Raw genomic sequence first — 144,179 nt, 5'->3', positions numbered from 1 at the left:
CAGGGAACACAGGGGTCTAACACCTTCAACATCTTAACATCTTATCTGGCTAACACCAATTGTTACAATTAACCTGAGAATGTAACTTTTACATATGAAAGAAGTGAAACTATCATGGTATTCGAAAAGATGAAAGACTCAACAGACAATCAAAGTATTTTTCAATGCATAATTCAGTTACATCACACTGTAAACATTTGCTAAAACTTCTGTGTCTTACAATTGTGTTCTCCACAACCATCTGATGAAGGAGCAGTGCTCCAAAAGCTAGTGCTTCCAATTAAACCTGTTGGACTATAACCTGGTGCTGTGTGATTTTTAACCATTTTTAAAGCATACCCTGCACATTTCCAGAGGGAATGCCTAATACAAGCAAAATCAGTAATATTTGGAAATGCCAACTCATTGTTTGTAGTAGAGCTCCATTTTGAAGTATACAAGATGATTCAGACCAGTACGTGTTTACTGGTGGTTCTTTTCAAATTTGGCCAGTTAGGTTCAAAGTTTTCACTGGGGTCAGGAACGTAAGTAAGTACAGCAGTCAGAGCCTATGAGGGTGCATGTGCCCCCCTTTTCAGCTAATAGGTATTCTAAGGCCATCCTATTCTGCAAAGTGATGTGTGAATAGTAACCTCTTCTGCGTTAAGTTGGCACAGAGCCTTTGCTGTGGCGTTTGCCATTTCTCCCAACTGCCGAGTTTCTATCTCCAGCCGGATAGCTGCACAAGTTGGTGAAAAGATGGTGAAAAGCCAGTGGCTTCACAAAGGGAGGGGATGGTGAATGGTAAACAAAGGAAACCACATACCCGACATAGCAACTCCCAGTCCAGGACAGTGGCAGCCAGGGGTAGACCTTGTGGCCACAAATGAGTTAGGTCCCATTATAGGTCCTCAGACAGTCAGTCTGAGTCCCCATCCAAAAGATAGTGAAATTGGCATTTCAGGCAGTTTTGTAAAGAACCTGAAGGTTCACTATACTTCTAGCTGCTCTGAGTCGATTCACCGATGAGGTAAGGAGCAGGGAATAAGGTCCCTCACACTGTCCTCTGCACTCCACTCATGTCCTGGTAATCTTGCCAGGGTGAAGAGGAGCATGGCAACAGCTACAGCAGCTATGTCGTCTCTTCCACTGTTGTCTGGAGAGCTGGTATCTGCTGTGCCTTCTGCTCAGTTTCCCTCAGGGGTGGTGCTCTTTTGTATTGGGTCCCATGAGTCCAATCGGACCTCCCTTCCACTTTCACAGCTGTTTGGGTTGTCACGAGTACAAGGAATGGGCCTTTCCACCTGGGAGAGAACGAGTTAGGGGATGTGATATTTCCATGTAATACCCAGTGCCTTGCTTACCGCATCCATCACAGCTGGTGTTAAGTGGGTCCCTTTATCGCTATTAACGCTACCCGGAATCAGAAATCTGGTGATGATAGCCCTCATTAGACATTTAACCACTGTCCCTGCATCATCCCTTTTTGTGGTGAATGCTTCCATCCATTGAGAGAACGTGTCTAGGATTGCCAGAATGTATTTGAAAGCCTGTTTAGTTGGCATGTGAGCAAATCAATTTGCAGCTGAGTGAATGGTCCCTCTGGGATGGACAAATGGTCATATCTGGCCACAGGCTTGCCCTCATTGTTCTGTAGACATATCAAATAGTGTGACACCAGTGCTTGGGCACCAGCTGCAAAACCCCAGTGCATACCAGGTATCTCGCACAGCATGTACCATCCCCCTTTTTCCCACATGGCCAACTCCATGTGCTGCCAGTGCCAGTACATGCAAGTGGGACCTGGGGCAAATGATGCATCCATCAGGGTGCACTAGCAGTCCTAGACTGGGGATTCATTAGTGCCAACATGGACCTAGCTGTGCTTCTCAGCCTGTTGATCAGCGTGTTAAGCTGCCCACACTCCCTTAGAGGTCAGAGGCTGCCTGTGCTTCCTGTATGGTGGGAGCTTGCAATACACAGGAGGTGAGATGCAGTGCAGCTTGTCGAGCTGCTCGGTCAGCACAAGCATTCCCGCAGGTGACGTTGGTGTTGGCAGTGAATTTTATAACCACTACAGCGGAGGGCAGCAGAATAGCTTTCAATAGATTATTGACCAGTTGGGCATGCTGCAGGGGTCTCCCAAAAGAGATTTCTGGAAACCTTTCTGTTTCCAGTGGGTACCAAAGTCATACATATCCAAAGGCATACTTGGAGTCTGTGTAGATATTAGCAGAACTATTGTTGGTCTGAATACAAGCCCATGTGAGGACAAACATCTCAGCAGTCTGTGCAGACGTCCCAAGTGGAAGCACAGCAGACTCAAGTGGGTGCAGACTGCATAGTCCGCTGACATCTATTGATCTGTGGGCCTAAATGAGGATCCATAGGTAAAAAGGATCAGATCAGGGTTTTCTGTTGGTGTCTCCAAAAGATCAGGGGGTGGGACTACAACCTGCTGAATTAAATCCAAACAGTCATGGCCTTCCACATGCTGATCTTGAATAACAGGAAGAAAAGTGGCAGGTTCAAAGCAGGGGCACGTTGAAGGGAAAAGTTCGCATGAAATCATAATGTCACCGCATAGCCTGTTCTCCTAGTGACTGTGAAATGTTAAGTTGCTGCTGAATTACTCAGCAGGGCAATCGAGTGGGGAACCAAAACAATGCATGGATGATCCAGCACTACAGGGGTGGACTTTTCAACCGTTACAGCACTGGCCACCATGACCCTCACAACAGCTGGAAATTGTACAGAGTAAAAGGCTATAGGGCGCCAGAGACCTCCATGCATCTGTGTCAAAATCCCAGATGTTTCTCAGTCATATACAATTGAAATGGCTATGTATAGTCAGGGACCCCAAAAGCAGGAATAGAAATTAAATGCTGTTTTAGTTCTTTAAAAGCTTGTTCCATTTCAGGTGTTTCAGCGAGGACGTCTTGTGAAGGTGTGCGTCAATGGCACGATGTTTAGGTATCCAGTGTCTGAAGCAGTTGATCATACCCAAGAAAGCTAAAAGCTCAGCTCATGGCGGTTGGGGAAGAGCTTATTGATGGCGGATATGCAGTCTTAGGGCAGTGCTAAGAGGCCACGTGATAGTTCGTAGCCCAGATAAGGTACTGTGCCCTGGCAAAGTTGCATTTTCTCTACAGAGACCTTGTGTCCATCCTGTGCCAGGCAGTGGAGCAGGGCGACAGTGTCTTTCATGCAGGCATCAGTGGAGATGGAGGCCACTAACGAATCATCAGCATATTGTAGCAAGATGCTTTGACGTGGCAAGTGGAGGGTCCTGAGTGTCTGGTGGACTGCGGAGACATATACCACGGGGCTCTCTGTTTACCCTTGGGGAACCCATGTCCATGTATATTGGCAGTCACCATATGTAAAGGCAAAAAGATATTGGCTCTCAGGAGACAATTTGATGGAGAAAAAGGCCATCTCAATTACGGAAACAATGGAGAACAATTACTGAAAAACAAGCGGCTGAGGCAGGGCTATTGGTAAGGATGGCATTAGCGTCCTGAACCACCGGGGAGCAGGGAACAATGATTGCATTTAAGGTCCGCAGATCCTGGACAAAACATCATCTTCCCAGCTTTTGGGATTGGTAGTATAGGCATAGTACAGGGGCTGGCAGTAGACACTAAAATGCTTTGTTGTAGGAGGGAGTCAATGACAGGTTTTATTCCCTCCATTGCAGCTGGCGACAGATGGTACGGCCGTTTTGATTGCATTACAACACCCTGTTTGACTGTGACAATGTGTGGCGAGATAGAGAGGACCAGGTCTGCATGATTTGAGTGTTGTGCTCGCAGCCAAGCCAGCCAACAGTCAGGGCTTTTCATAGGAGGTTATCGGCGTGGGGGAGTTGCAAAGTAGTGAACAGAACTTCTGCAGCTATTCTAGTCAGCGCTCGGAGCGAGGGTAGGGTGATGTGGAGGTCAGCAAGTACGGAGTAGGGTGATCTCGGTTCGTGAGGGAAAGACGCAGTACAGTGAAATTGATATCGGAAACGGTCTTTCAGAATAACCCAGCGCAGGAAGGAGGTTGAGGGGGATGGAGGGATACTCTGCAAAAGGGAAAATGAAGGGTCAAAGAAGGCACGTACTGGTGTGTACGGGCATGACCAACACAGGGGAGGGTAGGTGCAGGCTGGTGTTAATGGCAGCCCCAACAGGGCTACTGGAAGGAGTGAGGAAATTATAGCTGGGTCGGGGACTGTTACTGGTCCAATGCGAAAGAGTACTCCGGAGACACCCACAGTGCAGACAGTTTCGGAACTGAGGGGAAGGTCTGCAGAGGGAGGCGCAGACGATCGTGTGGCTCCAGAGTCCACCAAAACCGAAATGAGATGACCTCCCACCTCCATTACTGGATTTTCGGACAGGGAGTGCCTGTGTGGAGAAAGCAGAAGTGGTGTATGAATGGAAGCATTCGGCTGCAGATGAGGGCCCGTTAACCAACAATCATTTCTACCCCGGCAGTGACTATGGTTTCTTCCCTGATTCCCTGGCTGCATGAGCCGAGGGTATGTCTCCCTTTCCCTCTTACTGTCAAACAGCCCCTGTCGGTTCAAATTATTTAGAGGGGAGATTTTGTGATTTATAAACTTGGACATGCTGGGGCAACATACAATTGACTGCTAATTTGCCATTTTCTGATAAAAGGGACACCCACCGACGAGTCCCAGATGTCATTGGTGTGTGCACACACATCAACCCAAAACTTGGCGGGAAATTCAATAGAGGATGGGATAGTTGTCCAGTGACTGCCATAAACGAACTGCAGTAAAGTCTGAACGTTCTGCAGCAAGCAATTGTAGATAGTGCAAATTTCCATCAACCAATTGTGAAATGTTATCGGGCACTTCAGCGACTCCGGGGCATCCTGGAGCATGGCCCGAATCTCAGCGGCTTGTCTAGAGGCATCATGTGGGGTGATGGTGATCAAGGATCTGCAACCTCAAGGCTGCGGTCAGAGCTTAAGTCTGGTGTTGGAAGCAGGGTCAGATGCTGCCTGGTCTCTAATGCCCCCTGCCTGCAACCTTCTGAACCCCTTGAGGGGTGGGTGGAGGGGGCAATAGGAGAGTGCGACGTCGCATAACAACAAATGCAGCGACCTCATTTACTAGCGGGTCAGGACAGGAAGGTACTAGGGGGCAATGGAGGCGGGGGAGTTTATTTTTTTTTCCTCTCAGACCAAACCTCTGACACTCCTGTTTACTATTTTTCCCTCCTTTTTTACCCCCACACTACCGCCGAACTGCGGTAGTGCTTATTTTTCCCCCAGCACCCATGTTGTGTGTGTGTGTGTGTGTGTGTGTGTGTGTGTGGGGGGGGGGGGGGGGGGTGGGACACAGTGAGAGACACAAGGTGCATGAATCTTTATTCAATTTCCACCACCAGGAAGACAGGAAAACACCCGAGTGGCCAGTGACAAGCACCGCCCTTCAAACCACAGGGCAATGCTGTGTGATCAAAACAGTGATGGGGAGGGTAGGGATTAAATCAAAATAGAGTTGGGGGGGGGGGTGGAGTTTATATGGAGGCGGGGCAATGAGCGGGAAATTGGAATATGCACTGTCTGAAGGCTGATGGCACTCTTTAATTTTAGGAGAATGGTGTCCTTTCGCGACTTTCTTAAATTTATCCAGGCACTGAAGCATTTATTTAGTGTCCCATGAAGGGTCACCGTACCCACATATGCGTTTTCCACTCGTTAATTTTCTCTCGTTTAAAAAAAAAGTGCCTCCCTGTGGCCAATTCCCGCGGGAGCAACCGTACAAAGTAGTAATAAAGGGGATTACATATCTACTGTCCCCTGTTTCCTTTCATACAATGTCAGCCAGTGACCCTGGTGTAACCAGAGGATCTCCTACCTTGTTCTTGCAACACACGTATTTATCATCAGGCTCATGCCCAGGGGCAGTTCTTCTCCCGAGTTCCACAATCCCATTTACCTGTAAGTAGTTGAACTGGGAACAAAGAATTGAACAGGACAAGCAGGTAGGATACAAAGACTGCACAGAACGCTGGACAAATGAACAAGACAAGCGCACGCAACCTGGTCAATTTCCCAAGGTTTCCTACTTTGAACTTGAGAAATTTAAAGGGATGATCTTTCTGTTCTCCCTTCTTGCCCTCGCACCTGTTCTCTTTCAGAACTAGCCCACCGGCTCAGGTCAGGAACACGCAAGTGGCCAAATTTTAAAAAGGGCCATGCCAACTAACTATCGGAGAATTGTCCAATTTCAAATAAAGCTCAGACGCAGACCTTATGAAATTGATTTGGAGATGCAATCACCTGATGAAGGAGCTGCGCTCCGAAAGATAATGTGCTTCCAATTAAACCTGTTGGACTATAACCTGGTGTTGTGTGATTTTTAACCTTGTGAAATTGACATGTTTGTTCATTTCACAACGTCACGGGAAGAGGTCATTCACCAATCAGGTAGAGAATGGCTGTTCCGCACTGATGAGTTGTAATCTCTCCGCCCAGTTTCAGGCATATGCAGTTTATAAAGGGTTACAAATGGTTGATTTCAAGATAATGCAGGTCTAACTAGGATAGATAGTTTAATAATATCGAGAAGAGCTAACAATACTACTGGTCTGATGGCACCGATTAGTTGAACAGTCAGTCGCATCCTGTGCATGGTCTGTGGTCATCAATATTAAGTAGATTATCTGCGGAGGCATTGTTTTAGCTCAGGTGCCCCATAGAGAGAGAGAAAGCCCTCGGAGCTCCTGCCAATGGGTGGGGAGGTGAAGTGTCATTGTCAGTGAGCGAATCCCATTAGCATGTAGTTTAGTTAACGTGTTTCCTCTAATTTGAGAAATGGCTTGTTCAGTCAATTCCTGTGAAGAGCTTGAGTCATCACTGGTATTGTGGGTATGACCCCTCTTAGCCAGGGAAAACGGTTTCAAAATCAAAATAGTTTCCCCTTCTCCCAGTTGACTTCAAGATTTGTACATCAAGCAAGAATTGCATCTGGTCCAGGGGGAGAAAAATCGTACACTAAAATGTTTTGTGTTTGTTGCAAATATTGTAATCAGAGGTGTAGAAACTTGAGTGTGCTCAAGCCAGTGCACTGAGTGGATGCGGTAAACTAGAGGAGGAGAGATGAACGGGGAACAATCAATATTCCTAAATAAATAGGTCTGAAGCATAATTGTAGTGAATGCATACACCTGTTGCGTATTCTCCGCAGTTTGCGAACGGAACACAATTGACTATCAGGAAAGCAATTTAACGATACGCTCAAATTAGCACTCCTTAAGGCGGGTTCTAATATGATCTGATGTTAAGGATGGGTAACCTGTGTAGAATTATTTCTGTAACTGCAGTTACTATGCCAGCCGATCAGACCAATGATGGTATAAAGTAGTAATATGTTTATGAATGTGATAATTTATTTCCAGTGTTACCTTTGCCATCTATGTGCCTTCAGAAACTGGTCTTTTTCATATTCTTCCCACTGTGTACTGTGAAGAGCTATTCGCAACTGGCAGCGACTGGTCTGGTGTACAGCTGACTTTAAATATAGTGCTCATGGCGCGAATCCTAGAAGGTCCTGATAGTGGCGAGTACATCGCGAGATAACATCACAGAGGTGTGGTATATATACAATGAGGTGAGTAGCAGAGAATTTCATCAGAGCTAGAGATCACAAAGAAACACCCTCTATGAAATCTCCCAAAATTAACACTGAGCCAATCTTTGGCAAAAGTCGACCCAATGTTTCAAATCCATACGACTTTCAGCAAATAGCTGAAAACGGGCTGAGTTTATGCTGATGAGAAAGTGGAGAGAGGCAAGTTAAACAAAGGGGAAAGTCAGGGTAAAGTAGGATAATAAGGGAGATTAGAGATCAAAGTTATCATTAGAAAATATGCAAAGGTAGCCTCAATCATTATAGAGAAAAGAAAACATTCATCCAGAGTGTTGTTCAGATCTGACAATCCGTGTACCTGTGATATCACAACACATGACCATCTGGTGTGGAGGTACCAGCCTCATCTTCAGTCACTCTCTCACTGTCATGGAGTCAATGTACTGTATTCTGACAGACTTTTGTGTTGGTAATATACAATAGGGTTCATGGTCCTATGATTTAATTCAGTGTTGAGTCCAGATGATTGTAAAGTGCTTAATCAGAAAATGAGGCTTAGTTTTATTCAACTACTTGTTTTCTACTTTTGCACATTCCTTGATTAGGCATTGACATTGAATAACTTTTCTTTCTCTACAATTTTTACAGGCAACGCACTTCCAGCTCATGTGCTACCTAACTATTAATCTGAAGGCTAAAACAGATGTCTAACTACTAAAAGGTAAAAGTGAATTGAGCAAAAGACAACAGTTGTTGGTGATCTACAATCTTGACAATGCATTTCTATCACAAGCAGTTATTTCTGTGTATTTGACGGAGATGTTCTTCAGGATTGTACTTCAAGCCCAAAGCTGATGGAACTGAGATGAGTCAATGACCCCTCTGACTTGTAAATATTTATTCTGGCACTCATGTAAGTGTGAGTCATGAGTAACAGAATTATTAAAATAATTTGAAAATATTACAGTTGAGCCACAGAATGTGATTTATACAGTGCTTTCACAACCTCGGGAGGCACTACTCTACACTTCTGAAATCGTGAACCAGCCATGAATGTGTCCTAATTTTCCTAATAATATAATTCAGGTCATAAAATTAAGATTATGACCTTGTTAAGATGAGGTTTTTTAATTATCTTGCCGAAGACATCTAGTGTTTATACTGGAACACAAGCTCTGAGGATGAGTTCAGATGGCACTGACCCTGAAGGGAGTTTATTTCAGTTCAGATCAGGCTGTTTGCAAGAGACTCACAGTTGGTCAACATCCTATTACAATACAACATTTCTTCAGTAAAAATTACAGATCTATCATGGGAAGTGAACAGAAAAATCAGAATAATAAGTATGAAATGAAAAGTAAGACATGAGAAGTTTCAGGGTTGGAAAAAAATGACCAAAGAAAATGAATGTTGTTTCCCTCTGCTGTTCCCTTTACCTTTTTAGGTCTCTCTAAGTTGTGTTGTCTGTCAGCAATTGTGTAATATATATTTTAAGGGCCATGCTTATGTTATCAACATATGACATGAACGCAATAGTATGAAACTTACAGTTTTCATCTGCTGAATTCTGTTGTCTAGCAGCATGAGACACTGATGGAGGCACTGCATCCAAATTGCTTAAATTGAGCATAAATATGTAATTTCCTGTGTATGTACACTACTAGAGTTTGAGTCCTAAAGCATGGAGACAGACTTTTTGGCCCAAACTGGCCCATGCCGACTAAAATGTCCATCTGCGCTAACCCTGTTTCTCTGCACTTGTCCCATATCCTTCTGAACCTTTCCTATCTGCGTATTTGTCCAAATGTCTTTTTATATGTTGTTAATGTACCCACCTCAACCACTTCCACTGGCAGCTCATTCCGTAGGATGCTCCATATAAAATAGTTGTTCCCTTTTATTTTTTCCCATCTAACCTTAAACTGATGCCCTCTAGTCCTTGATCTTCCAACTCTGGGGGGAAAAGACCAAGTGCATTAACCTTATCCATACCACTTATGATTTTATAAACTTCTGTAGAATCCCCCTTCAGTCTCCTATGTTCTAAATTTAAAAAAAAATTGGATTGTCCACTGCCTCCCTATAACTCAGATCATTGAGTCCTGGCACCATCCTTGCAATTCTGCACTCTTTCCTGTTTAATAACATCCTTCCTATACCAAGGGAAACAAAACTGAACACAATACTCCAAATGTGGCCTCACCAATGTTCTCAACAACTGCAACATAACTTTCCAACATCTATACTCAATGACCTGACTGATGAAGGCCAGTATGCCAAAAGCATTCTTCACTGTCCTGTCTACCTGTGACTCCACTTTCAGAGAACTGTGCATTTGAATTCGAAGGTCCCCCTGTTCCATTACACTCCTTAAGGCCCTATCATTCACCATGAAACTCCTACCTTGGTTTAACTTTCTAAAATGCAAGACCTCTCATTTATCTATATTAAACTCCATATGCCATTTCTTGGCCCACTTCCCCAGCTGATCAAGGTCCTTCTGCAATTTCTGACAAACTTCCTGACTGTCCATGATACCACCTATTTTAGTGTTAGCTGCAAACTTACTAATCATGCCTTGTACGTTCTCATTCAAATCATTGATAAAGATAAGAAACAGCAACAGGCCCAGCACCGCCCCCTGACCACTAACTTCCCCAAGTCTTCATGTCTTTCTTCACAGTAAACACAGGAGAAAGATACTATCAGATGCTGTCATAAAGTTTGTTGGATTCTTCAGTGCTTTGTGGACCCATGTCTCATTCTTATGGGAGCTAACATAAATATCAGTGTGATAGTGGCAGATCATAAGTATATCACAACACATATCATGTTGTCAGATCATGTCATCCACTAACCACATTCTCCAGTCGGACATGTATCCTTCCACTATTACCCTCTGCTTCCTACCATCAAACCAATTGTGTATCCAACTTGCCAGCTTTCCATGGATTCCATGCTATCTAACATTCCAGAGCAGCCTATCATGTGGAACCTTATGAAATCCAGTGTCTACCACCCTGGCCTTGTCAACTTTCCTCCTCACTTCATCAAAGAACTCTAACAAATTTGTGAGACATGATCTCCCATGCACAAAACCATCCTGGCTAATCAAACTCTGTCTCCCTAAATGCATGTATAGCTTATCTCTCAGAATCTTCTCAAGTAACTTACCAAGCACAGATGTTGGGAACTGTAGCCTATGTTTTTCTTTGCAGCCCTTCTTGAATAAGAGCCCAACATTTGTTAACTTCCACTCTTCCGGGACCTCACCCATGGTTAATGATGATGCAAAAATATCTGCCACGGCCCCCACAATTTCTTCTCTAGCCTCTTGCAGTGTTCTTGGATATATCTGCTCTGGACCAGGAGATTTACCTAACCTTCAATATCTTCTCTGCTGTCATTTGGACTGTCCCCAAGATATGACCACTAACTTCCCCAAGTCTTCATGTCTTTCTTCACAGTAAACAGAGGAGAAAGATTCACTATCAGATGCGGTCATAAAAGTTTGTTGGATTCTTCAGTGCTTTGTGGACCCATGTCTCATTCTTATGTTATGGGAGCTAACATAACAGTGTGATAGTGGCAGATCATAAGTATATCACAACACATCATATCATGTTGTCAGATCATGTCATTCTGCATCTCTAATTTGTGCTCCTCTTGACTTTTTCCCTCTGAGTAAAAAAGGCAGAGAAAATGAGGAAAAGCATGAGAGATGGCGATGACAATAGTAACATTTTGCTAATTCTGAAAAGTTATTTTTTTGTATAGATTTTTTTCTACTCAATCTGTTTAGAGATGTTATTACACACTGCTAGAGCAGGTGGGTCTTGAATTCAGGCCTCCTAGCTCAGAGGTAGAGATACTAGACCATAAGTGGTCTGTGTTTTTTGCATATTGCTGGTTTGTATTTTGTCTTTTGTAAAGAAGTTAATTGATATCTTCATTGGTTTCTTTATTGATTTCTACATTTTTTCAGATTGTCCCATTAAAAAAATCTTTCCTTTTAATGCTCTCATTTAAGATTTGTTGAGTTTGTATTTTTATGCCTACTGCATATGAAGTGTTACTGGCAAAGCCAGCATTTATTGCCCATCTGCAACTGCGCTTAAGATAGTGTTGAGCAGTTTACCTGATAATCAATAAATTAAGAGTCACAGCTGAAGTCTCCCATTGCTGGTATATCCTGATCCCTGGGCTACGAGAATGAGGTGATTCAACTTCAGTGGGAGGAGTTTCTGGTAGAGCCAATAATTAGTTCAGCACTGGGGCTATCTTCAAATTGACGATAACTCAGAGGATTGGCAGATCAGTGCTAGCAATGGCCATTGCGGAGGCTGAAACAGTGAGAGGGTGCTTAGGTTTAGGAAATTGGCATCGGGGAACAAGACCTGACAACTGGATGGAGGTGAGTTGTGAAGTTCTGTTCATATTGTGTGAGAACAGATATTTCTGTTGGAGGCCTATTCTTGAGGCATGGAGTATCCATAAAGTAATGCTTCCTCTCCGAGAATTAAAAAACTGCCAAGGCAATCTCACTATATGATGGCAGGCTTTGTCAATATGGCATGATGTCCAGAGGTGGAGCTTGACCCCCAATTGACTTGGCAAGCAGGTAGCTTAAGGCCTGGTGGTAGAAAGGTACAGGGTTATCCATTTTGTTCAGTCTTCTAACACTATGCTGGTTCCCAAATTGCCTGGAAAATTAACAAAACAACGAGAGAAGAACCACCCCTTTGGCCCTCCAACCTTGTATTCCTTTGTTCCCTCCCTATGCATGTAACCATCCAGATGCCTCTTAAATGTCACCAATATGAGACAGAGAAGAGGGGGAGGTGTGGTATTGTAAGATAAGGACATTATTATGGTGGCTGAAAGGACGTTTGAGGACTTGTCTACTGAGGTAGAGTATGGGCTGAGGTCAGAAACAGGAAAGGAGAGGTCACTCTATTGGGAATATTTTATAGGCCTCCGAATAGTACTAGAGATGTAGATGAAAGAATAGCAAAGATAATTCTGGATAGGAGCAAGACTAACAGTATTGTTATGGGGGGGGACTTCAAATATTAACTGGAAATACTATCGTTCGAGTACTTTAGATAGGTCAGTTTTAGTCCAAAGTGTGCAGGATGGATTCTTGACACAATATGTCGACAAGCCAACAAGGGGTGAGGCCACATCAGATTTGGTACTGGGTAATTGAACCTGGCCAAGTGTTAGATTTGGAGGCAGGTGAGCACTTTTGTGATCGTGACCACAATTCAGTTACATTTAATTTAACCATGGAAAGGGATAGGTATATACCGCAGGGCAAGAGTCATTGCTGGGGGAAAGGCAATTATGATGCAACTAGGCAAGATTTAGGATGGAAGGAAACAGCAGGGGATGGGCACAAGTGAAATGTGGAGCTTATTCAAGGAACAGCTATTGCATGTCCTTGATAAGTATGTATCTGTCAGATAGGAAAGAATTGGTCTAGCGAGGGAGCCATGGTTTACGAAAGAAGTTGAATCTCTTGTCAAAAGGAAGAAGAAGGCTTATGTTATGATGAGACACAAATGCTCCGTTAGGGTGGTTGAGAGTTACAACTTAACCAGGAAAGACTAAGAAAAGCTAGGAGGGGACATGAGAAGTCATTGGTAGATAGGATCAAGGAAAACCCTAAAGCTTTCTAGAGATGTATCAGGAATAAAAGAATGACTAGAGAAATATTAGGGCCAATTAAGGTTAGTAGTGGGAAGTTGTGCGAGGAGTCAGAGGAGATGGGGAAGTGTGAAATGAATGTTTTTTTTTGTCAGTATCCACACTGGAAAAAGACCGGTTCACAAGGAGGAGGTGTTAGCAAGTCTGGGAAATGTGAAAATAGATAAGTCCCCAGGGATTTATCCTCTGATTCTCTGGGAAGCCAAAGAGGAGATTGCAGAGCCTTTGGCTTTGATCTTTATGTCATCATTGTCTACAGGAATAGTGTCTGAAGACTGGAGGATAGCAAATGTTGCCCCCTTGTTCAAGAAGGGGAGTAAAGACAACCCTGGTAATTATCAACCAATGAGCCTTTCTTCGGTTGTGGGTAAAGTGTTGGAAAAGAATATAAGGAATAGGATTTATAATCATCTAGCAAAGAATAAGTTGATTAACATGTGAAGACTATCAACATGTGAAGAGTAGGTCGTGCCTCACAAACCTTATTGAATTCTTTGTGATGGTGACCATACAGGTGGATGAGGGTAAAGTAGTTGATGTGGTGTATGTGGATTTCAGTAAGGCTTTCAATAAGGTGCCCCAATGGAGGATACAGAGACATAGGATTGAGTGTGATTTAGTGGTTTTGATCAGAAATTGGCTTGCTGAAAGAAGGCAGTGGATGGTGATTGATGGGAAATGTTCATTCTGGAGTTCAGTTACCAGTGGTGTACCGCAGTAGTTTTGGGGCCTCTGCTGTTTGTCATTTTTATAAGTGACTTAGATGAGGGCATAGAAGGATGGGTAAGCAAATTTGTGGATGACACTAAGGTCAATGGGGTTGTGGATAGTGCTGAAGGATGTTGCAGGTTTCAGAGGGACAGATATAAGCTGAGTGCTGGAGAGGTGACAAGTGGAGTTTAATGTGGGAAAGTGTGAGGTGATTCACTTCAGAAGGAACAACAGGAATAAGGAGTTCTGGGCTAATGGTAAGATTCTTGATAGTGTAGATGAGCAGTAAGATCTCAGTACATAGATCTTTGAAACTTGCCATCCAGGTTGACAGGGTTGTTCAGAATACAGTGTGTTAGCTTTTATTGGTAGAGGATTGAGGTTCAGAGCCATGAGATCATGCTGCAACCGTACAAAACTCTGATACGACTGAACTTAGAGTATTGCATACAGTTCTGGTCACCGCATTATAGGAAGGATGTGTAAGTTTTGGAAAGGGTGCAGAGGATATTTACTAGGATGTTGTCTGATCTGGAGGGAAGGTCTTATAAGGAAAGGCTGAAAAGACTTGAGGCTGTTTTCATTAGAGAGATGATGTTTGAGAGGTGACTTAATTGAGGCATATAAGATAATCACAGGGTTAGATAGGGTGGATAGTGAAAGCCTTTTTCATCAGATGATGATGGCTAGCACGAGAGGACATAGCTTTAAATTGAGGGGTGATATATATATATAGATGTGAGAGATAGTTTCTTTACTCAGAGCAGTAAGGGCATGGAACGCATTGCCTGCAACAGTCGTAAACTCATCAACTTTAAGGGCATTAAGTGGTCATTGTATAAACATATGGATGAAAATGTAATCCACAGGTCGGTGCAACATAGAGGGCTGAAGGGCCAGTACTGTGCTGTAATGGTCTATGTTCTATGTTCTTTATCTGCTTCTACCACCTCTCCTGGCAATGCATTCCAGGCTCCTACCACTGTGTGAAAAACTTCCCTTGCACATCTCCCTTTAACTTTTCCCCCTCTCACCTTGAACCTGTGCCCCTTGTAATTGAAACTTCAACCCTGGGAGAATGCTTGTATCTGTTCCCCTCATAATTTTGTAGACCTCTATCAAGTCTCCTCTGAGCCACTGTCTTTCTAGTGAAAACAATCCAGTCTTTATAAACTTTCCTCATAGCTAATGCTTTCGAAGCCAGGCAACATCCCAATGAACCTTACTGTGACTCTCTCCAAAGCTTCAATGTCCTTCTGGTATTGTGGCGACTAAAGAACACTGCAAGGCATTGCTGAAGCAGATGGATTTTTATTGCAATCCAGTGGTTATGTGATCACCATTGTGAACAGTAGATTTTCGTTCCAGATTTATCTAATTAACTGAATTTAAATACTGCAACTGCTGTGGATTTTAATCTCTTATTTCCAGATCCGTCATTCAGATCCATTGGTTTATAAACATTACAAGTCCATGCAAATCGTAGTCTGATGAATTTTATTAGTGAAATAAAACATTATGGTTCTGTAGTATTGTCCCTACTGCAGGGGATGGATTCAAGTTATACCTACCCATAAGGTATAACATATTCAAATCGCTTGATTTAAATAAATAAAACTGGCATAGAGTGGTGAGCTTAGTCCTTACACTGCATTAATTGTTGGCACATTAAATGCTATCTAATTGTTCTGATTGATTGGACATTTTAATTTTTGTCTCTGCACTTGCTCAACAGTTTATTATTGTTTATGATCATTATGGTTGCTTACTTTGTTTGTAACTGTCATTACTTATATGATGACAAACTATTGAAATTAGCTGGCTCAATGTAATTTGACCAGAATTGGCTGTTATTTGATTTGTTTTGCTTGTTCCTGTGTGCAGATTTTGTCCTCCTGGCTCCCAGCAGCTGTGATTTGGTGTATATTAAGATGCTATTTTCTCTTTTGGAATAAACTTATACTGCAAAATAAAGTTTCTGTTAAAATATGTGATGAAAAGAACTTGCTTGACTTTCCTTGAAAAAGCCCCAACTGTTCTATTGAATTCGCTTATGCGTCAGGACGTTTTTCAAATGTCAGTGTTTTGGACATCTTCCCCTCATCTGGCATGAGCAATGTGTTTTGGACAGACGAGATAAAGATGACTGCCTACAGCAACACATTATGTGACCAAGTTCAATTTTGCTGAGCTGATAGTACTCCTTTAAAATGGGAATGAAAACAATTGAACTATTAATGGCTTCTCATTTGAGAATGGGGTGCTGGCTGCTAGAAAATTTTGGTTAACTGAGCAGGAAACAGAAATACTGTGTGTTTATACAGGGGCATTAGTTTCTTGAAGCTTTTGACAAACTACTTGTAATTTGCTTGCAAACACGTGATAACATTTCATCTTATAATTTTTTTATATTGTAAGATCAAGATTACAAGATCAGACAGATGCCAATGGCATTGGTTTTAGATCTAATTTTCTACTAATTCACCTCTTTACGTAAATGATTATTACCTCCTTTATTCACTATTTGTCCGCTCTCTCCACCACCATTATGTACTTATGCAAGATGTTGCAAAGCATCTCACTAATGCTTTTCCCATAGCATCTACCAAAACTACAATGTCTAGAATCTTGAAGTAGAGGGGCAGCAAACATTTAAAAACAACAATATGCAGATTCATCATCAAACCTATCCTGACTAAATTGTATTTTCTTCATCACAACGTGAAATTCATTCCCTAAAAATACTTTGAGTACACATCTCACAGACTGCTTGGTAAGGATACAATTTAACTTTGTTCTCAAGGGCAATTAGAGATGGACAATAAATGCTGATCTTGCCAGTGAAACCTCTATCTTACAAAAATAAACATCCAGATCCCTCTACATCTCAGAGCTTTGCAATTTCTTATCATTTTCTAACACGCTTCTTTTCTATTCTTATGGCTAAAATGAACGACTTCATATTTTCCTGCATTATATTCAGTTTGCCATACTTTTGCACAATTACTTAAACTATCTATTTAGTACAATAGCAATGGATAAACATATGAACAAGCAGGGAAGAGAGGGATACTGACCATGTCTAGGAGGATAAGATTAGTTTCGAACAGCATCATGGTCAGCATGGACATAGTGGCCAAAGAGCTTATTCCTGTGCTGTATTGTTTTAGTTTCTATGTTGTTCTGTGCATATTATTTTGAGCCATCTTATGTGCTCTTTAAAACCAATTTCTTACAGATCCTGTGTTATCAGCAAATTTGGTAACCATACTTTCCACCCCTTTATTCAAGTCATTTATATGAAGCGTGAACAATTGAGCTCCCAGCACACCATTCATTACATCTCTCTATTCTGTTATAGCTCTCTCCTTTATAGCTCAATTTCTCCATACCAGATACAGTCTTGATGAACCTCCTTTGTTATCCCCTCTAGTGCTATCACATCCTTCTTGTAATGAGGTGACCAGAACTGCGCACACTACTCCAATTTTGGACAGACTTGGATTGACTCTTTAGAGCAGAGAGGACTGAGGGGTTACATGATTGAGGTATATAAAATTATGAGGGTTATGGACAAGATGAATTGAAATGGTTCCCCTTGATTGAGGGTTCAATGATAAGAGGGTGTAGTGTTAGAGTAAGAGGCTGGAGATTCAGAGGGGATTTGGGGAAAACCTTTTTCATTCGGGGTTGGTGAGAATTTGGAATGCCTGCGAATGCAGTTGAGGCTGTAAATATTACAACTTTTAGAAAAAGAATTTGGATAAATACTTCAAATATCATAGCATTCAAGGATGTGGGAAAACTGCAAGAAATTAGGATTAGTGCTCTTTGTAGTTATGTTGGTATGGACACAATGGACCAAAGAACCTTTTCTGTGCCGTATGGGTCTACCTACCTACCTATCTCTCTATTTGTTTTTATATTCACCCTTACAAAAATACCTTACCCTAAATTAAAAATAAATTCTAATGTATCACTTGCAGCGGGATTAGCTACAACTACAATACCACTCAAATAATTAGCTAAATGCTAATTTTGTTTTTGCAACTGTAGTAAAATGATAATGTAACTTGGATTATGTAAATCATGTTTATAATTAATTTTATATCTTATTAGAATATAAATTGAATTGGTTCTGTTCATTAAACCTCAATTTACATTTCAAAGTTGTTACAAATTAGCAAGGTATTTCAGCAAGGTATCAAATAATGCTCAAACAAATATTACATTAAAAGTTAAAGCTCCTTTTGATATCCACAAGCAGTTTCTAAGTTTGACCACCAAGCAGGTCGTGCAGATGAGCAGAATAGAGCCAAGGAGGGCAAGCATAGATGTAACTGTAATGGAACTAGGAGACTCAATCCTGTTCCTGTTAACTTCATTTTCAGTTTTAAAAAAAAATATGTATTGGTTTTGGCCTCATGCAGTCCTCTTGTGAAATCATAGTTTCAATGTAAGCTACAATTTTTCAAATACAACCAGCTTAATGCTGACAGTATACAAGGAAGGCCAGTGTTAAACCTTGCCCTTTCAGATGCAAAAGCCCTGGACAAACTTTCTCCCTTCCCTAAGATGATAGGCAGTATACTTCAGCATGAAACATACACTGCACATCACGCTTCATGAATGCTTGGATGTTTGTTGTATGCTGGAAAATAGATACAACACCATCCAATTTCTGGGCATTTCTCTGCCACCCAACTTCACCCAAGACCATAAAGCATAACATTTAAACTAAATGCATTTACATAGTTGTAACAACATGAAAATGAGCCACTTGGATGGCCAGTCTGTGCTGATATTTATTCACATTGATGAAAATAATGAGTTGAAAGATAAGTAAAGTGAAGATCAGAGTAAAGGAATCATAGGCAGGTAGACCATAAATCCTCTGTGGCCATCCCTATCTCAAGCTGATTTGTCATGTTGAATGACCTCTCAGGGAAAATTGGCAAAGACCAAAATTGTGACACCACAATTGACTCTGCTGCACAGCAGGGGAGGAAAAAGACTGGGAGAGCTTTATTGATAGGTAACTCAGTTGGAAGGGGAACAAATAGGTGGTTCTGTGGCAGCAGATGAGACTCTCGAATAGTATGTTGTCTCCATGGTGCTAGGTTCAGGGATGTCTCAGAACAGCTGCAGGGCATTCTGAAGGGGTGGGTGGATAACCAGCAGTCCTGGTACATGTTGGTAGCATTGACTTAGTTAAGAGGAAAAGGTCCTGTAATAGGAATTGAGAGAGTTCGGTAATAGATTAAAGATAAGACTGCTAAAGTTGTCACCTTCAGATTACTTCTAGTGTTACATGCTACTGAGTATAGGAATGGGAACATAGGTCAAGTGGACATATGGCTAAAGAGATTGTGTAGGAAGGAGGGCTTTAGATTTTTTGATTATTGAGATTATTTCTGGGATAGATATGGCTTGTGCAAGCTGGATGGGTTGCACTTGAACCAGAATGCATCCAATATCTTTGCTGAAGGTTTGCCTGAGCTGTTGGGGATGTTTTAAACTGACTTGGCATGGGAATTGGGCATAGAGTAGATGCAAGTTGGCAGTAAGGTCCACTACATATAAAAAATAATGCTAGAACAGTCAAGTAATTGGAAAGAAAGGGTCATGATAGGTATGTGAGAATCCAGAAAGCTTAATTGTATCTATTTTAATGCAAGCAGTTTGACTGGTTAAGTGAATGAACTTAGAATGTTGATCAGCACATTAGCACATGATTTTGTCCCAATGAAGGAGACATGATTGGAGGAAGGGCAGGACTGACAGTTCAAATTCCAGGGTATCCAAGGTTTCAGGCATGATTGAGCAGAGGGCTTGCAGGGAATGATATGTTGCTGCATCCAATGGGGCATCAATGCTGCCCACTTCAGAGGAGTCTAGAGTCTCTTTCTTTCCAGAAAGCAGCTGTCTGCCTGGAGAATATAAATACTTAGGGTTCAAGTCATCCCAACCCTTCATTCCATCCATGTCTGATGCACATTTCAGTTCTGTCCAATAGTCGACTCCAAGTAGAAATCTTCCTTATTCTCATCACATGTCCCTTTGACCTCAGTATCACCCATGGCCTGGCAACTCCGCTCTCCAGCCAAGTCAAGTGTCGCTCCAACACTAGATGCCTGGCAGACTTCCATGCACCTTCACCCTTTCCCACTTCCTAATTTCAATTCCTTCACAAGTAAAAAACATATTCCCTAGTTCTGCAATTACCACCCTTTATAATATTAAAGACCTTTGTCAGGTCACCCTTCAGCTTTCATTCATGCTCTGTCTTTCCTGATAGGTAGATAATATCAGAACTGAGAATGAAACCTATGTCCCTTTTATGAGAAGAAGATCAACACATTCCAGTACTTTTGTCTTCACTCCATGAATGGTTGTTATAAAGGAATGAAAATTGAAGGAGGTGTAAAATGTGAGGTTACTATCTGCACAAAATGATCACTCAAGCAGTGACAGTGAACATCTACTCCAGCAATTTTCACCCTTGGTCTGTATGAAAGCATTTGTTGGGTTTCAAGGTAGTTGGAACTTAACTCCAACTTTTTCATGTTATATTGTACATTATGTTGCATAATATTCATTATCAATACCACTAATTATAACATGCAGGCTTCAGCACAACTGACTGGTGTGTTCTAATGATGGTGGTGTCTATATAATTGTATATTATGCAGAACAATAGTGCGAATCTCAGCCACATCTATCTCAGGTTATAATTTAACAGCAAAATAAATGTAGCCTAAAAGCAAAATGTTATTCACCCTTCAGTGAATTACTGTACAGAAAGAATGAAACCAAAAAGAAAACATCTAATCTCTACCAGACTGCCTAAGCAGAAATGTGGCCTTGAATTACATATTATGGTGTTCTGCACATATATAAACGTTATACTTATCAATGCACTGACACCTACATGATAAATCAATTGTACAAATGCATTGTAATAAAGTAGTAGAATAGAGGTAAAATTAAGTTCAGATTTACCATACTTACTGGAAAGTGTTCTGCTTGAAAGCAAAATAACGAAGTAGATCCTGTTTATGAATATAAAAAGCTGGGACGTGATTATTAAACTATATTTCTAGGTTCGATGCCAAAACACAATATGCTGCAGTTAGTGGTCTGATACTAGATACTGCAGTATCAGTATCATAATTATACCTTGGTGCTGACTGGACTCTGTCACAAAGAGAAGGCTTCCCAGACTAGGTTTATGTCACTCCCAGTTGTTAAAAGGAAATTATTTTGGAAGTGTGTTGGGAATGTCACTGCATTTGAATCAACTTTGGTTAAGTTTATATTATGCTTAGAAGATGCAATGGGCCTATGTGTACTTTCTGAAGCAGTTTTGACATATTGGAATTAGACTCCATGCTGTTTTGTTGAAAAATCTGATTTGGAAACAAATGCATTTTGACATTTGAGATGTAGTTCGATTAGTTATTATGATCATGATATATTACCATTCATTGTTGAGTTTAAAAGTTTTAACAGTTTTAACAGTTTCTTTGAAGTCATAACCATAATTGTGATTGCCACATGAATTGTACCTGATGTTTTCATTTTAATAATAACTTCAAAGCTTATGTTAGTTGAGTTCTTTGAATGCTTTCATAACCGAGTTGAAGCTTTCCTTACAGAAGGCAGAACTAGAACTTTCCTCAATAGCTCACCATTAATTATACTTTTGTTGAATATCTGCACTTTATTCTTAAATATTTATTGGTGAAAGTGTTTTATTAATGCATTTGTAAAGTCGTTATGGCTCATACAATGTTCCAGATGTAATGCAACTGGTCAAACTACACAACGTTAAGTAAAACACAATCTATTTAAACATTATAGTTAAAATACAACCAAAGAAAGTGGAATTTAGAATGTAACTCAGTGTAACAGTAATAATCAATAGCAATAGCATTTTGTATTTTATTTGAATATTTTCAAGAATATAGATTAATGCAAAATTTGTACTAAAGGACTGAGTGCAAAATTTGTACTAAAGGACTGAGTCTGTTAATATAATCAATTGATGGTGTGTGACCCATCTGATCTCTACAGTTCTTTTCATTATGAGATGACATGTTCGAAATTGTTCTTCAATTAAATACTATGTTTACTTCCTGCCAGGATTGATATTTCATCAAAGTCAATGGAGAATAAAATTGAACAGATTGTAAAATAGACAATAGTCTTGGACACACTCAGTTCTAACAACACAGGTTGAATGAAAATTTCTCCTAACATTTCATGATGTGACGATGCTGTGGTTTTAAGAGATTATTTTGTTCTCATGTTTTTTGGAGAGCGGTTGTAAGACAGAGGTTATGAGCAATCTACCAGAACCACTGGAGTAAACAGCCTAGAGTCATAGAGATGAACAGCATGGAAACAGAACGTTCGGTCCAACCCGTCTATGCTGAAAAGATATCCCAACCCAATCTAGTTCCACTTGCTAGCACCCCGCCCATATTCATATTCCTATTCATATACCCATCCAAATGCCTTTTAAGTGTTGCAATTGTACTAGCCTCCACCACTTCCTCTGGCAGCTCATTCCATGCCCGTACCACCCTCTGTGTGAAAGAGTTGCCCCTTGGGTCTCTTTTATACCTTTCCCCTCTCACCCTAAACCTATGCCCCCTAGTTCTGGACTCCCTGACCCCAGGGAAAAGACTTTGCCTATTTATCCATGCCCCTCATAAGTTTGTAAACCTCTATAAGGTCACCCCTCAGCCTCTGATGCTCCAAGGAAAACAGCCCCAGCCTATTCAGCCTCTCCCAATAGCTCAAATCCTCCAAACCTGGCAACATCCTTGTAAATCTTTTCTGAACCCTTCCAAGTTTCACAACATCTTTCTGATAGGAAGGAGACCAGAATTGCATGCAATATTCCAACAGTGGCCTAACCAATGTCCTGTACAGCCGCAACATGACCTCCCAATTCCTGTACTCAATACTCTGACCAATAAAAGAAAGCATACCAAATGCCTTCTTCACTATCCTATCTACCTGTGACTCCACTTTCAAGGAACTATGAACCTGCACTCCAAGATCTCTTTGTTCAGCAACATTCCCTAGGACCTTACCATTAAGTGTATAAGTCCTGCTAAGATTTGCTTTCCCAAAATGCAGCACCTCGCATTTACCTGAATTAAACTCCATCTGCCACTTCTCGGCCCATTGGCCCATCTGGTCCAGATCCTGTTGTGATCTGAGGTAACCCTCTTCGCTGTCCACTACACCTCCAATTTTGGTGTCATCTGCAAACATACTAACTATACCTCTTATGCTCACATCCAAATCATTTATATAAATGATGAAAAGTAGTGGACCCAGCACCGATCCTTGTGACACTCCACTGGTCACAGGCCTCCAGTCTGAAAAACATTCCTCCACCACCACCCTCTGTCTTCTACCTTTGAGCCAGTTCTGTATCCAAATGGCTAGTTCCCCCTGTATTCCATGAGATCGAACCTTGCTAACTAGTCTTGCATGGGGAACCTTGTTGAATGCTTTACTGAAGTCCATATAGGTCACATCTATCACTCTGCCCTCATCAATCCTCTTTGTTGCTTCTTCAAAAGACTCAATCATGTTTGAGACACATGATTTCCCACGGACAAAGCCATGTTGACTGTCCCTCTTCTTATTGAGTTCTTTGAGGATGTTACTAGACAAGTTGATAAGGGTCGAGAGGTGGATGTGGGGTATATGGATTTCAGCAAGGCATTTGATAAGGTTCCCCATGGTAGGCTTGTTCAGAAGGTCAGGAGGAATGGGATACAGAGAAATTCAGCTGTCTGGATACAGAATTGGCTGGTCGACAGAAGACAGCGAGTGGTAGTGGAAGGAAAGTATTCTGCCTGGAAGTCAGTGGTGAGTGGTGTTCCACAGGCCTCTGTTCTTGGGCCTCTACTCTTTTGTAATTTTTATTAATGACTTGGATGAGGAGATTGAAGGATGTGTTAGCAAGTTTGCAGACGACACAAATGTTGGAGGTGTCGTTGACAGTATAGAGGACTGTTGTAGGCTGCAGCGTGACATTGACAGGATGCAGAGATGGGCTGAGAGGTGGCAGATGGAGTTCAACTTGGTTAAATGCGAAGTGATGCGTTTTGGAAGGTCGAACTTGACATTTGAGTACAGGACTAAAGACAGGATTCTTGGCAGTGTGGAGGAACAGCGGGATCTTGGTGTGCAGGTACATAGATCCCTTAAAATTGCCACCCAAGTGGACAGGGTTGTTAAGAAAACATATGGTGTTTTGGCTTTCATTAACAGGGGGATTGAGATTAAGAGCTGTGAGATCTTGTTGCCGCTCTATAAAACTTTGGTTAGACCGCACTTGGAATACTGTGTCCAGTTCTGGTAGCCCTATTATAGGAAAGATGTGGATGCTTTGGAGAGGGTTCAGAGGAGGTTTACCAGGATGCTGTCTGGAATGGAAGGCTTATCTTACGAAGAGAGGTTGACTGAGCTCGGACTTTTTTCATTGGAAAAAAGAAGGAAGAGAAGGGACCTAACTGAGGTATACAAGATAATGAGAGGCATAGATAGAGTTGATAGCCAGAGACTTTTTTCCCAGGACAGAAATTATTAACACGAGGGTTCATAGTTTTAAGCTATTTGGCAGAAAGTATGGAGAGGATGTCAGAGGCGGGTTATTTATGCAGAGTGTTGTGGGACCATGGAATGCGTTGCCAGCAGCAGTTGTGGAAGCGAAGTCGTTGGGGATATTTGAGAGACTGCTGGACATGCATATGGTCACAGAAATTTGAGGGTTCGTACATTAGGTTTATCTTACATGAGGATCAATGGATGGCACAATATCGTGGGCTGAAGGGCTTGTTCTGTGCTGTACTGTTCTATATTTTGTTCTATGTTTTAATCAGTCCTTGCCTTTCCAAATACATGTACATCCTGTCCCTCAGGATCCTCTCCAACAACTTGCTCACCAATCTATAGTTCCCTGGCTTATCGTTACCACCCTTCTTAAACAGTGGCACCAAGTTTGCCAACCTCCAGTGTTCTGGCACTGCACCTGTGACGATCGATGATACAAATATCTCAGCAAGAGGCCCAGCAATTACTTCTCTAGCTTCCCACAGAGTTCTCAGGTACACCTGATCAGGTCCTGGGGATTTATCCGTTTCAAGACATGAAGCCTGTGAAGTGTTGGGTTTTTTTTTCCCCAAAAGTTGGAACAATAGAAGTAGCCTGGATGTGGTTAACTCTCGCAGACCAGGATTTATTTTTTATTTTAGTGTTTAGGTTTAGCTTTAAGCATTTGCGATTGTGGACTTAAGAAATGAAATCGATTTTTTTTTCTTCTTTCAGTTACAATCAAAAGCGGAGTGTGGGGGCACGGGGGTTGGGGGTGGGGGGGAAAGAGGGGTGAGAGTTCCCTTTCTAGGCTGCTAGACTGCTTGTGAGAGACAAAAAACTGTTTCTCTGAATTTGCCTTTTTTGCCAAAGGATGTGTTTATTGGTTATTACTACATTCGAACAGTTAATTAGAAATAGTTACTTTATTTATTATTCCGTTAAGTTTTCCAATAGACTAAAGTTTTTATAAATTACTGCTTCTTTGATTGTATTATAACAATAATGTTTAAGTAGATTATGATTTGCTTAACATCAAGTAGTTTGGCCAGTTGTCTTGAATCTGGATCGCAGTATTTGCCTTAAAAATAAGAAAAAATGTTAGGGTCTGGGCTACCTGCTTAAATATTTTGAGAGGGTCTGGTCTGACCCATAACAATTAACAATAGGTTGATGGGAAGCTTGCATAAAAATCCAAAAGCTAAGAAATATTTAGACAAACAAATGCTATATTCAAGACAAGTATGAATAATCAACTTTTTGATTTTTGCTCTATCCTGTATGATTTATCCTGGATGATCTCTCCTCTTCTATAAGATCTCCCTATTATTTTCTAATATATTTACTGCTTTTAGTCTTTTTGCATGAAATAATATAATTAACAGATTTAAGAGGAAAGAGACAGCAAATTAGACTCAGGCTTACTAGAAAAGAACTATAGGAATACGATAGTTATGCAGACAAGGTACAGTATACAGGATGCCTTCCCCTGCTTACAGCTGTTAGTATTTTCTCCTCTGAGGTGATGAGAATGATGATAAGTGAGATTACTTAATGGGATAAGAGTCAAAAAGTCAGATACCTAACCATGTAGAAAGCCTCTCCTGATGAAATTCTTAAACCTTAGATAGTGAATGCAGAACTTCACCATCAAATAAGAGGAAACTCATGTCCAAACATTGTGTTTACTTTATACCTCAACTCACCATATTAACATTGCAATTCCAATTTTCCTCTTCCAAACTGAGAAACCAGGTTGCATAGAAACACAGAAATAGAGCAGATAGCTCACATCATCAGCTTCATTACAGTTCATGGGATGGATGTGCCAACCTCCAGCTTCTCTTTACATGTAAAGAACATTTCTTCAGCACAAGGTGCCTTCATGGTCTCTTTCTGTACTATTTACCAATGCAACTCGGCATTGGCAAAGTTCCACAACAACTTTGGGCGGCACAGTGGTTAGCACTGCTGCCTCACAGCGCCTGAGACCCGGGTTCAATTCCCGCCTCAGGCGACTGACTGTGTGGAGTTTGCATGTTCTCCCCGTGTCTGCGTGGGTTTCCTCCGGGTGCTCCGGTTTCCTCCCACAGTCCAAAGATGTGCAGGCCAGGTGAATTGGCCATGCTAAATTGCCCATAGTGTTAGGTAAGGGGTAAATGTAGATGTAGATGTAGGGGTATGGGTGGGTTACGCTTCGGCGGGGCGGTGTGGACTTGTTGGGCCGAAGGGCCTGTTTCCACACTAAGTAATCTAATCTAATCTAAAAAAAAATTTCAGGATTTCAAGCACTATAGAGTTAAGGGACAGACAGGACTTGTACACATATGGCAGGTAATTTTGTGACAGGCAGCCAGACATCTTCAGGCAACTGTACAGGATATTTTGTAGTGAGAGGGAGCCAGGTAACTTCTGTACCTTAGCCTGCTTTCTAGCAATCGGATAGTGACAGGCAGCCTTTATAGTTTACCACTCTTTTTTAACACAGAAAGACAGACAGATAGCTTGTAGCAGAGGGGAGCAGTAAAGAGTTAAATGTGTCAGTCTGAGAGAGTTGAACATGTCACTATTTCATGATCATATATCAATACCACAGCTACCGTCTGTGCCAGAAGCTTCTATGACAAACATACTGCATATGCTTGAAGAAAATGGCAATGTCTGAAAGCTAAAGGGTAGGAATGTTTGCTGGAGTCAGAGTAGACTCCAGTCAGGTGAATTACCATAGTCAGTCAAAGAGCATATTGAATTCCAGTTCAATGAGGTGCTCATGATCAGTCATGTGTTTGGTTCTACACAGGCCTGGAGATCCATGTTATTGTAGTTTGGCCACTGGGCCATTGTCAGTCCTCAAGGTCAAGTGCAAGCAGTCCAGAGATTTAAGGTAAATTAGTCAAGGATTTATTGAAGGGTCAGTTTGGGGTCATTCACAGTCAATCAATGCTTTTTGGCCAATTTAATCAGGGATATATTACAGTCAAACACTGCAACTTGGTCACTAATAATCAGATGAATTATCATAGGTCAGCCTGCAGTAACCTAGAAAATGTGATGGATGGATTTCCATCATACTGAGTAAAAAATGACAATGATTTGGAGACAACTGCAGATGGTTGACTAGAATCTCCGAATTAATTGGAGTGGACTAGAAATTTTGAAGTGTGTTTTAAGCAAGTCATGGTTACTCTGGCCTTTACATAGAACATACAGCAGAACAGCATAGAACAGGCCCTTTGGCCCTCGATGTTATGCCGGCCATTTATCCTACTCTAAGATTTGACTAACCAACTATCTTTTATGTGCCTTTCCAAGAGTTGCTTAAATATCCCTAATGTATACGACTCTACTATCACTGCCGGAAGTGCATTCCACACATCCATCACACTCTGTGTAAAGAAACTACCTCTGACATCTCCCCTAAACTTTCATCCAATTATTTTAAAATTATGCCTTCTTGTGATAGACATTTCCACCATTGGAAAAATGTCTCTATGCCTCTCAACATCTTGTACACATTAATGTTCCGGGATACAAATGCTACAGGAAGGATAGAAAGGGAGGCAAGAGAGGAGGGGGAGTGGCATTTTTGATAAGGGATAGCATCACAACTGTGCTGAGGGAGGATATTCCCGGAAATACATCCAGGGAAGTTATTTTGGTGGAACGAAGAAATACGAAAGGGATGATCACCTTATTGGGATTGTATTATAGACCCCCAATAGTCAGAGGGAAATTGAGAAACAAACTTGTCAGGAGATCTCAGCTATCTGTAAGAATAATAGGGTAGTTATGGTTGGGGATTTTAACTTTCCAAACATCGACTGGAGCTGCCATAGTGTTAAAGGTTTAGATGAAGAGGAATTTCATAAGTGCGTACAAGACAATTTTCTGATTCAGTATGTGGATGTACCTACTAGAGAAGGTGCAAAACTTGACCTACTCTTGTGAAATAAGGTAGCCTAGGTGTCAGTGGGGGAGCACTTTGGGGCCAGCGACAATCATTCTATTCGTTTTAAGATAGTGATGGAAAAGGATAGACCAGATCGAAAAGCTGAAGTTCTAAATTAGTGAAAGGTCAATTTTGACAGTATTAGGCAAAAACTTTTGAAAGCTGATTGGAGACAGATGTTTGCAGGTAAAGGGACGGCTGGAAAATGGGAAGCATTCAAAAATGAGATAACAAGAATCCAGAGAAAGTATATTCCTGTCAGGGTGAAAGGGAAGGCTGGTAGGTATAGGGAATGCTGGATGACTAAAGAAATTGAGGGTTTGGTTAAGAAAAAGAAGGAAGCATATGTCAGATATAGACAGGATAGATCGAGTGAATCTTTAGAAGTGTATAAAGGAAGTAGGAGTATACTTAAGAGAGAAATCAGGTGGGCAAAATGGGGACATGAGAGCGCTTTGGCAAATAGAATTAAGGAGAATCCAAAGGGCTTTTACAAACATACTAAGGACAAAAGGGTAACTAGGAGAGAATAGGGCCCCTCAAAGATCAGCAAGGTGGCCCTTGTGCAGAGCCTCAGAATATGGGGGAGATAATAAATGAATATTTTGCATCAGTATTTACTAAGGAAAGGATATGGAAGATATAGACTGTAGGGAAATAGATGATGACATCTTGTAAAATGTCCAAATTACAGAGGAGGAAGTGCTGGATGTCTTGAAACGGTTAAAAGTGGATAAATCCCCAGGATCTGATCAGGTGTAGCCGAGAACTCTATGGGATGCTAAAGAAGTGATTGTTGGGCCTCTTGCTGAGATATTTGTATCATCGATAGTCACAGGTGAGGTGCCAGAAGACTGGAGGTTGGCAAATGTGGTGCCACTGTTTAAGAAGGCGGTAAAGACAAGCCAGGGAACTATAGGTTGGTGAGCCTGATGTCAGTGGTGGACAAGTTGTTAGTGGGAATCCTGAGGGACAGGATGTACATGTATTTGGAAAGGCAACGACTGATTAGGGATAGTCAACATGGCTTGGTGCGTGGGAAATCATGTCTCACAAACTTGATTGAGTTATTTGAAGAAGTAGCAAAGAAGATTGATGAGGGCAGAGTGCTAGATGTGATCTATATGGACTTTGTAGGCGGCACAGTGGCACAATGGTTACCCCTGCTGCCTCACAGCGTCAGAGACCCAGGTTCACTTCCTGCCTCATGCGACTGTGTGTAGAGTTTGCACATTCTCCCCATGTCTGTGGGGTTTCCTCCCACAATCCAAAAATGTGTAGGTAAGATGAATTGGCTATGGTAAATTGTCTGTAGTGTTAGGTGAAGTGGTAAATGTAGGGGAATGGGTCTGGGTGGGTTGCGCTCCGGTGGGTCAGTGTGGACTTGTTAGGCTGAAGGGACTGTTTCCACACTGTAAGTAATCTAATCTAATCTAAAGCATTCAACAAGATTCCCCATGGGAGACCGATTTAGCAAGGTTAGATCTCATGGAATACAGGGAGAACTAGCCATTCGGATACAGAACTGGCCCAATGGTGGAAGACAAAGGGTGGTGGTTGGAGGTTGTTTTTCAGACTGGAGGCCTGTGACCAGTGGAGTGCCACAAGGATCAGTGCTAGGTCCTCTACTTTTTGTAATTTAGATACATCATTTGGATGTGAGCATAAGAGGTATAGTTAGTAAGTTTGCAGATGACACCAAAATTGGAGGTATCGTGGACAGCAAAGAGGGTTACCTCAGATTACAAGAGGATTCTGGACCAGATGGGCCAATGGGCTGAGAAGTGGCAGATGGAGTTTAATTCAAATAAATGCGAGGTGCTGCATTTTGGGAAAGCAAATCTTAGCAGGACTTATACGCTTAATGGTAAGGTCCTAGGGAGTGTTGCTGAACAAAGAGACCTTGGAGTGCAGGTTCATAGCTCCTTAAAAGTGGAGTTGCAGGTATATAGGATAGTGAAGAAGGCGTTTGGTATGGTTTCCTTCATTGGTCAGAGTATGGAGTACAGGAGTTGGGAGGTCATGTTGCAGCTGTACAGGACATTGGTTAGGCCACTGTTGGAATATTGCGTGCAATTCTGGTCTCCTTCCTATCGGAAAGATGTTGTGAAACTTGAAAGGGTTCAGAAAAGATGTACGAGGATTTTCCAGGATTGGAGGATTTGAGCTACAGCGAGAGGCTGAAGAGGCTAGGGCTGTTTTCCCTGGAGTGTCGGAGGTTGAAGGGTGACCTTAGAGGTTTACAAAATTATGAGGGGAATGGTTAGGATAAATAGGCAAATTCTTTTCCCTGGGGTCGGGGAGTAAAGAACTAGAGATTTAGGGTGAGAGGAGAAAGATATGAGAGACCCCTAAGGGGTAACTTTTTCATGCAGAGAGTGGCACGTGTATGGAATGAGCTGCCAGAGTAAGTGGTGGAGGCTGGTATAATTGCAACATTTAAAAGGCATTTGGATGGGTATATAAATAGGAAGGGTTTGGACAGATATGGGCCGGGTGCTGGCAGGTTGGACTAGATTGGGTTATTGGTGCGACTAGATATCTGGTCGGCATGGACAGGTTGGACCGAAAGTTCTGTTTCCGTGCTGTACATCTCTATGACTCAAAAATCAAATATATCATGTTTCAAACCCAATCGGCTTTGTCAATTCGCCTTTGTGATTTTCCTCTGTAGATTTTCATCTGGCTTTTCCGGGGTCATCTCTTCTTTGATCTTCTGCTGTACAGTTTTTCACGTGGGCAGGTAACTTTTAGGGAGCTATTTGGCTAGCAGTCTATACTTGTTGGTGTTCTTGGCAGTTCTCCCTCTAACTGTTCAAAATGCCCAGTTTAATACCCCAAATCATTGGATCATTTCATTGGTTTGATATCATCAAAACACAATTTAAATTCGATTGGGTTTTGGTGTCTGGGTCATAATTTATACTGATTGGCCAAATTTGAATTAAATTAGATTAGATTAGATTAGATTAGATTACTTTACAGTGTGGAAACAGGCCCTTCGGCCCAACAAGTCCACACCGACCCGCCGAAGTGCAATCCACCCATACCCCTACATTTACACCTTACCTAACACTAGGGGCAATTTAGCATGGCCAATTCACCCTAACCTGCACATCTTTGGACTGTGGGAGGAAACCAGAGTACCCGGAGGAAACCCACGGAGACACGGGGAGAACGTGCAAACTCCACACAGTCTGTCGCCTGAGTCGGGAATTGAACCGGGGTCTCTGGCGCTGTGAGGCAGTAGTGCTAAGCACTGTGCCACTGTGCTGCCCACAAATTTGTTTTTGTCCCATGGCGACACTACTCCAACTATTTGTTTCAATCAAGTGTTACTTTTTTATTGTATTCAACACACTCTGCTTATGAGGGGAAAGTGAGGACTGTAGATGCTGGAGATCAGAGCTGAAAATGTGTTGCAGGAAAAGCGCAGCAGGTCAGGCAGCATCCAAGGAGCAGAAGGGCTCATGCTCGAAACGTCGATTCTCCTGCTCCTTGGATGCACACTCTGCTTTTGGTCAGTCCTTGCTAGCTTCATCTCTCTCTTAAAAGGTACAGTACACAGCTACACTTTCATAACAAAGTGGACACCCTCGCCAAGCGACTGAGCTTTGGCAACACACTTGAGTGAAGGCAATTGCATTGCCTCACTTTGGACATATCCTGGACAGAGGGGCCCCAGATCAGCCCACAGCAAACTCCAAAACAAAGCCATGCTTTGGCCAAACTGTTAATATTTTCTCAAGGATGCAGGCCAGCAGGCCACTGTAGTTGCTGCTGACGTTCAGACTCAAGACATAGTCCCAGAAGGACTGAATTGAGTAAGAGAATTCATAGGCCGATATCCAGAAGAGTGGACACACTGAAAACTCCAGCTACAACTTGTTTGGAACAGTTAAATTGCTTAGCAACATCCAAATCAGAACCAATCAAAATAAACATCTGCTTAAATGGTCACCTAGTTCTAATGAAAGTCAGTTCATGGCTGTATCAGTGATTGTGAAACTACTCTTTACCAAAATTTGTTCTGGACTCCAACTCTTGAGTTTGTTTAATGCCTCGGTCAAGCTAAGAACCTATACCAGGGAAGCCTTACAGATTAAGGGTACAACTTTGGTTCCAATCTCTTATGACAAGTTGTTGTTTCACTGATCGTAGCTCAGGCCCAAGCTTGATGGGGCAAAATTGGTTGAGAAAGATTCAGCTTAATTGGCTCGGTATTTTTTGAATGAAAATTGGCTACCTGAGTGAATTTCTAATTAAATACCTAGAAGTTTTTCAGGGAGGTCTAGGGACTACCAAAAGGGCCAAGGCCACCTTATATGTTGACCAAGAAGCAATTCTGCAAGGCCCGCTCAGGTAATCAGGTTGCTGAAAGTGAAGAAATCATCAAACCAAGATTAGAGTCGTGCTGGGAAAGCACAGCAGGTCATGCAGCAACCAATGAGCAGAAAATCGATGTTTCGGGCAAAAAAAGTTGATTTTCCGGCTCATCAGATGCTGCCTGACCTGCTGTGTTTTTCCAGCACCACTCTAATCTTGACTCTGATCTCCAGCATCTGTAGTACTCACTTTCACCCAGAATCATCAAACCAGAGCAGTTTGTGGAATAGGGAGCACCGGTCTTACCAATTTTGAAGCCCGACGGATCAGTTTGCCTTTGTGGGGATTTCAGACAAACGGCGAACCGCTTTTCACAGCTGGATACCTCGTATCGGAGATTTATATACAAAACTGGCAGAGGAGGCTGTCCTTCATGACCTGCAATTGCGAGTATTCCCAGAGATCAGCTACAATTAATACCCATAAGGGTTTGTACTATATGAGAGGAAAGAATCAAAGGGTTTTTGCCCGAAAAGTCGATTCTCCTGCTCCTCTGATGCTGCCTGACCTGTGATTTTCCAGCATCTGCCATCCTCACTTTCACATATGAGGCTGCCATTTGGGGTATCATCAGCCTGTGCTTTTTTTCCAGCCGATGATGGAGAACATTTTACAAGGTTTACCCCAGATCACCATTTATCTGGATGATATGTGAATAACCAGGAAGACCAATGAAGAGCATTTAGAGAACTTGGAAATCGTGCTTAAACATTTCTCCAAGTCGCCAGTAAACCTTTGGAAGGGAAAATGTGTGTTCCAGGCATCCCAAGTGAGCCACTTGGGCTATAGAGTCGACATGACCGGGTTGGAGGAGAAAGAGAGGACAATCAAAGTTGCCCTGCCCTACCTCTGTACTGGAGCTTAAGTCTTTCCTTGGGTTGGTGAATTATTACCGAAAATTCATACGTAACTAGGCCTCCATCCTGGCACCTTTACATTTGTTATTGAAAAAGAGTCATTCTTAGAAGTAATCTCAGAGTCTTTAGGAAAGTGAAGCAGCAGCTATCATTGTCGAGGATATTGTCCTAAGCGAAATGTGATGACTCTTCGTATCGGATAGTATTGGCTCACAGATGGCCCAATGGAGCGAAACGTCCAATAGCATCACAGACTTTGACTAATGCTGAACAAAGATATGCCCAGTTAGAGAAGGAAGGTTTTGTTTCAGCTTTCATGTGAGATAGTTCTACCAATATCTTAACCGACTTTGTAATAGTGATGGACCACAAACCCGTTAGATGTACTTAAAGAGAACAGGGCCAAGCCACCCATGGCTTCAGGTCAAATTCAGCAGTGGGCTCTTATTCTAACTGTATACAATTACAAGTTGTAACACGGGCTGGGAGGCCAAATGCCAAAGCAGATACCTTGAGCCACCTCTCATTGACAATACACCATCTGTGGTGCCACCACTGGAAAAGTCCATTTTAGCTTTAAACTTACTGGATGCTCTTCTGGTCACTGTTGACAGTATCAGACTGTGAACACAAAAAGATGCAATCCTGGCAAATCTAAAACAGCTGCTGGTGATGGGGGAAACAAAAAGGCCATCACAACTAGAATTGAAACCTTTCTGGACCTGGCAAGACCAGATCATCGAGAACAGCATATTATTATCTGGAGCAAATGTTGCCACCAGATTTGAGTAAGATCATCCGGGCTTTCCAAAATGAAGATGTTGGTGTGACGTTGTGTTTCATGGCCAGGATTGGATGCCGACATATCTGCATTGATAGGGCAGTGCTCAAAGAGTGAGCAAAGACATAAACTGTTGCAAACTGCAGAGATGTTAGCATCGGAAAGGCTGGGTAAATCCTTCACTCAACTCCACGTCGACTATACAGCCCTTTCGTGGGCTCAGTTTTTAGTAATTGTGAATACCCATTTAAAGTGGTTGGACATGCATAGAGTTCATTTGTCAAACACAGCAACGCCAGTTGAAAAGTTGCAAGCATCATTTTGCAAGACACAGACTCCCAGACATGTTGGTCACAGATAACAGACCAACATTTACCATCAGGGAATTTGAGTATTTCCTAAAGTCGAATCGCATTCAGCATGTAAGGACAGCTCTATACCATCCATCACCTAGCATAAAGACCAGTCCAAACTTTGAAGGCAGACTGAAAGAAACAGCCTACAGTTTCATTCAATACCAAACTGACAGTTTCTATTTGATTGCATGCAACTACAGGGACAGCTCCATCAGAGGAGAAGAAATTGTACCAGAACTTGGGGGAGGGGAAACAACATTTGGGATGCCAATGTTGGACACAAGATTCCTCAAGCAAGAGAGGCAGTTTACATCAGGGGATGAACTTTTGTGCAGAAACCATGGGAATGGCCCTGCATGGATAAGCAGCACAGTCGATGTGACGTCAGTTCCTTTGACTTACAAAGGTCGGGTAGGAGAAGCAGTTCTGAACAAGCACGTGAATCACATGAAAGCTACAACCTCACAAACCGGGCCGAACAAAAGATGCTTTACCCCTTAAAACACCCGACAAGGCTGTCAGAACTAGTGTCCACCCAGTGTCAAAGAAAACTCGGAGACTGAGAAGGACACTCAAAAATGACAAGAACATAATCATAGTACTAGCGGAAAAAGGCAGTATGACAGTTATCATGGATAAGTCCAAATACAGTATACTCAAAGCAGAGAAACTACTTGCAGATACTGACACCTACCTACAGAAGGAGTGTGATCCCACGCCACAGCTAACCAATAGAATAAACAACACGACAGAACTTACAAACAAGTGGGCTATTAACCAGGATTGGCCTTCAAAAGATGAAACCAGAAAGCAACAACACCCCAAGATTTTACGGAATACCCCAAATAGTGTAAGATAGTGTGAAATAGTGTAGGATAGATGGGCTTCAGATTGGTTCCACTGGTTGGCGCAACATTGAGGGCCGAAGGGCCCGTACTGCGCAGTAACATTCTATGTTCTATGTAAGTACACAAACCAAATGCACCACTTTGACCCATTGTGGCACTCCCTGGAACTCCATCATATAAGCTGGCAAAAGATCTCCAACAAAAACTAAAACATCTTATCAGCAGATACAAATGCTCCATACAATCAAAGGAATTCCTAGACAACATCAAGAAATAAACATATGCAAGGACGAAGCAATGGTCCATTTTGATATAACGGCACTTTTCACTTCAATTGACAAAACTCTGTCCAGAGATACATTGGCCAACCTCTTGGACAAGCAGAATAGACAACATGATGGGGAACCTATCAACAAGGACTACATCCTCAAACCTGTGCTTGGCAACACACTTCACATTCAACAACCAAATACAGTCATAGAGACATATACAGCATGGAAACAGACCCTTCGGTCCAACCCGTCCATGCCGACCAGATATCCCAACCCAATCTAGTCCCCCCTGCCAGCACCCTGCCCATATCCGTCCAAACCCTTCCTATTCATATACCCATCCAAATGCCTCTTAAATGTTGCAATTGTACCAGTCTCCACCACATCCTCTGGCAGCTCATTCCACACACATACAACCCTCTGTGTGAAAAAGTTACCCCTTATATATCTTTTATATCTTTCCCCTCTCACCCTAAACCTATGCCCTCTAGTTCTGGACTCCCCGACCCCAAGGAAAAGACTTTGCCTATTTACCCTATCCACATCCCTCATAATTTTGTAAACCTCTATAAAGGTCACCCCTTAGCCTGTTAAGCCTCTCCCTATAGCTCCAATCCTGGCAAAATCCTTGTAAATCTTTTCTGAACCCTTTCAAGTTTTACAACATCTTTCCGATAGGAAGGAGACCAGAATTGCATGCAATATTCCAACAGTGGCCTAACACATACAACGTGACCTCCCAACTCCTGTACTCAATACTCTGACTAATAAAGGAACGCATACCAAACACCTTCTTCACTAAGGCAAAAACAATGACTGCAGATGCTGAAAATCAAACACTGGATTAGTGGTGCTGGAAGAGCACAGCAGTTCAGGCAGCATCCAACGAGCAGCGAAATCAACGTTTCGGGCAAAAGCCCTTCATCAGGAATAAAGGCAGTGAGCCTGAAGCATGGAGAGATAAGCTAGAGGAGGGTGGGGGTGGGGAGAGAGTAGCACAGAGTACAATGGGTGAGTGGGGGAGGAGATGAAGGTGATAGGTCAAGGAGGAGAGGGTGGAGTGAATAGGTGGAAAAGAAGATAGGCAGGTCGGACAAGTCAAGGAGTTAGTAACTGAGCTGCAAGTTTGAAACTAGGATGAGGTGGGGGAAGGGGAAATGAGGAAGCTGTTGAAGTCCACATTGATGCCCTGGGGTTGAAGTGTTCCGAGGCGGAAGATGAGGCGTTCTTCCTCCAGTCGTCTGGTGGTGAGGGAGCGGCGGTGAAGGAGGCCCAGGACCTCCATGTCCTCGGCAGAGTGGGAGGGGGAGTTGAAATGTTGGGCCACGGGGCGGTTTGGTTGATTGGTGCGGGTGTCTCGGAGATGTTCCCTAAAGCGCTCTGCTAGGAGGCGCCCAGTCTCCCCAATGTAGAGGAGACCACATCGGGAGCAACGGATACAATAAATGATATTGGTGGATGTGCAGGTGAAACTTTGATGGATGTGGAAGGCTCCTTTAGGGCCTTGGATAGAGGTGAGGGAGGAGGTGTGGGCACAGGTTTTACAGTTCCTGCGGTGGCAGGGGAAAGTGCCAGAATGGGAGGGTGAGTCGTAGGGGGGTGTGGACCTGACCAGGTAGTCACGGAGGGAACGGTCTTTGCGGAAGGCGGAAAGGGGTGGGGAGGGAAATATATCCCTGGTGGTGGGGTCTTTTTGGAGGTGCCGGAAATGCCGACGGATGATTTGGTTGATGCGAAGGTTGGTAGGGTGGAAGGTGAGCACCAGGGGCGTTCTGTCCTTGTTATGGTTAGAGGGGTGGGGTCTGAGGGCGGAGGTGCGGGATGTGGACGAGATGCGTTGGAGGGCATCTTTAACCACGTGGGAAGGGAAATTGCGGTCTCTAAAGAAGGAGGCCATCTGGTGTGTCCTATGGTGGAACTGGTCCTCCTGGGAACAGATACAGCGGAGGCGGAGAAATTGGGAATACGGGATGGCATTTTTGCAAGAGATAGGGTGGGAAGAGGTGTAATCCAGGTAGCTATGGGAGTCAGTGGGTTTGTAAAAAATGTCAGTGTCAAGTCGGTCGTCACTAATGGAGATGGAGAGGTCCAGGAAGGGGAGCGAGGTGTCAGAGATAGTCCAGGTAAATTTAAGGTCAGGGTGGAATGTGTTGGTGAAGTTGATGAATTGCTCAACCTCCTCACGGGAGCACGAGGTGGCGCCAATGCAGTCATCAATGTAGCGGAGGAAGAGGTGGGGAGTGGTGCCGGTGTAATTACGGAAGATCAACTGTTCTACATAGCCAACAAAGAGACAGGCATAGCTGGGGCCCATACGTGTGCCCATGGCTACACCTTTGGTCTGGAGGAAGTGGGAGGATTCGAAGGAGAAATTGTTAAGGGTGAGGACCAGTTCGGCCAAACGAATGAGAGTGTCAGTGGAAGGGTACTGTTGGGGACGTCTGGAGAGGAAAAAACGGAGGGCTTGGAGGCCCTGGTCATGGCGAATGGAGGTGTAGAGGGATTGGATATCCATGGTGAAGATAAGGCGTTGGGGGCCAGGGAAACGGAAGTCTTGGAGGAGGTGGAGGGCGTGGGTGGTGTCTCGAACGTATGTGGGGAGTTCCTGGACTAGGGGGGATAGGACAGTGTCGAGGTAGGTAGAGATGAGTTCAGTGGGGCAGGAGCATGCTGAGACAATGGGTCGGCCAGGGTGGTCAGTTCAACGGGGCTCATCCATCTCTGGGCTCATCGCAGAAGCAGTGATATAATGAGTGGAACACAGTCCTCCCACAAATCTAACCCAAACACTGGATCAGATACGTGGAGGACACATTTGTTATCATTAAGAGAACAGAAATCGAGAACACACACCCAATTATCAACATCATGCTCACAGGGATCAGATTTACAAGAAAGGGTGAAACCAACAATCAATTCCCATTCCTGGACGTGATGGCAGAAAGAACACAGAATGGTGAGTGCATCACAAAAGTGTACAGGAAAGCCACACACACACCAGCCAGATCCTGAACTGCAACAGCAACCACCGAACACACACAAGACAAGCTGTTCAAAAGGACTACTACATACTGCAGCATTACGAAGGGAAGAACTCCTCTGCAGAATATTCACCAAGGATGGATATCCCCGCAATTTCATCTGCAGATGCCTAACAACGTGATGGGGACATGCCCTGACCTAACTCACTAGCCACGCTACTTTCATTAAAAAAATCTCGTAACTGACAGCCAGACTTCTTCGATCACTGGGATTCATCACAGCCTGTAAGCCGAAAGCCACACTCAGACAACAACTCACCAGTACAAAAGACCCTATACCCATCATGTGCAAGATAAACATAATTTGCAAGATTCCATGTAAAGTCTGCATGCACCACTATATAGGACAAACAGGCAGGCAACTAGCAATCCTCATCCATGAACACCAACTAGTCACTAAATGCCATGACCAGCTATCCCTGGTAGCTACACACATACAGATGACAAGGACCACAAATTTGACTGGGACAATGCAATGATCATAGGACAAGCTAAACAGAAGATAGCCAGAGAGTTTCTAGAAGCATAACACTCATCTACCGACTCCATTAACAAGCACACAGACCTAGACCCAATATACCAGCCACTACAATGAACAACTGGAACCAGCAACCGGAAGCAGCAGGAATGGAACCAAATAAATTCTAGAAGTCACAGTACATTTGCATTGCAGGTGAAGCAGATTTCCCTATGGTAATGCTGGCAATAGCAAGTTAAATGAACCTAATACAACTTCTGCACAGGAGGCTCCAAAGCACTGAAGATGTCATGGGGGATGAAACGTCTGCAAATCAATCAACTTCCCAGCTCAGCAAACATACCTACAACTTTCATAGACACATCATCGACAGTATTACTGCCTGAAGAAGAAATTGAGTTTTAGCTGATACACTCGGTGTAAAAGGCTTCTACGGTCCGATACATGCTGAACCAGAGTTGGGGGAGAGTCAAGGCAGAATCGGAGAAATGGGACCTGGTGCAAGGAACGCTCCAGGAGAAAGTACAGAAAAAGGAATGAGCCTACGTCCCAGGACTTGGGGTGTGGGATGAATGTAGAAGTTGGAATGAGGTCAGTCAAGTGGATCTCATTGAATATGATATCCATGATTGGGGTCGTTAACCTGAACCATTCTGGGAGTCTTAGCTGACAGAGACAAACGAGAGTGGGCAGAGTAGACGTCCGGTATGTGGCCACCGCCATCCAACGCCTTAAAACGGCGGTGCTCGGACCCAACGTAGTGCACCGGTTGGAGGACGCTCAGGTGTGCGGCGGGATCCCGTCCGCGCTCACCCCGGCCCGGACGGAATTTCACATTGGCCCCAAGGTCCCGTACTTCCCGCGGGAGCCTGTGACCCACAACCTGAACCGCCTCCGGAATTTTAATTTTGTTGCTTTCAGGGACATAAAAAGGAAGGCCCTGTATCGACTGCTGCTGCACACCGTCCACCTCTTCTCCCTCATCCACCGTCCGGACACGCCTTGGCGTGCCCATTTGCCACCGGGCGGTGGGGATCCCCAGTGGAGGGCTCTCTACGCGGGAGTCCTCCCCCTTTCTCTCGGGGATCTGGGTTGGAGGGTGCTGCACGCAGCAGTCCCCTGCAACCGCAGATTGCGGTGGTTCACGGACTCCCAGCCCAACTGTTTGTTCTGTGGCGCTGTGGAGTCCGTGGACCATGTATATATTGGGTGTGGGCGTTTGCACTCCCTTTTTGATTTTCTCAGAAACCTTCTCCTCTGCTTTTGGTTGCACTTCAGTCCCACGCTCCTGATCTTCGGGCACCCGGTACGGAGGAGGGAGGGCAGGTCCGAGGACCTCCTCGTGGGTCTGCTCCTGGGCCTGGCCAAACTGGCCATCAACAGGTCCAGGCAGCGGGCCGTGGAGGGGGTCGTTAGGGCCGACTGCCTGCCCCTCTTCCGGGGTTACGTTGGAGCCTGGGTGTCCTTGGAGAAGGAGCACGCGGTGTCCACCAACACCCTGGAGTCGTTCAGGGAGAGGTGGGCGCCGCAGGGAGTGGAGTGTATTATTTCCAACTCTATTTTGATTTAGTCCCTACCCTCCCCTTCACTGTTTTGATCACACAGCATTGCCCTTTGATGTGAAGGGCAGTGCTTGTCACTGGACACTCGGGTGTTTTTCCTATCTTCCTGGTGGTGGAAATCGAATAAAGATTCGTGTACCTTGTGTCTCACACCTGCACACACACAATGGGTGCTGGGAAAAAAATAAGCACTACTGCAGTTAGGCGGTAGTGTGGGTGTTTAAAAAAAAGGAAAAACAAGGAAAAAAACGGGTGATTAAGGGTATTGCTTGTCACTGGCCTCTCGGGTGTTTTCCTATCTTCCTGGTGGTTGAAATTGAATAAAGATTCGTGCATTTTGTGTCTTTCACGGTATCTCACACCGACACACACACACACACAACATGGGTGCTGGGGGAAAAAAAGCATAAAATCAGTGTCTTTTGATTGAGTCCCTACCCTCCCCCTTCACTGTTTGATCACACAGCATTGCCCTTTGATGTGAAGGGCAGTGCTTGTCACTGGCCACTCCCGTGTTTTCCTATCTTCCTGGTGGTGGAAATTGAATAAAGATTCATACACCTTGTGTCTCTCACTGTCTCTCACACCTGCACACACACAACATGGGTGCTGGGGAAAAAAAATAAGCACTAAAAAAGAAAAAAAAATAAGCAGGAGGGTTTCACCCTTTGATGTGAAGGGCACTGCTTGTCACTAGCCACTCAGGTGTTTTCCCTTTTGAGAATTGGATCAGTGTGACTGTTGGTGTGCACGTGCAAGGACTCTCCTCTTTGAAGGGGACTGTTCCTGGACTAGATGCCCCACATTGAGAGAGAGAGAGGAAGAAGGAGAGGAGGCAGAAGCAGAAGGAGGTGAGAGCTTTTGAGTCTGGGGCCTACTTTTGGAGCTGCAGCCTGGGCCTCACCCAGATCAAGGCAGTGTTGCTGCTGACCTGGGGCACATGCTGGTCTCTGAGACCCCGCCTGGACCTGCCTCAGCTGTTGCTGCTTGGGACTTGCCTTGGGACCCTTCCCAGGACCTCCACCACTGCTGCTGTTATTAGAGGCCCACCTCCACTGCTGCTGCCTGGGACTCGCCTTGGTTACCATCCCCAACAGGACTGCCCCCACCGCTGCAGCCAAGGAACTGCCTAGGACTTGCCAGAGGCCTGCCTCCACCACCGCTGCTGCCTGGGACTCGCCTTGGGCCCCTCCCCACAACCTCCACCACTGCCACTGCTGGAGGGCCACCTGCTGCTGCCTGGGACTTGCCTTGGGGACCCTCCCCCAACAGGTCTGTCCCCACCGCTGCGACCGAGGGCCTACCTGGGACTCGTCTAAGGCCTGCTTCCACCGCTGCTGTTGCCTGAGGCCGGTCTCCACCGTCACTGAAGGTCGCGGGGCCCAGCCGCAGCTAGGCCGGGGTAGCCACTGCCTTAGGCTCGGCTGTCTCAACCCCGGCCGCAACCGCAAGCCCCTTCAGGCACTTAACTAAACGCCTGGGGGTAAAGGCCTATCCCCACCCCAATATGACCATCGAAGCTGCAGCAAGGCCATGGCTAGTGTGGTCAGCCCACTGGCCATCATCGCTGCGGCCCGCGTGTACAGGAAGGCAGTCTTTTTCCTAAAGGCCGAGCAGGCGGTCTACCTGGCCGTGGAGAGGGGGCTCACTGTGTGTGGGACACATTTGCCCGTCGACCCTCTGGAGGTTACGGCCCAGAGGGTCGTGATCTCCAACGTCCCGCCCTTCATCGCCAGCGAGCTCCTTCTCTCCCACCTCACCACCTTGGGGGAGATCCGGTCAGGGATCCAACCGCTCCTGCTCGGTCTTAAGGACCCAGCCCTCCGACGTCAGGTGTTCATTTGCCTGGCCTGGGAGGTGGTCACCGAGGGCTCTTTCACCCTCCTCCACGAGGGCGCAGCCTACCACGCCTTCTGGACGACAGACGGCATGCGGTGCCACCTGTGCCACGAGATGGGGCACATAAGAAAAAACTGCCCCACCCAGAAGGCTGCCCAGCCCACGCCAACAGCTGATGGTGGTGCCGCCGCACCCACTCCCCTTCCCCCAAAGTCAGGACCGCAAGCCCTGGCACTGGAGGCTAAGCCGGAGGCTTCCAATGCTCCAGCCTCCGGCAGGGAGGGGGGTGAGCGTCCGGTCGGCCAGAAGGCACTCAAGAAGACGTGACGCGTCTGGCCTGCCCATGGGGAGACCACCCTATCCCCTTCCCCGACGCCCAGCCCACGATCTGCCCCACCGCGGCATGACAATGCCCCTGCGGCCGTGCCAGCATCACCCCCGCGCGTGAACCCTGGCCCCCAAACACGTACCTGATCCTTGCCCCACTGACCCCACATCCACCCCCGACCCCCATAGAGAAACCCCTGGGGCTTCAACGCCTGCTCCTGGTGCTGCAACACCTGGCCCAGGGGCCCCCGAGCCCCGCCACACCATGGCACTAACCTGGGGGGAACCACTGCTGCCCAACCTCCTGCAGCGACCGTGTCTCCGGGCCCCGGAGAGGAAACTGGGCCCCTGCCCTGCCTGCCATCACCTGATAAACCAGGGGCGGGGCAGGAAGTGACATGGCTGACCCTGGCCACGCCCCCTGTCTTCCCCCAGCCAATCGTATTCTGGGAAAGGCTGGGGGGGGGGGGGTGGGGAGGGGGAGAGTTTGGAGGGGGTTGGGGGGGGTGGTGGAGGGGGTTGGGGGGGAGGCGGGACCTCAGGCCCCATGACCACCAAGACGGGCGGGGAGGGGAAAGCCCATAAATTCTCCCCTGTCGCTCTGGGGAAGATGTGCCGGCCCTTGGAGGTGAGAGACACTCCAGCAGTGCTGCCCTCTCCAGGGGACAAGCCAACGGTGCCTCTCAACTGTCCTACACTGCGGCCTGACCTACCCAAACCTCCAGGGGGCTACAGCAGGGCCTCCTGCTGCCTCAACTCCTCCGGCCCCTGGGGAGGACTTTAATAACCGCATGGGCTGTGGTGCAGGCGACGACGGTGGACCCTCTGTTGGGTTGTCGAGCGGTGGAGGGGAGGAAGGTGTTATCCTCGTTCCTCCTTCCCAGACTATTTTTTCTGGGGGCCTTGGCCCTGGGGAAGGACCTTTTCCTCGAGGAGCCAGGCGTCCCGGTGTCGGGAGGGGAGCAGGGCCCCAAACCTCTGCCGCCTGATGACCCGAACCCGGGGTGCTCTGGGAAGGGATGCACCAGTGACCCTGGGGGTGGGGTCGCCGGGGGTTTGAGGCCAGTTGGCGGTGCCGGACCAGCCTCCATCCCCTCAATGGGGGAGGGGTCGGTGACAGAGGGCGACGTCCCAGAGGAGGGTTCGGGATCGGTGGCGGACACCGGGGACGATGTGGACTTTGTCTGCAGTGACATTTTCGAGTCCCAGGTGCTCCCCGCCGATCTCCCCCTCGAATTTGTCGAGGAAACTGAGTCGCTGGGATAGAGCCCAACTGGCGCTCGACCGCTGGAGCTCCTTTGAAAGAGTTTACTGGTCGGCCCACGCTGCTCGCCAGGCGCCTGGGCTCGACGCGAATGAATGAAAGCAAGTCAGGAACTTCCTGGGGGCACTCCTGGTGAGGGCGAGGGACTTCTGTGCCCCTCCCCCATCCTCCCAGTAAATGTATATATCGGTTTTTAACTGTACTGGTGGTTGCACAACGCTTCTGACATGGAGACAACTATAGCCAGCCTCAACATCAACAGCAGCAGGGAGTCACAGCACAGATTCCAGACCCTCTCGGTTCTTCGGGACGGGAGGTATGCGGTGTGCTTCCTGCAGAAACCCACACTACTGCGGGAGACAAATCCACCTGGCTCCTGGAGTGGCGAGGGGGGGGTCTACATGAGTCACCTCACCTGCAGATCTGGCGGGGTGGCTATCCTGTTGGCCCCGCATTTTTAGCCGGAGATCTTGGGGGTCAAGAAGCCCGTGCCAGACCGTTTGCTTCACCTGACGGGCCGGCTCGGGGGCGTGGTGCTTCACTTGGTGAATGTCTACGCTCCCCTGGCTGGGCCGAGGCAAGCGAGCTTCTTCGGAGAAGTGTCCGCTCATCTCCCCTCCATCGAGAACCAGTGCATCGTCCTCGGGGGAGATTTTAACTGCATCCTCGAGGGCAGGGACCACGGCGGTGCCCGCACTGGCTGGGCGTCGGGGAAGAGGTTGGGAGACTTGGCCAAGTCCTTCAACCTGGTGGACGTCTGGCGGAATCTCCATCCCGACTCCATCGCCTTCACCTTCGTGAGGCCTGGGGTCGGAGTGTCCAGAATCGACCGCCTGTACGTTTCGCGGGCGTACGCCTCCTGTTTTCCGAAGGCCTCCACGCGGCAGGTGTCGTGCACGGACCATCACCTGGTGTGGGCGGAACTCCTTCCGTTCGGCGCCAGGCTCGGCTCCGCGTACTGGCACTTTAACAACTTGCTGCTGGAGGACGAGCGGTTCCGGGACTCGTTTTGTCGTTTCTGGGCCGGCTGGAGAAGGAAGCGGGGAAGCTTCCCCTCCCTGAGGCTATGGTGGGACGTGGGCAAGGCTCATGTCCGCGTCTTCTGTCAGGAGTACGTGAGGGGGTCGACCAAGAGGCGGAAATCCAGGATCGTGGAGGTGGAGAGGCAGATGCTCGACCTGGAGTCACGCCTCGGTCAGCCCGACGTGGACCCGGCCCTGCGCGGGGTGTATGAAGAGAAGAAGGCCGCGCTCCGGGACCTGAAGCTCGTCGGGGCTCGGGGCGCGTACGTGAGGTTGCGGATCCAGGTCCTCCAGGACCTGGACCGCGGCTCCCCTTTCTTCTACTCGCTGGAAAAAAGGCGTGGCACCCGTCAGCAGCTCCTTGTGCTGCTGGCCGACGACAGGTCCCTCGTCTTGAATCTGGAGGGCATCAGGGCCCACATCCGAAACTATTACACGGCTCTGTTCTCTCCGGATCCGTCCAGCGCGGATGCTCGCAGAGTTCTGTGGGAGGACCTGCCGCAGCTCAGCCCGGAGGACGCCGGAAGGCTCGACGCTCCCGTCACTTTAGAGGAGCTGACCGGCGCTCTCGAGGGGCAAAACCCCGGGGCTGGACGGGCTGACTGTGGAGTTCTTCAGGGCGTTCTGGGACGTCCTGGGGAACGACTACGCACAGGTCCTGGGGGAGTGTCTAACTGCCGGACAGCTGCCCCTTTCTTGGCGCAGGGCGGTCATCATCCTGCTGCCGAAGAAGGGGGACCTTCATTCCTTAAAGAACTGGCGTCCGGTCTCCCTCCTCAGCATGGACTACAAAATCTTCGCCAGGGTGTTGTCTTCTCGCCTGGCTTCCATGCTGGCCCACATAATTCACCCAGACCAGTCCTACACGGTCCCGAGCCGGAGGATACACAACAACGTCCACCTGGTCCGGGACCTGATCCATTTCTGTCGACGGGCTGGTCTGCCAAGCGCCTTCCTGTCTCTCGACCAGGAGAATGTGTTCGACAGGGTCGATCACGAGTACCTACTCTGGACTCTGCGGGCGTTCGGGTTCGGGACGCGTTTCGTCGCCCGGATCCGACTTTTGTACGCCGCCGCAGAGTGTCTGGTTAAAGTCAACGGGTCCCTGACGGCGCCCCTTCGCTTCGGGAGAGGAGTGCGTCAAGGCTGCCCCCTGTCCGGCCAGCTGTATTCCCTGTGCGTGGAGCCTTTCCTGCGCCTCTTGCGGAGGAGGTTGTCGGGGCTGGTTCTGCGCGGCGCGGGCACGGGGGTGGTCCTCTCGGCCTACGCCGACGACGTGCTCCTCACTTTCACCGACCCGGCTGACCTGGGGAGGATGCGCGAGTGCCAGGCCGTGTACTCTGCGGCGTCTTCCGCCAGGATCAACTGGGTCAAGTGTTCCGGACTACTGGTCGGCCCGTGGCGGGTGGACTCTCTGCCGGAGGAGTTACGGGGGTTCAGCTGGAGTACCACCCATCTCCTCTACCTGGGGGTCTACCTCAGCCCGGCTGAGGAATCCTGGCCGGCCAACTGGCAGGAGCTGGAGGCCAAAGTCTCGGCTCGCCTAGGCCGCTGGACAGGACTGCTCCGAGTGCTATCTTACAGGAGTCGAGTGCTGGTCATAAACCAGCTGGTGGCCGCCATGCTGTGGTACCGGCTGGTCACTTTGGTCCCTTCTCCTGGCTTTGTCGCTGACATCCAGAGAACATTGGGCGACTTCTTCTGGGACAAAAAGATGCACTGGGTCGCCGTGCAGGTTCTGAGTCTCCCTATTGAGGAGGGCGGCCAGTCCGCACCCAGGTCGTGACTTTCCACCTTCAGACCTTGCGGCGATACCTTTTACGTCGAGCCTCCTCCTAGGTGGTGCGCCCTGGCGACATATTTTTTCCGCCAGGTGCGTAACCTCAACTACGACACGCAGCTCCTGTTCATCGACCATGACGGTTTGGAGGTCACCCTCAAGGTGCTGCCTGTCTTTTACCAGGACCTGATCACTGTCTGGAACATGGTCGAATCGCGTCGCACCTACCCTCCGGCTGGAGTAGCGGCTGTCGTCAGGGAGCCGTTGCTCAGGAATCCGCACCTCCGTACTCGCGGGTTCGAGTGGCTGTCAGAGGGGAGGGCCGTGTCGGCGAGGGCGACCAGGGTCGGGGACGTGCTGGGTGCCGGGGGCCTGGGCTGGACGCTGCAGCAAGACATAGCGAGCAGGGCAGCGGTAGACGTCCGGTACGTGGCCACCGCCATCCGACGCCTTAAAACGGCGGTGCTCGGACCCGACGTAGTGCACCGGTTGGAGGACGCTCAGGTGTGCGGTGGGATCTTGTCCGCGCTCACCTCAGCCCGGATGGAATTTCACATTGGCCCCAAGGTCCCGTACTTCCCGCGGGAGCCTGTGCCCCACAACCTGAGCCGCCGCTGGAATTTTAATTTTGTTTCTTCTAAGGATATTAAAAGGAAGGCCCTGTATCGACTGCTGCTGCACACCGTCCACCTCTTCTCCCTCATCCACCGTCCGGACACGCCTTGGCGTGCCCATTTGCCACCGGGCAGTGGGGATCCCCAGTGGAGGGCTCTCTACGCGGGAGTCCTCCCCCTTTCTCTCGGGGATCTGGGATGGAGGGTGCTGCACGCAGCAGTCCCCTGCAACCGCAGATTGTGGTGGTTCACGGACTCCCAGCCCAACTGCTTGTTCTGTGGCGCTGTGGAGTCCGTGGACCACCTGTATATTGGGTGTGGGTGTTTTCTCAAAAACCTCCTCCTCTGCTTTTGGTTGCACTTCAGTCCCACGCTCCTGATCTTCGGGCACCCGGTACGGAGGAGGGAGGGCAGGTCCGAAGACCTCCTCGTGGGTCTGTTCCTGGGCTTGGCCAAACTGGCCATCAACAGGTCCAGGCAGCGGGCCGTGGAGGGGGTCGTTAGGGCCGACTGTCTGCCCCTCTTCCGGGGTTACGTTAGAGCCCGGGTGTCCTTGGAGATGGAGTACGCGGTGTCCACCAACACCCTGGAGTTGTTCAGGGAGAGGTGGGCGCCGCAGGGAGTGGAGTGCATTATTTCCCCCTCCACCTCTATTTTGATTTAGTCCCTACCCTCCCCTTCACTGTTTGATCACACAGCATTGCCCTTTGATGTCAAGGGCAGTGCTTGTCACTGGCCACTCCCGTGTTTTCCTATCTTCCTGGTGGTGGAAATTGAATAAAGATTCGTACACTTTGTGTTTTTCACTGTGTCTCACACCTGCGCGCGCGCGCACACACACACACACACACACAATGGGTGCTGGGAAAAAAAAATAAACAACAAAAAATTATAAGTATGAGTGTGTACCCTTCCCTTCCAAAAAAAAATAAACGAGAGTGTCCACTATTTGGATGAGGATGTTGAGATCATCAAGCGACTTGGAGACTACATCACCACCCTGAAGTGTCTGGAAGCTCCTGGGAGAGTACCTGTTTGACAGGCTCTCACTGGAGGACAGCAGTTAGTGGGGCATGGAGTACTGTCTGCTTTTGTCTGAATGTATTACTGACTTCACTTGGACAATCTGGCTTCCCCCACCCAGCCAGAAGGAGCGTTTTGGCAAAAATGTAGTGGCTGTACCACCTAAATGGAAATGAATAAAACCTTGTACTTAAAAAAAAATGAGAGTATCAGATGCACTTTGTGTCTTTCACTGTGTCTCATACCTGCACACATACACAACATGGGTGCTAGGGAAAATATAAGGACTACTGCAGTTACACGGTAGTGTGGGGGTAATAAAAACTTTTTAAAAAGGAGTGCCAGAGGTTCTGTTCACTGAGAAGTGGGAAAAAAAAATTAAACAGGAGTGTCAGGGCTTCTGTTAAAAGAAAAAAAAGAGAGTGACGGGTGCACCTTTTGTCTTTCACTATGTCTCACACCTGCACAAATGCAACATTGGTACTGGGGAAAAAATAAGCACTACCACAGTTAGGCGGTAGTGTGGGGTTTAAAAAAAAAGACAGAAAAAAAAAGACAGGAGTGCTAACACTCTGAGAGCTGGCTCTGAGGGAGCTGGATCAGTGTCAAGGACTTTATATATTTAAGTAAAGGGTAATTTGGTGACAGGATACCTGCTTTTGTGGTGTTATTTCAGCGTGGGAGGATGAGATTAAACCAATAAATGAAGTATGAGTCCTGGTTGATAGAGCTTGCTAGAATGTGAATGCAGGGAGGCTGATGAGCATTGTGAGACTAGTGATGAATAAAAAAATAAATAAATAAACGAGTGTTGGGTACACCTTGTGTCTCACAGCTGCACACACACAACATGGGTGCTGGGGAAAAAGTAAGCACTACTGCAGTTAGGCGGTAGTGTGGGGTATATAAAAAAATGAGAGTGTTGGGGTTCTGTTCACTCTAGGTGGCGGCTTTGTGTTAGCTGGGTTAGAGTCTTGTCTTATGCACATGGAAATAAAAGGTGACTTGGTGATGGATACTGGTCTTCGTGGAGTTATATCAATAACCATCAATCACTGTCAACATTATACAAAAGGAACAAAAGTGTGAAAAGACTTCATACAGGAAATTGGCTAGAATTTGAATAAATGAGATAGGATTAGTTACTAAAGAGTTGGATACTTTCATCAACAAAAAAAGACACAAATAATCGCTGAACATGAACTGTAACTAACAAGCCATTTAACATTTGCTGGCTAGCATTATTGGAAGTATATAGTAGTCCACATTTCTTAACCATTTATTTCAGAGTGGCATTAAGTTCATTTAACTTGCTATTGCTAGCATAAGCATAGGGAAATCTGCTTCATCTGCAATGAAAATGTATTTCAAGAGGAATGAATTCCCTCTGTTTGCATAATACTTCTGGGCTAAAAGGTTTGGTTTAAGTCCTTCCTACCTGGAGGTAACATGTCCAAACAGATTGATTAAAAGAAATTTTGATGTTGTAGGATAGAAAATCGGACAGGTTTTAAACTGTACTGCCAATTTACTGTTACGTGTTTGACACTGTTCTCAAAGACCAATGCATATTGGCTGTGAGTTTTCAGCTCCCAGGAGAACCATTTCCACCACAGAACACACCAGATAGCCTCCTTCTTTAGAGACCGCAAGTTTCCTTCCCACGTGTTTGAAGATACCCTCCAATGTATCTCTTTCACATCCCGCACCTCCGCCCTCAAACCCCACCCCTCCAACCGTAACAAGGACAGACGCCCCTGGTCTTCACCTTCCAACCTATCAACCTTCACATGAACTGCATCATCCGCCGACATTTCCATCACCTCCAAACGGACCCCACCACCAGAGATATATTTCCCTCCCCACCCCTTTCCACTTTCTGCAAAGACTGTTCCCTCCATGACTACCTGGTCAGGTCCACACACCCCAACAATCCACCCTGCTGTCCTGGCACCTTCCCCTGCCACCGGCAGAATTGCAAAACCTGCGCCCACACCTCCTCCATCACCTCCATCCAAGGCCTCAAAGGAGCCTTCCACATCCATCAAAGGTTCACCTGCACATCCTCCAATGTCATTTATTGTATCCATTGCTCCTGATGCAGTCTCCTCGACATTGGGGAGACTGGATGCCTCCTAGCAGAACACTTTAGGGAACATCACCAGGACACCCACACCAATCAACCCCACTGCCCCGTGGCCCAACATTTCAACTCCCCCTCCCGCTCTGCCGAAGACATGCAGGTCCCGGGCCTCCTCCACTGCCACTCCCTCACCATCTGACGCTTGGAGGAAGAACGCCTCATCTTCCGCCTCAGAACACTTCAACCTCAGGACATCAATGTGGACTTCACCAGTTTCCTCATTTCCCCTGCCCCCACCTTACCCCAGTTCCAAACTTCCAGTTCAGCACCATCTTCATAACCTGCCCTACCTGCCAATCTCCCTTTCCAACTATCCACTCCACCCTCCCCTCTGACCTATCACCTTTATCCCCACCTCCATCCACCCATTGTACTCTTTGCTACCTTCCCCCACCCTCCTCTCTGACCTATCATCTCCATCCCCCCTCCCATTTACCTATTGTACTCTTTACTACCTTCTCCCCAGCCCACCTCCCCCACCCCACCCCACCCTCCCCGACCATTTATCTCTCCCCTGGAGGCTCCCTGCCTCCATTCCTGATGAAGGGCTTTTGCCCGAAACGTTGATTTTTCTGTTCCTCGGATGCTGCCTGACCTGCTGTGCCTTTCCAGCACCACTCTAATCTACACTGTGATTTTTCAGCAAACACCAGGTCAGCTTTAATATATATTCAGTTGATTCCTTACTGTACCTCTCCACTGCCTCTGTTTGGCTCAATGACTTGGATAAATTTTAACCTCCTCTGATAAATATTTGGAAGTTTAAAGCTGTTGTCTGTTGTTCTGAACATAGATGTGTGAAGCTCTGACAGCATTGAAGTACGGATTGAAATCTTATCCACCACAGGTGTACAGTATGGTACTGTGTACTGTACAGAAGATACACTGCAGCAAGTCAAGTTCCTGACACCTTCCAAACATGTGACCTCTACCACCTAGAAGGAGAAAGGTGACAAACAGGTGGGAACATAATCATCTGCAATTCCTCTTCAAAAGAAACACCATCTTGACTTGTAGTCAGATCACTGTTACTTAACTGTCATGGGATCAAAATTCTGTAAATATCTTCTGAAGAGCACTCTGGGTATACTGACATCAGATGGTTGGCAGTTGTTTAAGAAGGCTACTTTCCTAAAGGTGCTTAGGATGGGCATCAAATGCTGATCTTGCCAGTGAAGCATAAAGCACAGGAAAAATATTTCTAAATAAGGGCACTGGAATTGGACTGATTATGGAGAAGAGGGATGCTCTAAATAGACTAAATGACCTTTTATTGTGATTCCAGAGGCTGGATTCTCTGTGGAGTTGGCTGTATCTTTAAAAATGGCTACTATCAAAGTCAAATCTTCAGTTAAATGTCTGAAACGCACACTAGCCAAATGGATGGGAGAAGGGCAAATGAGGACAAAAGTAGCATTGTGGCTGATTCCTGCATCACCTGGTACCACAGCAAGGTAAGTGCTTCCTGAACCTGATTGCCATGAATGTTTGCTGCATATGTACTTGCATGCTTAGCTTGGCCTCTGCCAGCAGCTATACAGTTTTGCCCATCAAGTATACTATTGGTGTGCACCAATCATACTATTTATCACTGCTAAAACTAGTTTACACCAATACTGTCATTGGCCCTTTTTATCAGCATACCAGTAACTGCTTCCATGGTTCTCTGCTTGCAGCTCCTGACTGTTTCTGGCCCATTCACTCCACCATTTCCCTCTTGTCTTCATCATCCAGTGTCAACTTCCCAACCTTATCAAACACATAACTTTGCTCTCACAACTCCACCCCCGCAAACCCTCCCCAGCCCCCCAATTCATGTGATGTTCTAGTCTGTAACCTTTACCAGCTACAATCCACCAGACTCTGCTTCAATTCTCTTAGGATGAACACCTATTTCCCGAACTCTACAGATTTCCTCTTGCCCTTTTTCTTGATTTGCTGTTTTTTAGATCTGCATCATTTTGATCAGTCAGTTCCCCAGATGCTGTTTAATGTCCCAGGAATAGTTGTAACCATGTGAATAGAAAGCATGTTTTAGTAGTCATGATGTCATCAAACTTCAGTTCTCTTACTGGCTTACACTGATCCCTGTTAAAGCTGAGCCAAATATCTTTAGAGCTGCTCCTGGTTGATTATAACAATTTTAGCTTTTTTTTTAAAACAAGCCTCATGTTTGTTTCGTTAGTTAGTTCAGTTGTTGGTTAGTTCAGTTGTCTCGACAGCTGATATTTGATGCAATGTAATGCCAAAGCATTGATGCAGTTTCCACATCAGCTGAGGTTACTGGGAAAGACTCGCCTTCTCAACCTCTCACCTCCATGAGACATGGTGACTCTGAGGTTACCACCATCAGTGCCTCTCGTGAATGGTACAGCAACCCTTTGGTCTGATATGTCTGTGGCTCCTTTATAATTGCCTTAAGGTGTACTGAGCACCAACTACACTTGCACTCAGCCTGTGTCCTCTATGATGCCAGTATTAAAGATAAAACTGGAAAGTAAGCATTTGAAAAATCTGGAAATTGTAATTTCAGGAAAACTGTGGATCTATTGATAATTATCATAACAATGCCAAATGAAAACTATTATTTTGAGATGCTGGTGTTGGACTGGGTGTACAAAGTTAAAAATCACACAACACCAGGTTATAGTCCAATAGGTTTAATAGGAAGCACACTAACTTTCGGAGCACCGCTCCTTCCACCTGATGAAGGAGCGGCACTCTGAAAGCTAGTGCTTCCAATTAAACCTGTTGGACTATAATCTGGTGTTGTGAAATGAAAACTAGAGCAATTTTTATTGTTGTTTTTTGTTGGTGACCTCCACTGGTCCCTTCGAAAGATCACTCTTTTGATCACTGCAGCAGAAAAGTTGAGTGATGGATTTGTGCAATCCATTTTCTCTACATGCTATAGCCATGACCAGGCATGTGGCCCTTTTCTATTTTATCATCAACATTTTTCATGTACAGAATTTTAGCTCATTTTGAAGCCACAAAAAACTCTTTTTTTTAATTCTCCAAAGGTTTCAACATCCTGCAGTGTCTAGATTCTAGTAATAATGCAACTTATTTAAGTGCGTTCTGTTTTCTGTTTATTATTCTATTTTGTCATGTTTTTAAATTTGTTCACACATCCTTTTCATGATGGCCAAAAATGTTGCAGACCTTTGCCAAAAACTTTAATTGTTATATCTATTTGCAGAGACATAAAATTGAGCAACTAAATGATGCTCCACTTTTCTTCCTTCCCTGTGTCATTTCACAATTTGTGTCAATTTAGCAATCTCTAACCTGTGCCCTTCTTATTTCAGAATGAGAAAGTAGACTGTGGGCAGAATATTATCAAGATCTGAGCGCCATGGGCGATGGCAAGATTTGTGGCAGAGTCAGTTAAGCAGTCCAATAAATCCAATCTCAAATTGGCAGCATCTTGCTCCATTTTTATGTTTATCAAAAACAATATGGCAAATTCCTCATTAGGCAGCAGGTAGTTGCCAATTTATGGGGATGATAGCTTGTTAAATGCCTTATTAAAAGCAGAAAATATTAAAAGCAGAAATTAATATTCAGCAATGCCATACAAGCTCGACATTAAGAAGTTTTGAAATCAGATTGAATACTTGGCAGTTTCAGTTCATTGCTTACTCCAAAGGGCCCAGTTTGAATAAGAACTTCAAACCTGCTGGGAACTCTGTGCTGCACAACCCAAGATCTATGTTGTAAGTGCTCCTCTAAGTTTTGTATGTAGGAAATAGATACATTGATTCCATTATGACTAAAGCGTGGTTTGGTATGAAATTTCCAAGGTAAAGGTTGGAAGGTAATGAGTTTCTCAAACCTAACAATCCTTTCCAATGGGCTGTATGCTTCACATTGAGGTTTGACACCATTCACATTTGAAGAAGTAACAATTTACATCTTTGAATGTGGAGCATTTGAATATGAATGAAAGGAGAAGCAGGAGCCAGAATATTTGTCTCTTTCTCTTTGCATGTGTTGCATTAGCATTTGGTGCACTCTCATAAAGACATTTTAGTTCTTTGTGAATGGCATCAGTAGTATTTGTTGATTGTATATATTTTGAGATGAAGAATAGGTGTTTTCTGTTTTCCACTTCAATTACACTGTTGATATCACAGAATATATTTCCTGTGAAATTGCAGTGAAGGGCAAAAAAAATTTGAAATCGGACAGGATTCAAACAACTCATCAAATTACAAATCCTTGATGTTTTGCTAAAATACTGAATGCTTTTCTGTATTCCCATATATCTTCAAAGCAGCTTCAGTGCAATACAAGATCTAAACACTCTTGCTGTTAGCTGATTTGTGACTTGATATTTCCGATTGATCTCTCCAATCTCTATAGATGCTTATAAGTTAATTGTTTTTAAAAATATATAAGTAATAGACAAGGCTAAAATTGGCAATAATTAAAGCAATACTGAAATTTTAAAAAAAATGGTGCTAGAGAAACTCAGCAGGTCTGGCATGATCTGTGGAGCAAGAAACCGAGTTAAGAGTTCAAGTCCAATTTGACTTCTTTGGAACTGAAGGGGCCTGGGAAAATAGGTTTTAATGAAACAGCCATTTGATTGGCATTTTCAAATTAGACAATTCATGGGATGTAGCATGTGGTCTCCAGAAAGAATGAGAACTCCTAGGCTTGTGGGGATGTGCATACTAAATCGCTGTACAGAGGCACTGATAGAACTGTATATTTTATTTTGATGACTTGAGCAAACCACTGCATTATTGCATCATCTTCCCAGATTTTCCCTGGGATCAAGTTCCACAATACAGTCCATTTTTCTCAGTAGGAGCAAATTATTGCAGATGCTGGAATCTATACTGAAAACAAAAATTGTTGGAAATCACAGCTGATTGGTCAGCATCCATGGAGAGAAGGCAAGCTGGTGTTTCCAGTCTCGATGACTCTTCATCAGAGCTGCAACTCGAGGCATTGGCATATTGTCTCTTCATGAATGCTGCCTGACCCATTTTTCTCAGCACTGTGTTATTAAATTACATTCTGGATTAGTGGTGCTGGAAGAGCACAGCAGTTCAGGCAGCATCTGAGGAGGAGTAAAATTGATGTTTCGGGCAAAAGCCCTTCATCAAGAATAAAGGCAGAGAGCCCTGAAGCTTGGAGAGATAAGCTAGAGGAGAGTGGGGCTAGGGAGAAAGTAGCATAGAGTACAGTAGGTGAGTGGGGGAGGGGATGAAGGTAATAGGTCGGGGACACTCGCACCAATCAACCACACCACCCTGTGGCCCAACACTTCAACTCCCCCTCCCACTCTGCCAAGGACATGGAGGTCCTGGGCCTCCTTCACCGCTGCTCCCTCACCACCAGACGCCTGGAGGAAGAATGCCTCATCTTCCGCCTCGGAACACTTCAACCCCAGGGCATCAATGTGGACTTCAACAGTTTCCTCATTTCCCCTTCCCCCACCTGACCCTAGTTCCAAACTTCCAGCCCAGCACTGTCCCCATGACTTGTCCTATCTGCCTATCTTCTTTTCCACCTATTCACTCCACCCTCTTCCCTCCCCCACTCACCCATTGTACTCTATGCTACTCTCTCCCCACCCCCACCTTCCTCTGGCTTATCTCTCCATGCTTCAGGCTCTCTTCCTTTATTCCTGATGAAGGGCTTTTGCCCGAAACATCGATTTTACTGTTCCTTGGATGCTGCCTGAACTGCTGTGCTCTTCCAGCACCACTAATCCAGAATCTAGTTTCCAGCATCTGCAGTCATTGTTTTTACCTATTAAATTACATTGTTGAGATGACTTGGTGCAACAGGTGATGTTGCATTTTGGCAATTGCACTTTTGAAACAAATTTGCAGACATGTCCCTGCTTTTACAGCAGTCTCTTTTCTCGGAACATCATCATGATTAAAATTCCTCTATTTGAATATGAGGCATGGGGTTTGCAGCCTGCCTGGTTTACCTCCTCAGGTTCATACCATATATGTGCTGCCAAAGTTGGTTTTCAGGGGCAAGATGCACAAGGTTTATTGCCTATGAATGGCATGCACTCATTCAGTTATCAAGGACAAATGAGAAAATGCCATCAAAAGGGGACAGAAATCTTGCATTTCCCTACAGTTCCACTCTTGGTTTCAGTAGTTCATTTGCAGCTATAAACTCAGCTCTAAGTTTTTGGAGTTGAAATTCCAGGGTAGGCTACTACTCTAATGTCACCACATCACTAGCTCCTTTACACTAACAGTGAAACACATAGTAAATGTGCTAAAAAAGACATGGAATATTAGCAAAGCTAATTTCACTGTGTATTTTTCATTGTGTCACAGTGAGTTTAACAACCAGAAATGTGAAGTTAGCCATGTGCACAAAGTGGAGTCTGTAGTTCCTTGGCTAAATGATACACTTGTTTTCTTTACTATCACACTACAGCTTTGTCAGCAACTGAGGATAAGGTATGGTCTACTTAATTTGTGTATTAATCAGAAAAACCTTTTTATATTGTTGTGATGGCTTCTTCATTATTGGGCTGAGGAGGGGTGACCTCATAGAGGTATATAAAATCATGAGGGTCATGGATAGGGTAAATAGACATTGTCTTTTCCCTGGGTTGGGAGTCCAGAACTAGAGGTCATAGGTTAAAGGTGAGGGGAGAAAGATTTAAAAGGGACCTGAGGAGCAACCTTTTCACACAGAGGGTGAGCATGTCTGGAATGAGCTGCCAGAGGAAGTAGTGCAAGCTGGTACAATTGCAACATTTAAAAGGCATATGGGCAGATACATGAATAGGAAGGGTTTAGATGCATATGTGCCAAGTGCTGGCAAATGGGATGAAATTAATATAGGATATCTGGTCAACATGGACGAGTTGGACCGAAGGATCTGTTTCCGAGTTGTACATCTCTAAGACTCTTATGACTCTACGACCTCCATGTTCGTCACTGGACTTCATGGGCACTGGCCACATACACCCACATCCAAGGTTATTGACATCTAACATGTGCCAGTCTCTAAGAATCCTCATAGCACATTTTCTGTCCACCTCAAGGATGCTTTTGTACTTCAATCATACTTCGTGGGCAGCAACACCAACTCTTATTGTAATCTTGCAGTAAGAACACATGCTCAGTAATATACACTTAGCTTATCGACTGGACCAGGTTGAAATTCTGCACTCTTCACGCACTGTCATAGTACTCACTCACTCTTAGTCTACCTGAATCCTCCCAGCATTCCTACAAGGCTTATTTTTCATCTGTCATGCTTTGCCATTTAGATACACAGCTAGGAAACTTGTCATTTTGTCAGCAGGTCTCAGCCTTCAAACTGGTTAATCAGCTGCTAGGCATGGTCCAGGTCAGGATACTGTCAACATAAAGTGGGAGGAATCAAATATCAGGCAACTCACAATGCATATTGGATTAGATTCCCCACAGTGTGGAAACAGTTCCCCCAGCCCAACAAGTCCACACTGACCCTCCAAAGAGCAACCCACCCCCCTCTGACCAATGCACCCAACAATATGAGCAATTTAGCATGGCCAATTCACCTAACCTACACACTGTGGGAGGAAACTGGAGCACCCAGAGGAAACTCACAGACATGGGGAGAATGTGCAAACTCCAAACAGCTGTCGCCCGAGGCTGGAATCGAACCCGGGTCCCTGGTGCTGTGAAGCTGCAGTGCTAACCACTGAGCCACCGTGCTGACCCATGGCAGAGTAGATGACGTACAGTGTTAGTGTATTGGGATTAGGTAAGTGGCAGTGAAGATGTTGCAGGCAACAGTGACAGAGGTGGAGTGTGAACTTTAGTGGGCGATAGATACAGTAGCAGAGACAAAGTAATTGTGAGAGAGAGGTGTCAGAGAGAAGATATTGTAACTAATTCTGGTGGAATGAAGAAGGATATTGATCTTCTTAATATGGTACTGGGCATTCCTACCAATGGCTGAGACTGCACCCAGGTGACAATCTTGGACTCAGGCTGGCATGACCTGGTGTTATCGCCTCCAGTTATTCCTCAGCAAAAGGGGACTTTGCAAATCTGCACCATCTTTATCCAGCAGCACTTCCAGTTCAGGGAAAGCAAAACAGGGCACAAAGATCCCCCATCTGCCACTTCCAGGATAAATGCCAGCAAGCAGAGAACCCACCCATGTCTACATCAATGGTGCTAAAGTGGAGATGGTTGGGAGTGTCAAATTCCTGGTAGTGATGATCATCAACAATTGACAGTGCTTGGCTGCACATTAAGCTTTTAAATATTGTATAGACGTAAGGAATATTGGTGAATCCCAGGATATCTGGTGAGTGGCGAGTTGTTCAAGAAGGAGATCATGTTATGAAAGGGCTAGAATTGGGCATATGAGATACCATAGTTACCAAGATAACTTCTGCACTGAGGTCCTGTGCATACCACAGCCTGCAGGAGTATTTGCTGACACCTTTAAACTCTCCTTACTATGATCTGAAGTCTGCACCTGCTTCAAAAGACCACCATCATCCCAGTGCCAAAGAAAACTCATGTAGCATGTCTCAATGACTACCACCAGTGGCTCTGACCTCTATAAATATGAAGTGCTTTGAGAGGTTAGTCATGGTTCACATTAGCTCTAGCCTCCTGGCCTGCCTTGAACTCTTGCAATTCGCCTACCATCACAGCAGGTCCATGGCAGCCACCATCCCCCTGACCCTACATTTATTCTGAAATATCTGGATAACAAGGCTATCTATGCCAGTCTCCTACTTATTGACTAACTCTCCGCCTTCCACGTCATAATTCCAACTAAACTAATCTCTAAACTCTGAGACCTAGGTTTCTGTTTTACCCTCTGGAATTGGATCTTCGACTTCTTGACCCACAGACTGGAATCAGTTAAAATAGGCAACAACAGCTACTCCACAATAATTTGTAACACCGGTGCCTACAAGGTTACATACTCAGTTCTTTGCTCCCTATGTACTCATGATTGTGTGGCCAAACTTTGTCCTAACTTCATTTATATGTTTGCCGCTGTTATGACCATTGTAGGCCAGATCACAAACAATGACAAGACAGAGTACAAGAAAGAGATAGAGTACTTGGTACCATGGTGTAAAAGTAACAATCTTTCCCTCAATGTCAGCAAAACTAAGAGCTGGTCGTTGACTTCAGGAAGCAATTGTTAGCAAACAGAGAACCCACCCATATCTACATGAATGGTGCTGAGGTGGAGATGGTTGAGACCGTCAAGTTCCAAATACTGATGATCTCCAACAATCTGTCCTGATCCACTCATATTGATGCGATGGTCAAAAAAGCCTATACTTCCTCTGGAGGCTAAGGAAATTCAGCATGTTGAAATAACAGTTAAGAGTTTTTATAGATGCAATATAGAAAGCATTCTGTCTGGATGCATCATGGCTTGATATAGTAAATGCTTTACTCAAGACTGTAAGAAACTACAGAGAACTGTGAACACAGCCCAGTCCATCAATCAAGCCAATCTTCCCCTCATTGTCTCTAATTATACTTCTCCCTGCCTTGGGAAGGCAGCCAACATCATCAGAGACCACCCCCATTCCAAATTTAATCGCTTCCAACCTCTTCCATTGGGCAGAAAATGCAAAATCTTAAACGTATGTACCAACAGATTCAAGAGCAGTTTTCTTTTCCTGCTGATATTCGACTTCTGAATGGACCTCTCAAATTTTAGATTTAATGTTGATCTTACTTTTTGTGCACCTTCTCTGCAGCCATTATATTGTATTCTTCACTCTGTTCTATTACCCTAATGCACTTTATATTGTATGATCTGCCTGTATTGCATACAAAACAAACCTTTTCACTATACCTAGATACATGTGACATCAATAAATCAATCAAATCAATTTAGTTAGTTAATAAGGCAAGTTTGGTAAGATATAGTGAGAAATCGTATTGACCTCATGGCCAAATGCCCTTCAAAAAACTTGATGCAACTTGCACTTAACCAAAGAAATGTAAGATTTAACTCTCAGAGCAATAGCATGACATTAAACTCAAGTTGTATCACTGCACAGTGTGGCATTTTGGATTCATAGATGTAGGATAGTATTGTGTTTGATTTTGCCTCATCATCAGTCATTATAGATAATGTGAAGCACAAGGTTTAATAGTTCTCTAAGTGAAATATTTTATAATGCTATTTCCAGTGGTTTTGATTTTGAATATTTCACATGGTAGAGAGTTTTCTAACAATTTTCTGCAGAGCCTCATAATTGACTGTATAATTTGAAGAGCCATATGTCATTGAAGAAATGCCAAGAATAAGCCACCGGTGGTGAATTGATATTCAGATAGCTGAAGGATAAAAGAAAAAGGGAAGTATTGTATTTGGGAAGGAATTGTTTGTAATTATTTAAATCTGGTCCAGAGTGTGGTGCTGGAAAAGCATAGCAGGTCAGGCAGCATCCGAGGAGCAGGAAAATCAATGTTTTGCCTGAAATGTTGATTCTCCTGCTCCTTGAATGCTGCCTGACCTGCTGTGCTTTTCCAGCACCACATTCTCACCTCTAATCTCCAATATCAGCAGTCCTCAATTTTGCCTGTAATTATTTAATTGTCCATGCAATCTATTTTGAAAAAAAGAAGATAAATTTATAAGCTCATTCTTTCTATGTAGTTTAATCAGGAAGTATTCCAGGCTTTCTGTTTCAGCTTCTTCTCCACAGCCCGGTATGATGTAACTGATTTAAATCCACATGTTCTTGCAATAATAGTTGCTGGTAGCGACCAAAAAGTGGAATTCTGTTAAGCAAAATGAAGCAAAATCAGTAGTGATAATGCCAGGAACTGACTCATGACATAATTCTTAGAAAACAAACCAGAATAGTGCAAATATCTTGACAATTTGTACCTGTTGGAAGTTTATGTTAATCCTTACCTATAAATTGTATTGAGGTTAAGATGTATTCAAAATGTCACTCTCTCCTGCAATTCATAACTTCAGCTATGTCTGATGTCTCTAAATCCAAATTGATTTAATGCAAAACTCTCATGAATCTCAATTGTCAATGAGATAATACTAAAATTCCTGAGACAAAACAAACAACCTCATCTTAATTCCTTATGGCACACTGAACAGAGATATTTCATTACTAATTTTCCAATGTCTGTCATTAAACGTTTCTGATTTATGTAAGCTGAACTTTTTTGACAGACTTTACAGCCTAATTGTATTGCAAATTGTTCATAGAATGATAGGAAAGAAACTTCTTTTAAATGAAGTACAAAGACACCTCCTGTACAGACAACCACTGTGCAAAGAAATTGAGATACATTTGTGGTTTGAAGATAATATGTATTTCATTTTAATTCATTCTCAGGTCTTGAGCATCATTTTACAAAGTCCAGCCTTTATTGTCCATTGCACGTTGCCTTGAGAAGATGTTGGTGACCATATTGTTTCTTGAATATGTAGTGAAGACACTCTCACTGGGCCGTAACTTAGATAGTTCTGGAATCTTGACTCAACAATAATGAAAGAACACCAATTTGCTTCAAAGTCAGAATAGTGCTTGATGTGGAGGTCAATTTTGAAATGATAGTGTACCATGCATCCTTTGTCTTTGTTCCTCTGAATGGTTGAGGCAATAGATTTGCAAGGTGCTTTGGTAGGAGACTTCCAGTCAAATTACAATGCAGTAGTAGTGGACAAAGTGGATACTTAAAGTGTGAATGAAGTCACAATAAAGCAGGCTGCTTCGATGTGGATGGGGTCATATTTCTTGCGCGTTATTTCAATTACACTCATTCAAGCTGTTGGAGAGTATTCCCTCATGCTACTGGTTTGTTTTTTGTAGGGATTGAGAGGCGTCATTGGGGTGTCATCTGCTGCATTGTCATAATTTTTTCAATAAAAAAGTATTATTGACAATAAAGTGACAAAGTAGAGGCTTCTTCCAAAAGTAACTGAAAGAGATATGATTGTATAATAATTTTTCAACCGTCATATTAATTTGTGTTAAAATGTTGGAACATATGTTATCTATGTTCACACTTGACAACACTTCCTATCCTTATTGTGTATAACTAAGGAGCGGTGATGACCTAGTGGTATTATTGCTAAACTACTAATCCAGAAACTCAGCTAATGTCCTGCAAACCCAGGTTTGAATTCCTTCTTACCAGGTGGTGGAATTCCAATTCTTTCCATGGGTGGCACAGTGGCTCAGTGATTATTAATGTTGTTCTTAGTGCCAGGGACCCAGGTTTGATTCCAGCGTAGGGCAACTGTATGTGTAGATCATGCAAGCATTCCCAGTGTCTGTGTGGGTTTATTCTGGCTTTTCCAGTTTCCTCTCACATTCCAAAGATGTGCAGATTACGGTGACTGGCCTAACTACATTGTCCTGTAATGTTAAAGATGTGCATACTAGGTGGATTATCCATGGTACATATGCAATTGTGGGGATAGGGTTAGGGGATAGATTTTTTTTTTAAGAATGCAGCGCAGTACAGGCCCTTCGGCCCTCGATGTTGCGCCGATCAAAGCCCACCTAACCTACACTAACCCACTATCCTCCATATACCTATCCAATGCCCGCTTAAATACCCATAAAGAGGGAGAGTCCACCACTGCTACTGGCAGGGCATTCCATGAACTTACGACTCGCTGAGTGAAGAACCTGCCCCTAACATCAGTCCTATATCTACCCCCCCTTAATTTAAAGCTATGCCCCCTTGTAATAGCTGACTCCATACGTGGAAAAAGGTTCTCACTGTCAACCCTATCTAACCCCCTAATCATCTTGTACACCTCTATCAAGTCACCCCTAAACCTTCTTTTCTCCAATGAAAACAGCCCCAAGTGCCTCAGCCTTTCCTCATAGGATCTTCCTACCATACCAGGCAACATCCTCGTAAACTTCCTCTGCACCCGCTCCAGTGCCTCCACATCCTTCCTATAGTATGGCGACCAAAACTGCACACAATATTTCAGATGCGGCCGCACCAGAGTCTTATACAACTGCAGCATGACCTCAGGACTCCGGAACTCAATTCCTCTACCAATAAAAGCCAGTACGCCATATGCCTTCTTCACTGCACTATTTACCTGGGTGGCAACTTTCAGAGATCTGTGTACATGGACACCAAGATCCCTCTGCTCTTCCACACTACCAAGTATCCGACCATTAGCCCAGTACCCCATCTTTTTGTTACTCTTACCAAAGTGAATCACCTCACACTTAGCTACATTGAACTCCATTTGCCACCTTTCTGCCCAGCTCTGCAGCTTCTCTATATCCCGCTGTAACCTGCCACATCCTTCCTCACTGTCTACAACTCCTCCGACTTTCGTATCATCCGCAAACTTGCTCACCCAACCTTCTAACCCTTCGTCCAGGTCATTTATAAAAATTACAAACAGCAATGGTCCCAAAACAGACCCTTGCGGAACACCGCTAGTGACGACACTCCAGGATGAACCTTTGCCATCAACTACTACCCTTTGTCTTCTTCCAGCCAGCCAATTCCTAATCCAAACCTCCAACTCACCCTCAATGCCATATCTCTGTATTTTCTGCAGTAGCCTACCATGGGGGACCTTATCAAACGCCTTACTAAAATCCATATATACCACATCTACCGCTTTCCCCTCATCTACCTCCTTAGTCACCTTCTCAAAGAATTCAATAAGGTTTGTGAGGCACGACCTGCCCTTCACAAAACCATGCTGACTATCCTTGATCACATTATTCTTATCCAGATGTGCATAAATCCTATCCCTTACAATTCTCTCTAAGACTTTGCCCACAACAGAAGTGAGACTCACTGGCCTATAGTTACTAGGATTATCCCTACTCCGCTTCTTGAACAAGGGAACCACGTTTGCTAGCCTCCAGTCCTCCGGCACTACTCCTGTAGACAAAGAGGACACAAAAATCAAGGCCAATGGCTCTGCAATCTCCTCCCTTGCTTCCCAGAGAATCCTAGGATAAATGCCATCAGGCCCAGGGGACTTATCTATTTTCACCCTTGCCAGAATTTCCAACACCTCTTCTCTACATATCTCAAAGCCATCCATTCTACTTATTCGTGCCTCAGTATTCATATCGACAACAATGTCCTGTTCCTGAGTGAATACTGACGAAAAGTATTCATTCAGTGCCTCCCCAATCTCTTCAGCCTCCACATGCAACTTTCCATTACTATCCTCGATTGGACCTATTCCTACCCTAGTCATTCTTTTATTCCTAACATACCTATAGAAAGCCTTAGGGTTTTCCCTAATCCTACCAACTAAGGACCTTTCATGTCCCCTCCTTGCTGCTCTTTACTCTCTCTTCAGGTCCTTCCGGGCTACCTTATAACTCTCAATCGCCCCTATTGAACCTTCACGCCTCATCTTTACAAAGGCCGCCCTCTTCCATTTATCAAGGGATTCCAATTCCTTATTAAACCACGGCTCCCTCACATGACCCTTTCCTCCCTGCCTGATAGGTACGTACTTATCAAGGACACTCAATAGTTGCTCCTTGAACAATATCAATCACGCTCTTGCCTTGGAATCTACTTTTCCAATCCACACATCCTAAGTCATGCCTCACCGCATCATAATTTCCCTGCCCCCAGCTATATAACTCTTGCCATGTAGTACACACTTATCCCTCTCCATCACTAGAGTAAAAATCACCGAATTGTGGTCACTGTCCCCAAAGTGCTCACCTACCTCTAGTTCTAATACCTGGCCTGGTTTGTTACCCAGAACCAAAGCCAGTATGGCCTCACCTCTTGTTGGCTTATCTACGTATTGTATCAGGAAACTCTCCTGCACACATTGGACAAACACTGACCCATCTAACGAACTTGAGCTATAGCTTTCCCAATCAATATCAGGAAAGTTAAAGTCCCCCATAACAACCACCCTATTACTGTCACTCTTCTCCTGAATCATCTTCGCAATCCTTTCTTCAACGATTCTAGGACTATTAGGAGGCCTGTAAAAGACTCCTAACAGGGTGACCTCACCTCTCCTATCCCTAACCTCAACCCAAACTACCTCAGATGGCAATTCTTCGTCCATCTTCCTTTCCACCGCTGTAATACTATCTTTGACAAGCAAAGCCACACCCCCCCCCCTCTTTTACCCCCACCTCTGACCCTACTAAAACATTTAAACCCTGGAACCTGCAACAGCCAATCCTGTCCCTGATCTAGCCATGTCTCCGTAATAGCCACAACATCGAAGTCCCAGGTACCAACCCACGCTGCAAGTTCACCTACCTTATTTCGTATACTTCTGGCATTAAAGTATACACACTTCAAGCCACTCTTCTGTTTACAGGCACCCTCCTTTAAGATTGATGCCATATTCCTAACCTCCCTACACTCCAGGTCCTGCACCCTAAAGCTACAGTCTGGGTTCCCATGCCCCTGCAGAGTTAGTTTAAACCCCCCCCAAGAGCACTAGCAAACCTCCCCCCAAGGATACTGGTGCCCCTCAGGTTCAGGTGCAGACCATCCTGTTTATAGAGGTCCCACCTTCCCCAGAAAGAACCCCAGTTATCCAAGTACCGAAATCCCTCCCTCCTGCACCATCCCTGTAGCCACGCATTTAACTGTTCTCTCTCTCCCTATACCTCGACTCTCTATCACGTGGCACGGGTAACAAACCAGAGACAACAACTCTGTTCGTTCTAACTCTGAGCTTCCAACCTAGCTCCCTAAAAGCCTGTCTAACATCCTCAGCACTCCTCCTACCTATGTCATTGGTGCCAATATGGACCACGACTTCAGGCTGCTCCCCCTCCCCCTTAAGGACCCGGAAAACACGATCAGAGACATCACGTACCCTTGCACCTGGGAGGCAACATACCAAACGTGAGTCTCTCTCGTTCCCACAAAACCGCCTATCTGTGCCCCGAACTATCGAGTCCCCAGTTATTATTGCTCTGCTCTTCTCCACCCCTCCCTTCTGAGTAGCTGGGACAGGCCCCGTGCCAGAGGCCTGAGCTCCGTCACTTACCCCTGGTAAGTCGTCCCCCCCACAAGTATCCAAAACGGTATACTTGTTCTTGAGGGGAACGGCCGCAGGGGGTCCCTGCACTGGCTGCTTCCTCCCAGTCCCCCTCACTGTCACCCATCTATCTGCCATCTTTGGAGTTACTACTTCCCTATAGCTCCGATCTATGACCCCCTCTGCCTCCCGAATGATCCGAAGTTCATCCAACTCCAGCTCCAGTTCCCTAACACGGTCTTGGAGGAGCTGGAGATGGGTGCACTTCCTGCAAGTGTAATCAGCAGGGACGTCCATGGCATCCCTCACCTCATACATGTTGCAGGAGGAACATTGCACTGCCTTCACTGCCATCCCTCTGAAGCTAACCTTTATTTTAAAACAAAACTGGGTCTAAAGAATACAACAAGCAAAATTCAGCGCTTACCTACTTACCACAACGGATCTTATTATGAGGTTAGAGGAGGAGGGCGGGTGGGAGGCACTACCTCCGTAGTGCCTCGGGTTCTTCAGCTGCGCGCTTTTAAAGGGGAAACAAACCTACCCAGGTAAGCTTACGCTCTACCTGCTTCCGGGTCTCGGCTGCCTCTCTGGTCATCGTCACTTCCCCCTGCTGCTCCCGCTCTTTCTGTGAAGAGAGAGTGAAAAAAAACACCGCTGCCCGCTACCGGTAAGTACTTTTAAAACAAACAGTCTTACCTTAGCTGCTGCTCGCACTCAAAATGCCTGGGATCTGCCTGGGATGCTCTTCAGAGGGTGTGTGCAGACTCAATGGGTCAAATGACCTCTTTCCACATTGAAGGGATTCTATAAAGTTTAACCCCCTAATGGGTTAACTAAACCCACATTGGTGTTTTGAAAATGACAGTCAATTCAGTGAGTGATAGGGCCAACTTTCAGTGAACAGCAAAAGATGGCCATCACTGAATAGCAATACATGGCTGCTCGCAAATATTGCTGCCATAGATAAAACATACTAGATCTCACTTTTATTGCATTTTGAAGCCATTGGTTTATTGCTCTATTTTCATTGTTGTTCTGATTTTTATGATTTTCTTAATCAATTTTATGTATATGATTATCTGATTTTTCTGTTATTTTTTGTTCTGTTATTTTGCTTTGATACTTTGTGACTTTGTGCTTCTTGTAGCGCTGTAAATAAAAGACATATTTTGAGCCTACTCCCATAACTTGGATTCTCATTGAAAAATATGAGATCTAGCATTTTGATGTAGTCAGCAAGGATCACTGAAGAACACAAGACCTCTCTATAGACTAAAGACCCATTATCGGCGCCTCAGAGGTAAGGAAACTTGCCCAAACAATTTCTTAGTCAGTTGTCTAGACTTGAAGGTCTTTCCCTTCACACGATTCTGAGATTTGGTGGAGTAGGAAGGCTCAAACTGAATGCAAATTTGACGTCAGTATACAGCAGAGCTGACATGATAGTCTCCAAGGCTAATTAAGCACTTGACTTGAGACCCATAAAGATCACAATGGCAGATGATAAATATACAGAACTACCAAAAACTACGAAGGATGGGCTGGCTCCACCTGTCATATCAAGAGATGAAATTCTACTGAAGCTAAAAGAATACATAGAGCAATAATTTGACCTCTGTAAAAATCAGACAAAAGTACAAGGCTCCTTGGATGATGTTAAAAGGGTTTGGGGAAAGACCATAAAAGAAAAGAAAGAAGGAGTAAGATGGTGCCTCCTCCTAATGGGATCGATCCGTTCTAGGAAAAATAATGAGATAACACAGAAATCGATTCATAAAAAAACAACCTGAAAAGCCAATTAAATGCTGTTTGAATTGAAATGCACCAAAAAGAGCCAGGGAAAGTGGGACAAAATAACCTGACAAAAGAGTCCTCTACTGACTTCAGTGACAATGAGGAGCACTGTTCAGCATCCTTACAGATGAAGCAACGCAAAACCCTGTCCTTGCAAAAAATAACTAGAAAAGGTGGGGGGAATGAAAACTTGTGAACAATTGGAATGGCTGGGGGAACATTTTGATTTGCACTTTGAGAGAGAAAATCTTTGATTAGCAGCTATGTATCATAGCTGAGATTTATGGAATTATACTCCATGTTTGTTTTGCTCTGGAATGTATTAAACTGACTTAGGAAAATGTTAGAAGTGTTAACACTTTGTGGTCTTGTTTGGATGCATCTTTTCTCGTTGATGAAGAGATGTTGTCTTCAATAACCTGCTCAGTGATTCTCAGTTTGTGTTCCGCCGGGGCCACTCAGTTCCTGGCCTCATTACAGTTTTGGTCCAAACAGACAAAAGAGCTGAGTTCCACAGGTGAGGTGAGAATGACAGCCCTTGACATCAAGGATGGATTCGACCATGTGTGGCATCAAGGAGCCCTAGCAGAACTGGTTGTAGCTATGAGGAGCAAACTCTCTGGTGGTTGGAGTCATACCTGACACATTGGAAGATGGTTGAGGTTGTTGGAGGTCAGTCATCTCAATTCTAAGACATCTCTGTAGGAATTTCTCAGGGTAGTGTCCTCAGCCCAACCATCTTCTGCTACTTCATCATAAGATCAGAAGTGGGGATGTTGGCCGATGATTGCACAATGTTCAGCACCATTCACAACTCCTCAGATACTGAAGCATCCATGTTCAATTGCAACAAAATCTGAAACAATACCCAAGCTTGGGCTGACAAGCAGCAGGTAACATTTGCCCCACACAAATACCAGGCTATGACTATCATAAATAAGAAACATTCTAACCACTGCCCCCGGCATGCAACAGTGTTGCCATCACTGAATCTCCCTGGGGGTTATCAATGAACAGAAACTCAAATGGACTCACCACATAAGCACAGTAGCTGCAAGAGCAGGTCAGAAGCTAGGAATACTGTGGCAAGTAACTCACCTCCTGACTTCTCAAAGCCTGTCCACCATCTACAAGGCACAAGTCAGGAGTACAGCTGCAACAACACTCAAGAAGTTTGACATCATCAAGGACAAAGCAGCCCACGTTTTTAAAGATTAGATTAGATTACTTACAGTGTAGAAACAAGCCCTTCGGCCCAACAAGTCCACACCAATGAGCAACCCACCCAGACCCATTCCCCTACGTTTACCCCTTCACCTAACACTACGGGCAATTTAGCATAGGCAATTCACCTAACCTGCACATTCTTGGACTGTGGGAGGAAACCGGAGCACTCAGAGGAAACCCACACAGACACGGGGAGAATGTGCAAACTCCACACAGTCCTGAGGTGGGAATTGAGCCTGGGTTTCTGACGCTGTGAGGCAACAGTGCCACTTGGTCGGCATTACATCCACATGGATGTACTTCCCTCCACCACCGATGCTGAGTAGCAGTAGTGTGTACTATCTACAAGATGCACTACAGAAATTCACTAAAGGCACCTTCTAAACCCATGATCACTTCCATCTAGAAGGACAAGGGTAGCAGAAATATGGGAACAATATCATCTTCAAGTTCCCCTCCAAGTCACAGACTATTGTGACTTGGAAATATATCGCCATTCCTTTGCTGTTGTTGAGTCACAATCTTGGAATTCCCTCCCTGATGGCATTGTGGGTCAACCCACAGCAGGCGGACTGCAGCGATTCAACAAGGCAGCACACCACCACCTCCTCAAAGGCAATTAAAAAAAAACTGAGCAAGGGGCCCATGCTGACAACATACCTCACTGAATTACATGCTATTTCCGAAAATAATGGTTTGAAAAGATTGTACATTAAATCTCTGGTTCATAACCATAATCCTTTCTATGCCAGACAATATTGCAAATAGAAAAGAGCAATGAAAAAAAAACCCGAAATGAAATATATAATAATTTGGGAGACAAATTAGGTTGTGATAATGGTTTACACTTAATATATGAAGGTAAATTTAAGCTATCCTGTGCCTCTCATGAGAACAATGCTGAAAGTAAGTGCAGGCTGGAGACAGATTTTCAACACAGTGAAACTGATCTGATGACAATTTTGGATATCCCAAAATATGGATGTAAGTGAAATAAAAATATTCAACTCAATTTGCTAAGTTGTTACGTCAAGGATGAAAAATCACATCTTTCAAAAGAAACTTGAAAATTTAGTGACTTCTTAAATCTGCAGCTCAGGTGTTTCATGGTTGAATGAATAGAAGTTTTCAAGATTCCGGTTTTCTTTGTCAAGAATTACAAGACAAACACAAGAAGCCAGTTTCGATTGTAAATACCAGTTTGCTCCACCAATGTACTTTCAGGAAGCAAAAGTGCACTCTTTTTCTGGTCTGGCCAAAAAGTGATTCCAGATACACAGACATGTGATGAACACATCAATGGCCTCTGAAACTATCAAACAAGACACTCAATTGCACCAAGCTGTTGTGACATCTTAAAGGATAAAAGCATCAGCCGGCACCAACCTAGTTATCAGAAAAAGGAACAGGAAACCCCATTTTGTTGACTCTGCAGAGGTTCCTTGCTAACAACTGAGAGAGGTCGTGACGACATTTGCAGAGTTTTCCCAATGACTACCATAACATAGGGAAAGAAGTAGCCATTCCACATATTGAGCCTCCCCCATTCTAGTTTATGGCCAAACATCTCTTCAACACATTTTTCCCATACAATTTATATATCACCTTATGTGAGTAACCATCAGAAAAATATAAAATTAGAACTGCAGTAGTCCCTATAGTCCATTGAGCTTGCTCCCCCTATCCATATAATAATGGCTGATCCTCAATCTCCATGCCATACTCCTGCTCTCTCCCATCCCATTCATATCTAGAAATCCTTATTTATATTCAGTGCATTGGCTTCCACAGCCTTATGTGATAAAGAATTTCCCAGGTTTACCAGTCTCTGAGTGCAGATTGACTTGTCTGTACTTAATACTGTGGTCACTTGCTTTAGGCATCCCAGTCAGGGGAATTATCAACCCTCCTTCCATTCTGTCTCGCCCTGTCAGAGCTGTTGCTCACACAACAAGCCTGTCATCCCAGAAATTAGTCTAGTCATCCTTTCTGCACTGCCTCAATGCCAGTATTGCCCTTTATCATAAGGAGACCAAAACTGCATACAATACTGAATAACTTTAAGACGATAAATAGGAAAGATTTGGAGGGATATAGACCAGGAGCAGGTGGGGGTACTTGTCTAATTTAGCATTGCGTTCAACATGAATTGGTTGTACTGAAGGATCAGCTTCTGTGCTGTATGACTCTATGACTTTATGACTCTAAGAGCACAAAGTTGAGCACAAAAATAGGATTAGGCTAGAAAACTCCTTGGGGAAATGCTGATGTAAAATTGGTGGGGTACAATCTCTTTTCCTTTGTCATAAAAGTCTCTGACTCTAAGCAATGTTCTTCTATTCATAATAGTGGTGAACATTGAGACAAGAAATGTCCTGACCTTGCCTAGAACTTAACACTAAAAATTACAGACTTTTTATCAGTTGTGTGATATGACTTACAGAAAACACTATATTGGAAGGACCTTTCTATTACACAGAATATATTTAAAAACAAACTTATAGAATAGCTAACATCCCTACCCACTAATCACTGCAAAAATATTTTGAACTAATAAATTTTATAACCAGCAGCTGTTCAAACTCCAAAAATATAAAAGAAATCAAAAGCTTTTTAAAGTATAGAAATTGTTTCTGTATTTACTGGGCTACACTTACAAAGCTGTAAATTATACTTTGCAAGTTATTTCATTTTAAATACTTTTTAAACTCATTTCAAGATGTTTTCATGTTTACTCAAAGGTTATGCAAACTCATAAAAGTCAAAAAAAATATTTGAAAGCTTAAAAATCGTTAAAAGCACAACTTAGAAAAAACCACTCATCACAGCACTGCAAAGCAACTGGACGTCAGGGGATATTCTTCCACTGCTGACATCAAAGGGTATGGACTCTTCAGTTCTGTACCTCATCAATACCCTTGTGGTTCTCTCTATGGGTGGCTGCATTAAGTAGCTGGAGCAGGAAGTTGCTAAAGATGAAGCACTAAAAGGCCACAGTTTAACTTGCATATACCTCTGTTTTGCCCCAACAGGAAAATCGAGCCCTATGATTTTCCTACATGAATTGTACTGTATGAATGCAATTGTTGATAATTAAACTAATTTTGCTTGTGAGTATGATGACAATTTTATAACTAACATTTTGAAAGGAGAATAGCAAAATTTAGAGAGCACTTTGCAGATACTCCTTACAGTGCAACATAACACTGAAAGATCAAAAACAAAGCTGAAGACCATAATAAATATATGGCAAGATTAAGTGCTTTTCTATTGTGCCAATGTACATTTTAAATCCATGACATTCCATGGCTGAAGATCTAAGCCAATTCTTTAGTATGTGCTTCATATGTGTCCTGTCACAAGGCTGGTAAACTTCAATTTAAGTCTCTCTCACATATGGTATTAAAATTATGTACCCACATCTCAGATTTTCTGTTCATTCATTTAAATTTAATTTTCTAAAATAGAAAATCCACGAAGAGGTAATATGATGACAATTGTAATATTTGATATGACTGTGGTTTGGTGGGAGGTGAAGATAGCTCTGTTTGCTCAGGTTTATCCAGTGTCCACTGACAGCAAAGCTCCCCAGAAAGCTATCAGACAAGTCAACTTGTTTATTTTCTCTTCATTGCCAATTATATTAAACAAGAGTCAGGAGTGTGGTGCTGGAAAAACATAGCAGGTCAGGCAGCATCCAAGGAACAGGAGAATCAATGTTCCTGATGAAGGGATTTTGCCTGAAACTTTTCAGTCTATGTGGTTTTAAATACAATTTCAAAACTGACTCAGTAAAAAGTAATCATCTCTTTTATATTTAGTGGAATTTCCCTATCTGCATATAAGCATGATAATTAAATTACATTTTTCTTCAGACTGGAGGACAAAAGTTAGTGGATTTCCTAAAAGATCAATGCTAGAACCAAAATTTACCAAACTTGGAGTTGTGACAGATGGTTAAGATGATATCAAATCACTGCAAGGGGATGTAGAGAACTTAGCAGAATGGGCAAACAAACAGCAGTTACAGCTTATTGTGAGGTGATAGGTGAAAGAATGCACAGACACAGAAGAGCTGAGGGGTTGATTGTTGAACTAGGCAGCACATATTAAGTGAGTAATTAGTAATGTCATTTTGAGCTTCATAAATAGGGGTATTGAGTACCAAAGCATGGAGGATATACTGAGATTATATGAGACAATTAAACTGCGAAGGAAATGGCTCAGGATGAAGCATCAACAGACAATGTTCCAAAAGGACCATCTTTGAGGCTGGAGATTTATGAAGTAATATTGAATGAGGGTTTTGTGTCCAGTTAATGTTACTGTACTTAAGGAAGATGTGAGAGTCTTTGAGAGTTTGCTGAGGATCATAACCATAAGACCATGAGAAACAGGAACAGGAACATGCTGTTTAGCCCCTCAAGCCTGGTCTGCCATTCAACAGGCTAATCCAATACACCTTACATGCAAATTCCTATTCCCATAACCTACTTCCACCCTCACTGCCCCACAGACCGCAGTCACTGCCAACTATACCGCCTTTCGCAATCGCCGCCTAGACAATTGCCTCTGTCATCACGACTAAGACAACCACCTTTGCACCCACCACAAGATTCACTGCCACTGAAGACCATCCGCCCTCAATGATGCCTCTCACCAGAACACTGTCGACGACATCATGAACGTCACATGTTACATCACTTCCCCCCCCCCGAGGATGCTGCCAAGGGCACTGTTTCCGCACCTCCCACCGACCGATATGGTGAGTGTCACTTCCGTTGGTGACATCACCCACAATCCCATAACCCCACTCACTGCAGCGACAGTCTCCGTCTTCACTCTCACCTCCAGCCCCACTCTTAGGTCCCAGCCCTGCTGTGTTTTTAACCATCTCCCCAGATGTTTCCATTACTGCGGATGAACAATCAGTCTTTAGTGAAGGCCTCACCTTCATCCCCAAACGGTGCCGGACCAATGCATTCGACGCGTGTTGCAACATTGAACTTTTCTTCTTCATGCTTACATTTTTCCATTTGGACTCCTGCCCACCCTTCAAGGACCCCTTTTCTCACCTCTAGCACACCCCATCCACCTGGACACCTCGCACTGGTCTGTTACTCACCCTCGATCTCTTCATCTCCAACTGCCACTGCGACATTGACTGCCACAACCTATCCACCTCTAACCCACTCCATCTTCTCACCCTTACAATGCGCAGCCCTCCGCTCTGACCCCAACCTCACCACTAAACCAGCAGACAAGGCTGGCACAGTGGTAGTTTGGCGCACTAACCTCTGCACCACTGAAGCCAGGCTCCAACTCATGTACACCTCCTCCTATTGCCCCCTCGATGATGACCTCACCTCCCATCACCAAACCATCATCTCCCAGACCCTCCACAACTTCATCACCTTAAGTATTCTCCCACCAACAGCCTCCAACCTCGTAGTCTGGGAAACCCATACTACCCAATCCTACTCCTACCCAAAATTCATAAACCTGACTGCCCGGTCAACCCATCCTCTCAGTTTGCTCCTGCCCCATCAAACTTATTTTTGCATACCTTGACACTGTCCTGTCCCCCTTGGTCCAGGATCTCCGAACACACATTTGAGACGCCACAGACACCCTCCACCACCTCTGTGACTTTGGTTTCTCTGGCCCCCAATGCCTCATCTTCACCATGGACATCCCGTCCCTGTATCATCCATCCGCCATGATGAAGACCTCCAAGCCCTCCATTTTTTTCCCTTTCCTGCTGTCCCAACCCCTACCCTTGCTTTTCACACTCATTCGATTGGCTGAACCAATCCTCACCCTCGCCAATTTCTCCTTCAAATCCTCGCACTTCTGCCAAGCCAAAAGGGCAGCCATGGGCACCTGCATGGGCCCCAGATGTGCCTACCTCTGCATCGGGTATGCGGAACAGTCTATCTTTTGCAGTTGTACAGGCACCATTCCCCACCTTTTCCTCCGCTGTATCGATGACTGCATCATTGTCACCTCGTGCTCCCACAAGGAGGTTGAATAATTCATCAACTTCACCAACACCTTCCACCCTGATCTTGAGTTCACCTGGACTAAATTGGACACCTCCCGCTCCTTCCTAGACCACTCCATCTCCATTTCCAGCAACCAACTCAACATGGACAAATACTTCAAACCCACTGACTCTCACAGCTACCTGGACTGTACCTCCTCCCACTCTGTCTCCGGCAAAAGTGCTATCCCTTACTTCAAAATCCTCCCCCTTTGCCACATCTACTCCGGGGAGATCCAATTCAACCATAGACCATCCCAAATGTTCTCCTTCTTCAAGGATCGCAATTTCCTCTCCCATGTGGTCAATGATGCACTCCAGCGCATCTCCTCCGCTTCCTGCACCTCCACCCTTGAACCCCACCCTTCCAATCGCAACAAGAACAGAACCCCCCCCCGACGTCCGGTTCTCACCTTCAACCCACCGACCTCCAGATACGACGCATCATCCTCTGCCATTTCCGCCACCTAAAAACAGATCCCACCACTAGGGATATATTTCCCTCCCACCCCTATCTGCATTCTGTGGGGGGGCAGTTCCCTCTAAGGATCCTTTGTTGGATTCAGGCCCCCTGCTGGCCTGCCCTCTGCTCCCACCTCCTTCTGAGGCCCTGGAGGGGGGAGGGGGGGGGATCCTCCCAAGACTGGTGGAAACTTGCCTGTGCTTCCACTCACATCATCTGCTGTGTCCATTGCTCTCGATGTGGTATCCTCTGCATTGGGGAGGCAGGGTGCCGGGTTGTGGGGCATTTCAGTTGGCATCTCGAGAGCCCGGCTGTCTTTAGGTCAGCCACTTCAGCACCCCCTCCCGCTCCACTGGGAGTGTGTGGGTTCTTGGGCTCCTCAGCTGCCGGACTTTGGCCACCCGGCGTGTTGTGGGGGGAGTGCCTTGGGGCCCTCCAGTTGCGTGGGTTCAGTTTTGGTTTCGCCTGCCCCTCCTACCTTTCCTCATTTCCTCGCCACCTATTTATCCTTGGTCCAGCCCTCTGGCTCAGCGCTGCCCTCTTGGGTTGCCCTCCCTACCCAAGTCCCTTCCCGCCTGTCCACTCTGCCCTCCTCTCCAGCCTGTCACCATCGCACCCCACCTTCACCTGCCTGTTGCATTCCCAGCTCAGTAACTGTCCCCATGACTTGTCCAGACTTGTCCTACCTGCCTATCTCCTTTTCCACCTATCCACTCCACCCTCTCCTCCCTGACCTATCATCTTCATCCCCTCCCCCATTCACCCATTGTACTCTATGCTACTTTCTCCCCACCCCCACCCTCCCCTCGCTTATCTCTCCACACTTCAGGCTCACTGCCTTTATTCCTGATGAAGGGCTTTTGCCCGAAACGTCGATTTCGAAGCTCCTTGGATGCTACCTGAACTGCTGTGCTCTTCCAGTACCACTAATCCAGAATCTGGTTTCCAGAATCTGCAGTTATTGTTTTTACCTAGTTGCATTCCTGGATGCCTATCCTGCCCCAGCCCTGCCCCCTCTCCCATTTGTCTCACGGCCCCCTTGAACTCCGCCCCTCACTCCTGATGGGGAGCTTGTGCTTGGGGCGTTGACTCTCCCGCTCCTCAGGTGCTGCTGGTTGGTTGTACTTTACCGGCATCACACTTTTCAGCACTAGTCTCTGGCATCTGCAGTCCTCACTTTCTCCTGTAAGTCTACAGTAGTGAGTACTGTGGATTCTTCCTTGATTATATGTTTTATTGAGATCTGTTTCTTGATTAAATTTTAAAAATATTAACCAATAAAATAAATTAGCTTGGAGCATTGCTTTTTGAGCAAAAGATGGTGTTATTTTCTGGGTCTGTAGATTGTGAAGGAGCAAAGATGGCCTTCGGTAGAGTGATATGCTCTTCCTGTAGGATGTGAGAGTTTAGGGAGAGTTTCCACGTTACTGATGATCATATCTGCAGGAAGTGAGTTTGGTTGTGAACCCTATTAGATCGGCATGGATCAGTTGGAGCAGCAGTTAGAGGCAATAAGGAATTTACAAGAGCTAGGGGGTGTGATGGATGGCAGTAATAGGAAGGGTGAAAAAACACAGATGCAGGAAAGGTAGGAGGGGTAGGCAGGTAGTGCAGGAGCCTTCTGTGGCTATCCCTATTTCAAACAAGTATGTATGCTGATTTAGAAAATGTAGCATGAACAGTCAAGTTTCTAATGTAATGAGGGGTACGTTGGGTTCTAAGTGATTAATTGTGATAAGGGATTCTCTAATCAGAGGCACCGACAGATGTTTCTGCAGCCAGAAGTGAAAAATCAAAATGGTGTGTTGCCTCCCTGGTGCCAGGACCGAGGATGTCTTAGAGAGGGTGCAGAATGTTCTCAAAGGGGAGAGGGACCAGCAGGAGGTCATTGTACACATTGGAACTAATGACATAGGAAGGATGAGATTCTGAAGGAAGAATATGGAAAGTTAGGCAGGAATTTAAAAAGGAGGTCCTCGAGGGTAGTAATATTTGTATTACACCTGGCACTACAAGCTAGTGAGGGTAGAAATAGGGGGATAGAGCAGATGAATGAGTGGCTGAGTAGCTGGTGCAGTGGAGAAGGGTTCACATTTTTGGATCATTGCAAACTCCTTTCGAGTAGAAGTGACATGTGGAAGAAGGATGGATCGAACCTGAATTGGAAGGGGACCAATATACTGGCAAGTAGATTTGCTAGAGTTGCTTGGGAAGATTTAAACTACTATGGTGGGGGGTGGGGGGATTGGAAAGACCCAGGGAAATAGTGAGGAAAGTGATCAATCTGAGACGGGTACAGTTGGGAAAAGGAGTGAGTCAAACAGTCAGGGCAGGAAGGAACAAAGCAGAGGACAGGGTGGGACTGATAAATTAAATTGCATTTACTTCAATGCAAGAGGCCTAACAGGGAAGGTAAATGAACTCAGGGCATGGTTAGGAATGTTATAGTAATATGGAAACATGGCCCAGGGATGGACAGGACTGGCAGCTTAATGTTCCAGGATACAAATGTTATAGGAAGGATAGAATGTGGAGGGGGCAAGAGAGGAGGGGGTGTGGTGTTTTTGATAAGGGATAGCATTACTGCTGTTCTGAGGGAGGATATTCCTGGGAATACATCCAGGGACATTCGTTGGATGGAATTACGTTATAAAGAAGAAATGATCACTTTATTGGGATTGTATTATAGACCCTTGAATAGTCAGCAGGAAACTGAGAAACAAATTTGTGAGGAGATGTCAATTATCTGTAAGCACAATAGAGTGGTTATGGTAGTGGATTTTAACATTCCAAACATAGACTGGGACAGCCATAGTGTTAAGGGTTTAGATAGAGAGAAATTTGTTAAGTGTGTGCAAGAAAATTTTCTGATTCACTATGTGAAGATGCAAAACTTGACCTATTCTTGGGAAATAAGACAGGGAAAAATGATTGAGGTGTCAGTGGGGAAGCACTTTGGGGCCAGTGATAATAATTCCATCAGTTTTACAATAGCGATGGAAAAGGATAGACCGGATCTAAAAGGTGAAGTTGTAAATTGGAGGAAGGATAATTTTGATAGTGTTAGGCAAAAACTTTCAAAAGGTGATTGGGGCAGATGTTTGCAGCTAAAAGGGCAGCTGGGAAAAGGCAAGCCTTCAAAAATGAGATAATGGGAGTCCAGTGACAGTATATTTCTGTTCAGGTGAAATGAAAGGCTATAGGTGTAGGGAAATCTGGAAGGTGAGAGAAATTGAGGTTTTGTTTGAGAAAAAGAAGGAAACATACGTCACATATTGACAGGAGAGATCAAATTACTTTTTGGAGGGTTTAAAGGCAATAGGAACATACTCAAGAGTGAAGTTAGGAAGGCAAAAAGGAACATGAGATAGCTTTGGAAAATAGGGTTAAGGAGAATTGAAAGGGATTTTATAAATATATGAAGGACAAAAGGGTATCTAGGGAGAGAATAGGGCCCCTCAAAGATCAGCAAGGTATTCTATGTGTGGAGCTGCAGGAAATGAGGGAGATACTAAACTTTTGCAACGTATTTATTGTGGAAAAGGACATGGAAGATCTTGAATTGTGGGTAAATATATGGTGACATCTTAAAAAATGTCCATATTACAGAGGAGCAAGTGCTGGATGTCTTGAAACACATAGAAGTGGATAAATCCCGAGGACCTGATCAGAACTCTGTGGGAAGCTAGGGAAGTGTTTGTTGGGCCCCTTGCTGAGATATTTGTATCATTGATAGTCACAGGTGAGGTGCCGGAAGACTTGAGGTTGGCTAAGGTGATGCCACTAAATAAGAAAGGTGGTAAAGAAAAGCCAGGGAATTATAGACCTGTGAGCCTGACATCAATAGTGGGCAAGTTGTTGGAGGGAATCCTGAGGGATAGGATTAACATATATTTGTAAAGACAAAGACTGATCAGGGATAGTTAGCATGGCTTTGTGCATGGGGAACCATGTCTCTCAAACTTGATTGAGTTTTTTGAAGAAGTAACAAAGAGGATTGATGATGGCAGAGGGGTATACATGATAAACGGACTTCAGTAAGGCATTTGACAATGTTCCTCATAGGAAACTGGCTAGCAAGCTTAGGTCTCATGGAATACAAAGGAGAACTAGCCAATTGGATATAGAATTGGCTCGAAGGTAGAAGACAAAGGGTGGTGGTGAAGGTTTGCTTTTCAGATTGGAGGCCTGTGACCAGTGGTGTGTCACAAAGATCATTGCTGCTTCCACTGTTTTTCATAATTTACATAAATGATTCAGATGTGAACATAGCAGGGTTGTTCATGAGTTTGCAGATTACAGCAAAATTGGAGGTGTTGCAGACAGCGAAGAAGGTTACCTCAGAGTACTATAGGATCTTGATCAGATCGGCCAATGGGCTGAGAAGTGACAGATGGAGTTTAATTTAGATAAATGTGAGGTGCTGCATTTTGGAAAAGCAAATCAGAACAGGATTTATACACTTAATGGTAAGGTTCTAGGGAATGTTGCTAAACAAAGAGACCTTGAAGTGCAGGTTCATAGTTTTTTGAAAGTAGAGTTGCAAGTAGATAGGTTAGTGAAGAAGGTGTTTAGTATGCTTTCCTTTATTGGTCAGAGCATTGAGTATAGGAGTTGGAATGTCATGTTGCAGCTGTGCAGGACATTAGCTGAGCCACTTTTGGAATATTGTGTGCAATTCTGTCCTCCTTCCTATCAAGTTGTGAAACGTGAAAGGGTTCAGAAAAGATTTACAAGGATGTTGCCAGGGTTGGAGGATTTGAGTTATAGGGAAAGGCAGAATAGGCTAGGGAGGGTTTTTTCTTGGAGCATCAGAGGCTAAGTGGTCACCTTATAGAGTTTTATAAAATCATGAGGAGAATGGGTAGTGTAAATTAACAAAGTCTGTTCCCTGGGGTGGGGGAGTCGAACTAAAGAGGTTTAGGGTGAGAGCAGAAAGATATAAAGGAGACTTGAGAGCAACTTTTCCACATAGAGGGTGGTGCGTGCTTGGAATGAGCTGCCAGAGGAAGTGGTGGAGGAAGTTGTAAGATGCATAAACGATTACAGCATTTAAAAGGCATCTGGATGGGTATATGAATAGGAAGAGTTTAGAGGGAAATGAACCAAGTGCTTGCAAATAGGACTAAATTAGGTTAGGATGTCTGGTCGGCATGAACGAGTTGGACCGAAGGGTCTGTTTCCATGCTTTTTGTCTCTACAATTCTTTGACTCTATGACTCTGTGAAATCAAGAATCTATCTCAGTCTTAGATATGCACAAGGACACTGTCTCCCACAGCTCTCTATGGCAAAGAGTTCCAAAGACTCAGAACCTGCTGGGAGAAGAAATTCCTCCTCAACAGAATCTTGAATTAGTGCCCCTTGATTCTGAAAAGATACCCTCTGGTATGAGGGGAATCATCCTCTCAGCATTTATGCTGCCAAGCCCCTTAAGAATCTAATATGTTTATTAAGCTCACCCCTCATTCTTCTAATTCAAATGAGTTCCAATTCGTTTAGGTTTAATGGAATGTTCCAGGAGGGATTTTAACTCCTGTGTTATGATGAAGAGGCTGGGTTTGGTCTCGGTAGAGCAAAGGAGGCTAAAGGGGAGATATGTAAGATGCATAAATTGTTCAAAGCTAAGAGGATGTATATTTAAGACCTTCGGCAAGATTGATTGCAATGCACTGCCGGGTGAGGTGGTAGAAGCAGATCGGATAGAGACATTAAGACAGATATATGAACAGGCAGAAAATAGAGGAATATGGATCAGGTGCATGCAGATGAGATTAGTTTCAAATACCATGATGGTCAGCCCAGACATGGTGGGCAAAAGGGCCTATTCCTATGCTGTATTGTTCTATACTGCATATTCTATATGAAGGTGGATGTGACTTTTTCACACAGTGAATATCACTTTTTCACGGAGCAGATAGTAATGATCTGGAATTTGCTCGCTGTGATAATGGTGGAAACAGGCAATTTTGATGATTTTGAAAGGATATTGGATCGGTAGTTGAGGGAAAGAAACCAGCAGGACTATAGGGAAAAGAGCAGGAAATGGGACTTTCCTATCAGTTAAATGGCCTTCTCTATGCTATTACTTTATAATTTTATGGATTGCATTATTATGGTCAGCATATAAGCTTTAATTTACTAGTTCATTCTGAATAATATGTGAATCCTTATTGTAAAAGAAAAATTAAAGGTTGACTTTTACAATGAAAACTTAAATTTCAGCACAAGGTAACCTTTTATAAATAGAACCTTTTACATATATATTTATGAATGTTAACAGATTGGCAGTAATTTGATTTCTGTGGAACACAACCTCATGTTAGTGAGGCAAAAGTTGTTGGAGATGAAGGAAAATAAAGATCTTTCATCTTTTAAAGATGCACCACTGACATATGCTTAACTTTTAGTAACATAACTCACAAGCATTGAATTGAATATTTTTGATATAACATGTTTAATATTAAAGGAGCCCTAGAGACATGGAGTCATATTGAGATGTGACTCCGCACAGACTTTTTGGTCCAACTTGTCCATGCTGACAAGAAATCCTAAATTAATCTAGTCCCGTCTGTCAACGTTTTGCCTATATTCCTCTAAACCCTTCCAGATGCCTTTTGATTTGTAATTGTACAAACCTTCATTTTCTCTGGCAACTCATTCCATACATACACCAACCTCTGTGTGAAAAAGTTGCCCCTTGATCACTTTTAAATCCTTTCAAGTGTAACAACATCTTTCATAAAGCAGGGAGACCAAATTGATTTCAATATTCGTAAAATTGCCTAACCAATGTCCTGTACAGCCACAACATGACCTCCTAACTCCCATACTCACTGTATTGACCAATAAAGGCAAATGGATCAAACAGCTTCTTCACCACCCTGTCTACCTGTGGCTCTATTTTCAAGGAACTATGAACCTGCATACCAAGGTCTCTTTGTTCGGCAACACTCCCTTACTATTGAGTGCACATGTCCTGCCTTGGTTTGCCCTAACGAAATGTAGCACCTCACGTTTATCTAGATTAAACTCCATCTGCCACTCTTTGGCCCATCAGTAACCTTCTTCGTTGTCTAACACACCACCAATTTTGGTGTCATCTGCAAATTTACAAACTATTCCTCCTATATTCATATCTAAATCATTAATGTAAATGACAAAATCATGGGACCCAGCACCGTTCCCTGTAGCAGACTGCTGGTCACAGGCCTCCAGTGTGAAAAGCAACCCTCCACAACCACCCCCTTGTCTTCTACCCTCTAGCTAATTCTGTATCCAATGGCGAGTTCTCCTTGTATTCCATGTAACATAACCTTGTTAACCAGTTTACCTCATGGAACTTTGTCAAATATCTTACTGAAGTCCATATAGACAATGTTCACTGCCCTGCCTTCACCAATCCTTTTCGTCACTTCTTCAAAAAACTCAATTTAATGAGACATTATTGATTGAATAAGCACATCGATCTGGATCCAATATACCAACCACTGCAACGGACAGCTGGCACTGACAACCGGAAGCGGCAGATTCAAACCACTACAAATGCCGGAGGAAAGATCACAGAAGCGCTGCACAGGAGACTCCCAAGCACTGAGGATGTCACCTAGACAGGGGACGAAACATCTGCAACACAAATTTCCAGCTCGGCGAACAGAACCACAACACCTCACCTATGTCTATCAATGATACAATATCTCAGCAAGAGGCCCAGCAATCATTTCTTTAGCTTCTCACAAAGTTCTAGGGTACATCTGATCAGGTCCTGGGGATTTATTCACCTTTATGTATTTTAAGACAAACTGTACCTCCTCTTCTGTAACATGGACACTTTCCAAGATACCGCTGTTTATTTCCCCAAGTTCTCGAGCATCCATATCCTTCTCCACAGTAAATAGTAAAGTAAAATATTCATTTAATATCTCACCCATTTCCTGCGGTTCCACATATATGCAGCCTTGCTGATATTTAAGAGTTAAAAGTGAGGACTGCAGATGCTGGAAATCAGAGTCTAGGTTAGAGTGGTGCTGGAAAAGCACAGCAAGTCAGGCAGCATCCGAGGAGCAGGGAAAAAACCCTTCATCAGGAATGAAGGCAGGAAGCCTTCGGGGTGGGGAGATAAATGGAGGCTCCCTGCCTTCAATCCTGATGAAGTGCTTTTGCCCGAAACGACTTTCCTGCTCCTCGGACGCTGCCTGACCTGCTGTGCTTTTCCAGCACCACTTTAACCTGATCTTTAAGAGGCCCTACTCTCTATCTAGTTACTCTTTTGTCCTTAATATAACCCCTTTCGATTCTCCTTAACCCTATTTGCCAAAGCCATCTCATGTCCCCCTTTTAGCCCTCCTAATTTCCCTCTAGAGTATACTCCTACTTCCCTTATGCTTCTCTCAGAATTCACTTGATCTCCTCTGTCTATGCTGTCATATGCTTTCTTCTCTTTCTTGACCAGAACCTAAATTTTCTAGTCATCCAGCCTTGCCCTTCACCCTAACAGGGGCATACTTTCCCTGGACCCTGGTTATCACATTTTTGAAGGTTTCTCACTTTCCAGTCATCCCTTTACCTATGAATATTCACCCCAATTTCAGTAAAGCTGAAAATGCTTTTTAATTATGAATCCAATAAAAGTGAACTTCTATTGCTGGATACTTCCAAATGTAAATAGTTTTATGGTATGGTCCCTCATTCATTTAAGCTGTCTGTGGTGGTACATGAGGTTAATAGCTATCTGCTAATAGTGTGACTACATCAGCAGTGATGTCAGATCAAAAGCAGATGGGACGTGAGCGAAGAAGGTTCAGTTGAAGATTCTGTTGGATCATATTTCTGTAGTTAATAAATGTTAATTAGTTTTCATCAGTTTATCATCCAGTCTTCACCTGTCAAAAGCATCCAGAACCCACATCTTTATATCTGTTTGGATCAATTTCTGTTTTGAATGAAGCATAATTTTTCAGTAATGTAGGATAGAAATTTGACTTTGTGGCTATTGTGCTAAATATTTTGTTGATTTTTTAAAAATAAAGTGGCACTTGGATAATTCCAACATGTGTTGAACTGAATGCTATTTTGGCAAAGTCTCAATGAAACCATTCCCTTTGTTTTGCATAATGTGAGTTTCTTTTTGATCTTGCTAACTTGGCTTATGGTGACAGTGATAGTTATAACTTGTTCCACAAAAAACAACATTTGGCAACAACTATGGAAAAGTGATTAGTATTCACCTTCATTTCCACCTCTCCTGGTAAGATCACCAATTTCACTTCCAATTCTCATCTTCAGATTTCCTTAGAGCTGCATTACCGGCACCAATCTCAATCTTTATTTCCTCACTGCTTTGCTTCCTTAGAGCTCCAAGATACTGCAGCATAGGTAACTCCCATGTGACAGACAAGAAATTAAGACAAAGCTCAAATGAACTTTAAGCCACTAGGACATTCATGGAGAAAAGTTAAAATTCCCCATAAATTTTAAGCTGAAAACACTGATCCAATATTTTTTCAGGTATTTACCTATATGTATGCACCAAAGTCCACCTTCCTTGCTTGGGATAATCCCCCCTCACAGTGCCTGTCTGAAAATGGAACTTTGGCAGTTCTGGAATCAAATTTATAGAAGGTATGTGAAAGCACTGGAGCAAAGGAGTTTTATCAAGATGTTGTCTTGGCTGGACAGTTTCAGTTATGAAGAAATTATATGGATTGAGGTTGTTTTCCTTTGAGCAGAGGAGATTGAGTGGGAATATGATTGAGATGTATAAAGTTGCGTGGGACATAGGATAAGACAGGAAGAAAATTTTCTACTTGATGGATGGATCAATGATGAGGAGACATAGATTATGGAGCAGAAAGTTTAGAGGAGATGTAAAGAAAAACTTTTCACTCAGAGGATAGTAGGAATCCAGAAGTCACTACCTGTGAAGGTGGTAGAGGCAGAAATCTTCACAACATTTCAGAAATATTTAACTGTACTTGCATTACCAAGGCTATGGACTAGTTGCTGGAAAATATGATTAGAAAAGTTAGGTGCTGTTTTTGACTGGCATGGATGTGATATGGGCCTTTTTCTGTACTGTAGATCTCTAGAATTCCATGAGTTTGTTTCAATGTCTTATCCAAAATATAAATAATGCACACTTTATCAAATGCTCAAGTTGATATACCTGCAAATTTCTATGCACATCAAATAATAGCTATCAAATAGTCAAATACGTTCTATATTCCTGCTGGTCATCTGCTAAACATTCATCAAATCTTAAGCAAGCTTTTCTTTTATTTAATTCAATTGTTTTCAAGGCCACTTTTATCACTTAAAACGTATTCCTCAGTTCATCTTTCAATAATACTGTATTACAAACATACTAACTTTACTTGAGATGAACTGTGGCATCTTTTAAGATTGGAAATTGCTTGATTTTAATGAATGATTGTAACATGATGATTAAGAAAATAAAAACTTAGCCAGTTTGTTATCACTTTCAATTCATGAGCATCTACTTAATTCAAATGTTTTGGGAGATAATGGCTGAGAAATTATACACATTAGCATCTTTTTGTTCAGGGGGTAGATCTGAGAGTTTTCTTAAATTCTCAAAAAGGCATCTGCTGTGAGCCAGACTTGTGGAGGAATATGTCACCATTTATCTTCTGTATTCCTGTGAAATCATAGAATCCCGACAATGTGGGAAGAGGCCATTAGCCCATTAGGTCGGCACCAACCAGACGAAGAGAATCACACCCAGACCCATCCCTCCAAACCTAACACTATAACCCCACATTTGCCACAGCTAACCCACCTAGCCTGTACATTCCTGGGCACTACAGGGCAATTTAGCATGATGACCTAACCTGCATCTCTTTAGACTATGGGAGGGAACCAGAGGATCTGGAGGAAACCCAAACAGACAGAGGGAGAACATGCAAACTTCATGCAAACAGTCACCCAAGGCTGATGTCACCCGTTCCTTGGCCCTGTGAAGTAGCAATGTTGACCATGGAATCACCATGCCATCCTATGCTTGGAGTGAAGCACATCTTATCACTTGCAGTCACCAATGTTGCTGGATATCTCATTAAACTAGCTTCAGTATGGTTTCTTTCACTTTTCACCAAAGTTATAGCAGGAATAGGGCTCCATGCCTCTGTGGTCCTGTCCCTACTTTGGCACCAATAGGCCAGCATTCAAGTCCAACCTGCTCGTGTTCTGTCACAATATATCTAACTTGGCTGGATTCAATATATCTGAGGAAACTTGAAACATTTACTCTTATTTCACTCCAGAGATGCTACAGCATCTGCCATCCTCACTTTCTCCTACTCAATTAAGAAAATATTGATTGTAACCATTCAGGAGAACTATCAACTAACTTTAAGTCTCGTTGTGAGTTTAAAGTGGTATATTTGGAATAAACAGCACTATTGATTATGAAGCTAATGGATAGAAAAATTCAGCAGGCCTGACAGCATCTATGGAGGGAAGGCAGAACATTTTGGATCCAGTAACCTTTCTTCAGAACTGATTATAGCTCGGAAAAGATTGGCATATATGCTGAAAACGGGGAGCAGGGAGGAGGAGGAGGAGGAGGAGGAGGAGGAGTGAGAGTGACAAAGCCATGCTGACCATTCCTGATCAAGCCTTCCCTGTCCAAACATAGACAGATGGTCTCCTTCAGAATTTTCACCATTTCGCTGATTAACATGAATCAAATCAATTTCTTATCTTTAATAATGAACTCGAATATCTTACCAATGTTTGCTCATTAAACCTACTGTCATTGCAGAACTCCTTTCCTCGGTCTATCTATGTCATTGGTATACTATAATACAGTTTGTAACTATAACTACCCACAAGAATACTCCCCACAACCCTCACCCTCTCCACCCACTGCAAATTCTACCACTGCAATAGCTGAAAAAGATCATTGTCAACAGTAAACTGAACACATCCATGTCCATGAGCTTTCTGGTTATTCAGAGATGAATTCAACCCTCCGATTATGCAATCATCAAAATAACAAGTTGTAATTTTGCCAGCTATGTAGCAAGACTTGCAAGATCATAAAATGGATATTACATGGGTGCAGCAAAAAAAAGGAGGTTGATGCATGAATCCATACATTGATTCAGTTTTAATAAGACATCAACAAGAGTGTGAGATTTTTCAAATCCATCAACCTCAATAATCATGAGAAACTTACTTTTCACATGAGACCCCTTCAGTATCATGATGGGAGATTGCAACAGATGTTTTCCATGTCAAAGGACACAATGACTTTCTGATGACTGTTTCAATAAATTTTCTTTAATGCAATAAATCAAAGATACCACTGTTTAGTGCTTGCTGATACATTAATTGCCAAACCAAGTATGTTCTGTATTGCACAACAAATGTTGCCTGACAACGCAGTAGATGATTCATCATTTCAAGATGTGCAGGAAATGGGGTGTTCAACATATTACCTTTTCTCTTCACAACCCTCAGTCAGTCTCACAGAATGCAACATACATAGGGTTACATGCATGATCGTTATATAAAAGCAACATGCTAAGATTTCTGAGAACACAGAACATGGAACATTACAGCACAATACAGGTCCTTTGGCCCTTGATGTTGCGCTGAAATGTGGAACCAATCTGAAGCCCATCTATCCTACACTATTCCATTTTCATCCATATGTTTATCCATGACCATTTAAATGCCTTTAAAGTTAGCGGTCTACTATTGTTGCAGGCAGGGCATTCCACTCCCCTACTACTCTCTGAATACAGAAACTACCTCTGACATCTGTCCAGTATCTATCGCCCCTCAGTTTAAAGCTAGGTCCCCTCGTGCTAGCCATCACTAATCTGAGGAAAAAGGCTCTCACTGTCCCTCCCATCTAACCCTCTGAATATCTTATATATCTCAATTAAATCACCTCTTAACCTTCTTCTGTCTAATGAAAACAGCCTCAAGTCCCTCAGCCTTTCTTCATAAGACCTTTCCTCCATACCAGGCAGCATCCTCTGAACTCTTTCCAAAGTTTCTACATACTTTTGCACCAGAATTCTGTACAGCTGCAGCATGACTTCATGGCTCTGAAACTTAATCCCACTCCCAATAAAAGCTAACACACTGAATACCTTCTTAACAACCCTATCAACCTGGATGGCAACTTTCAGGGATCTATGTACACGAATACTGAGGTCTCTCTGCACATCTACACTACTAAGAATCTTACCATTAACCCAGTACTCTTTATTATTGTTGCTCCTTCCAAGACGAATAACCTCACACTTTTCTGCATTAAACTCCATTTACCACCTCTTAGCCTAGCTCTGCAGCTTATCTATGTCCCTCTGTGACCTGCAACATCCTTCAGCACTGTTCACAACTCAACCAACCTTAGTGTCATCCACAAATTTACTAACCCACCCTTTTATGCCCTCATCTAGGTCATTAATAGAAATGACAAACACCAGTGGACCCAAAACGGATCCTTGCAGAACACTACCAATAATGGAACTCCAGATGAATATTTCCCATCAACCACCACTCTTTGTCTTCTTTCAGCTACCAATTTCTGATTAAAATAATAAATGACCCACAATGCTATGCCTCCATTTTTTGTGCAATAGTCTATTGTGGTGAACCTTATCTTGAAATCCATATAGACTACATCAACCGCTTTACGCTAATCCACCTGTTTGGTCACCATCACAAAGATGTTTTGTTTGTGATGCAAGATCTACCCTTCACAAAACCATATTGATTATCCTTAATCATCTTATTCCTTTCTAGATGATTATAAATTCTGTGGGTGGCACGATGGCACAGTGGTTAGCTCTGCTGCCTCATAGTGCCAGAGACCTGGGCTCAATTCCTGCCTCAGGTAACTGACTGTGTGGAGTTTGCATGTTCTCCCCATGTCTGCGTGGGTTTCCTCTGGGTGCTCTGGTTTCCTCCCACAGTCCAGAAATGTGCAGGTTAGGTGAAGTGGCCATGCTAAATTGCCCATAGTGTTAGGTGTAGGGGAATGGTTCTGGGTGGGTTGTGCTTTGGCGGGTCGGTGTGGACTTGTTGGGCTGAAGGGCCTGTTTCCCCACTGTAAGTAATCTAATCTCTTATGATCTTTTCCAACACTTTACCCGCAACCGAAGTAAGGCTGACTGGTCTATATGTACCTGCTTCCCTTCTTGAACAATGGAACAACATCTGCTATCTTCAAGTCTTCTGGCACTATTCCTGTAGACAATTATGACATAAAGATCAAAGCCAAAGGCTCGGCAATCTCCTCACTGGCTTCCCCGAGAAGCTTAGGATAAATCCCATTTGGCCTGGGACTTATCTATTTTCAGACTTTCCAGAATTGCTGACAACTCTTCCTTGTGAAACTCAATCATGTCTAGTCTAATAGTCTGTATCTCAGTATTCTCCTTGACAACATTGTCTTTTTCCAGTGAGAATACTGATAAAAACTATTCATTTAATACTTTCACATCTCCTTGGAGTCCACGCACAACTTTCCACTATTATCCTTGATTGGCCCTAATCTCTATCAAGGTGAAAGTGAGGACTGCAGATGCTGGAAATGAGAGTCAAGGTTAGAGTGGTGCTGGAAAAGCACAGCAGGTCAGGCAGCATTCGAAGAGCAGGAAAATCAACATTTCAGGCAAAGGCCCTTCTTCAGGAATCGTTATCTAGTTATGCTTTTATTCCTGATATACTTAATAGAAACTTTTAGGGTTTTCCTTGATCCTACTTGCCAATGACTTCTCATATCCCCTCCTCACTTTTCTTGCTCTCTCTTTAAGTCTTCCCTTGTAACTCTCAAGTGCCCTAACTGATCCTTCATGTCTCATCCTAACATAAGCCTTCTTCGTCCTTTTGACAAGAGATTCAACTTCTTTACTAAAGCACGGCTCCCTTGCTCAACCAATTCCTCCTTGCCTGACAGGTACATACTTATCCAGGACACACAGTAGCTATTCTTTGAATAAGCTCCACATTTCAATTGTGTACATCCCCTGCAGTTTCCTTTCCCATTCTATGCATCCTTATCTTTCCTAATCACATCTCAATTATGTTCCCCCCAGCAATAATTCTTGCCCTGCAGCACATAGCTATCCCTTTCCATCGCTAACGTAAACATAATTGAATTGTGGGCGGCACAGTGGCTCAGTGGTTGGCACTGCTGCCTTAAAGCACCAGGGTCCCAGGTTCGATTCTGGCCTCAGGTGACTGTGTGGAGTTTGTACATTCTCCCCGTGTCTGCACGGGTACTCTGGTTTCCTCCCACAATCACAAAGATGTGCAGGCCAGGTGAATTGGCTATGCTAAATTGCCCATAGTGTTAGGTGCATTAGTCAGAGGGAAATGGGACTGGGTGGGTTACTCTTTGCAGGGTTGGTGTGGACTTGTTGGGCTGAAGGGCCTGTTTCCACACTGAAGGGAATCTAATCTAATCTATGGAGTTCCCAATAACTAATGCTCTGCTCATCTGCCTCCTTCCCTTCTCAGTCTCTGTGCTAGACACCTGTACCCCATGGATTACCCCTAGTAAGTTGTCCCCCCCCAACATTATCCAAAAGTGTATACTTGTTATTGACGGGAGCATCCACAAGGGATCCATGCACTGTCTGGCGTTTACCTTTCTGTTCCCTGACTGTAACCCATGTGCCTTTCTCTTGCACCTGAGGTATGACTACCTCCCTGTAACTCCTTTCAATTACCTCCTCCTCCTCCCAAATAATCCAAACTTCAACCACCTCAAGCTCCAGTTCCCTAACATGGTTTTTGAGGAGCTGGAATTGGGTGCAGTTCCTGCAGATGAAGTCAGCAGGGACACTAGTGGTGACACTTACCTCCTACATTCTGAAGGAAGAACATTCAACTGTCCTAAGCACCATTGCCACTGTTCTAAATTCCCCAAAAGACTGCAGAAAAATAAAGAATAAAACAAAAATAGTTGCCTTACCAATCTGGCACACAGAACTTTTATTTTGTTAGAAATGGAGGATGGTGGGTCGTGTTTCGGGTAACCATCCAAACTCAGTTACTCAGCAGTCCAGTGTCCGTTGCTGCTCAGCATGTGCTCTGCCTATTCATGAGATAAATTTATATAATTTTAAATTTACCTTCCTGGCATGCCCCGATTCTTGCTGTTGCTCCTCCCACTACTGCTGCTATTGGAAAAATGGAGCAAGTCAGTTAGGTAATAGCTCCTTAAATCTACATGCTACTACGCAAGGCAACATTTTACCTTCATGAGCAGCTTTCATATTTGGGAGACAGATCCAAACTATTCTTCTCTCCCAATTCCTAACCCACTCTGGTTCACCAGGATGTTGCCTGGTATGGAGGGTGCTAACTATGAAGAGAGATTGAGTAGATTAAGATACTTTCATTGGAAAGAAAGAGGTTGAGGGAGGGACCTGATTGAGGCCTACAAAATTCATGAAAGGTGCAGACAGGATGGATAGCAAGAACATTTTTCCTAGAGTGGAGGACTCAATTACTAGGGATCACGAGTTCAAAGTGAGGGGGGATTAGTTTGGGGAAGATATACATGGAAAATACTTCACACAGAGGATGGTAGGTGCCTGGAGCACATTGCCAGCAGAGGTGATAGGGGATGAAACGAAAGCATAATTTAAGATGTATCTGGATAGATACGTAAATGGGCAGGGAGGAAAGGAATACAGATCCTTAGAATCTAGATGGCACATTTAGATATAGGATATGGATCTGCGCAGGCTTGGAGTGCAGAAGGACCTGTGCCTGTGCTGTAATGTTCTTTGTTCTTCGTTCAAAGCTGCATGACACATTTTTTGAAAGAAGCAAGGAAATAGTATGAGGGCACAGTCAACAAACATACAGCTATTCCACTTGACGCAGGACAACATATGCAAGTTTAACATTTTCCCACATGCATATATTCATGGAATGATATTACATTATTGTAGTCAAGACAGTGGTGCTGGAAAAGCACAGCAGGTCAGGCAGTAGCCAAGGAGCCAGAAAATCAACGTTTCGAGCAAAAGCCCTTCATCAGGAATGAGGCTGGGAGCCTCGGGGTTGGAGAGATAAATGGGAGGAGGGTGGGATGAGGGGGGAAGGGAGCTGAGAGTGCAATAGGTGGATGAAGGTGGGGGTAAAGGTGATAGGTCGAACGGGAGGGTGGAGTGGATAGGTGAGAAGAACGATGGACTGGTGGGACAGGTCATGAGGGCAGTGCTGATCTGAAAGGTTGGAACTGGAATAAGATGCGGGAAGGGGAACTGAGGAAACTGATGAAACCTAAATTGATGCCATGGGGTTGGAGTTTCCAAAGGCAGAAGATGAGGTGTTCTTCTTCCAGACATCAGATGATAAGGGAGTGGCGATAGAGGAGGCCCAGTACCTGCATGTCCTCGACGGAGTGGGAGAGGGAGTTAAAGTGTTCGGCCAGCCCCCTTCCTCTCCCCACTTCTCCCTCACTTATGATGATTTGTATAGCCCTTAATGGGCATTACAGAAAAATTATTAAATTGGAAATACAGGAGATTTGCTGGTGTGGTTAATAAATGAAAAGAATAGGCAATGTTCTCATGCTATTACCATTAAACTATTAATCCAGAGATTCATATAATGTTCCGGAGAGCTGGGTTCGATTTCCACTATGGCAGATGATAGAATTTGAGTTCAATAATCGTCTAGCAATAACAGTCTAATGATGACCATGAAACCAATGTTGATTACCAGGAGAAACACATTTAGTTCACTAATGTCCTTTAGGGAAAGAAATCTGCCATCTTTACCTGGTGCCGCATGAGTGTGACTCCAGACCACAATAATGTGGTGGACTCCTAACTGGGTAATTAGAGATGGGCAATAGATGCAACACAGCTACTGATGCCTGGGTCCCATGATGGAATTTAATAAAATACCAGGGGTGATTAGGTGATGGGAGGAAGCCGACCATTTGTGTGTAAGAGCATGCTGGATGAAAGGAAGGAAGTATGAAGACCTCATTAAAAATAAGCAAAGTACTGGGTTTTTTCTTGAGGGCTCTTGTGATGCAATGGTAGTGTTAGTACCTCTGAGCTAGGAGGCCTGGGTTCAAGTCCCACCTGCTCTAAAGATGTGTCACATGGTTGTTAATGTTAGAGTCACAGAGATGTACAGCATGGAAACAGACCGTTCGGTCCAACCTGTCCATGCTGACCAGATATTCCAACCAAATCTAGTACCACCTGGCCCATATCCCTCCAACCCCTTCCTATTCATATACCATCCAAAAGCCTTTTAAATGTTGCAATTGTACCAGCGTCCATCACTTCCTCTGGCAGCTCATTCCAGACACGTACCACTTTCTGTGTGTAAAGGTGCCTCTTAGGTCTCTTTTATATGTTTCCCCTCTCACCCTAAACCTATGCCCTCGAGTTCTGGACTCCCTGACCCCAGAGAAAAGACTTTGCCTATTTACCCTATCCATGCCCCTCATAATTTTGTAAACCTCTATAAGGTCACCCCTCAGCCTCCGATGCTCCAGGGAAAACAGCCCCAGCCTGCTCAGCCTCTCCCTAAAGCTCCAATCCTCCAACCCTGGCAACATCCTTGTAAATCTTTTCTGAACCCTTTCAAGTTTCACAATATCTTTCCAATAGGAAGGAGATCAGAATTGCACGCAATATTCCAACAGTGGCTGAACCAATGTCCTGTACAGCCGCAACATGACCTCTCAACTCCTGTACTCAATACTTTGACCAATAAAGGAAAGCATACCAAAAGCCTTCTTCACTATCCTATCTACCTGTGACTCCACTTTCAAGGAGCTGTGAACCTGCACTCCAGGTCTCTTTGTTCAGCAGCACTCCCTAGGACCTTACCATTAAGCATATAAGTCCTGCTAAGATTTGCTTTCCCAAAATGCAGCACCTCGCATTTATCTGAATTAAACTCTATCTGCCACTTCTCAGCCTATTGACCCATCTGATCAAGATCCTGTTGTAATTTGAGGTAACCCTCTTCGCTGTCCACTACATCTCCAATTTTGGTGTCATCTGCAAACTTACTAACTGTACCTCTTATGCTCGCATTCAAATCATTTATGTAAATAACAAAAAGTAGAGGTCCCAGCACCGATTCTTATGGCACTCCACTGGTCACAGGCCTCCAGTCTGAAAAACAACCCTCTACCACCACCACCCTCTGTCTTCTACCTTGGAGCCAAAAGTTACCATTGATCTAGCTTCTTCTTTGTTCTGTTCCCTTAATGCATTTGCCTAATCAAAGGCTTAACCTCATAAAGAGTTATTCTGGCAAAGTGGTAATGTCCTTGCCTCTAAACCATTAGATTTGGGTTCAAGGGCTGTGTAATAACATGTCAGAATAGGTCAGATAAAAATATTCCATCTTAAGCACATATTAAAAGAGGCCAAGGATCTTGTGGTGCATGGTATTGCCCCATCTTTGAACCAAGAAGTCTGGGTTAAAGTCCTAACTGTCACTGAAGTGAGTTGTAATGTGCACTGAGTTTCTGCAGTGTAGTGGTTATTATGTCTGCTTAACATTTAAAAGGTACCGTACTTCAAAACTACAGTACTTTATTACTGCTCCAAGTGCTACCTTATAGGATGCGAGCGTTGGTCATAAATGAGTTAGTTTCCTCCATGCTGTGTACGTAGAATCATGGAATCCCTACAGTAGACTATTTGGCCCATTGAGTCCTATGAGTCTGCTCCTAGATCTGACCAAATTGGCTATTAACAGATCCAGGCAGCGGGCTGGGATGGACTAATTTCTGCTGACTGTTTGACCTCCTTCTGGGGCTTTGTTCATGCTTGAGAGTCCCTGGAGATGGAACACATGGTGTCAACCAATACTCTCAATGCTTCAGAGAGAGGTGGGCACCCCAGAGGGAGGCTATTTTACTATCCCCTCCACCTCCATTTTGAATTAGCATCTTCCTATTCTCACTACCTCTGCCTCATCTTTTGATAGTTTGTATTGCCCATAATGGGCTTTACATGTGAATATTCAGTTGGAAAATATGCATGATTTACTCACAGCAGTTAGTACTTCAAAACAAATGAAGGGAAAAATATCATGGTGATTTGGTAATGGGAAAATAAAACCATTTTGTTTCATATGCGAACACTTATGGGCATAAAACCAAAGTACTGGGTTCTTCACTGCAGTTGATGAAATCCTTTATCTCTCTTTCCAACTACATTTTGGTTTAGCCCTCTCTCCCTTTCCTTACTTCTCCTTCACCTTCAATAAATTGCATTGCCTTTAATGGGCTTTGCACATAAATTAAACAATTGGAAACACAAGTAATTTACTGCTGGTGGTTAATAGATTAAAATAAAAACACCACAGGTCATTTGGTGATAGAACAAAAAGCACTTTTAGTTGTGTCTAAGAGCACTCTAGGTGTGAGAAAATAAAAGGACTGACATCTTATATAAAAAATGTTTAATAGTCCCCAGTACTTTCTTGATATATCATGGTTGATCTAACTACATCTTGGTTCTGTAACTCTTAATTCCCCCACCTATTGTCCCTGCCTCTTTGCCAGAAAACTCAGGATCAAGTCCTACCTGCTCAAGAGGTGTGTAACAACAGGTTGATTAGAAGTATCTATCTTAAGCACATATTGTGTTGCAATAGTATCTCTGGACCCAGAAGGCATTGGGAGTTTGGATTGTGTCCTGCTAGCTAGGATGAGGAAGTTAGTTGCTGCTGCCTTGGAGAGGAGGAAGCGGAGGAGTTTGGAGAGTGGAACCTTAAGCTCAGAATAGAGCTTGAAGCTAAGGTTGGTGCTATGGACTGGCCAGAGTGGGAATTACTGTGTGCTTCTTGGAGGTTCTGAGACAATGCTGCCACTTTAAGAAGGTTATTTTGTCTGTTTTTTTAAGAGAGGTTGTGAAGGCAGAGGTGACAAAACGTCTGGGCAAGAGCCTGGTTTAACAATGGCAGGGGAGTGGCCAGCTCTCCCCTTTCAGGCCCTTTCTAGTTTATTTTAGTTGTAACAGTGAGAAACTGCTGCAGTAGAGAAAGTTTCGAAGTTTCAGGAAATGGCTCCTGGCTGGCTTTCTTTCTGAACTTTCTTTGGACGTTGTTTCCTCCTGCCAGCAAGAACCTGTGTTTGAATTTACCTTCCGTCAAGGGGTGTTTTATATGGTATTGCAGGAATTGGAACTGCTGCTTAGTTAAATAGCTGTGTCGAGTTGGTTAGTTAAACTATTCTAAATTCTGTTTTCTTTTGTTCGTGTTTCAACTGTAGTGTTTAAATAAATTCTGTTTTGCTTAAAGTCAAGTGGTTTGACCAGCTGCATCACTCCTGGAATATTCACTTCACATCTGCCTTTAAAATAAAAAAAATGTTAGGGTCCAGGCTACCTTCTTCAAATATTTGAGGGGGTCTGCCATAGTCCATTGCAGACTCCTGGACTGATGCTGTTTTGGTTACTGCCTGGAGCCCTTGTGCTGTTGATGCTTGAAGGCCCCATGGACTGTTGCTGCCTAGAGCCTTTTGAACAATTGCTGTGAACTTTGCTGCTGTGGCCTATTCTTTCCTAAGGCCTGCAGAGCTGTCTAAGGGCTGTCAGGGTTTGTTTTGTTTTGTTTGTTTTTCTCAATCACTGAGAGGCAAGTTGTGACCCAAAGTACAATGGTGATTACAACACCAATACGCCTGTGGCAGGACCAGTGAAAGCCATACTCGGGTAGTCTATACAGCTTCAGTCCCAGCAGCAGCTGTGGCCCTGTCAATCATCAGGCTCTTATCAAAGAGCCTGATGATAGAAGTACTGCCTGCCCAGATATGTCTGTGAGCCCTGCGTGAGGTGGTGGCTGGTGCCATTGGTCCATTATCCATTGTCGCAGCGTCTAAAGTATATGGTAATGCTGTCTTTTCCCTTTGGTCTCAGTGGGTAGATATCGAGGTAAAAACAATGACTGCAGATGCTGGAAACCAGATTCTGGATTGTGGTGCTGGAAGAGCACAGCAGTTCAGGCAGCATCCAAGGAGCTTCGAAATTGACGTTTCGGGCAAAAGCCTTTCATCAGGAATAAAGGCAGTGAGCCTGAAGCGTGGAGAGATAAGCTAGAGGAGGGTAGGAGTGGGGAGAAAGTAGCATAGAGTACAATGGGTGAGTGGGGAAGGGGATGAAGGTGATAGGTCAGGGAGGAGAAGGTGGAGTGGATAGGTGGAAAAGGAGATAGGCAGGTAGGACAAGTCTGGACAAGTCATGGGGACAGTGCTGAGCTGGAAATTTAGAACTAGGGTGAGGTGGGGGAAGGGGAAATGAGGAAACTGTTGAAGTCCACATCTCCGGGACACCTGCACCAATCAACCACACCGCCCCATGGCCCAACATTTCAATTCCCCCTCCCACTCTGCTGAGGACATGGAGGTCCTGGGCCTCCTTCGCCGCCGCTCCCTCACCACCAGACGCCTGGAGGAAGAACGCCTCATCTTCCGCCTCGGAACACTTCAACCCCAGGGCATCAATGTGGACTTCAACAGTTTCCTCATTTCCCCTTCCCCCACCTCACCCTAGTTCTAAACTTTCAGCTCAGCCCTGTCCCCATGACTTGCCCGGACTTGTCCTACCTGCCTAGCTCCTTTTCCACCTATCCACTCCACCCTCTCCTCCCTGACCTATCACCTTCATCCCCTCCCCCACTCACCCATTGTACTCTATGCTACTTTCTCCCCACCCCACCCATCTCTCCACGCTTCAGGCTCACTGCCTTTATTCCTGATGAAGGGCTTTTGCCCGAAATGTCGATTTTGAAGCTCCTTGGATGCTGCCTGAACTGCTGCGCTCTTCCAGCACCACTAATCCAGAATCAGTGCGTAGATAACTTAGCCTTAGAAAAGGAGCTCAATGCAGGCAAGGCCTAACTGCTGGTGGGTCCTTTGGAGATCTGAGCACAGATGTCAAGTGTGCCATTATTGCCAATGAGCTTCTTTTCCCCCATTGGGAGAAGTGAGGTTCAAGATAGTGCCCAGCCCACTTGAGCTAAAGGACAGCAATATCTGACATATTTACTCCTTCAAGTGTAGGTCTTTGTCAGTTTGGCCTATGAGGTGGTGACTAAGGTGGGGACTTCGTTCCATAAGGAGGCTGTCAATTGGTGTTATGGATGGATATCACTGTTTGTCATTATCTATGCAAGGAGGTGGGACTCGATAGAAAGAATTGCCTAATATCTACGATTGCTAGTGCCACACTGGCAGCTGCTAATGGTTGCACCTGTGTTGTTGTGCAACCTGCAGTTGCACCTGCCCCTATGTCCCCTAAGGCAACATTTGGAGCCCCACAAACAGGGCTTAATCCAATGCTTGCCATGGTAATGTCCTCTGGTGGGGTGGGGACTAAGCCTGCAGATGTAAGGAAAACATGGCACAAGACAAAGCACAAAGATGCAACACCCTTGTTCTCTGGAACCTTAAGACTACAGTCCACGGCTCAATCAGGTCCCTTTAGTGTGAAAACATCCCCGTGGCCATACCTGTATAGTCAAGCCCAGTCCTAGCCTTCAAAAGCTCAATGTGGAGATCAAACCTAGTCCCCATTTTCAGCACCTCTGTCCTGTGATCCCAATTCCAGTCCCTGGCCTTCAACATCTCAGTGCGGGGAACATGTGACTGCACCCACCACCTCTCCTTTCATCATCAGAGTGTGGAGCCCCAATTTAGGGCCAGAGATAACAGTAGCAGTCTTCCCTGAAATTTTCATTTCCCCTGCCTTCTCCTTTGTGTTTCTTGAGAGGCTTGGGGGGAGGTGCAAGGAACAAAGAAAAATTGGGAATGAGGAAAGACACAAAGATATTGTTACTATCAGGAATAAATGCCATTCCCTGTAGGATGAGATTTCATCACCAACAGTTTGGGTACTGCACCTAACTCGAGAGGCAGCTGTTGAAATCTCTTCCCTGTCCAACACGGTCAGAAAGATCAGGTCTGTTGTCATGCCCTGTCAACGTGTTGCTGGAAAAGCTCTCTTCCTCCCTCTGCGCTTTTCCAGCAACACATTTTTCAGCTCTGATCTCCAGCATCTGCAGTCCTCACTTTCTCCTCATGCCCTGTCAAGTCAGGTGCTGCCTCAGGGGATTCAGTGGGTCCTGCTGCTCAACTACTGCCTATGCCCAGGAACAAACCGGACCACTGCCAGGGCCACAATGCTGGTATTGTGATCAAGACCAAGTTATCATTTGGTGGTGAAGCGGAAGGTGATTTCCTCACTCTCTCCAAACATTGCACCGGGTGCCTCAGTCTGGAGAGGTCTTTTTACTCCACGGGCTGAGTGAACCAATGTCAGAAAAAGTGTGAGTCCTTGAATTTCTGCCATCCAGTGACCTAGATCATGCCCCAATGAAGTCCATAGAAGAATGCCAGGCTGATGATCCTGGATATGGTGACACCTGGAGAGACAATCCAGCTGGTTGCACTGAGGTTCTACCTCCACACCTTCCTCCCTAAGCCCCCAACACAGTGAAAGGGGTGAAGTATAGTCAGCTCCAGCAAGGTTATGGATTCCCTAGCAACCCCCTTCCCCTCCCTGAACTCCCCAACCATTTCCCTCTGAGGAAATCTGTGTCATCACAGCAGACCCCAGATAGATTTGAACCACTGAAATAATTTCAAACTGGTCTTCTGGTCCTTCCAGGTAGTTTGGAGAACTGCTGAGCTGATCTGGAATGACCATGTTTCTTGGTGGACCCTGGAGGAAGGCAAGGCCCCTTCCTCTGTCCACTGGTTTTTCAGTCTGTGTTGTAACCAGTAACACATTCTCCTTTTGCTTTCCTTCCCTATCAAAATATGGTTTGAGCATACTTACTTGACACACGTTATTGTGTACAGTTCTGGTCACCGCACTATAAGAAGAATGTGGAAGCTTTGGAAAGGGTGCAGAGGAGATTTACTAGGATATTGCCTAGTATGGAGGGAAGGTCTTACGAGGAAAGGCTGAAGGACTTGAGGCTGTTTTCGTTAGAGAGAAGAAGGTTGAGAGGTGATTTAATAGAGACATATAAGATAATCAGAGGGTTAGATAGGGTGGACAGGGAGAGCCTTTTTCCAAGAATGGTGACGGTGAGCACGAGGGGGCATAGCTTTAAATTGAGGGGTGATAGATATAGGACAGATGTCAGAAGTAGTTTCTTTACTCAGAGAGTAGTAAGGGTAAAGAATGCTTTGCCTGCAACGGTAGTAGATTCGGCAACTTTAAGTACATTTAAGTCGTCATTGGACAAGCATATGGATGTACATGGAATAGTGTAGGTTAGATGGGCTTCAGATTGGTGTGACAGGTCGGTGCAACATCGAGGGCCGAAGGGCCTATCCTGCGCTGTAATGTTCTACATTCTATGTTCTGTGTCATGAGATTCCTTTCTATCTGGCATTCTTATCAAATAGTTCACCTCACAGCACGGTGGCACAATGGTTAGCACTGCTGCCTCACAGTGCCAGAGATCCAGCTTCAATTTCTGCCTCAGGCGACTGACTGTGTGGAGTTTGCACATTCTCCCCGTGTCTGCGTGGGTTTCCTCCAGGTGCTCCGGTTTCCTCCCACAGTCCAAAAATGTGCAGGTTAGGTGAATTGGCTAAATTGCCTGTAGTGTTAGGTGAAGGGGTAAATGTAGGGGAATGGGTCTGGGTGGATTATTCTTCGACGGGTCAGTGTGGACTTGTTAGGCCGAAGGGCCTGTTTCCACACTGTAATTAATCTAATTTAAAATCTCTTTTGACTTGATAAGGCTCACTAAACCATGCTTTTAATGGTTCAGCTATCACTGAGAGTAATAATAACACTTCATCTCCACTAGCAAAATTACAAATTTTTGATTTCTCTCTGCTTCCTGTTTCATCACATGATTTGCTACCTTCAAATGTTGTCTAGCCAACTCACCTGCCTATTCAATCTTTCCGTAAATTTGACACATAGTCTCAATATGTAGTCTTGGAATTCTGACTTAACAATTCCTCTTTAATTAATTTCGGTGGTCTTCTTGCATCATTCCCAAAAACGAATTCAAATGGACTGAATTTAGTTAATTCACTCCTGATTTCAAAAAGTACAAATTGAATTCCTCAATCCTCAATTCCTCAATCTGGGTAGTCTTGGCTAAAAACCCTCAACATTAAAGTTTGATGCTACCATTCTAATGCTTCTGCCAATTCTGGATTTATTATTGCAATCATTCAATTTTAAAATTATATATGTGGCAGGATCAGTGAACAAATTGCTGATGCATTGTCACAACTTTGATGAAGGAAAATGTAGGCATTTGGTGGCAGGATAAAATGGACTTAAATGAACTGTCATGTTGAATGTTTGCATGCTTACAGTCAATGTCATGTATATGCACTGTAGTGTACTAATAGCATGAGGCTAAAAATATTTTAAAATTAAGCCATTGTTATATATTAATAGTTTTTTTTAAAGAGGGAGGTGTGACAATGCTATGGCTTTAAGCGGTATTACTTGTCCTGTTACTTTTATGAAGAAAGTTGAGATAGGTGCTGACTGATCTATTTTAAAGCCAATAAAGTAAAAAGCTTTTGAAGCTTAGGGTTTCTTTTGTAAGTTGAAGCAATAGAAACAGTCTGAATGGGTGAATCAAGCTTCCACAGAGCAAGGACGTTTAGTTTTAGCATTCTGCAGTTGCTTGGGTTTTGAAATTGGATGTGGAAACTTTTATTCTTCTCTCTCTTGTAACTAAAAACTGGGGTTCTCTTCCTACTGCTAGAATTAAATGTGAGACAATCCAGATTACTGAATTTGCCTTTGCTAAGGGTTTGTTTATGGGACTTTATTGGAACAGTTAATTAATAGTCATTAAAATACACATTATTTTGTTAAACATTTTGATAGTTAAACAGTTAAGCTCATTTTTTTCTTCTATTTTTATTTTGTCTATATTTTAACAATAGTGTAAAATTAAAGTGTGTTTGGCTTAGAGCGGAGTAGTTTGACCAACTGAGTTGCAACTGGAACTCCATGCCTTACATGGGAAAAGGTTAGGGTGGAGGCTATCTCCTTTGAGGAGGTTTGGTCTGGTCTATAACAGAGACATTAACTGCACCCTTGAGGAGTAGGACCAAGGCAGTACGCAGGTTGGTTTAGCTTCGAGGAAGAAGTTGAGGAACTCAGTCAAGTCATTCAACAAAGTGGATGTCAAGCAAAATTTCCACCCTGACTCCATCGACCTCACTTTTATGAAGTCTGGTGTCGGAGCATCAGGAATCAACTGCCCGAATGTTACATCGGCATTTGCGTCCTGTGTTTTGGCTATCTGCATGTGACAGGTGCCATGCATGGATCAGCCCTCAGTGAGGGCGGAGCTCAACCCATTCTGTACTCTGCTGTGGTCCCCATACTCACACTGCTAGTGAAGGATGAGCAGTTCCGGGGCTCTTTCCACTGGCTCTGGGCCAACTGGAGAAGGAAATAGGTGTCTTTCCTTCCTTGAGGCTATGATGGGCAAGACTCATGCCCATGTCTTCTGTCAGAATTGCACAAGGGGGTTGATAAAGAGATGGAAATCTAGGATTGAGGAGTTGGAGGAAGAGATGCTTAACCTGAGTCACATCTCATCCTGATGAGGACCCATCCCTGCAGAGGGTGTATGAAGATAGCAAGGGTGCAACACATCGGGTCCTGAGGTGCATATGGGAGCTTGTGGATCTGGTTCTTTGGCTTCTCACACTCCTGGCCAACAAGGGTCCCTCAAACCAGATCACAGCCAATTGCATGGCTCTGTTCTCTCCAGATTTTTCCAGTGAGGATGCTTGCAGTGTTCTATGGGAGCTCCTGTCACCGGTTGCCCTGGTCACTTTAGAGGAACTGACTGGTGCTGTCATCTGACTCTTGATGGATAAATCCCTGAGTCCAAAAGGGCTGATTGTCGAGCTCTTCCCAGCATTCTGAGATGTCCTGGGAATGACTGTGCATGTGTTTGGAGGAATGTTTTGCAGCCGGACAGCTGCCTCTTTCTTGGTGCATGTCAGTCACTGTCCTGCTGCCCAAATAGGGGAACCTTTGTTCAGGATGAGGGCATAGAAGGACGGGTTAGTAAATTTGTGGATGACAATAAAGTCGGTAGAGTTATGGATAGTGATGAAAAATGTTGTAGGTTACAGAGAGACATAGATAAGCTACAGAGCTGGGCTGAGAGGTGGCAAATTTAATGCAGGAAAGTGTGAGGTGATTCACTTTGGAAGGAGTAACAGGAGTGCAGAGTACTGGGCTAACGATAAGATTCTTGGTAGTGTAAATGAGCAGAGAGAGCTCAGTGTCCAGGTACATAGATCCCTGAAATTTGCCATCCAGGTTGATAGGGTTGTTAAGAAGGTATACAGTGTGTTAGCTTTTATTGGGAGAGGGATTAAGTTTCGGAGCCATGAGGTCATATTGCAGCTGTAAAAAACTCTGGTGCGGCCGCATTTGGAGTATTGCGTAGAGTTCTGGTTATTGCATTGTAGGAAAGATGTGGAAGCTTTGGAAAGGAGAGGGTTTAGAGGACATTTACTAAGATTTTACCTGGAATGGAGGGAAGGTCTCATGAGGAAAGGCTGAGGGACTTGAGGCTGTTTTCATTAGAGAGAAGAAGGTTGAGAGGTGACTTAATTGAGACGTAAGATAATCAGAGGGTTACATAGGTTAGACAGTGAGATCCTTTTTCCTCAGATGGTGATAGCTAGCATGAGGAGACATAGCTTTAAAGTGAAGTTTGATAGATAGGGGTCAGAGGTAGTTTCTTTACTCAGAGAGAAGTAGTGGTGTGGAACTCACTGCCTGCAACAATGATAGACCCGCCAACTTTAAGGGCACTTAAATGGTAATTGGATAGGTTTTTGGATGAGAATAGAATAGTGTAGGTTAGATGGGCTTCAGATTAATTCCACAGGTCGGCACAATATTGAGGATGAAGGCCCATACTGTGCTGTAACATTCTGTGTTCAATGTTCAATGTTCTAAAATTGTGGCATCCATCCTCCCTCCTCAGCATGGATCTATGACAATACCCATCAGGGCTGGGACCTCAGATACTTTTCTCAGAGGATTGGTCTATTGAGCAGATTTCTATAATTTATGAGGAGAAGGCGGTCAATGATGTGAATCTATCTTTGTGTGGAGCCGCAGAGAATGGGGGAGACTGGGGGAGTATTTTGATTCAGTATTTACTGTGGAAAAGGAAATGGAAGATACAGAATGTAGGGAAATAGATGGTGACATCTTGAAAGATGTCCATATTACAGAGGAGGAAGTGCTGGATGTCTTGAAATGGGTAAAGGTGGATAAATCTCCAGGACCTGATCAGGTGTACCCTAGAACTCTGTGGGAAGCTCGGGAAGTAATTGCTTGGCCTCTTGCTGAGATACTTGTATCATTGATAGTCACAGGTGAGGTGCCGGAAAACTGGACGTTGGCTAATGTGGTGCCACTGTTTAAGAAGGGTGGTAAGGACAAGCCAAGGAACTATAGACCAGTGAGCCTGACATCGGTGGTGGGCAAGATATTGGAGGGAATCCTGAGGGACAGGATGTACATGTATTTGGAAAGGCAAGGACTGATTAGGGATAGTCAACATGGCTTTGTGGGTGGGAAAACATGTCTCACAAAGTTGATTGAGTTTTTTGAAGAAGTAACAAAAGGATTGATGAAGGCTGAGCAGTAGACGTGATCTATACAGACTTCAGTAAGGCATTTGACAAGATTCCCCATGATAGACTAGTCAGCAAGTTTGGATCTCACCGAATACCAGGAGAACTAGCCATTTGGATACAGAACTGGCTCAAAAGTAAAAGACAAAGGGTGGTGGTAGAGGGTTGTTTTTCAGACTGGAGGCCTGTGACCAGTGGAGTGCCACAGGGATCAGTGCTGGGTCCCCTACTTTTTGTCATTTACATAAATGATTTGGATGCAAACATAAGAGGTACAGTTAGTAAGTTTGCAAATGACTTCAAAATTGGAGATGTAGTGGACAGCGAAAAAGGTTACCTCAGATTACAACAGAATCTTGACCAGATGGGCCAATGGGCTGAGAAGTGGCAGATAGAGTTTAATTCAGATAAATGCGAGATGCTGCATTTTGAGAAAGCAAATCTTAGCAGGACTTATACACTTAATGGTAAGGTCCTAGGAAGCATTGCTGAACAAAGAGACCTTGGTGTGCAGGTTCATAGCTCCTTGAAAGTAGAGTCGCAGGTATATAGGATAGTGAAGAAGCCGTTTGGTATGCTTTCATTTATTGGTCAGAGTATTGAGTACAGGAGTTGAGACGTCATGTTGCGACTGCACAGGACATTGGTTAGGCCACTGTTGGAATATTGCATGCACTTCTGGTCTCCTTCCTATCAGAAAGATGTTGTGAAACTTGAAAGGGTTCAGAGAAGATTTACAAGGATGTTGCCAGGGTTGGAGGATTGGAGCTACAGGGAGAGGCTGAACAGGCTGGGCTGTTTTCCCTGGAGAGTCGGAGGCTGAGGGGTGACCTTATAGAGATTTACAAAATTATGAAGGGCATGGATAGGTAAATAGACAAAGTCTTTTCCCTGGGGTCGGGGAGTACAGAACTAGAGGGCATAGGTTTAAGGTGAGAGGGGAAACATATAAAAGAGACCTAAGAGGCAACACTTTCATGCAGAGGGTGGTATGTGTATGGAATGAGCTGCCACAGGACATGGTGGAGGCTCGTACAATTGCAACATTTAAGAGGCATTTGGATGGGTATATGAATAGGAAGGGTTTGGAGGGATATGGACTGGCTGCTGACAGGTGGGATTAGATTGGGTTGGTATAACTGGTTGGCATGGATGGGTTGGACCGAAAGGTCTGTTTCCATGCTGTACATCTCTATGACTCTATGGCTGTGCAAACATTCGCATTTGGGACACAGTTGTCTCCTGTATCTGATTTTTCTATGCAACCAAGTGTGTCTGATTAACGTTAGTGGGTCCCTGATGGCATCCCTTCATTTTGGGAGAGGTGTGCATCAGCGTTGTTTTGTGTCCAGTGTGAGGGGGATAAAAACACATGCCTGGAAACCATGCCCTCAGCAAGGGCTTGCAGCACGACTTATGGCAAAATAACCAAGAACAGCCAGGAGAAGATCTGCCCCCTAACCTGTGAGATTTAGTTTGGTGGAAGAAAACTAGTCCTACATTGGAAAGGAAAGAGATTCTAACAGCTCAGTTCAAGCCTGTAGATCAGTGTGGGTAATATTCTTTCTCAGGCAGATAGGTAAGAGAGAAAATATTGTGAAATTTGGAAAACGATCACATGGTATTTTTATAAGGAATATTTTGTTAATAAAACTGAGTTAAACCACAACTCAAATTTTTGTCCTTTTGTCCGCCTCACCGACAAGAATGATGAATTAGGTAAAGTATTTTTAATATATAAATTAGTCAAAGTGACCAAAGCACTGGCAACAGAATACTACTGGCAAATTGGCAGAAAAGAATTGGTACTTCTGGATAATAGGAAAGCAATGTACTGGAAAATGACTGTGCATGGGTTCTGGAGGAATGTTTTGTGGCCAGTGATAATGTCACTGTCTCTTAGTCAGAAGATCTGAGTTCAAGTCCCAGCTGTGTCAGATGTGTGTGCTGACGTGCGTGACAGATTGATTAACATGTTCCTCTTAAACACATAGAAAAGGTCAAAGGCTTTGTGTGCAGTGATATTATCCCTACCTTTGTGCCAGAACGTTTAGGTTTAAATCCTACCTGTCATTGAAGTGTGAGGTAACATATTTGTTAGGGGAATTTGGACTGTGGGAGTTGAACAGTGCTTTCGCTCTGAAAACAAACAGCAGATTTCAATTGTGCATTCACTGCCTATTATGCATCCTAAAGGATAATGTTAGCAATATCATTGTAAGCTCCTGTGCAAACAGGAGGCAATTTTAAAAAAAACTAATTCTGAGAAGGTTTTGGGAAATCAAAGCACAGTAGGGAAGGGGGGAGCAAACTTTGATAAAGTAGGAGAAAGATTCACTGACTACTCACTGTCTTGCTTAAGGAGATGTTAACAATATTAACCTATGACACAGAATGGCCATTGTGTTCTTTGTTTGTAATTTGTAATTTAGATAATGCAATGCATGCAGTACAATGTCTTTCAACTTCTCTGTGTATTCCAGAGCTTTGTTTCAGTTTTATAACTAAGGCAGATTTCTCCTTGCATAGCTGGAATAAATGATCATAAAACCTGCACTGCAGTGTTGTTCCGATGACTAAGATGAGCATCTTGCGAGGCAGGCCAAATGCTTTCTGAATGGATGAAGCCACCAATCACCAATTTGTGTTGAAATCTGCTTTTTGTAGAGGAGGTGTCATTTGGCCCTGACAGTCCAGAATCTAAATTTGCCCTCAAAGTCTTCCCCACTCTTGCCGGCACCAGTGGGTGCAAGCACATTGTGATTGTAAATGATACATGATCAACTGTTTCAGTGTCAAAGTTCCTGCTGCCACATGGTAAAACAATACCTCCAATGTATACCAAATCAGTGTTGGTGAAATCCTCACAGAGACTGAAGGAGGACCATGCTGGTGTTATTTATGCTAAATATGATAAAACAGAATGCTATAATCTGTGATTGTGTGTCAGAGGGCTTCTTCACCACGTTTATAGCAGAACAACATTGAAAAGTGATTAATGCTGAAGGATGGGTGAAACCGAAAGGGAGCACATGGAAAACAAGAAAATGTTGGTGGATCTGTCGCACAAAAGAAAAAGAATAGAACAAGGTAATGATCATCACCACTTTACATTTGCAATTGTGCAAAAGAAAAGACAAAGAATCCTGGATTTTCCTTGAGAGCTGTTGTGATGCACTATCTCTACATGCTCCAGATGCATATGATAACACTGTTGAACAGATTGATTAGGAAAATATTCGCGATTGGGACCATAGAAATGGGATTGCAGCCTATTGACTGCAGTAAAGTCTGGGGGTGGAGCCCAGAGTAGACAGAAAGAGATAGCCTGGAGATTGATGTCAGAGAGCTGAAACTTGAAAACTTAGACCTGTACTGCTCTCTGAGGGCATGGATCTGGACTGAAGGTTGATGTCATTTCTTGGACCAAAGTAGGAATTGTGCACTTTCCAGCCCTTATACTGTTGCTTTGGTTGCTGCCTGGAGGTTCCTTGGACTATTGCTGGTGTAGGCTACTTGAACAGTTACAGTTTCTGTCTAAAGGTCCTTTGGCCTTTTGCTGTGGACTCTGTTGCTCCTAACTGTGGCCTATTACTTCCTGGGGCTTGTGCAGCTGCCTAGGGGCAGCGAGGTTCATTTTGTTTGTCTTTTTCTCAATTACTGAGAGGCTGATATGTCTTGAAATATTAAGGTGACTCCATCACCAATGCTGCCTCGAGCAGGGATTAGTTGCACCAATGATGGGGGAGCTATTACTGCCTTCGCCTCAGTGGTGGCTGTGGCCCTATCGAGGGCTCAGAGACAACACCAGGAATGAAGTGGACTCGGATATCCAGTGGCAATATATCCAACACCTCCCCCCACTGAACTCTCCCTGAGGAACCCCGAAGGGGTTTCTTTAAGAAAATCTTGCTTGCCACAAAAAAGTCCATCTGGCTTTGAAATGATTCAAGACATTAAGGCTGGTCTCCTTAAGGAAGTAAAGGCCCTATGTGTCCTTCTTCATTCCACACACTAAGTGCGACAGTGACAGTTATGCAATACTACTGACATATAGACAATCATATCCGGTCTCAGCATCAACAGCAGCAGGGAGCACCAACACAGGTTTCAGAATTTCTCAATCCTCCAGGGTAGGAAATATGTGGTGTGTTTCTGACAGAAGCCAAAAACACCACTCTGATGGGCGAAGCCATCTGGATCTTAGAATGGCAGGGAAGGGGTTATCTCCAGTCTGGCAAGGAGGCCATTTGTTAGCTCCACATTTTCAGTCAGAGATTTTGGAGATCGAGGACCCTGTGCCATGGTGTTTGCTTCACCTGACCATATGACTAGGGGTTGTGTGATACTTCACTTTGTGAACATGTATGCTCCTCTGGTCAGAGCAAGGCAAATGAAAGGGGTCCGCTCATCTTGCCTCTGTTGATGAAGCGTATTATCCCCAGCAGAAATTTTACTCAAGGAGAACCTCATGGCTGGTCTATGGAAGTGAAGGAATTTAAGGGACTTGATCATTCATTCAACAATGTGAACGAAAGGTAAATTTCCATCCTGGCTTCACTTTTATGGTCAGAGCATTGTGAATGATACAGGGAAAGTATATCTCCTGTGTTCCAGCATCCTCCATGTGGTATGCACCACGCATCGATCACCACTTGATGGGGCTCACCGTAACCTGAGCCCAACTGGGGTCTGCATGCGAGCACTTTAATAATCTTTTGCTGGAGGACATGCAGTTCCAAGACTTGTTCTGTCAGTGCTAAACTGGCTGGAGAAAGAAGTAAGGGGGCCTTCCCTTCTTAAGGCTATGATGGCATCCAGGCAAGAGTTACTTCAGCACCTTAGAGCATAGAACAGAACAGCACAGGAATGGGCCCTTTAGAACATATAACATTACAGTGCAGTACAGGCCCTTCAGCCGTCAATGTTGCGCTGACCTGTGAAAGCAATCTGAAGCTAATCTAACCTACACTATTCCATTATCATCCAGATATTAATCCAATGACCATTAAAGTGGATGAGTCTACTACTGTTGCACGTGGGGTGTTCCATGCCCTTACTACTCTCTGAGCAAAGAACCTATCTCTGATATCTGTCCTGTATCTGTCATCCTCAATTTAAAGCTATGCCCCCTCATGCTAGCCATCATCATCTGAGGAAAAAGACTCTCACTATTCACCCTATCTAATTGTTTGGTCATCGTGTATGTCTCTATTAAGTCACCTCTCAACCTTCTTCTTTCTAATGAAAAGAGTCCCAAATCCCTCAGCCTTTCCTCATAAGATCTTCCCTCCACACCAGGCACATCCTAGTAAATCCCCTCTGAACCCTTTCCAAAGCTTCCACATCCTTCCTATAATGTGCTGACCAGAACTGTACGCAATACTCCAAGTGCACTGCACCAAAGTTTTGTACAGCTGCAACATGACCTCATGACTCCGAAACTCAATCCCTCTACCAATAAAAACTAACACACTGTACGCTTTCTTAGCAACCCTGGGTGGCAACTTTCAGAGATCTATGCACATGGGTACCGAGATCTCTCAGCTCATCCACACTACCAAGAATCTTACCATTAGCCCAGTATTCTGCATTCCTGTTACTCCTTCCAAAGTGAATCAACTCACACGTTTCTACATTAAACTCCATTTGCTATCTCTCAGCCCAGCTCCACAACTTATCTAGGTCTCTCTGTAACTTTGAAACATTCTTCCATACTGTCCACAGCTCCACCAACCTTAGTGCCATCTGCAAATTTACTAACCTATCCTGCTACACCCTCATCAAGGTCATTTATAAAAATGACAAACAGCAGTAGACCCAAAACAGATCCCTTCTGTATCCCACTAGTAACGGACTTTGGGATGAATATTTCCCATCAACCACCATCTTCTTTCAGCTAGCCAATTTCTGATCCAAACCGTTAAATCACCCTCAATCCTATGCCTCTGTATTTTCTGCACTGGCCTACTGTGGGGAACCTTTTCAAATGCTTTACTGAAATCCATATACACCAAATCACCCGCTTTATCCTCATCCACCTGTTTGGTCACTATCTCAAAGAATTCAATAAGGTTTGTGAGGCATGACCTGCCATTCACAAAACTGTGTTGACTATCCCTAATCAACTTATTCCTTTCCAGATGATATTAAATCCTATCTCTTATAATCCTTTCCAACATTTTATGCACAACTGAAGTAAGGCTCAGAGGTCGATAATTTCCAGGGTTGTCTCTACTTCCCTTCTTTGGGCTCATGCCCGAAACATCGATTCTCCTGCTCCTTGGATGTTGCCTGACCTGCTGCACTTTTCCAGCAACACATTTTCAGCTCTGATCTCCAGCATCTGCAGTCCTCACTTTCTCCTAAATCCCAACTGGCCCAGAGGACTTATTTATTTTCACACTTTCCAGAATTGGTAACACCTTCTTCTTGCAAACCTCAATCCTGTCTAGTCTAATAGCCGGTATCTCAGTATTGTCCTCAATAACATTGTCTTTTTCCAGGGTGAGTACTGACAAAATATATTCATTTAGCCCCCTCCTATTTCCCAGACTCTATACACAACTTCCCACTACTTTCCTTGACTGGCTGTAATCTTTCTCTAGTCATTCTTTTATTCCTGGCATACCTATAAAAAGCTTTGAGGTTTTTCTATCTGCCAATGACTTCTCATGCCCCCTCCTGGCTCTTCTTTGCTCTCTCATTAGGCACTTTCTGGCTAACTTGTAGCTCTCAAGAACCTTAACTGAGCCTTCACTTCTACTGCCTTTTGACAAGAAATTCAACTTCTTTAGTAAACAATGGGTCCCTGGCTCGACCACTTCACCCCTGCTTGACAGGTAAATATGGCACGGTGGCACAGTGTTCAGCACTGCTGCCTCACGACGCCAGAGACCTAGGTTCAATTCCCGCCTCAGGCAACTGTCTGTGTGGAGTTTGCACATTCTCCCCGTGTCTGCATGGGTTTCCTCCGGGTGCTCCGGTTTCCTCCAACAGGTCAAAAATGTGCAGGTTAGGTGAATTGGCCATGCTAAATTGCCCGTAGTATTAGGCGAATGGGTAAATGTAGGGGAATGGGTCTGGGTGGGTTGCTGTTTGGAGGGTCGGTGTGGACTAGTTGGGCAGAAGGGCCTGTTTCCACACTGTAGGTAATCTAATCTAATCTTATCAAGGACAAGCAGTAGCTGTTCCTTGAAGAAGCTCCACATTTCAATTGTGCACATCCCCTGCAGTTTCCTTCCCCATCTTATACCTAAATCTTGCCTAATTCCATCATAATTGCCTTTCCCCCGGCTATGTCTCTTGTCCTGCTGTGTATACCTTTCCCTTTCCATTGTTAATGTAAATGTAACCGAATTGTGATCACTATCACCAAAGTGCTCACCTACCTCCAAATCTAACACCTGGCTGGGCACATTACCCAGTACCAAGTCCAATGTGGCCTCGCACTTTTGTTGGCTTGTGTCAGGAAACCCTCACACACATTGGACAAAAACTGACCCATCTAATGTACTCAAACTATAGCACTTCCAGTCAATATTTGGAAAGTTGAAGCCCCCGAAACAACTACTCTGTTACTCTAGCTGCTATCCAGAATTATCTTTGCAATCCTTTCCTCTACATCTCTGAAAATGTTTGGAGGCCTATAGAAAACCCCCAACAGGGTGACCTCTCCTTTCATGTTTCTCATCTCAGCCTTATAGACGAGTCCTCATCAAATGTTCTTTCTGCCACCATAATGCTGTCCTTGATTAACAATGCCACACCTCTCCCTCTTTTACCATTTTCCCTGTTCTTACTGAAACATCTAAACTCCAGAATCTGCAACAACCATTCCTGTCCCTGCTCTATCCATGTCTCCAAAATGGCCATAACATTGCAATCCCAGGTACTGCAAGTTCACACACCTAATTCCTGCTGGCATTGAAGTAAACACACTTTAAACCAATTTCCTGCTTGCCAGAAAACTCTTGTGACATTGAAACCTCACAACTCTCAATCTCCTTTACAATGGAGCTACAATTCAGGTTCCCATCCCCCTATTGAATTATTTTGGCCCATGATATCTGTGCTGACTATGATGAGGTTCTGAACCAATTCCATCTGCCTGCAATGAACTGTACCATTCTATTCTCTGCCCACTCATGTACCTGTCTAAATGCCTTTTAAATGCTGCTATTGTAACTGCTTCTACCACCTAACTTGGCACATGTTCCAGGCATCTAGTCTGCATAAAAGATTTTTCTCACACATCTCCTTTAAACTTTTCCCCTCTCACCTCAAACCTATGCCCTCTAATGTTTGAGATTTCCATCCTGGGAAAAGACATCAACAATCCACCCTATCCATGCATCTCATAACTTTATTGACTGCTATCAGCTTGATACTCAGCCCCCAATGCAGTAGTGAAAACAATCCAAGTTTGTTTAACCTCTCCTTAACGCTAATATACTCCAATTCAGGCAACACCCTAATAAATGTCTTCTGCACCCTGTCCAAAGCCTTCACATCCTTCCTATTCTGCAGCAACCAGAACTGCTCACAGTACTCCAAATGTGGCAGTTACAACATGATTTTTTTAACTTTTATACTCCGTGCCCTGACTGATAAAGACGTGATGATATTCACCTTCTTTATCACCATATCCACTTGTGTGGCCATTTTCAGGGAGTGATGGACTTGGATTCCAAGATCCCTCTATATATCAATGCTTCTCAGGATCCTGCCATTTACTTTGTTTTTGCATTTGACCTCTTTTGTCAGGAATAAGCGAGGGGGTCAACAAATTCATGGAGAAGGAGATGGTCAACCTGGAGGCACATCTCAATCAGTCTGAAGCAGATCCAGTCCTGCAGGGTCTGTATGGAAAAATGAAGGGCATGCTGAGGGTCTTAAAATGCTTTGGATCTGGAGGCACAATTGTGAGATTGTGGATTGTGGATCTGTTTCCTCAAGGACCTCGACTGTGACACCCCTTGTATTAGCTGGAATTCAGGCAGAAGATTCATAAGCATCTAGTCTCCTTCCTCAGCATGGATTACAAGATTTTTTCCAGGTCCACTCATCTTGGCTACATGCTAGATTATGTGATCCACCTACCCGGTCCTATATTTTTCCAGCCCGATGACCCTCGACAATATCCATTAATTCTATCTATCAAATGCCTTTATGTCCCTTGATCAGGAGAAGGCACTTTTTGGAGGGGATCACGAGTATCTACTTGAGACTGTGCAAGCAATCAGGTTTGAGAAGGTTCGTCACCCAAATTTGAACATTCTCTTCAGAGGCATTAGAATAGTAGAGATTCAGAAAAATCAACAGATTTCTTTTTTGGATTTAGCCTCCTTCCCACTGCTTCCCAATGCCCTCCCCCCACCCCTCCTTGTCTCCCTATCTCTCGCTCACCTTTAATGGGTTGCATTGCTTTTATCAGTCTTTAACTGCATTTGCACACAAATTCATTAATTGGACAACAAGGGTGGTGGCTAAAAGATGATTTAGTGATTTTAAAAAAAGCATCCAGTTATGTGTAAACACAATTCTGGACATAGGATAAGAGGAAAAGTAAGAAAATAAAAGCACTGAGTTCTTCCCCTCTTCCGTGCCTACATTTGTGTCCAAGTCCTCGGAGAGAGAGCACGCAGGGTGCATCAAAACAATCAATGTTTTTGTAGAAAGGTTAGAACTCCAGGAGGTGGAATGCATTATCTCCCCTTCCAACTTCACTTTGATTTAGCTCCCAACCTCCCAAAACTACTTCAGCTTTGGTGGTGTGCATAGACCTTGTTAAGCATTGCTCATAATTTGATTAATTGGAAAACAAATGTAATATAGAGATGGTGGATACCAGATCAAGGTGACCATTCAGTTATGTGTGAAATAGCAAAAAATGTATTGGGTTCTGGCAGATAATGGGTGAAAAATGCACCAGGTGATTTAGTGATGGAAGAAACAACATTTAGTTGTGTGCAAAGGAACTTCTGGGTATAGAGACATAGACCTGTAGAGGATGGAAACAGACCCTTCAGACCAACTCATACATGCTAACCAGATATCCTAAATTAATCTAGTGTCATTTGCCAGCATTTGACCCATATCCCTTTAGACTCTTCCTATTCATCCAGATGCCTTTTAAATGTTGTAATTGTCCCAGCCTTTACTACTTCCTATGACAGCTCATTCAAAATATGCACCATCTTCTGCATGAAAAGTTGCCCAATAGGTCCCTTTTAAATCTTATCTCTCTCCCCTTAAACCAATGTCCTCTAGTTTTAGACTCCCCCACACAGGGGAAAATACCTTGTCTATTTACCTTATTGTTATGAAATTAAAGACGTGTACTATAGTTTTAAAGTGAGTGAAGGTTGTTTTGACAGTAAGAGTTTGCAGGCAACTGTCATATGACTGACTAGCAGTCTCAGACCATACTAGAAAATTGAAAATATGTAAATATGTAACATTTTGCTGTAAAGTAGATACCTCAGTTGTTTTGACGACCATTTGAATTTAACCAATCAGTTTAAATTATGCCCTAGGATACTAAAACCTAATTGAATTAGAATATTACTGTTTTGACAACATTGAACCAATAAGATGATCCAATGTTTGGGGTATAAATAAGATGACATTTTGAGAGTTAGCCATCCAAAATACTCTCAGTGAAAGGTACCTTTTTCATATGAAACAACTTTGCAGCAAAAGACTGAAGATGACCCAGGGAGATATGCAGCTGAAAGAAGACAGACTGCAACACTGACAGCCACTGTTTGGTTTTGAAAATCAAGTTGATGTAATTTTAATAGGAGTTTTTATTGGTTCAGTATATCATTATAGAGTTGGAAGTAGACAATAGACCTTAAAGAGAAAGGAGACTTAAATTTGTGAATAGTTGAAGAAGTTAAAGAATAAATTGATGGGTGGCATGGTGGCTCTTGGTTAGTACTGCTGCCTCACAGCACCAGGGACCTAGGTTTGATTCCCACCTTGGGCGACTGTTTGTGTGGAATTTGCATATCCTTCCCATGTCTGTGTGGATTTCCTCCGAGCACTCCAATTTCTTCCCACAATCCAAAGATGTGCAGGTCAAGTGAATTGGCCATGCTAAATTGCCCATAGTGTTATGTGCATCAGTCAGAGGAAGTGTGGACTGGTTGGGCCAAATTACCTGTTTCCACACTGTAAGGAATCTAATCTGATATTTTTCTTTAAATATTGCAATTTGGGAGTTCCCTGTCACTCATACTTTCACAGATTATGAGGCAAGGTGAGTTTTTCTGGCTGTTTTGTTTAATTAGCAGAGGGGTTCACTGCTGTGTCGTAACACTATCCATGCCCCTCATGATTTTATAAACATCGAAAAGGTCACCTCTCAGTCTCTGACACACCAGGGAAAATAGCCGCAGCCTATTCAGCCTGTAGTTCAAACCCTCCAAACCTGGCAGCATCCTTGAAAATCTTTTCTGAACACTTTCAAGTTTCACAACATCTTTCCTTTTGCAGGGAGACCAGAATTACATGCAATGTTCCAAATATGGCCCAACCAATATCTTGTACAGCCACAACATGATCTCCCAACTCCTATACTCAATGCATTGAACAATAAAGCAAGCATACCAAATGCCACTATACTGTCTACCTGGGAATCCACTTTTAAGGAATTATGAAGCTGCATTCCAAGGTCTCTGTTCAGCCACACCCTTCATATCTTTACCATTTAGTGTATAGTCCTGCTCTGACTGGTCTTTTCAAAATGTACCACCTTACATTTATCTAAATTAAACTTTGTCTGCCACTCTTTAACCCATTAGTCCATCTGATCAAGACCCCGTTGCTCACTGAGGTAGCCGTCTTCCTCCCCTATTTAGTGTCATGTGCAAACTTACTAACCATGCCTCCTATGTTCACTTCCAAATGATTTATGTAAACAATGCAAAACAATAGACCCAGCATCGATCCTTGTGGCTCAACACTGATCACTGGCCTCCAATCTGAAAAACATACAAATAAAAAGAACACCACAGAAACAGGCCCTTTGGCCTTCAAAGCCTGTGTCAATCATTATGCCCTATCTAAACTAAAAACCCTCTACCCTTATTCATCCATATCTCTCTATTCACTCTGTATTTATGCAGCCATCCAGATGCCTCTTAAATGTCACCAAAATGCCTGCTGCAATCACCTCTTCTGGCAGTGTGTACCAGGCTTCTATCATATCTCCCTTTAAGTTTTGCTCTCTCATCTTGAATCTGCACCCCTTTGTAATTGAAACCTCAATCCTCAGGAAAGCCTCTAACAATCCACCCCATCTATACTTCTCATAATTTTATAGGCCTCTATTAGGTCTCCTTTCAGCCACCGTCATTCCAGTGACAACAATCCTAGTCTTTTTAATACCAATGCCCTTGAGACCAAGCAACATCCTAGTGAATCTTCTTTACACTGTCTCCAAAGATTCCACGTCTTTCTGGTAATGTAACGACTAAAACTACACACAATACTCCAATTGTGGCCAAACAAGGATTTTATACAGCTGCAACATAGGTTGTCAACTCTTGTACTTCATGCCCCAGCCGATGAAGGCAAGCATACCATATGCCTACCTAATCACATTAGGCAAAAGTGAGTACTGCAGATGCTGAAAATACGAGTCTAGTTTACAGTGGTGCTGGAAAAGCATAGCAGGTCAGGCAGCATCCGAGGAGCCGGAAAATCGACGTTTCGGGCAAAAGCCCTTCATCAGGAATCCACCTGTAAGCCACTGTTAGGGAACTGTGGACTTGCACACCAAGATCCATCTGCATGTTAATTTAGATTTAGGTTTTATTGTCAAGTGTACTCAAATACGAGGTACAAGAGTACTGTGAAAAGTCTACAATGTCACCACACACAGCACCATTTTAAGTACAAAGGACCTAGGCGCAAAATCTTAATTACAGAAGTAGAAAAATAAGGAAATAATTTAAAAAGTTCAGCACCACAATTTTCTTTGCATAAAAGTAGAAAAATGGAGAAATAAAGTTAATAAGGAACCATTATGCTCCTTTCCTAAGCCTGCAGATGCACCAAACTCACAAGTTTAACGATATCCTTCCTATAGGAGAGCAACCAGAATTGTATGTAGTACTCTTAAGGTGGTCTCATCAATGTCCGTATAGCTGCAACATGACATCCCAACTCCTATACACAATATAGGCAAGCATGCCAAACACCTTCTTCACCACCCCGAATACCTGCAACTCCACTTTCAAGGAACTATACATCTGTGTCCCTAAGTCTACTGCACTTCTCGGTCATCAGCAACTTTTTCAGCAATTGAAATTTTTTTTTGTCACGCACTCATCAGGACTGGTATGCAAGAATCCAAGCTTTGAAAGTAAACACCAATTCATGTAGCATACAGTGAGGTGCTGATTGGTTGGATGATTGTTGGCGTGGAGATGCCACACGATCAACTGTCAATCTTAGCCAGCTGATGAGTGGCAGACCGGGTAAGTGAACTCTGATTAGTCAGGAGTTGACATTGGGAATGCAGCAGGGTTTGGCAGTTTCTTTCTCAATGAAAAGGGTACAATGAATACACCAATTCATTTTTCTTCCACAGACAGAATCCAATACTTAAATAAATGTATCTCTTAGAATATGTAAATAAACCTCACTACAAATCTAACTGATAATCTTAAATTTGTTTCTGTTGAAATTCTTGGTGTAGTATGGAATTATTTAGTTACTGTTGTCCAATAGCAAAATTCCATCTTTTATTGAGTTTTGCAAGCACAACTGGTTGGCTCATTGTCTGCTGCAGCCAATCAAAGGAACTTGGTATTTGAGGTGGTTCATTAGTCCTTGTGATGTACAACTGACATATTTGGCAACACACAAGATTATTCTTTTCTGTACAAAATGTCATTGTGGTTTGATGGCAGCATTCTGTTCATGGAAAATATTACATCTGTGTTTACATAAATTGGCAATGGAAGATAGCTAATTTCACCTGCTGCTCAAATTTATGAGACACCCTCCCTTGCAGGGTAATCTGAGGTTGATTGTGCACCTGTCAGGGACATCCATGACAACCATTTGCTCTTTCATGAGGTTGTGTGAGTATGCAGTCTATCAAGCAATTACTTTCAGCAAAGATGAAGTGCCTCATTAACTTCTCCTGTGGTGAAAATCATGTTTTCTGAAAATTTCTAAATGACAACATTTAGTGAGTTTAAGTTGACTAATTTTTTAAAGTTATAAATGGGAAAATAAAGAATATTGTAAACAGCTATTGAAAAATGAATAAATAGTGCTTAAAATTATGATATATATCTATTGTCCATAATAATGATTGTCAAAAACTATTGAGCAAGTTCAAGGCTCAGGAGATATTTGTTTTGATAATGGAATATAAATTCCAAACCACACTGCATTTCTAATTAGTCAATGGTAGAATATTAGTTATTTTCTGGTATTCAGAATGAGTGTTAGTACGGCCATTGGCCATGCATCATTAAGATGGAGTACACTTAACATCTGTCCATAACAAATGGGACATAATCACCCTGCAACTTAAAGGCAGTTGTTTGAAGCAAAGCACCCATAAAAATCAATGCTGTGATCTACTTAATTTATTTTCCAATCATTCATCTGCTGGTATTAATAGATATTAATTTCAAGCCAGATTAGTGAGCTTTTTATTCAGAAACTGATATATCCAATCTTTTTTAAAAGCCCCCGAGTGCATTTGTTAAAACTTCATATAAAATTAAAACAAAGAACTATGGATGCTGGAAATCTGAAATACAAACAAATTGCTCAAGAAACTCAGCAGGTCTGCTAGCATCTGTGACGATGAGATGACATGGTGGCTCAATGGTTAGCACTGCTGCCTCACAGAACCAAGGACCCATATTCGATTCCACCCTTGGATAAATTTGCATATTCTCCCTGTGTCTGTATGGGATCCACTCTGGAAGTTCAGGTTTCCTTCCACAGTCCAAAGATGTTCAGGTTAGGTGGATTGGCCATGCTAAACTGCCCATAAGGTCCAGGGATTGCAGGCTAAATGAATGGGCCATGGAAAATGCAGGGTTTCTGGGATTGGTGGATCTAGGTAGGATGCTTTTCAGCGGGTTGGTGCAAACTCGATGGGCTGAATAGGTTCCTTCTGCACTGTAGGGGTTCTTTGATTACATAAGAAAGCAGGGTTAATATTTTGGATCCAGTGACACTTCTTCAGAACTGACTATAGCTTGGAAAAAATTAGTATATTTGCTGAAGATGAGGTGAAGGAGAAGGCAGAGGAGTAAATGATAGATGGAGATGGAGATACAGAGTGAGAGAACAACAGTTGAGCAGTCAAAAAATGGGTAAATATCAGCCTGGGAGGCTCAATAGCTGCTGACAATCAATTGTCTTCCAAGGTCCCAGACATACCTTCCAGGTGAAGCAGTGATTTACCTGCACTTCACTTGATTGCACTTCTTGATGTGGTCTGCTCAACATTGGGGAAATGAAACAAACGGGGTTACTGCTTTGCATAAAACCTATGTTCTACCTGTAAAATTGACACTGACCTTCTTGTTGCTTGTCGCTTCAACACATTATTGTGTTTCCCGGCCAACATCTGTGACTCAGGATTGCTGCAGTCCTCCAGCCAAGCTCAATGCAAGCTGGAAGCACAGCATCTCAGTTTCTATATAAGAATCCTGCATCCTTTAGGACTCAAATCAAATTCAATAATTATAGGGATAAGTACTTTTTCCCATGTCCTGACTCTAACCCCCAAAGATCAGCTCTTGTTGTCACATGAACTGCTACCATAATCAAGCCACTGCGGGCTGAATGACTTATTCCTGTGCTTTAATGTTCTTAGTTCTGAAAAAGGGTCACTAGATCCAAAACATTAACCCTGTTTTCTCTCCACAGATGATGTCAAGCCTGCTGAGTTTTTCCAGCAATTTCTGTTTCTGTTAAAACATTATGGTTAAATGAATTCACTACGAATGGTAGGATTTTATGCTATCTTCCTTGCTGATCTTCAAAACTAAAGGGCTAAGAACAATGTGTTGTGACATTAAAGTTGTAAAACTCATTCTCAAGTTAATTATGCTATAAAATTCCAACCACATCTGTCTTTGGCTTTGAAATCTGACCACAAAACAACATGGGTTATTATCATTCTCAAAATCGGCTTTTTCTTTCCAAATACGATTAAAAGAACAGTGCTGTAGAGATAAAGAGAGAGAGAGATAGAGAGACCAAGAGAGAGACAGGAACATTCCCCTCTCTCTTTATATACATATATATTTTTATTTGGCCTAGTTGCATTATCACTGGGCCATTAATCTAGAAAGTCAACTAGTGTTCTGGGTACCCAGCCAACAACCTGCATTGGCAGAATTTGGTGGAACTTGAATTCAAATAAAGAAAGGTCTGGAATTAAGAATCTTCTGATGATGGCGGCATGGTGCCTCACTGGCTGGTACTGCTGCCTCACAGCACCAGGGACCTGGAATAAATTCCACCCTTAAGCAACTGGCTGTGTGCAGTTTTCACATTTCACAGTGTCTGTGTGGGTTTCCTCTCAGTGCTCCGGTTTCCTCCAACAGTTTGAAGATCTGTTGGTTAGGTGGATTGGCCATGCTAAATTGCCCATTGTTCAGGGATGTGTGGTTAGGTGTATTAGCCTTGGGAGGTACAGGGTTACAGGGATAGGGTAGGTGTTGGGTCTATGTGGGATGCTCATCAGAGGGTTGGTGTGGACTCAATGGGCTGAATGGCCTGCTTCCAAACTATAGGGGTTCTTTGACTCTAAGATTCAAGGATGACGATGAAACCATAGACTATGTTGGAAAAGTTAAGGGGTGGCACGGTGGCTCAGTGGTGAGCAGTGCTGCCTCACAGTGCCAGGGACCCAGGTTCAATTCCAGCATCAGGTGACTGTCTGCATGGAGTTTGCACATTCTCCCCGTGTCTGCATGGGTTTTCTCCGGTTTCCTCCCACAATCCACTTCAGACGAATTGGCTATGCTAAATTGCCCATAGTGTTAGGTGTATTAGTCAGGGGTAAAGATAGTGTAGGGGAATCATTCTGGGATTATTCTTTTGAGGGTCAGCGTGGACTTGTTGGACTGAAGGGCCTGTTTCCATACTGTAGAGATTCTGTTGCATTAATTGCCATGAAGTCTCAACAAAGAAATGAAGCCAGATGGACCGCCTGACATAAACCAAGGCACCAGAAAAGATAACAATAGAAACAACCCTAGAGGGCAAGGGGTTCAGATTTTTAGATCATTGGGATCTTTTCTGGGGCAGAGATACCTGTTGAAGAGGGACAGTTTGTACCTGAAATAAAGGGGAACCAATACCTTGGCAGCCAGGTTTGCTAGTGCTGCAAGAGAAGGTTTAAACTGGATTGGCAGGGGTTGTGGGATCCTCAACAGCAGAGACACAAGTGCGAGGCTCAAAGGAAATACAGTAATCAGAACTAGTAAGTTGAATAGAAAGGTCAGGCTCAAACATGACAGAGAGCAAGGAATGACTGTGTATTGAATTGCATCTATTTCAATGCAAGAGGGCTGACAGGTAAGGCCGATGAGTTCAGGGCATAGATAGGTATGTGAATCTGGGACATTAAAGCAATTACAGTCACATGGCTAAGGGAGGGGCAGATTGGCAGATTAGTGCATTCAGGAAAGTTTTCTCAAGTAGTACATAAAAGGTCCTACTCAGGAATGGGTAAAATACAAACTATTCTTGCGAAATAGGGCAGGACAGGTGACTGAGGTGATAGTGGGAGAGCACTTGAGACCAGTGGCCATAGCTCTGTTAATTTAAAATAGTATGGAGAGTGACAAAACCGGTCCACAGGTTTAAGTTCTTAATTGTGGCAAGACGAATTTTGATGGAATTAGACAATGGCTTGCAGGGGGTGATTGGGGTTGTTTGTTTGCAAGCAAAGGGGCTCTGGCAAGTGGGAGGCCTGTAAAAGTGAGATAACTGGAGTTCAAGGTCTATATGTTCCTGTGGGGGTGAAAAGCAAGGAATAGAGAAACTGGATGGCTAGGGATATTGAGGCTTTGACCAGAAAAAAGGAGGCATGGCTCAGGTACAGGCAGCTGGGATCAAGGTAACCCTTAGAGGTATATAGGGGATACAAGAGATTACTGAGGAAGGAAATCAGGACAGTGAAATGGGGAGAAGATTAGGGTGAATCCAAAAAAGGTCCTTTAAGTATATGAAAGGAACAAAGAATAACTGGAGAGAGAATGGGACTCCTCAAGGACCAAAATGGACATGTTTGTGTAGAACCACAGAAAATGGGTGTGGTCCTCAATAAATATTTCTCCTCTGTGGAGAAAGACTTGGGAACTTGGTCAAGTTAGTAGTGATATCTTACAGACAGTCCATATCAAAAAAGAGGAGGTATTGGACATATTAGAATGCATGAAGTTGGATAAATCTCTTTGTCCTGACCATAGGTATCCAAGAACACAGCAAGAGGCAAGAGAAGAAACTGTGGGGCCCTGGCTGTTATTTTTGCATCATTGATGCCCACAGGTGAGCTCCTGGAAGACTGAATGTTGTGCCCTTATTCAACAAAGGCTGCAAAGAAAAATATGGGAATTACAGACCAGTAGGTCTAATATCTGTGGTAGTTAAGTTACTTGAGAAAATTCTGAGAGATAAAATTTACATGCATTTGGAAAGACAGGGTTTGATTGGGAATAGTCAGCATGGCTTTGTGTGTGGGAGACCATGCCTCACAAATTTGTTAGAGTTCTTTGATAAAATTACCAGGAAGGTTGATGAGAGCATGGTGATAGATGTAGTCTATATGGATTTCAGGAAGGTCTTTGATAAGGATCCATAAGGACTGCTCTGGAAGGTTTGATCGCATGGAATCCAAAGGGTTCTGGCAAACTGAATACACAATTGGCTTGATGGCGGGAAACAAAGGGTAATAGTGGACGGATGCTTGTCAGACTAGAGGCCTGTGACGAGTGGAGTGCATCAGGGGTCAGTGCTAGGCCCATTGCTGTTTGTTATCTACATCAATGACTTGGATGAGAATGGTTAGTAAGTTTGTACATGACACTCAAATAGATGGTATTGTGGACAGTGAAGAAGATTGTCAGAAATTGCAGCAGAGCCTTGGTCAGCTGGGGAAGTGGTCAAAAAATGGCAAATGGAGTTTTATGTAGATAAGTGTGAGGTCTTGCATTTTGGAAAGTCAAGTCAAAGTAGGACCTTTATGGAGAATTTTAAGGCCTTTAATGAGTGTAATGAGGGTGAAGCCAGTATTCCACTTCAGATTTTTTTTTTCACTTTTCAAGTTCTTAGCGATTTCTGTCAATGGGCATTTAAATCGCTTTGTTCCTGCAAGCCTCTCTTCCTCAGGCAACCATGCTAGGTTGCCATGCTTAGTTTCAAGGTCAATGACTAACTTAATCTGTCCATAACCTTTCATAATTTCCGACCCATAATCTTTACCACTTTTTGTGTCTTAACTTAGTATCCCCTGTAAACAACTCTGTTTCTTCAACAAAGTCATTACAAACATATGCAGTGAAACTCCAGGCCTGATCCCTCAAGAATATTATTGCCATTTCTCACTAATAAATGCATTATTTCTATTTACTACATTAGATCAATTACAAACCTATGTTCTTAGATTTCCTGTTACTAGTTACCAGTAGTTCCTACTATAGATCCAATGATGCTAAACTCATTGGCATAAATAGGCAGAGACTGGATGGGGATGTAAAATAAACAAAATCTGAAATCCAACCCTAAATACCTCCCACTGGCCTACATCCCATTTCAGTAGAGTTCTAAAGAAGAGTAATTCTGGACACGCAATGTAAACTCTATTTCTCCACCGATCATTCCATATGGGGTTTTGCAGCACTTCTTATTTTTATTTCAGTTGAGGCAGTTTGGTGTGCAAGACCAATCTGCTCCTTGGAAGTAAGTTTCTAATTTCAAAATTGTAAAGAGGCTGCAAACCTCACCAGTTATTTCCATTTCATAGTGGATTGGTTTCTTGGACCTTGGCTAACCTGATAATTGTGAGGTGTTAAGGCCATCTAGAATGGAACAGTTAATTGTGCTTCCAGCAGTACTCATGGCTGAGGTGACAGCATGGTGGGAATGTAACTATCCCAATAATCCTGAAGTCCGGTTGGTGGAATTTGAATTCAAATGATAAATTTGAAATTGAAAGCCAGAATCAGTAATGATGACTATCATCAATAGTTATAAAAACCATTTTGGCACTTAAGGAAAGGATATCTTCCATCCCTATCTGATCTACATTTGACTCTAGACCCACAACAATGTGGTTGACTCTTAAATACGTTCTGAAATTTTGTGAGCAAGCTATTCAGTTCAAAGGGAATCAGGATTGGGCAACAAATGCTGACCTTGCCAACAAAGCCAATGTTCCATGAAGGAATAAAGGCAAAAAAAAAGAGAACTGGTATTTATCCCCTGGATCCACAAGCTTAACTAGAAACCACCTTGCAATCAAAATTGCAATTAAGTCCTTCCATTTCTGTTCTTTCCCTAAATTCAACTCTCCTGCACATGTCTTCAGTGTCGGCTTGAATCCTGCCTACCCCCTCTAACTCTAACTCGAAAGGATCAATCTTATTCCAACATCAGATTTCTCCAACACATATATTATCAGCTGTTCGGTCTCAAATTTAGTTCTTATTGCCTGAGAAACAAAAAGACATAATAAAGTCATGTTCCTCAGGCAGGACATCAAATTTCTTTTCATAAAAATTTCTCCCAGCTCCTTCTTTCTTTATCTCATAGTTATTGTCAAGGTTCAAGTCCGACAAGTAATTGAACAATCAAGTCTTTCTCCATGAGGTTTTGACTTGTGTTGTGCCACTTGCTTGTCCCAGGTATGGTGTTCATTTCTACATGAGACCAAAAACTGGCAATGGCAATAAAACTGTGGTAATCAAATTCCAATTTTCAGACAGCATTAGCAGCTTTTTCAACAACTGATCAGTGTTCCACCACTGCATCAAACATTTAAGTATGCTTTATTTAGCAACCACATCATCTCCTCATGGAACCTAACAGTTGTTGTGAAGAAACTAGCCCATTTTACCACATTTTTCTGACAACTGCAGATGGTGAAATTCTCTCACATATGCAACTCTAATATCTTCAGCTTACTCAGCACTGTAAATTATTCAGTAGTTTGCAAGCCTTGCCTGCAGCATGCAATAACAAGGCTGACTGAAACAATCTTGTGAGCAACATGTCAACAGAGCCAGCAAACTTCACCAATTCTAAATCATCTTCAGTAAAAGTCAGCCAACAAGTCTCAAGGAAATATAGCTGCATTGCTGTTTGACAGGGTGACCATAAAATGATGAACTAAGTTGATAAAGCTCTAGATAGGGAGAAGTATTGATATCAGTGACACAAGATGGCCTGGCCTCGTAAGCAAACCTTTCCTAAGCATGGCACAGCACAATGGTTCTAGTAAGTAGATAAAGAGAGAAAAAACATGTGTTATCTTCCAATTGTCTCACTCATGGATCAAACCCTATTTTGGACCTGTAATCCATTTACCTTTTCTTCTTCCCGGACACTCAGTGATCCAAATAGGGCAGAGCTGGGATCTGCATCTCATCCTGTTATATGGTGTACGTTTTATATCTCAGACCTACACTGAGATGTCATTAGTTTTTATGTGTGTAGAACATTCGCAGTGTTTTAAAATAGTTACTTTACATTTTGGCTCTGGTCTCCAGCTCTTTCAAAGTTTGTTTACTATTTTTTGAATCCACTCGCAAATTTAAACATTTAAGTGCAGAGAGTATCATTAGCGATTTGTTATATTCAAATACAAAACATTTGAGCACTGTATCTTTCCCCATTAGTAAAATTAGAACAATATTATTTTAAACCATCCTAACCAACAAATGTAGGTACATTATGGTATCCTGTAAAGTTCAACTTATCCATTTTCTTTAAGTACCGGAATAGTCTTTGTGATACAGAGCTTCATTGAGGTCTATACCTTTGAAGTTGTGTTTTTGCATGGTCAGTTTGATGAGAATTACAAATATCACCCTCAGTCATCAGAAAAGGAAAGTTACCCTCATAATCATTGTCCTCAAAATATTGTGGTCTTGCTCGCAAGCAAGCTGCATTTCATTTAATGTTGTCATCAACAGATAAACATTGATACCAGGTAGAAGCAAATTACTGCAGATTCTGTACTGAAAACAAAAAATGCTAGAGATCATAATGGGTCAGGCTGCACCATGGAGAGAAAACAAGTCAACATTTCGAATGTAGATGATTCTTCCTCAGATCTGACACTAAATTTGGAAGTGGCAGCATTTATGCAATAGTTAGGGGGTGAGGTTTGATGCCAGATAAATGTCTGATCTTCTTTAGTCCAAATAGAGATGTTGTCAGAATGTGCTTGTGGTTTGGCTATTTGAATGAAACCTGATTTCCAAATTCAAATCATGGTTCCCTTGCATTTGCTTGTTTGTTGAAGTGTATCTGCACTTTAGCTTATTGCTTTGCAATTTCTTCTGCATTTGGTGTACACTACATGCAAAAATTTTGATCCCTTGTATTTTCTACTGCAGATTTCCAAGTCAGAGTGTGGGTTGAAATGATTGGTGTGAAATTGGTTTTGAAGGTGTTGTTCAAATGTTTATTCTATCAAACCAGCTGTCAGATTGTACTTTATCACCCTGTTGAATAACTTAAAACCACCCTTTGAACAGTGTTGATTAATTCTTTAGTTTGCTGGAAACTAATTGGGGAAAAAATTCTGATCCATTGTCAGTAGCGATTGTTTCTGGCAAACCCCATTTTGTAAACAACATGTCTTTAATGTCAATGACAAAAGTGGTAGTTATGGGATTTGCTGCAGTGATTTCTGGCAATCTTCAAAACGGACTGTGAACAACAAGTACAAATGTTGATTTTGAAGCACTACATGCATTTCTCCAAAAGTATGAAATTGAACTTCTTGTCATTGCTTGTTGGCAACGGTGTCTGTTGTAGAGATTCAAAACACAGTTTAACAGATTTTTAATGGCGTGCATAAGCTTTGCAGTGTCGCTGTTAGAAATGCAGGTCCCTTTAAGGGTAAACCAGAACAGCTCTTCTTCAGGATCAACTGGGCCAGCTGTTCCATCTCCTGGTCAGTCTATGATGGGTAGATTCCTTGCTGGAGGAGTTACGGGAGCCTCAGTTGGAGTACCACTCATCTCCTCAATCTATGGATCTACCTCAGTCCAGCTGAGAAATCCTAACTGGTGATTTGGCAGTTACTAGAGGCCAAAGTCTTAGCTTGCCTGGGCCACTGGACAGAAATATATTGAGTGCTACCTTACAGGGGCCAAGTGTTGCTCAGAAACCAACTGCACACCTCCACGCTATGGAAGTGGCTGATCTCTTTGACCCCTCCTCCTGGTATTGTCACAAAAATCCAGAGTGCTGGTTCAACTCTTCTGGGTCAAGGAGATTTTTCAGGTTGAGGCAGAAATTCTGAGTCTCCCTATTGAGGAGGGCAGTCAGTCACTGGCATACCTCTGTACCCAGATGGTGGCTTTCTGCTTTCTGATCATGTAGCGATATCTTTATATTGAGCCTCTTATGACAGTGCGCTCTGGTGATGTATTTTTTCCATCAATTACAACATGTAGCCCCTGTATGTTCAAATCTCCTTCAGGATGCTCTATGACCTTTACCAAGAACATTGACAACTCATGCTGGGCCTTTCAACCATTGGGACTGCGACTATCATCAAAGAGTCGCTAGTCCAGAATCTGCACCTCCACCATTGCGGGTTTGAGTGACTGGTTGAGGGGAGGGCCATGGTTGTGAGGGTCACCAGAATAAGGGAGGTGTTCAGTGGTGGAGGCCTGGGCTGGAAGTTGCCACAGGAATTGGCAATCAAGGCAGTGTTGGACGTCTAGCTGATGGCTGATTCCATCCATCGTCTGAAAACGGCAGTGTTCAGATCTAACGTCATGCACCAGTTGGAGGATGCTCAGGTGTGTGATGGAATCCAGTCTGGGTGAACCCCTGCTCAGACAAAATTTTACATTGGCCCCAGCATCCTGAACCTTCTGATCATCTTCTGTGGTTACTTTCATTTGCCGGGGTGTCTTTGGAGAGGAAGCATGCAGTGTGCATCAATGATCTTGATCATTTTAGAGAGAGGGGATGTAAATATCATCCCCTCCAACATTATTTTGATTTAGTATCTTCCCTCTCTTCCTACCTCCCCTTCACTTTTGATGGCTTGCATTGCCCATAATGGGCTTTGTTCTTAAATACTTGATTGAGCACAGTGGTTGTAGTTAAAAAGAAAAGATAACTGAGTTCTTCCTCAGTTGACTTCTGAACGAGGAAAAGATCTGGAAGGGAAATGTAGAAACTGGTATTTATAGAGTCATAGAGCTGTAAAGCACGGAAACAAACCCTGCATTCCAACTTGTCCATGCCGATCAGATATTCTAAATTAATCTAGTCCCATTTGCCAGCATTTGGCCAATACCTCTCTGAACCCTTCCTATTCATATACCCATCCAGATGCCTCTTAAATGTAGCAATTATACCAACCTCCACCACTTCCTCTAGCAACTCATTCCGTACATTCACAACCCTCTGCATAAAATTAAAAATCACACAACACAAGGTTATAGTCCAACAGGTTTAATTGGAAGCACTAGCTTTCGGAGTGCCGCTCCTTCATCAGGTGGTTGTGGAGGACACAGTTGTAAGACACAGAATTTATATCAAAACTTTACAGTGTGGTGTAACTGAAATTATACACTGAAAAATACCTTGATTGTTTGTTGAGTCTTTCATCTGTTCGAATACCATGATAGTTTCACTTCTTTCATATGTAAATCACAAAACCTTTTTTTAAAAGCCACTGTTTAAGAAGGGTGGTAAAGACAAGCCAGGGAACTATAGACTGGTGAACCTGACCGGTGGGCAAGTTGTTGGAGGGAATCCTGAGGGACAGGACGTACATGTATTTGGAAAGGCAAAGACTGAGTAGGAATAGTAAGCATGGCTTTGTGCATTGGAAATCATGTCTCACAAACTCGATTGAGTTTTTTGAAGAAGTAACAAAGAATATTGATGAGGGCAGAGTAGTAGGTGTGATTTATATAGACTTCAGTAAGGCATTTGACAAGGTTCCCCATGGGAAACTGGTTAGCAAAGCTAGATCTCATGGAATACAGGGAGAACTTGCCATTTGGATACAGAACTGGCTCAAAGGTAGAAGACAAAGGTAGAGGGTTGTCTTTCAGACTGGAGGCCTGTGACCAGTGGAGTGCCACAAGGATCAATCCTGGGTCCACTACTTTTTGTCATTTACATAAATGATTTGGATGCGAGCATAAGAGGTACAGTTAGTAAGTTTGCAGAGGACACCAAAATTGGAGGTGTAGTTGACAGCAAAGAGGGTTACTTCAGATTACAACAGAACTGAACCAGATGGGCCAATGGGCTGAGAAGTGGCAGATAGAGTTTAATTCAGATAAATGCGAGGTGCTGAATTTTGGGAAAGCAAATCTTAGCAGGACTTATACACTTAATGGTAAGGTCCTAGGGAGTGTTACTGAACAAAGAGACCTTGGAGTGCAGGTTCATAGCTCCTTAAAAGTGGAGTCACAGGTAGATAGGGTAGTGAAGAAGGCATTTGGTATGCTTTCATTTATTGGTCAGAGTATTGAGTACAGGAGTTGGAAGGTCATGTTGCAGTTGTATAGGACATTGGTTATGCCACTGTTGGAATAATGCGTGCAATTCTGGTCTCCTTCCTATTGGAAAGATGTTGTGAAACTTGAAAGGGTTCAGAAAAGATTTACAAGGATGTTGCCAGGGTTGGAGGATTTGAGCTATCGGGAAAGGCTGAACAGGCTGGGACTGTTTTCCCTGTAGCGTCAGAGGCTGAGGGGTGACCTTATAGAGGTTTACAAAATTATGAGGGGCATCGATAGGATAAATAGACAAAGTCTTTTCTCTGGCGTCAGGGAATCCAGAAGTAGAGGGCATAGGTTTAGGGTGAGAGGGGAAAGATATAAAAGAGGCCTTTTTCACGCAGAGGATGATAAATGTATGTAATGAGCTGCCAAAGGATGTGGTGGAGGCTGGTACAATTGCAACATTTAGTAGACATTTGAATGGGTATATAAATAGGAAGGGTTTGTACTGATATGGGCCGGGTGCTGGCAGGTGGGACTAGATTGGGTTATTGGTGCGACTAGATATCTGGTCGGCATGGACAGGTTGGACCGAAAGGTCTGTTTCCGTGCTGTACATCTCTATGACTCTATGACTCTATGATTGGTGTTAGCCAGAAAATAAGTTGAAGGTGTTGGACCCCTGTGTTCTCTGTCTGTGCCATAATGTTTAGACTGATTTTAATCCAAAAAGTGAGTTAATAGAGTCTTACATGAATTCATGCAGTTTTTGAGCAAAGTACACTGTGAGCAAAGTACAAATTCACCCCACAAACATATATGTAGACGTGTGCATGATTGTTTTGTGTGTGTGTGTGTGTGTATGTCTGTCTGGGGTGGGGGGTTGTGAGTTTGAGAGTGTATATGTGCATGAATGTGAGTATAAAATGTCTAAGTCTATGAGGGAGTGCATGTGTGAGTGTGGGAGTGTGTGTGTCTGCAGGAGTGTGTGGAAATCTTGCTCCTTGGGTCTCTTTAAAATCTTTCTCTTCTCATCTTAAATCTATGCCCTGTGGTTTTGGGCACTCCCACCCTGGGGAAAAGACCTTGCATATTTCTACCATGCCCCTCATGATTTTATAAACTTCTATAAGATCACCCCTCACCCTTCAAACTCCAGGGAAAATAGCCCCGGCCTATTCAGTCTCTCTCTATATCTCAAACATTCCGACCCGAGCAACAGCCTTATAAATCTTTCCTGAACCCTTCCCAGTTTAACAGCATCCTTCTTATAACAGGGAGACCAGAATTGAATACAGTGTTCCAATAGTGGCCTAATCAATGGCCTGTATAGCCACAATTGCAATAAATTCTCTTTTGGTTAAACCTAAGTGATTGGGCCAGCTGCATCATTTCTTGAATGTTCACTATACACCTGTTTACAATAACTAGCAAAGTTAGGGTCCGGGCTACTTTCTTGAAATGTTTTGATGTGTTTTGGCCTAGTCCATAACAGCCTATAAATTGCATTTGCACATTGTCAACAAAGGTTAGTCCAAAATGAAAATAATTTGGCAATAGAATTCCCTATTATGTATAACTAGGACAAAGAAAGTACAGTGCATTATAAGCCCTTCAGCCTTCGATGTTGTGCCAGCTTTTTATCCTACTCTAAGATCAGACTAACCAACATACCCTTCATTGTACTAACTTCCAAGAGTCGCTTAAATGCCCCTAATATATCTGACTCTACTACCACTGCTGGCAGCGCATTCTACGCACCACCACTCCCTGAGTAAAGAACCCACCTCTCCCCTAAACCTTCCTCCAATTACCCTAAAATTATGCCCCCTCGTGATAGACAATGCCACCATGGGAAGAAGTCTCTGGCTATCCATCTATGCCTCATCATCTTGTACACCTTTCTCTCATCTTTCTTCACTCCAGTGAGAAAAGCTCTAGTTCCCTCAACCTTTCTTCATAAGTCATGAGCTTCAGTCCAGGCCACATCCTGGTAAATCTCCTCTGCACCCCCTCTAAAGCTTCCACATCTTTCTTATAATCAGGCGACCAGAACTGAACACAATATACCAACTGTGGTCTAACCAGGGCCCCATAAAGCTGCAGCATAACCTTAGGCTCTTAGGCAAGAGAGAGATGACCAGGTGAGAAGAGGAGGTGGACAGAGAGTGGATTAGGAGTGATGTGGATAAGGTGATTTAGAAGACATGTGGATAAGGAGGGTTGGGAGAGATGTGGTAAGGAACATTAGGAGAGATGTGGATAAGGACAGTTAGGAGGTACCTTGTCCTACCGCTTCCACTCAACTCCCAACCCCCGGGTCGGGCTGCTTCCTAGCAAGGAGAAGGAAAACTCTCGTGTCAAATCTCTGCTGCCTTGCGGTCAGACCCACACATGGGAAAAGCGTTAGGAGTAAACCTCGAGGAAAAATCTGGTGCCAGGGCCCCGAAGGTAGTTTGTTGTCATCTATAACCTTGTTCTGGCAGCTCCTGCAATGATGCTGGTAACAACTGTAATATCTTTCCTGTTCCTTTGGATTAATTTGTATCGTGGAGAGGGGCGAACGTGCTTCATGGGCAACAGCTTGTTCTCCATGCCACACCACCTAGGCTTGCATCTTACCAACACTGCACATGGAGAGGACACTCCAGCTTCACATGCAGTGTCAACACAACATGGGGGAGGAATCAGATACCGCTTTTAAGTCATCACTAAATTGCCACACAGCGCAATGCCAGGGGTTACCCCTGATGGTGGGACAAATTTTCAGATCCCACTGGACATCTAACACCCTCCTCAAGCTGGGCAGCCTCTAGCTAGTAAATTGCAGTCCTGCCATAATCTGCTATCCTCACTGAGTGCATGGGGATTAGGAATTATCCAAACAACAGATTGCAATCACTGCACCAAGCAACAAAAGAAAACAACAAAAGAGACCACCTCTAAAACTGGGAAGTTGGAACATCCAGACAATAATGAGCAGCCTCTCAGAAAACCTTCAGGACATCAGCGACTCTTGGAAATCTGCTGTCATAAATAACGAGCTCAAGAGATTCAATATGGGCATAGCTGCCCTCCTGAAAACAAGGCTGGCAGAGGCGGGCTCACTGAAATAGAAGTTCTAGATGTTTTACTGGCTGGGGAAGGGCTCTAATGAGCCCAGAGAGCATGGAATCAGCTTTGCAATAAATAATAGCCTGATGAACACAATAGAACTATGGCTCAGAACAACTCATGTCTCTTCACCTCAACACCACCACAGGCCTGGTCACCTTTGTCAGTGTGTATGCCCCGACATTGTCCTCCATGCCAGATACAAAGGATGAGTTCTACGACAATCTTTCCAGGGGCTTTATCTGTCCTTTTTAAAAAAATTTTTCAGCACATCCTCCTTCCTAACATCAAGCTGTTCAAGCTGCCCTCAGAAACATCATGGTCCCTCTCAGTAGTGAATACTGAAGCAAAGTATTCATAAAGGATCTCCCCTAAATCCTCCAATTCCAGGTGCAAGTTCCTTCCACTATCTCTAATCAGCCCAACCCTCATTCTGGCCATCCTTTTGTCCCTCACACAAGTGTAGAATATCTTAGATTTTTCCTTAATCCTACCCGCTCAAGCTTTTCATGCCCCCTTCTAGCTCTCCTCAGTCCATTCTTCAATTCCTTCCTGGTTACCTTGTAAACCCTAAAGTTCTGTCTGATCCTTGCCTCCTCAACTTTACATAAGCTTCCTTCATCCTCTTGACCAGATATTCCACATCTCTTGTCACCCAAGTTTCTTTAAAACTAGCATCCCTTCCTTGCCTCAGTGGGACAAGCCTGTCCAGCACCATCAGCAGGTTCTTCCTAAACAAACTCCACATTTCTGTTGTGCAGAATATCTCTTTAGGCGCTCCAGTTCCTGCCTAATAGCATTGTAATTCCCCTCCCCCAATTAAATACTTTCCCATACCAACTGTTCCTATCCTTCTCCATGAGTATAGCTAAGGTCAGGGAGTTGTGATCACTATCACCAAAATGCTCTCCCACTGAAAGATCTAACACCTGACCTGTTTTGTTGCCAAGCATCATATCCAATATGGCCTCCCCTCTAGTCGACTTATCTACATACTGTGTCATAAACCCTTCCTGGACACACCAAACCGCTTAATCAAAACTGTTTGAACTAAATAGGTCTAATCAGTATTAGGAAATACTAGATCAAAATATTCCAAATTATAATATTGCCAGTTCACCTATGATTAACTGCAAAAAATTGTGCTGCCCACCACTCACTGTGAATGTGACATGAATAGTTGGCTGTTCATGCACTAGATGCAATAATTTGCTAGAAAAATTGCAGCTTGTTGAACATCAGTTCTGGGCCTTCCATGCCTTTCATTCTTTTGAATAATAGCTTCCATGTATCTACATCACAATTAATTGCTGTTTTATTCAAAGGATTTGATACAAAATCCAAAAAGCCAGCATAATTTCCTTCAAAGCTGTGTGAAGCTGCTGTAATTATACCTAAAGTCAGCTTTAAAAATTAAAAAAAATCCACCAAGTGGCATGACATTGAGCAATTTTTTGTGGGGGAGAAGAAGTATATTATTCAACAGCAGCACACTATTTTTAATTATTAATTTTTGCTTACATTATCACAACAGCTATGGAATATCATAGGAATACCATTAAAAATCTGATTTCTAATTGAGCACAATAAATAAATAATTTATAAATTCTCAAGTATTCACAGAAAATAATTTACAACCAAATTTAGATTTAATGATGTTTTCTTTGTTCTTAGCCTTGCTGGCAGGCCATGCAACATGAAAAGTTTAAATTTTAGGCTAAATTAAGAATATATAAATGATCAATGATGTCACTGCATAAATAAAAATGGCATCACTGTGCAAAATAAGAAATGTGCAACTTAAAAAATGTAGATGATTGCACAAGGGTCTGCCAAAAGAAGATTATTTGTGGTAAACTGTTTTAGTTCAATGGGCATGCAGATGCAAAGACTAACAAAAGTAATTCCATGTACTTCACTGGACGTTGCCAAGCACTTTGCTCCAAACTAATCTATGCCAACCAGGGAACCCCATTTCCCTGCACTTGGCTCATATCCTTCTATCTATCTTTCCTATCTATGTATTTGCCCAAATGTCTTTTAAATGTTGTTAATGTACCCGCCTCAGCCACTTCTGCTGGCAGCTCATTCCATATGCATACCACCCTCTGCGTAAAAAGATTGCCCCTCAGGTTCCCTTTTTTTCTTACCTTCAACTGATGCCCTCTGAGCGCATTCACCCTATCCATGCCTCTCATGGTCTTATACATTTCCATAAGATCTCCCCCAGTCTCCTATGCTCTTAAAAAAAAAGTCTTTGCTTGTCCAACCTCTCCCTATAACTAAATCCATTGAGTCCTGACAACTTCCTTATAAATTTCTTCTGCTCTCTTTTCAGTTTAATAACAACTTTCCTATAGCATGGTGGCCAAAACTGAACACAACACTCTAAGTGCGGCCTCGCCAATGTCCTGTACACTTGCAACATTACTTCTCAACTTCTATACTCATTGCCCTGATTGATGAAGGACAGTTTGCCGAAAGCTTTCTTCCCTGTCCTATCTACCTGTGACTCCACTTTCAGAGACCTGTGCACCTGAATTCCAAGGTCCCTCTGTTCCACTACACTCCTTAAGGTCCTACCAGTCACTATGAACCTCCCACCTTGCTTTGACTGTCCAAAATGCAAGACTTAACTATATTAAATTTGCCATTTCTTGGACCCTTCCTCAGCTGATCAAGATCCTGCTGTCATTTCTGAAATCTTTCCTCACTGTCCAAGATACTGCCTATTTTAGTGTCATCTGAAAACTTACTAATCATGCCTTGTATATTCTCATCCAAATCATTGATATAGATAACAAACAGTAATGAGCCTGTGCTGACCCCTGAGGCACACCAATAGTCACAGACCTCCAGTCCTACAAGCATCCTTCCTATCTTACCCTCTGCTTCGAGTCGCAGGTAGATAGGATAGTGAAGAAGGTATGCATTCCTTTATTGGTCAGTGCACTGAGCACTGGTCATGCTCCGTATGTATAGGACATTGGTTAGGCCACTGTTGGAATATTGCATGCAGTTCTGGTCTCCTTCCTATCGGAAAGATGTTGTGAAACTTGAAAGGGTTCAGAAAAGGTTTTCAAGGATGTTGCCAGGGTTGGAGGGTTTGAGCTATAGGGAGAAGTTGAATAGATTAGAGCTGTTTTCCCTGAAGCGTCGAATGCTGAGGGGTGACCTTATAGAGGTTTATAAAATCATGATAGGATAAATAGACAAAGTCTTTTCCCTGGGGTTGGGAAGTCCAGAACGAGAGGGCATAGGTTTAGGGTGAGAGGTGCTGGCAGGTGGGACTAGATTGGATTGGGATATCTGGTTGGCATGGATGAGTTGGACCGAAGGGTCTGTTTCTGAGCTGTACATCTTAGATTAGATTAGTTTAGATTACTTACAGTGTGGAAACAGCATCTCTATGTCTCTATGACTCTGTCAAGCCAATTGTGTATTCAATTAGCCAGGTGTCCCTGGATTCCCTGTGAACTAACCTTTTCAGAGCAGCCTGCCATGTGGAACCTTATCAAAGGCTTAGTGAAATCCATACAGGCAACATCCACTGCTTTGCCCTCATCAACCTTCCTGGTCACTTCATCAAAGAACTCAATCGAATTTGTAAGGCATGATCCCCCACACACAAAGTCATGCTGACTACTCCTAATCAAATCCTCTCTTTCCAAATGCATTTATATTTTATCTCTCAGAATCTTCTCACATAACTTACCTACCACTGATGTTTGGTACCACAGAACTAATTTCCCCAAGTTACCAAGTCTTCGTGTCTTTCTTCTTGGTAAACGCATATTTGTTGTGCTGTTTCAATGACAGTAATCAAGTTAGATTAGTTATGTGGAATTAGGAATCCACCACATTGCTGTGGGTCTGGAGTCACATTTAGGCCAGATGACATAAGGAAAGCAAGTTTTCTTCTCTAAAAGACATTAGTGAACCAGGGTTCACATTGGGTATTTTCAGATAATCGATGGTCATGAGTGTCATGAGACATTACATTCTAGTCACATGAATAATCTTCAACCATCAATCTCTGCATACTCCTACCAAGGGAACTTTGGAATCAATTTGCCAAATTCCCCTGGATTAATAGAATCCTACTTCTTTGACCTGGCTCCCATGTGAGACTTTGTCAGAATTCTTACTTAAATTCATGCAGACTGCATTAACTATACCACCTTAATCTAAACATTTATTCAGCTTTTTGAAAAATAGTGGTTAAAAAGTGAGAAGGATAGCCTTAAAATACAAGAGGATATAGAATGTCACTGGTCAGATGGGCTGATCAGTGACAACTGAAATTCAACCCAGATAAGTGTGCAGTGATGCACTTGGGCTTGACAAACAAAGCAGCAGAATACATGATGAATGGTGTGACCCTGGAAAGCACTAAGGATCAGAGAGATCTTAGTATGTTTGTACACCAGTTCTTTAAGGTAATGGGGCAGGTAGATAAAGAGATTAAGAAAGCATATGAGATAATTGCCTTTATTAGCTGACGCAGGGCATTTAACAGCAGGTAGATGATGCTGGAATTGTATAAAATTCTGCTTAGGGCACAGTTCTAGTATTAGGTGCAATTCTGGAAGCTGCATTATAAGAGGGATGTGATTGCACTGGAGAGGATGCAGAGGAGGTTTACAAGGATGCACCCTGGGCTGGAAGTTATGATGAGACATTGGCTAGATTGAGCTTGGTTTCCTTGGAGTAGTGGATACTGAGGGAGGACATGATTAAAATGATAAAATTATGAGGGACATAGATGGCTGACAAGAAGAAATCTTTCCCCTTGTTGGAGAGATCAACGACCAGAGGCATCGATTTAAGGAAAGGAGCAAGAAGTTTAAAGGCATGTGAGGAATATTTTTCAGCCAAAACATAGTGGAAATCTAGAACTCACTGCCTGAAAGGGTGGTAGAGGCAGAAACCCTCATAACTTTTATTTAGATATGGTCTTGTGATGCCAAGTATACAACGCTGTGTGCCACTTGTTGAAAGTGAGATTATAGTGATTTAGTACTTGCTTTTGACTGGCACAGATTTGATGAGCTGAAGGGCCTTTTTCTGTGCTGCAGGCTTCTATGCCTCTGTAACTCAATGAAGGTAGGCTGTTTTTTGACTAATCTGTGAGACAGCTCTCCCAATTTTGGCACAAGCGCCTAAATGTCAGTAAAGCAGAGTTTGGAAGGTCAAAAGGGCTAAGTTTACCATTGTCATTTCCAGTGATTCAGTCAATACTAGGTGATCCACCTGGTTTCATTTAATCTTTGAGGCATTTCAGTGATTTGATACCACTGGCACAGCCATTTTAGTGGACAGTTAAGCATATTCACATTGCTGTGCTTCTGGAACCAAATAGCTTAGATTCCCTACAGTGTGGAAATAGGCCCTTCGGCCCAACCACTCCACACCGACCTTCCAAAGAGCAACTCATCTCCCTCTGAATGATCCCTCTAACACTACGGGCAATTTAGCATGGCCAATTCACCTGACCTGCACATCTTTGGACTGTGGGAGGAAACCGGAGCACCCGGAGGAAACCCACGCAGACACAAGGAGAATGTGCAGACTCCACACAGAAAGTTACCCAAGGCTGGAACCGAACCTGGGACCGTGAGGCAGCAGTGCTAACCACTGAGCCACCATGCCACCCAGAGAAGTCAAGACCGGTAAGAACAATGGGTTTTATTCCCTAAAGGACAGTTGTGAACTAGGTGGGTTTTTTTTATGACAATCAACAAAGTTTACATGGTCACTTAGACTTTTAATGCCAGATAGTATCATCTTCCTGAGAGTAAAGTACATACCTTCACAAAAACCATGTCAGTTTAAGGAATGCTCACTCAACATTGCAGGCCTCTCAAGTTGCTTCTCATCGATTCAGGCAAGTAAGTAACTTTAGCACAGGCACTTTTTGTAACTTACTTTCCTTCTGCAACAGATACTGTTCAGGTTTAAGACAACTTAATTATTTTGAGTTTGAACAATAAGTTCCAGGGTTTGGAAAAAACATCATCATGTTTATTTTCTATGTAGCTAAAGGCAGACATTTTACAAATTGATTCAAAATTGAAGCCTTCTTCAAAGTATGTGATTGATGACACAACAAAAAAAAGTTTGTCTCCCTCCTCCTTGGGGAGATCAAGAGACACTCTCATTCTCCGTGCAATAAGATATCAATTCCACCAGTTTTTAAAAACTTGAAATGATTGCTGTTTGCAATCTGTGCTGAAATTTACAGGAGATGGAACAAGTGCAATAATACATTGTCATTTAGTAAGGGAACTCATTATTGTAAATATTGGACCTAATCATTGAACAAAACCAAAAGATGGAAACCTTATGCTATGCACCAAACTTAGTGCAATCAACAAAGCTGTAATTCTCGAGAGTGGGGTGCTGGAAAAGCACAGCAGGTCAGGGAGCATCTGAGGAGTAGGACAACCAAAGTTTTGGGCAAGCGCCCTTCATCAGGAATGAGGCTGTGAGCAGTGGGGGTGGTGAGATAAATGGGAGTGGGGTGGGGCTGGGGGGAAGGCGAGTGCGATAGGTAGATGGAGGTGGAGGTAACAGTGATGGTCGGAGAGGAGGGTGGAACAAGTAGATAAGAAAAAAGGTTGATAGGTAGGAGAGGTCATGAGGTGGGTGTCGACTTAGAAGGTTGGAATTGAGATAAGATGGGGGGTGGGAAATGAGGAAACTGGTAATCCACATTAATGTCATGTGGTTGGAGGGTCCAGTTTAATCAGTTTCTTCATTGTGACCCTGAGTATAAGAAAGCAAATGTAATGTTGTCATTTATCTCAAGAGGGTTGGAATATAGAAGCAGTGATGTGCTTCTGAGACTTTATAAAGCTCTGGTTAGGCTCCATTTAGAAAACAGTGTCCAATTTTGGGTCCCACACCTCAGGAAGGACATACTGGCACTGGAGCGTGTCCAGTGGAGATTCACATGGATGATCCCTGAAATAGTAGGCCTAACATATGATGATCGGCTGAGGATCCTGGGATTGTATTCATTAGAGTCTAGAAGGTTGAGGGGAGATCTAATAGAAACTTACAAGATAATGCATGGCTTATAAAGGATGGACGCTAGGTAGTTGTTTCCGTTAGGTGGGGAGACTAGGACCAGTGGGCACAGCCTTAGAATGAGAGGAGGTCAATTTAGAATGAAAATGAGGATACATTTCTTCAGCCCGAGATTGGTGGGCCTGTGGAATTCATTGATATGGAACGCATTGATAAATTCTTGATCTTGCAAGAAATTAAGAGCTACGGGGAGAGTGCGGATAAGTGGAGTTGATATGCCCATCAGCCATGATTGAATGACAGAGTGGACTCGATGGGCTGAATAGCCTTACTTCCACTTTCATGTCTTATGATCTTACCGTAGAACATAGAACATAGAAAAGTACAGCACAGAACAGGCCCTTTGGCCCACGATGTTGTGTCGAGATTTAATCAAATGTAAAATATTTGATTAAGCCTACGCACCCCTCAACTCACTGCAATCCATGTGCATGTCCAGCAGTCACTTAAATGTCCCCAATGACTCTGCTTCCACCACCACCACTGGTAACGTATTCCATGCATTCACAATTCTCTGTACAAAACCTAACTCTGACGTCTCCTTTGTACCTTCCTCCTAATATCTTCAAACTATGACTTGTCGTACCAGTCAATCCTGCCCTGGGGAAAAGTCTCTGGCTATTGACTCTATCTATTCCTTTCATTATTCTGTACACCTCTATCATGTCTCCTCTCTTCCTCCTTCTCTCCAGAGAGAAAAGTCCAAGCCTGTTCAACCTTTCTTCATAAGGCAAGCCCTCCAGTCCAGGCAGCATCCTGGTAAACCTTCTTTGCACCCTCTCCAAAGCCTCTGTATCTTTCCTATAGTAGGGTGACCAGAACTGGACACAATATTCCAAGTGTGGCCTCACCAGGGACTTGTAGAGCTACAGCAAAACCTCACGGCTCTTAAACTCTATCCCCTCCATTAATGAAAGCCAAAACACCATATGCTTTCTTAACAACCCTATCCACTTGGGTGGCAACTTTGTACTTGCACATCCAGATCCCTCTGTTCCTCCACACTGCCAAGAATCCTGTCCTTAATCCTATATTCAGTTCGACCTTCCAAAATGCATCATTTCGCATTTATCCAGGTTGAACTCTATCTGCCATTTCTCAGCCCAGCTTTGCATTTTGTCTATGTCGCGCTGCGGCCTGCAGTAGCCCTCTATACTATCGACAACACCTCCAACCTTTGTGTCATCTGCAAATTTACTAACCCACCCCTCAACCTCCTCATCCAAGTCATTTATAAAAACTACAAAGAGCAGAGGCCCAAGTACAGAGCCCTGCGGGACCCCACTCAACACTGTCCCCCAGGCAGAATACTTTCCATCTACAACCACTCTCTGCCTGTGAGGATTTCTCATTTGCCCAAATTTGACCTCTCACGGATTGAAATTGATTTTGGAAAACAAACTTTGATTTGTGGACCAACTCATAATCATCAGCCATTTCAGCTGCTAGTTTAGCTGTTTTAGCTCTCTGCCCTTCCACCCCCAGAAAACTCCCAGTGACTGAAAGAGCCATTGCTACTGTTTAAACCAACAGTAATAAACACACAGAGCAAAAGACACTAACATCTACCACTCGCTGCCTTCGAGACCAGTAACCCAATCCCAAATCGGAACTGTAGAACAAATCACGCAAAGAGCTTCCAGTCTGCTAGGCCAGGCCAGACCACCTCAAAACATTTCAAGAAAGTAGCTCAGACCCTAACTTTACTCATTGTTTTCAGCGGGTCTGGAGTGAATATTCCAGGAGTGATGCAGTTGGCTGAAACACTCAGTTTTAAACAAAACAATTTATTTGCAAGATTACCAAATGAAATGCAAATAAAAGAGAACTGAATATCGAAAACTTAACCTACCCAAAAACCCAACAGATTATCCCAACTTAATGATGCTGTTTCAAATTCCTGCAACAATCCCCATAAACACTCCTTGGCAAGAAAGGTAAAATCA

Source organism: Chiloscyllium punctatum, chromosome 5 (assembly GCF_047496795.1).
Source record: "Chiloscyllium punctatum isolate Juve2018m chromosome 5, sChiPun1.3, whole genome shotgun sequence".
Taxonomy (NCBI): Eukaryota; Metazoa; Chordata; class Chondrichthyes; order Orectolobiformes; family Hemiscylliidae; genus Chiloscyllium; species Chiloscyllium punctatum.
Note: the sequence above shows the minus strand (reverse complement) of the source record.